The 141,889-nt window shown below is 46.2% G+C and overlaps 5 protein-coding genes across 11 annotated transcripts in view; 3 read left to right on the forward strand and 2 right to left on the reverse strand.

Annotated features, from left to right (window-relative positions):
• LOC111151098 (complement component 4 binding protein beta) overlaps positions 1–3,044 on the reverse strand; it is a 9,583-nt gene extending 6,539 nt beyond the window's left edge. The window contains exons 1-3 of the mRNA XM_022508870.1: positions 2,748–3,044; positions 1,619–1,789; positions 27–203 (exon numbers count right to left, since the gene is read on the reverse strand). Coding sequence (XP_022364578.1) covers positions 27–203; positions 1,619–1,789; positions 2,748–2,805 — 406 coding nt within the window. The 5' untranslated portion in view covers positions 2,806–3,044. The remainder of the gene's footprint in view (positions 1–26; positions 204–1,618; positions 1,790–2,747) is intronic.
• A 5,075-nt stretch (positions 3,045–8,119) lies between these two features.
• LOC111150996 (6-phosphofructo-2-kinase/fructose-2,6-biphosphatase 2) lies at positions 8,120–33,842 on the reverse strand. Of its 7 annotated transcripts, none has more exons than XR_002640831.1 (16): positions 32,932–33,839; positions 31,643–31,753; positions 26,058–26,183; positions 25,451–25,547; positions 24,965–25,031; positions 24,761–24,835; positions 24,351–24,407; positions 23,325–23,449; positions 20,996–21,203; positions 20,357–20,503; positions 19,490–19,594; positions 18,601–18,730; positions 17,785–17,847; positions 17,291–17,355; positions 11,300–11,396; positions 10,036–10,096 (listed from the first exon to the last, which is right to left on the reverse strand). XR_002640831.1 is itself a non-coding variant. In XM_022508678.1 (16 exons), the coding sequence occupies exons 2-16, from the start codon at positions 31,731–31,733 to the stop codon at positions 15,733–15,735; spliced, it is 1,608 nt and encodes a 535-aa protein (XP_022364386.1). In that variant the 5' UTR covers positions 31,734–31,753; positions 32,932–33,842; the 3' UTR covers positions 15,341–15,732. The 7 variants fall into 7 exon arrangements, 6 of the variants coding, with proteins under 6 accessions (XP_022364389.1, XP_022364390.1, XP_022364386.1 ...); XM_022508678.1 differs by lacking the exons at positions 10,036–10,096; positions 11,300–11,396 and adding exons at positions 15,341–15,804; positions 16,472–16,651 and having other exon boundaries at positions 32,932–33,842; XM_022508681.1 differs by lacking the exon at positions 11,300–11,396 and having other exon boundaries at positions 8,120–10,096; positions 32,932–33,838.
• A 790-nt stretch (positions 33,843–34,632) lies between these two features.
• On the forward strand, positions 34,633–39,016 carry LOC111151065 (YOD1 deubiquitinase). Its single transcript, XM_022508800.1, has 2 exons — positions 34,633–35,094; positions 36,163–39,016. The coding sequence occupies exons 1-2, from the start codon at positions 34,752–34,754 to the stop codon at positions 36,864–36,866; spliced, it is 1,047 nt and encodes a 348-aa protein (XP_022364508.1). The 5' UTR covers positions 34,633–34,751; the 3' UTR covers positions 36,867–39,016.
• Positions 39,017–54,690: 15,674 nt separating this feature from the next.
• Positions 54,691–65,585, forward strand: LOC111150930 (chromosome unknown C1orf116 homolog). The gene is made up of 4 exons (XM_022508620.1): positions 54,691–54,797; positions 59,758–59,944; positions 62,393–62,570; positions 64,042–65,585. The coding sequence occupies exons 2-4, from the start codon at positions 59,840–59,842 to the stop codon at positions 65,583–65,585; spliced, it is 1,827 nt and encodes a 608-aa protein (XP_022364328.1). The 5' UTR covers positions 54,691–54,797; positions 59,758–59,839.
• Positions 65,586–115,049: 49,464 nt separating this feature from the next.
• On the forward strand, positions 115,050–125,789 carry LOC111151128 (Fc fragment of IgA and IgM receptor). The gene is made up of 6 exons (XM_022508915.1): positions 115,050–115,088; positions 117,675–117,735; positions 121,962–122,300; positions 123,206–123,965; positions 124,614–124,732; positions 125,344–125,789. The coding sequence occupies exons 1-6, from the start codon at positions 115,050–115,052 to the stop codon at positions 125,523–125,525; spliced, it is 1,500 nt and encodes a 499-aa protein (XP_022364623.1). The 3' UTR covers positions 125,526–125,789.
• Positions 125,790–141,889: the final 16,100 nt, after the last annotated feature.

Raw genomic sequence — 141,889 nt, forward strand, 5'->3', positions numbered from 1 at the left:
TTTACACTTATTTCTCTCCTACTTACTGCTTTTGCAGACAGGCAAGGGAGGCATCCAGGTGTGGTTGTCCAGGCACTGACTCCAATTGCTGCCCTTAAGAATGTAGTCCTCATTGCACTTAAAAGTGATTTTGTCATTCACGTTGACAGGACCCAGGGAACTGGGTTCGCCATTCACCAGCACAGGGTCAGGACAGTGGCCCACTGAAGAAGAAAAGGGGAAGTGATCTGAAAGGACACCTGCAAAAGCAAGAATTTCTCAGGCTTTGCTGAGAAATCAGAACTAAAGCAGAGCTTTTTAATAGGGACTGCAAACTGCACTAGTACATAGGACCAAACCCTACCGACACTGGATGTGAAAAGAGCCAGTTGGCCTGAGAGTGGCAAGAAAAGTCTTGGTCATGCACAAGGGTGAGAGCTGGCACTTGAACTTATGAGAAGTAATTAAGCATAGAACTGGAAATGATCAATAGTGTGTTTATCCTCCTGTCAAGCCCTGCTGAAAACTCTTCACTCTATGTTTGAGGCAAGGGTTCCCTTCCTTCCATCCAGCCAAAGGTACACATCACTCGTCATGTTTTACTTTGTTTCATTTTGCTTTTCTCAGGTTAAAAAAACAAAAACAAAAACAAACAAACAAAAAACCCAGGAGAAAATGCAGAGAGAGATGACTTTGGTCATATAAATAAAGGACAAACATATTGGTCTGGAGAACAAACCGAGCTAGTCCTAAAAATAGTAGTAATTACAAGGATATTAACTAGTGATTCTCTGTCTCTACAGACACCACAAATGAGTGTTGTGAAGTTGAGCAAGTCACTTGGACCTCAGTTACCACATTTGTACGTTGAGAACATAAATTTTTCCCAGTTCAAAAGTTATATAATGGATAAAATACATATTTACTTCAAAATATTATTTACTTCAAAATAATAATAATGCAAAGCAGAACTGTAGAAGACAGAAGATTAGTTATATGTGGGTAATTGTGGAAGATAAGTGGTAAGTATGTATGAGTTGATTTTAATCTTCTCTCTTTTGTATATGTTTAGATTTTTTTATAACATAAAAATTTTAAAGGAGTATAGTATTAAACAAATTGTAGCCCAAAAAAGGTAGTTTTAATACATGGAAGAAATTCTTTTCTTCCTGCAGGGTTGATTGTGTCTATTAATTCAATCAATTAATCAATTAATGGAATCAGTACTGAGCAAGAGCCGATCCTGTAACTTCTAAGAGAAGTTCCACCCAAGTGCTTTAAAAATGAATTCATAGAAATTGAGGATTTTCTCTTTCTTTTTTTTTTTTAAGGATTTTATTTACTTATTTGACACAGTGAGAGAGAGAGAGAGAAAGAGAGAGCGCACAAGCACAAGCAGGGGGAGTTGCAGAGGGAGTTGCAGAGGGAGAGGGACTGAGCAAAGAGCCGATGCAGGGCTCGATACCAGCACCCTGGGATCACGACCTGAGCGGAAGGCAGAGGCTTTAACACACTGCGCCCCCCAAGTGCCCCGAGAATTCTTTTCTTATACAGTTTGAACATGGCCAACAGGAAGTAGGATGTGAAAGAATCCAGTAGGATGACAAGATATACAAAGAAACAGGAAAATCAAACTTACGGTGACATGTGGGAACAGGAGCATTCCACTCCACAGAGGCATTGCAAAATAAGTTTTTCTCTCCTACCAGGTGGTAGCCCTTGATACAAAGGCAGGTCCCCAGAATTTGTCCTTCTACCTCCTTTATAACAATTATGCCATTTTCCACTGAGGGAAGTTCTGGACAGCTCTCTGTTGGAAGGAAAAAGATTCACCTGACATGTCATGTGCCATGAGGAAGGCTTGTTAGACCACCATCCAAGTGTCTTTTTGCTGGATTATGGATACTCTTCCATGTCTATGTCCATCCACTTCCCTCCCCTCCCAATAATTCCCAAAGTTTTGTTTTCAAAAGGGTAACTGGATTCACTCAAATTCAGCCATAAGTGAGGCGCCTGGGTGGCTCAGTTAGTTAAGCGACTGTCATAATCTGGGATTATGTCAGGTCATAATCCCAGGATCCTGGGATGGATCCCCACATCAGGCTCTCCTCTCAGTGGTGAGTCTATTTCCCCCTCTCCCTCTGTGATCTCTCTTGCTTTCACTCTCTCTCAAATTAATAAATAAAATCTTTAAATTAAAACTCAGCCATAAATAAATAAAATCTTTTAAATAAAAAAAATTTCAACCATAAGTTATCTACCTCGAAAGAAACAATCCCCTTTCCAAAGAATATTCCTGGAGTGTATAACAGATAAGACCTCTCAATATTTTGAAACTGGTACTTTTTGCTCCCAGAACAGAAAAGGAAAGTTAACTGTTAACCACCCATGTCATAAAGCAGAATCATCATTAAATATTTACCAAGCCCTTGTGGCACCTGGGTAGCTCAGCCGATTAAGCCCCTGCCTTCAGCTCAGGTCATGATCCCAGGGTCCTGGGATTGAGCCCCGCATCAGGCTCCCTGCTCAGTGGGGAGCCTGCTTTTCCCTCTTCCTCTGCTGTGCCCCCCCACTCTCTCTCCTACTCCTTGTCAAATAAATAAATTTTGTTTAAAAAAAATATTTTACTAAGCCCCTCTGAGTACATTGCATTAGGCCAAGCAATTTGAGATTTTCCAATAAAGGAAATACATTTCATTGATTAAATTTTCATTAAAACCTTAGACCTGATATCAAGTGCCTTATAAACCAGACTTAAGCATACGCACCATCTGAGGCAGAAATCAGCCACACAACCACAAGATAGCACACAAACCAAAAAAACATCTTGTGATCAGTTGCTTGGCCCAGGCTGGAATGAACACAAACCAGACAACACCTGGTTTGGATCAAAGCAGATCTTCTCACACAGCTTAGGATACCAACCACCTCCCTCTTAGAGAAGAGGTTGTCCTGATTTCTCTCCCTTGGAAGAATTTAAAAAAAAAAAAATGCTACAGCAGGAAATCTGAACAGCTATGAGGAAATTAGAGCTGGGAGGGATTCTGCAAAAACATGAAGCGGGGGAGAGGCTGACAAGCTGCCAGTTTTAAAACTCGGTTTTAGAAACTGCCAGGGTTCCGTTATGCAAATCTAGTTGACCAGTTCCTGTGAACTGCATGCTTATCCTGCTACCACAGACTTGGACCAGAGGATTTAGCCATGACCCTCAGTTCTGTCAATATTTGCTAGTGTTTATAGTCCAGCTTCTGCAACGCCCTCCAGCTTTGCAGGCGGGGGCGGGTGGACCGATCTGTAGTGCTTTCCCAACTGAAACCCAGCTCTGAGGGCCATCTCCCCTTCATTTGTCACATACCAGGTGTCCAGGCAGCACCAAACTCTGAAAACTGGAAAGCTCAAGGAAGTGAACTAACCTCACCTTATCTCTGACCTCCCAGATCTACAGCTTCCCAGCAATTAGCTGATCCTGATTATGTCCAAACCTGAGAAAAAACTCCAAAGTCCTGTAGCAACATCGTGTCCACATCTGCCAGGCCTGCGCCCAGGTTCCCATTCTGTGGGTCTTTGGGGGCCGGGGTTTAGCCTGAGTCCAGAGTCAACCAAATGAACTAAGAGGGAGTTGAGGGAAAAGCTTTAGTCTCAGGAATTAAAACGTGTGAAATTGCTTTGGGGCTCCCACCTTCTTCTTCCTGACTATTATAGCAATTAGCTGGTTGTCCCTGCTCCAATGATAAAATTGGGGGTAAAGTTCCTCCAAAATTTTAGGTTTTAATAAAATAATATAAAGCATCATAATACACATAAAGCATAAGGACCCAGTAAGGTCTTAACCATTTTTCTCTTCTCCATCCGATATCATTACTTTATGATGATTTGTTCATGTCTTTTTCCCACACAAGACTGTTAACAACTCGAGCATAAGGGTCCTGTCCCATGTGTATTTCCTTCGCAGGCACTCCATAATGCAAAGCAGAATTGTCTGCTAGGTAAATAAGAGCAATGCGGGACAAATAAAAGAGAACATAATCATACAGAAGCTCTAGTAGAGCTCCTCAAATCCATACCAATAATTTATCATTTACTATATACTGCCTTTATGGTTTTTCCATAGCTTATCCTCACTCAACAAATATGTGAGTTCCTATAGTGCAAGTGTCTTTCATTTTTTTAAGATTTTTATTTATTTATTTGTTAGAGAGAGAGAGCACAAGCAGGAGGAGCAGCCGGCAGAGGGAGAAACAGACTCTCCGCTGAGCAAGGAGCTCAATGTGGGACTCGATCCCAGCATCCTGGGATCATAACCTGAGCCAAAGGCAGACGCTTAACCAACTGAGCCACCCAGGCGCCTCTGCAAGCACCTTTTAAAGTGTGGTTCTCGAAAGGGTAATCGTATACTCATATAAGTATACTAATACTCATATAAGTATATGATGAAATGTGTCAAAGATTTTATTCAGCTCATTAATCAGAGAAACATTTAGATGCTACAACTAATTCAAAGAAGAATTTGAGGAACAGATTTAAATATTCAAGTCAAAGGCCTTCTGAAGTGACTTCTCTAACTGATGTAAAACTGTTTAATACCACAGATGGCAACAAACTATAATATTTGGAATGAGCTTTTCCAACTGATAGAAATTTATTGAATCTCTACAGGACAAAATGCATTTGCCTTATCAGGAATATTTGCATTGTTTTCAGAAAAGAATCATCTGCATTCTTATCCATTTTCTACAAATGAACCTCTAGTCTTATAGAGTTGTAAAAAAAATACCTAATTAATAGAAAGTCAATCAAAATTACACACTCCCATGAAATCAACAACCCCAGAGAGGGTCTACAATACTCAGTTACCCATGGAAAAATTTCTTCAGCGATTTCTTTTTTGTCTCTCTTGTCAGGTTTGAAGTAATTTTATTTAACATACCACATAGTCTATTTCTTGAAGCATATAAGTTCTCCAGCAGCTAATGTATATGTTTGTACAATAAATGATTTTAAAAATAGTGAAAGAAAATTTTGCTTACTCTTAAAATTAGGAATTTGTTTATTCCTAAATGATGAACTCCTAAATTCCTAATAAAATAGAGCATTACTATAGGAAATAATTGCAAATAATCCTTCCTCTCAATGGTTTATTTTAGATTCAGATGAGGGCTTTAGAAAGATACCATATTATGTATAATATTGTCTTATTTCTCTATGAAATATAAAAATATTTACACTAAGTGAGATATATGGAGACTATAAATATCCTCACGAAGTTTAGGTCATATTTTCCTGTCAAATAAATTGGAAGAAAACTTTGTTTTCAAAGCTTTTTGGATTGGGGGATTACATATAAGGAATTTTAGGATTATACATTTTATTACAAGTGTCCAGGCTTAGCAAAATTAATAAATGAGAATTCACAAACCCTTCTAGACCTTTGGACATTAAGGGCAATTTGATCAATCCAGATTTTCTGGAGCACTGAGGTAACAGGGAAAGTGCTGAAGTTATACTGACTGGTTTGCTTGCTCAGCAAAAGAATGAGCAGATAGCAACTCGTGAAGTGATCAGGAAGTGAGCCGGAAAGGCTGCAGGGCTTAGGCTGGCAGGAGGTATGGGGAGTTAAACTTTGTGTGTGTGTGTGTGTGTGTGTGTGTGTGTGTGTGTGTAAGGTTTTAAGAGAATTGGAAAAAGATGACTTTAAATTCTCTAGTAGGTTATGATTAGATTCTCTTTGGTCTTTGTCAAGGCAATTCAGAAAAAGTTTAAAATGTTTTTCCAATGATTTTTTTAATGTATTAGTTGTTTCCTGAATGCTTCACCAAGAAAAACTTGAGCCAGAAAACTAGCCTTTATGCAGATTACATGAGACAAAAACTCATAGAAATTTTTTAAAGCCCTAATTCTTCATGAAACACTGTAGTATGAGCTTTGATGGTGAGTAGAGACAGACAGGCACGACAGCAAGAAGTTAGTGTGCCTTTGTGCTCTTTCCTGCTGACTGAAATGGAGACAGGATTCCTGGAGCTCCCATAGCCACATGGTACTAGCGGATAGACTTCAACACATTCTGAGGATGATGAGTTAACACGATAGAAGCACAGAAGGACTGCAGGGCAGAAGGCCTGAGATGATGGAGGAAGCATCATTCCTGCCCTAGGCTACTGATCTCTATCCACCTTGCAGGGGAGAGTAACCTCCCGTCACATAAAAGGTGCTGCTGTTCCGGGATAGCTGGCACCTTCACCTTCTAATCTGAGACACTGATCAATGCAAAAAAAAAGAAGGCTCTACCAGGGTTTGAGTAAAATGACCCAGGAATTTAAATTTAAATTTAAATTCCTAAGTATTCTACAATGTCTGGTTTTTAAAAAGTAAGCATTTCAGAAAAGAATGGTTAATAGACTTTATTAAATTGTGCCCAGATACTATTTCTCTTTCGGTCAAATTCTGAAAAGGCAAAGGACAAACGAGGAGACACTCTGGCGTGAAAATTGAATGTAAAAATAAGGTAAAAGGGTCACTAAGGAAGAAAATCCAAATGACTAAAAAAGCTGTTCTCTGAAAATAGCCTGGATGCTCAGTGAAGGTACTATCCGTTTTGAGGCAAGGCCCTATTAGCTCTGGAACACCGCTTCTCAGGGCGTCCTGTGCTTGTGAAATTATTTCCTTTAATCGTGAGGAGAAGCTGGTCTCTGGAATCTGACCTAGTCTTCACAGGGAAGGTACAGCATACCAGCAAGAAGGTATCTAGGTGCCCTTGGGAATTCAGAAGGGAGCTCAGAAGTGAGGTGCTCTGCCTGTGGTGATGGGAATGGTGTGACACTGGTTTAATGAGCACAAGAGATGCAGCAGGTGCCTTGAGATTAAGAAAAAGAAATTATCACCCCCTACACCCATGCCCCTGCTGCCCCAGAGGTTAGTGAAGCTATCCTTGTTACAATCCATTCAAATTCCTAAGTATTCTACAATGTCTGGTTTTAAAAAAGTAAGCATTTCAGAATCCCACAAATTCTTCCCCTCTGCTTAAAGAAGTTAGTATCAAATGGATGGATTTTTTTTTTAATGTCAAAGAAAAGAAAGGGAGATGGGATATGTGTGTACATTATCATCTAACTCCTGCTTTGCTACCCTGAGGTCGGGATGTATGTGAAAGTGATGCATATCTACCTTTTGTCAGGGAAAGGGGCCTCAGCTTTTGTCAAATTCTCAGATGAGTTCAAGACAATGAATGTAGGTTGGATGGTGGGAGTACTTCAAGACCATAAAGCAATGGGCCATTGCTGGACTGCCACGGGAAGTGCCAGTGGGCTTGTCACCAACCAGGGCAAGCTAGCAAGGCCAGCCTCCTCACAGAGAGTCCCCAGGAAAGATCCTGGAGAGGCTGAAGTCATGAGGGAATAATTAAGGCTACAGAAATAAGCCAAATAGTGACCGTCACCCAACAATGGAGCACTCTCTAAGGAGTCATTCTAATTCTGGTATCTTTATGAAGTTTCTAGCTAGATTTTAAAAAGCATGTTATATGTTTGTTGGGCCCTCACTGTTACACTTCTTACCATTTACCTTGTTTTGAGGTATGGGCTTTGACAAGAACTCCATCAGTGTCAAGGTAAGTCACTTAATAAGGGTGTTCATTCACCTATTTGTGAAGTAAGAATGAGCCCAGATGTGCTTGTCCTTCTACAAATGATGGCTTGATGGCTGGGTAAGACTAACACCTGCAAAAGTGCTTGGAGATCTTTTCTAAGGACAGGGAACAAGGACTGGGTTTTACTCACTGCATAACAACCAACTGATGATCATTAAAGATTTGTTAACAAATTCATTGTTAATTCATTTAATTAATAGTGTATGGCAATAATGATCCCACTGATATCATTTTGAAATGCCAGTGTAACTTGATAAAGGCAGGAGTCACCAATTCAAACGCTAGCTGGAAATATACATATGACCTAAGATTTTGAGAATCATTGTCAAGAAGTTAGTTTCAAAGACATTTTGCATGATGTTATTAACATTTTGCATATGTATAATGTACCAAATGTTATCCCATTTTGTGGTGATTTCAAAAATTAATTATATCTTTAAATTAAAAATAACTTTTATTATATTTCTTATTACAAAGAAATACAGATTACTGACATATTTTAGCATGATTTTATTTATCCAGGAGATAAACTTCTCTCCAGAGAAATGCATCTCTTGGTTGATACTTATAAATCAACGAGAAAAAAAGTACTCAAAAGAAATCCGCCGTGCCTTAACATCGTTGCCATCCTTTTACAGAAGACAGACACCTAGACCTTAGAAATTTAATTTAAGGTAATACTATGGACATCACATTTAAAATCTCAAACTACCTCAATTTCTACCAAAAAACACCAATTATCTTACATTCTGATCAAACACATGCAAACACTCACACTCACATGGGACTTAAAAATATCACACATGAATGAATAAATAAGTAAAAACATTATCTGATCATCAACAGACACTGCGTTTAGATGCAGAAAGAAAACCGCAGCAAAACAACAAAATAGTGACAGTTCTGCACGCTCAGAGAGGCCAGATGAAAATCCTCTGCTACAGAGCAGAGTCAGGAGCCTTTCTGAAGGCAGCTTTGTGCGTATAAAATAAGCTCCTGGTTCCGGGATGCTGAACTGCCCGCAGCCCAGCTCATCACATCTTAGGTAAGGGAACCCCATATCATCCACAGTATAAAAGAACCATTTGGGGAAAAAATGCATTTCTTTCTTTTCTTGTTACTTACCCTCTTGCCCAGCAAGAGGGTATCTGCATGAAAGGGAAAAATTATTTAAAAAGCTAAAAAACTTACTATTCTTTAAAAAAAATTTTTTTTGCTTGTAAGATACTTATCTTCTGGAGCTTCTATACCCTCAATTGGACTATTAACATCAAAATCACATTGACAGAGATTCACACTGATCTAGAGAATTACCTGGCTTATCTTTACTGGAAGCCAAATGATAGATGCCTCAAAGACTGGGGTCTCCCCTGCCCACCCCCCACCCCAGTGTTCTACATAAATTACCAGGAGACCCCACTAGAGACAATTAGCTAAGAGGCAGGCATCAGAAGACCAGCTGCTCTCGAAGCCACATCCGCAGCTTTCATAGAGACCGCATCATAGTGACAGACCCCACAGAAAGCCATGCCCCCTGAGCCTGGTTTGAAGCAAAAACTCCCTGGTACAGTTGATTCCCAAGGAACCCTCTTCACTTCTTCAGGTCCTGTCAATAGCGCCCTACTTTTCTCTCCAACCCTCATTCCCAACCACTGGAGAATGACGCCTCCCTCTGCCGCTGTGAGGGGACGCAGCATCAGGTAGGAAATACAGTAGCTACTTCGGAAAAGGGTACTTTGAAGACAGGGACCCATTCTGGGGAGTCTTGCAGTCAGATCCTGCCCTTACAGGGCCTGGAACAAGGAAAAACTTCTCTCTGTGAAAAGGTAGCTGACGCTGCCCTTCCACCACCGCTGAAAAGACATTACAGGGACTGAATTTCTCAGATACCCTCCACTCACCTGCTGAATTTATCTCATTTCCAACGTGACAGAAAAGGGATGGCTAACATATATATAAGGTCCTCTAGCCTGCTCGCTGGAACGGACGCAGAGACCAGCTCTTACAGCACAGAACAGGCTCATGGTGGTGCAGCCCTCTCACTCAGAAACAAGTCTGAAGAGGTGCCATTTGCGTTCCAGAAAAGAAGAGGCAGCCAGGGATACAATCGCAGGTAGAAGTTAAAGGCTGAAAAGGAACAAGACTGGCCAACTGGGGTCACACCCAGCAAAGAGATCATACAAACCGATCGGGTTGGGCTGTTAGATGTTTTGAGGCACAGGGGACTTAAGTTTTCCCGTGTAACACGTATTCCCATTAGGCATGAGGGGAAGAAATGTAATGTTTTTTCCAGGCCTCATTTTGGTGGCCTCAAATGTCCAATCCCAGCTTAACTTCCTGATAGAGCCCCCGTGGGGCTGCCATCAACAGCCTTGAAGTAGATCTTGGAGGGGTCTGGCTTCAACCTTTACATCATCAGCAAAGCGGTGTGAGGGACGCCGAAGAGTGCCTGTGCACAGCCAACCCCGTCTCTGCCTACGAGCCAGAGAGAGAAAGTATTATGCCACTGCCAGAATCAAATCAAAGTAAAGCAGGACCCCTCCCCCACCCACCTGCTGCTTCCCCACTGCCCACAGGCCCACCTCTGCACACATGCACGGACGGACCCTCGGTTGTGTGGGCACACACCCCTTTACCCTTTACCAAACTCCAACAGTACAGTCACAGGCTCCTGTCCCTGAGAAACCGACCCTTGTAACCATGTTGGACCGGGCACTAAGCTATACACCCAAGATAGGAGGTAGAAGCTGCAGGAAATCCTGTGGTAAAAGGAGAGCATGTAGGCTACTATCAGCCAAAGGACCATGCTGACCAAATGGCTTTGCAGTCAGGGGCTCCTTGGCTTCTGAGGAGGGTCTCTACGGTTGTAGCTATCCCAGACCTTCTGAAATTCGTCAGAGCACAAATCATAAACTGATTTCCCATAAACTGAGACCGAGTGTTTCGTGAGGAATTCCTCCCCCTAGAGGAGTGCTTCTCAAGCATCAGTTTGTGCATGGGAATCACTTGGTCATCCTATTAAGGTGGCGATTCTAATTCAGGGACCCCGTGACAAGGCCCCAGAGGCTGCATGTCTAAGGAGCTCCAGCTCTTTGCCGGGCTGACACGAATGAGGCGTGAGGTGGTGACACAGTTCCACCTGTATTTCCTGTCCCAGAAGTTAAATGCCTTTTCATTCTGTTGATGGTAAGCTCTTTAGAAACAGGTGGGTCATGTTTTAGAAGGAACAGCCCACTAAATTCTAAGAGATCTCCATACTTTTTCCTTTATGATAATGAGTTACATGTGGTTAACGGGATTCATAGTACGGTTCGGGCAAAGGTAATTTTTTCTTAATTCTTGTAGAGGGGCCAAAAAGTACACAGTTCACGTGCCTTCCATAATGTCCTTCCCATCTTTCCCAGAAGGTGGTGGAAGAGAGCCATGCCCACACCAAGGACTCCCATCGCACGGCCAACGGGCTTTGTCTCCTCTGAGGCCCAATCATGGAGCAGCAGGAGACCGTTTTGGAGGTAGGGGGAGTGGGTGGAAAACACAACCCAAAATACAAAACAAAAAACCCAGAAGCCTTCTGATAGGTTCAAGTTACTCAACATTTTTATTTACCAATTCTATACACACACACACACACACACACACACACACAGAAAAGCATATTTCAAATACAGTTATACACACCTTATGTGGCTCTGAGTGGCATATTTTGATATCAATGTCACCAGATTAAATCAGAATGCTGGTAAGGACTCACATTCCTTTTTCACCAGAGCTGTGCCTAGGAAATCGATTTGCAGCATAACTCTAGTACATGACTTCCCAATTCAGTCCATTCCCTTCAACCATTTCCAACCCCCTCCAAGGGGCACAGCTGGTGATCAGTCTTTCGCTCTTGCCACAGTAAAACCATCACCATATCAGAACGAGTGGATTTTGTTATTTCAACACAATAAAAAGAAAATGTATACAAGCAATTCAAGTACAAAAACACTGGGTTGATAAATATTGGTCCTAGATCCCCAGTGAAAGGCTGACTGGAAAGAATACCTTTGCCAACTCTTAAGATCAATTTTTAAATGCAAAATTTCCTTTGCATTTTTATTTATTAGATTTTATGAATAAAAGCCAAACCCACGGCAGACTGAAAACAGCAGCATTAGCCACTGCTCTATCCTGTGACAGGGAAGCTGAGGACACAGAAGGTTCATCAGCAGACAGTGAAAGGGAAATCCTGCCTAGAGGTGGGGGAGTGGGAAGAATGAATGCAGGTAGAGGTAATAATTTCTGGCTTTGAGGAGGTATTTCCTTCACCAAGTTTACAAAATATCACACAGAAGTGAAGTTCAACCTTTATTTTCTACAAAATGATGAGAATTTGGCTGCTACTCTTAAAAGAAACGTCTACTAAAAATCGGTAAGTACAGAACTTCCCCCTGAAAAAAAGGTAAAGTGTTTACTTCCTTTCTTTGTAGGACACATGCAACAGACACAAAATTACAATAATATGCCCATATTACTAACTGGTACAATTAGAAAAAAGACAGTCAGATTGCAAGACCCTACTGGAGTCAGTCAGTCAGTCAGCGTACAGACTCGCCCAGGGCCTGCCAGTCGGTAAGCATGTGGATGCTGCTAGATACAGTCTTCCGGACATTATGCATCCATATTAAGTTCCTGGACATACTTCTGATGACTGAATCACCTCTCTGGGAAGTCAGAGATCCATCCTGCCAATGTCACAACCTGGCTCAAGTGTTAGATATTTTTTAAACTATTTTAAAACATGACCATGTCAAAATACGTGCTAGGAAAACTGGGTAAATTGAGCAAATTTCTTGAAAACAAAAACAACATGGCTTCTGAACTCAGGAGAAACAATGGAATGTCTGTAAGTCTGTGTAACACAGATATAGTATAGTTTTCTGCATCATTAGACATTCTTCCCTCTCTCCTTTCGCTACCCCAAGCACCAATGAATTTCTCCAAAACCTAGACCTCCTACTCAGAGAAAAACTGTAAGATGGATTTATTTTCAAAGTTATGTCACATTTCTTGAGAATACAGGTGCTTCTGCAGATCCATTTGTGGGTTGCAAAGAGGAACACCAGAACCTCAAAGGAAACACTCGTCCGTTCAGCCTGGGAACGCAGACACGTATTCCTAATTCTAACTCCTTGGGGGAGAAACAAACAAACAAACAAACCCAGAGACAGTAAGATAGGGCAGACCCCTACACAATGCATGTTTTTAAGATTTTCTAGTTCTGCTTTGCAGCTGAATGTAAAACAATCCCATTATCAAGACAAAACCAAAGACAATACAGATTAATAAGAAGGAAATTCTAATTTGAGGATTAAGAGACAAGCGAAGCTAGTTCTCTAAATCTGCTTCAGATTCCTCTTTCACGTGTGTCACAAAATTCATCACTCGGTTTCCAAGCAACAAAATAAAATATACAGGGATTTTCCTCTCCCCATTTACTAAATTAAATCATTTAATAGATGAAATACTAAAGCCTTCACCTATTTCTCCCACAATGAAACCAAAAGCCTTAGCAAAAGGTGCTCTGGAATCCATCCTTTCTTTGTAGAATCTGTGACACAGACATAACTACAGCAATGTGCGGATGCTACCAATACACATTCAGTAAGCAAGGAAGAGGAGGATAGAAAAGATAGAAAGTAGAACTTCTCTAAAATTCGGAGGAAGAGCTCTATGCCATTCTGTATCCTCCTGGCTTCTTCCTGCAGAAACTTCTCTGGAGGGCTCCTGCTCTAGAACTGAAGAATGCTACAGTCAAGTTCTAATTTCTTGTGTGCCCCGAGACTAAAAAGACTACCTCAGGCTCCTCTTTTGGGAGAAGCAAACTAGCACAGGGGGAGAGTGGCAAAGTAAGGAGCAGGCTGAGGGCCACAGTGAACATCCCGGGGACCTGTGGCTCCGGCTGCGGTTTACAACAGGATAACCCAATGCTCATGAGTTAGAAAATCTTCCTCTCACTAAGAATATGCACAGCCCAAATCCAAAGTCTTTGGATCAAAATGCTCCTGCTTGTCATTCCTTAGCTCTGAATGATTCTTATGGCGCATGGTGGGGGTGGGGGGGATGAATAATCATTTGGGCTAAGGGTGCTGCCAGCCAAGGAAGGTTAGATGAAGCCACCTTGTAAAAGCACCCCACATGCCACCTAGACCACATCTCATTCTCACTGGGAGGGGAAGGATTCTCACCTGCCACCCCCCCCTTTAGTCTGAAGGAATCTGGAACTCCACTTCAATGCCCACAGTTACAGACTCAATGTGTTGCTCGTTCACAAAAATTCATTTATTCTAAATTATATACCCTGTCTCTAAAAATAACCTTCTTCAGGGCAACGACCTTTTCTTCCAATTCTATGTACCCAATCACCATCAGCGCCCCCACCCAGTCTGAATTCCCACAAAGACACCATGCACCCAGAATATAGTGGCCAAACAGGAACAGCAGGTTAGACGCACTGAGGACCAGAAGCTGGCAAGCAGCCACCGGAAACACTGTGATGTCCTACTCTACTTGGGACTTAAGAATGAAGGGGGGCGCCTGGGTGGCTCAGTGGGTTAAGCCTCTGCCTTCAGCTCAGATCATGATCTCAGGGTCCTGGGATGGAGCCCTACATTGGGCTCTCTGCTCAGCGGGGAGCCTGCCTCTCTGCCTACTTGTGATCTCATTCTCTCTGGGTCAAATAAATAAATAAAAAATCTTTAAAAAAAAAAAAAAAGAATGAAGGACTCAAGGTCACAAGTCAGCTGCCTGTGATGATAACCTTTATATCCTACTGGTTTTATCTCTGTGCCTTTATCCGGAGCGCTGACCACTCCCAGCTATTACCCGAGGATACTTCCTCACCCAGCGACTTGTTCCACATCACCCTGCAGTGTAGAAAGTTAAAGATGGAACGAGAACCCAGAGTAACCCTCTAAAACACAGCAGCCTGCCTTCAAGGGGGTCACATGTTGTAATACTGTCACCTGCTCAGACGTCTAACTCTAGAGAATTGTCCTTTCAGAGCCAAAAGGAATTCAGAATTCCTGGGCTGATGATCTGTCCAAGGAACTAGTCCAAGTATTTCTCCCCACAGCTAACCTTGAATATGAATCAGAATCTTCAGGGAAGTTATTTCAACACATACATGTCCAGAGGTTTTGAGTTCGTATTAAGCCTGGAGTGGACTGGAACATGTATGTGCTTCGAAAATTCTACAGAGGTTTCTAATGAGTGCTCCCGGACAAGAACCATGAGAAAAGGTCTTCTATTACCAAACAAAAAGACCCTTGGCAAATAGGTCACTTGCTCTCGCTGGTTTCCTCCGAAAGACAATTGCTAACTTTAAGGTAGAGACTCATTCCATCATGAGCAAAGTGACTTCTCTCTCAGAAAACTGCACATATATTCATGTTTTATGTACAGAACTGGGGGGGGGCACCAAGGAGCTAAGAATCCTCTGCTCTAAATGTTTCCTGGTTATCCCTACAGAGAAAATAAAATGACAAAAGTGAATAGGCAATTCCAGATAATTAAGAGCTAGACCCCTCAGGGTCCCAAAGACTCCTGGACACCAACATGAAATAAAAGAATACACCAGCGAGGGAGAGTAAATTCATGGCCAGGTCTTTCCACATTTAGGGGAAAAAAACAAAACAAAACAACACACACACACAACTTTGCTCATGCAAAATTTTTTTAAGGTAGAGAGGAGAATGTTGAACATTACAGGAAAATAAAAAGCTCTAGTGAACTCTTCTCTGCCACTTGCCCTGAGCAATTCCAGTGTCAGTGGTGACTCTTTCATCTCTGTCCTTCTAAATAATCCCAGAGGTCACTGGCCTCGGCAGGAAAGGTGCTGTGGCTGGCAAAGCTGGGAGCCAGTGACAAAAGACATGCCTGCTCTACGAGAGCCCTGCAAGAGCTCGAGAACGTCCTATTCTCCTAAACGTCATTCCACAGCGGCCAGAAAGATCCATGTCTCGCTCCTGAAGTGAATAATACCAACCGAGATATTTCGCACATCCTCGGGCCCAAGTCCCCCAGAGCCTCGCAGACTTAGCACTGGCTCTCGTGAGAGGAGGCACGAGCTCTCACCCTACGTCCACTTGCAGGCCCCAGAGCATCTGTGGATGGTCTGCAGCCTGGGCTGACCCTTTCAGGACCTGGCTTGAGAGGAAAGGAGAGGGGAAAGAAAAAAAGCTCCCCCAGTCTGGATCCGTTGAGGCCCCCTGCAGAGAGCACCAACAGAGCCTAGACTGCTCTCTCGCCAACCACCCCTTCCCTCCTCAACAGAAACCACGAAGACAATGCCATGCATCACACTGGACGGTCCAAAGGGCAAGTGAGCAAGGGGGGAACAAAGCAGGCAAGTAAGGACTGTGAGTAAAGCACACCTCGAAGAGACAAAGGTGAAGGAAAAATGGGCTCTGTCTCCCCCTCCACCCCGCCCCCCACTTTACCAACACAAGGATGTGAGGAGTTTAGACATCAGGGACAAGAACCAAGTTTATGCGGCAGGCTTAACCTCAGACCCAGCTATGCTAAGCACCCAGGGGAGTGTATCCTTTTCCCTCCTCCTCCAGACCACTGCAACTGAGGACATGTCCTAAAACACCCGCTGGTCAAATTGCCCCAGGGTGGGGGGACATGTTTCACTCTGGAGAACCGCTAAGATTGGTCTGGAAACACATGAGCTCACGTTCTGTGTTAAGATCCATGGTGGGGTGTTGGGGGTGGGGGCTGAAAGTTAAATGACTCCTTGGTGCTTAGTGACAAGGGCAGGAGGCCAAGCCTGGAGGGGACACACGGTTACACCACCGGAATGCTGACTTGGGTCTTCGGCTGGTCGGCCCCTTCTTGCGTGTCCAGGGCACGGAGAGGGCTGAGGGGCTTGAGGGGCCGGCTCCCAACACTGTAATTTCTTGGACGCCTTACTGTATTCGAACTGGACAGAGGCGTAAAGCTGTTCCTTCTCATCCTTACAGGGGTTTGGTTCTTGGGGAAGTTGTTCTGATTGGAAATGGAGGGACACCACACAAATGAAAGCCAAGCCAAAAGCTCACTCATAAAGGTTAAATAATGCTTGTAACCACAACAGTTTCCTCCACTCCTGTTCCTCTGCAGACAGTCTCTCCTAAGACATGGGCCATGGCCTTAGCCCTAGTCCCAGGAAGCTAAAGGGTTGTAGAAGGAGCAGCTCCTTGAGCATCTTATTCCAAAGGAGGAAGGAGGACCCACAAAAGGAAGGGGCTTACTTAAGATCACACAGGTCATCAGGACAGACCTAGAAATAAACCCTATACCTCTTGACCCCACCTTATAGGCTCTTCTGGGTCCTACTTCTAAAGGGAGCACTCCCGGGGGTGGGGTGAGGGGAATATCTATATTTGACTTCGGCCAAACGTTTCCCAAATTTAACTGGATTTCCAGGAGCCAACTTTCAAGGTTAAGACTCATGAAAGCAGGACTAATTTTAAAAAGCAATAATTCCAACATCTCTTCCTTTTGGAAATAAGCAGACTACATAGGACATGAGTTCTGGATATGTTCCCCTTTTGTACATAAACAAAACCCCAGTCTTGTGATGTCAAAGGTTCAAAGACTCAAGGTGGCAGGGAACCTGCATGTTCATCTGGGGAAAGTACTTACGGTTGGCTTGTCACGGTGCGTGTTCACAGCCTCCACATTGAGTTTAATGGTTTCCACTTTACATCCTGAGGAAGCAGAGGAAAGAGAAAGCCTTCAGGAAAAAAATCTCCAAGGAAAATTCCTTAGATTCAGTATGGAAAACATACCATAAAAGAATGTATATATTCCTAAATATATACATATATCCTTTTTTTTTAAAGATTTTATTCATTTATTAAAGAGAGATGCAGAGCATGAGCAAGGAGAGGGGCAGAGGGAGAAGCAGGCTCCCCACTGAGTAGGGAGCCTGATGTGGGACTCAATCCCAGGACCCAGAAATCATGACCTGAGCTGAAGCAGACACTTAACTGACTGAGCCACCCAGGCACCCCCATACATCCTTTTAAAAATGGAAAGCACTGATGGAATCTCCCTGCTATACAGGGATGATAAAGTTGAACTTCCAGACTTTCTTCAATCCCCACCTCCTGCCCCGCTGCTAAGATCATAGTTACCGTAGGCCACAGGAGTAAGTTTGAAGATGGTATGAAGGGGACACCTCAAATATGGTAGCTCATCTGAAGAGAGAAAGACCAGGTGAGAGACGTCTCTTAGTACTATGGATTAAGGTCAAGTTAGCGGGAGACTCTAAGGAGCTCATGAGTTTTTTCCACCCTGATGTAGAATTGTACAGTTCCTCCCCTAAACCAGAGACAATTAATAGGACGGTCACCAAAGAAGCTGCCCACGCTACTAAGAGGCTAAGGAAGGAAAGCAAGCCATTTTAGATCCTTCCATGCAGGCAAAACAGGAGTAGCCAGCACCCAGTGGAGGGGAAGATCGTGGCCACCTGGGTGTACCCAAGGCCCACGTGCAGGCTGCCCAGCAGCTCAGATAGATCAGGAAGGGAAGGGAAGGGTCAGAAAAGCCAGCAACTTCCTTATGGCTTTACGCAGAAACTGTCCTATGATGAATCCAAAGGATGAAGATGCTTCTAAGACACCACCCTCCTTGGAGTCAAATAACAAGCCGCGAACGTTCAACCACTTTTCTGATCCTGCCAGGAGGGACGGCTGAACACTGGCCCTTTAGCCAAGCAGGATTAAGGAGCTCCAGCAGTGGCCACTCTCCACTGGGGGCTTTTGTACCAGAGGGGTCAATTCAGCAAGTAGTTGGCCCAGTGGCTGCTAGGAGCCCCATATTGCTGTCTGAAGAATGCACCCCACTCTGAGGGGAAGAGGGGGAGGCTCTGTTGCCCGGGATCCTTGTGCCGCCCCTAGTCCAGCCCTCTCCCCATGAATGTGTCCCCTGGCCCTTCCCTCAAATGTCACCTGCACCCTTATCCAAGAAGTAGGCCAGCAGGCAGCGCATGACAGCCTGGTGGGAGATGACGAGGACGTTGCCCTGACGCTCCAGCTCCATGATGACAGGCTCCAGCCGCTGTACCAGGTCCTGGTACGACTGTGGGGGAAGTGAAGCCGACTGGTAGGGGGCCAGGCACAGGCTGGCAGCCAAGTCAGTGGCTGGCTCCGGAGTCAGGAGGCTACTTCTCCTTCTTCCCCAGCTGGCTTTCCTCCTGGAGGGTCAGCGACTTCGTGTCGCCTGCTAACACCCCCCAGCCCCATGATCTCTTGAGAATCCTCAGACCTTTCAAGAGCAACATTCAGATCGAGAAAGCTACAGGTCAAAAAGAGGAAATGTAAACTCAGCCTGTGTCTTTTTTCCTTCCCACAGACGAACAGGCAGCACATGAGGCAACGAGAGGCTCTGAGGGGTTTCCTGGACCTCTGCCATTGGTTTTAGTTACCTGGGCCTCCCATGGCTCTAGACTACGAAGGCCCTCAGGCCAGAGAACAGCCTCAAACGCGCAAGATGACAGGGAGGTCATTCACACCCCACAGACTGACTCGGGGGCCTATACCTGCTTGGGTCGGGGTGGGACTGAGAGAGTGGAACGAAAAAAAGAAGTAAAAAAGAAGATGCTGATTCTACAATTAATCAACATACAAGACATCCTGTCACCTTTTCCCTGGAGATCTTAATGAGATGTTCAACTAACCTGAATTAAACACACTGTGACCCAAAGTCGGAGGACAAAACAACACAATGGTTTGACTACCCTTTCTAGACCCAACACGTCCCATTTAATCCTTTCCCCAAATTAAAGCTAAACCCCCAGCCTCTGCTGGGGCAGTCGCCCCACCTGAGGGGAAATCTCACCTCCCCACCAGGGTACCGGTACAGGTATTTCTCTTGATCTCGAAGCGCGAACTCGTCTGGGTACTGCTTCTCAATCTGCGCATAGGTCATCTCCTCACACACGCCCTGCAGGGAGCCACACCGGCTGCAGGAGGGAGAGCAACACACACGCCCCCACCCCAACACACACAACGGAGGCGACACTAAGGAATCCTGGCTTCTTACTACGTGCCCAGCACTGTGCTAGGTCCTGGCCTGTAGTGCCACCAACGGGCCCTGGTGGCTGGGACGGGCAGGGGGAGGGCCACTGCACAGAGGATGTGGGTTCTCGAGCTTAAGCTGCCACTTGCTACAACTACTTCAGAGAAGTTAAAAGGTCCAAGAAAAGTCAGTAGGTTAAAGGGAACAGGAAGCAGAAAAGGAGGAGAAACTGAAGGGACTAGAAAATTCTTGCAGAAAGCATAAAAAGGTACAGAGGAAGAAAAGAAAAAGAAATGCCTGCTTTTGTGCTCAAGGACAGAGAAAGCCAAGAAAAAATTTGGAAAGGAATTTTCCAGAAAAGCTGACAAACGATCTAAGCAGAAATTAAAGAAGTGAGTTGTTAGCTATTTCTTTTTCCTGGGAGAAAAATATCCAAAGGAACAAAATGGAGCTGCACTGTCCCCAGATGTCAGAGGTGCTGGTCCCAGATTGGTCTGGGCCTGTCCCTGGCACAGGATCTCAAACATGCAGGAAACCCTAACTAGGATGCAATTGTTCCCACCCCCCGACTAGAACTACTACCTGGTAGTTCTAGTTTTCTAGATAAAACTGCCCGTATTGTGATCTCTGAGAGTTCCTGCCTGAATAAGACTTACTGGCTTTGTAGCCATCAGAATTCCTACTCACAGCATCGATCTCATTCAGAATCTTCCACTGCTCATAGGTCACACCCAGGGATTCGGCGGTTTGGATAGTCCTCTTTAGCTGGCTTGTCCACACTTTGAGGTCTGCTATCTCCTGTTCCTCCAGAAACTTCCTTAGAGCCTGGGCAAACTGGGGTCAGAGATTAAAAATTTTAAAAGGAGACAAACACGTGCGCATGTGCACATATAAACACACACACACAATTGCTAACTTGGCCTATAAGGAACGTGTAAGACCACGGTCAAAATCCAAAAGGTGCTACACAGTTCTGATAAACCCAAGAGGAAATGAACTTCCCCTGGAGCATCCTCTGCTGTGCTCGGCACACAAGTTGCACCCAATAAATATCTGACAGTTGAGTGAACAGCAGGAGGGGTTCCAAGTTACCACACTACAACACAGCCAGAATTGGTGGACAAGAGGAGGTCTTCAGCGTTTGCTTGATTATCTGAAACCACAGCCGCAGCCCCAGCGGGACTGAGGAAGAAGTAAGGGGATAAGAGAGATGACCTCGGGGGAAAAAAAAAAAAGAGAGAGAGAGAGAGAGAGAGAGATGCCCTCTACCATGCTCTTTCTCCAACTCTAAGCCTGGGAAATCCAGCCGGCTGTCAGGCGCCTCACCTGTTTTCCCCGCACCGAGAGGCCAGAGTCACCCCCAATCTTCCCCAAGAGGTTGAACTCGCTCTCTCCATGCCGGCAAAGGTAAATGGTGCGAGGTTGCACGTGGATATTCATGAGGTAGTAGACTATCTTGCTCTGGATGTAGTCCTGGACTCTGTTGACTAAAAATCGCTGGCCCACATTTATCACCTTGATGAAAGAGAGATCCCTGGGACAGAGAAGGAGAAAAGAGAATCCCTGGGAATGAAAATCTGAGGATATAAGAGCGGGAAGGGAAGGATTCCCATAATTACTTGTGGGCTTGAGGTAGCTCTTCCTCCTCTCCTGTCAGAGCCAACCCACATTTAAGGAACCAATTGGTTAGAGACACATCACACCTCAGACCCAAGATGAAGTAAGATGTCCCAAACTTCCAGCCAGCCTGCCATTTCTTCAGTGCCTATACTGTGCCAAGTAGTGTAGAGAAGTAGGGTATGAAAAATCGAGGCTTTCCGTCAAGGGTTTGACGAGGTGACCTGACAATTTTGCTAACCCTGGAGTCTGGTGAGAAGCACAACCCCCATCCAAGGAGGTCAAGAGCTGGCCGGGGAATGACACTGCCGGTGGGGAGGGCAGCAGGCAGCAGAACCTTAGAGATCTCTACAGGTCCCCTGCACCTGCCTAATCATGCCTCTCTCAGAGGTACGTCCGCAGTGGTTGCCTCATCAATTTTTCTCATTGTAAAAATGATCAATGCTAATTGAATTTAATTTTTTAAAAAATGATGAATGCTTATTCCAAAAAATTTTCAAATAAAGGTAGAATGATGCAAATAAAAATCAACCAAACCCTACCATCAGAAATACTATCTACACACACACACACACACACATTGTTCTAGAATGTTTTTCTATATAGGACTTCTATGTAGAAGAATATACAATTACACCATTTCTACAACAGTGGTTTTCAATCTCCATATTAAGGAACACCTCCAAACATTTTGGGCAATCTACTTGAAGGAATTTAAAGACTCAAACATGGGACGCCTGGGTGGCTCAGTTGGTTAAGCGGCTGCCTTTGGCTCAAGTCATGATCCCAGCATCCTGGGACTGAGTCCCACATCCGGCTCCTTGCTTAGCAGGGAGGCTGCTTCTCCCTCTGCCTCTGCCTGCCATTCTGTCTGCCTGTGCTCGCTCTCTCTCTCTCTCTGACAAATAAATAAATAAAATTAAAAAAAAAAAAAAGACTCAAACATGAAGCAGACCTCTAACAATGGAACAGTGAGCTATGCACATTTATCTTGCCATCTCTTTGGCCGCGGGGCTCTATCTCACTCAAACACAGCTGTTAACTATGTAGCCACATTCTCCAGGTTTCTGTGTGTACACACCTTTCTTCAACATGGACTTGACATTTTACTATGGCTCTTATACCTCAGGCACATCAAGTTAACCCATACTGCATACCACACTGCCAACAGACACTACCCCAGGGATAATGGCTAGCACCGATCAGACATTTCTGATGAGCCAGGCATGTTCTTAAGGACTTTACATGCTTTATATATATATATATGTATACATACACACATACATATGTATGCACATACATATACATATTTCACATATATTTTCATGTCTGTTACACATTTTTACTTTATTTGTATTATATGTATCATATATATACATCACATATACGTCGTATATACATATAACATATATGTATCTATACATGTAACTTATGGTTTATGTAAACATATTTCTATATTATGTTACTCTTTTCTCTGTAATATAAAAATACTTATATACTAATAGATGTGTTACAGAATGTATACACACACACACACACACACACAAAACTTTAAAAACTGATCAAAAGCCGAAGACACATCTCTGAAGGATATCCTACAGCATCCTAGATTAGAACTACTTGATTTTGCTCCCCAGAGACACCTGGCAATGTCTGAAAACATTCTGGCTCATCGCAGGTTGAGAGTATTATTGTATCTGGTAAGTGGAGGCCAGGAGTGCTGCTCAAATCGTACGGTGCACAGGCAGCCCCCGACGGCCATGATAAAGAATTAGCCAGCACAGCATGTCAGCCATGTGGAGACTGAGAAATCTTGTTGTAGAGAACAGAAAGGAAGAACTGATGCTAAAAATACTTCACTGTTCAAGTGTAAGACGCAGCCTACATGGCTGCTACAAATCCACTCTTGTTTCTCTGGCATGACGCAAACATGACAGGTCCGGTGGTCAGAGGAAAGTTTGAGGTCAGAGGGAGAAAGGCCCTTTTCTCCAATAAGACCCCTGCCTCAGGCCCTTCAAACCATGGCCTTAAACCTTACTTGTCATAGTTGTCTGGGTCAAGGGGTTGATAGGTGACTTTGTAGCACTCAATTCTCTTTAGGAAGTCCTCCATCACATTCTCCCTGTTCCTTTCAGGGTAGTCAGGGCTCGACACCTTTACCTCCTAGAATCATAGGGAGAGTAGGGCCTGGTCAGAGGTGTGCCCTTAACAGCCCTCCTGCAAACAGCCGATGCTAAATAAAGAGAAGGAAGTGCATAGAAGGGCCCTTTCACTGGAGCTGTTGGCAATCCCCGTTCACTGAGTGCCCCCTCCCTGTCCTGTGACCCTGGCAACCAAGAAAGGAAAGACAACTGGGCAGTCATGTGCCTGCCCTTGGCTGAAGGACTGAGGCACTCACATAACTCAAACTACTCCTAGGCCCCAATCCCTTTATGTGCCCTGCTGGGAACACAGAATGGGCTTCAATTTCTCTGTACGACCACTTAGAATAGGGTGCTTGATCTGATGCATGCCTGACTTGGACCAGATGTCCCTTCTTAGATGCTTCACAGTCCCACACTGCTAGGAAAGCACTACCATGACACCATGTCTACACAGCACAGTACAACCCATCAAATGGGCATTGGTTTATACCGTGACCATACAGGGCACAAGGTACTCAGTGCACACAGCACTGACCTGAGTGTAAAGGTAGTGGGACAGATGACCTTCCTAGTAGTGGTCCTGACAGAGAGTGAAGGGGCTGATCTACTCTGAGGACAGCCCTAGGTCTCAGCATCCAGCTGGTACCCAGAACACAGGGCCAAAGCCACGGTCTAAGTCTTGGGTTCCATTCAACAGCTCATTCTAAATTTATCCCTCAGAGCCTCAGTTTCTTCTCCCAAGGGAAGACTGTAGAAGTATGAAATGGTGCTCTGGCAGATCAAAAAGATCACCCTGCACTGTGGAATGTGACTATTTCTTTCTTCATTGCCCAGCTGACTCTCCCCGCTCACCCACCCACCCACACACAATACGAGGCAGAAAGGACAGGGAGGTGATGGTATGCAGGCGTGTCACCCACCAGGATGTTGGCAGCAATGACATCAGGATCATCGCAGACGGATTCCACAAAGAACACCTGGCCAGGGAGAGAAGGCAGTGACAAATGAGTCCAAAGTGCCCAGGCTGCTCATTAACAGCCTGTGCTCACACCTGCCCCACCACGGCCACCACATCCCCCAGGATTTTCTTTCATGAAAGTGGCCTTCAAGGCCTCTTCATTGAAAAATACCACATCCCCAGGGCCTTGGACATACAGGCTAAGGGGCTGAGAGAGGACCTAAAAGAAAACACTCAAGGACTGGGGGTATTCCCCACGAGAGGAAAGGACAGCCAAGCCTGTCCTCACTCACCAGTCAAAGAGATCCTCACGTCCCTCCTGACTCCCCACCTCCACTCATCCCTTTCCTCCAGCAGGGAGCCAAACCCTACCTTGAAGGAGTTCTCCTTGGCAAAGCTCAAAATCATGTCCCTTCTCTCCCTAGTGGTATTGGTGGCATCGAACACCTGGGGAGAGAGGCCACAAAGCAGATGAGGGGGCCGAGAGAACTGGAATCCCACCAAGGCACATCCAATGGGAGGCTGTGCAGTCTCCTGGGCGAAGATCAGGATGGGGAAGAGGCAGGGAAGGCTCACCGCGATCTGCCCGCTCTCCTCAGTGAGATACGCCTTCACATCTTCCAGCGCCACCAGAGCACACTGTCTGCCACGAGAACAGAGGACACCAGCGAGAATGGTGCCAAAGCAAGTGCAGGCACAGCCAGAGACATGAACAGCTGGGTTGCGGGAGGAGTCACATCCCTTCCCGCTGAAGTTTTCCCAGGGGTCAAAATTTCCCCCTAACTAGACTTTCCAACTTCCCCACTGAGGTTTTTAGACTGTCCTGTATCTTTCTCCTTCCCCACGCATATAAAGTATCGCTCTATAGGTTTACCCTAAACATACATACTTCTCCCTGAGCCTATTCTTCTACCTACCCAAGCCAATATGACCCGTCCGCCAAATAACCTTTGTTAAAATCCCCAGAGGATATTTACTGAAAGGAAAACCGAGCCCTGCCACATCTAGTCTTGTGATGGCAGAGAAACAGCAGGCCGGGAGGTCAGGCCTAGGAAGACTCACTTGCGGATCTTCATGGCCTCCTCATTGTCATGCCGGAAGAAGTCGTAGGACTTATAGGACTTGACTGCTTCACGCCGATATACCCCAAGATTAAACACTGCAGATGACATCAATAGCCTTCAGTAGTGAAAAAATACAAAGGCCCCACCAAAGGAGACTTCTTGGTCTAATGTCAGGGTGGCCAAGGAAATGGAAAAAAAAAAAAAAAAGAACCATGGCATGTTGGAAATGATACCAGATTAAAAGTCAAGTTAGACTCAAGTTCAGACGTATTAGTCCTTGAACAAGTCTTAAACTGTCTGAGTTTCAATTTCCTCAGCCACTTTGGCTACTTCACATGAATACTGCTAGGATTAGACAAGATAATCTCTATGGAGGTAAAGCCCTATACCATCAAAGGCATGCTGTTAAATCTAGGCCAGTCTACCCAGGCCAAGAGGAAACAAGTCTGTAAACAGGGAATAAATCCAGCAAATCAGGAATCTACCACTATTTCTGCCAGGAGCACACCGTAATCACGATGCCAAGGAGAACAGGTCTTCCGGAGGCCTGGGAGGCCCAAGAACTAATCATTTCCCTTCCCAAGGAATAAATAACCTGCACCTACCTTTGGTGGGCACCCCAATCCAGTTGAGGTACCGTGTGAGTTTCTTGGATACATAGGTTTTGCCTCGGGCCGGCAAGCCGATCATAACGATGAGAGTTGGGGAGTTTGTCATGTAAGATGCCCACGCTAGGGGGAAAGAGAACAGAACGGAATGGCTAGGAGCTGCGGAAGGTTCGTGCACTGGGCTAGTAACATCATTTAATAACCTCATTTAATCTTTCTACACCTCAGCAAAGCCAGGCAAAGACTGGGATGGCATATAGAGGAGCTATCAGTCCAATCTCCTAAAAGAGAATTAAAAGGTCATGTAAATTTCCAAGAAGTACCCAAACCAAAACACTACTTCCCCACACATGCAAAGTTTCCACAGAGGTGCGTGGAGGAAAAAGTGGAAAGGATTAGAAAGATAAGAACCACAGTACCTTCCTTAACATAAGAATGTCTAATAACACAAGAACGTTATAGCTGTGGAGGCACACCTTAGGCCTGGAACTTCTCCAGTGATGAGCCAGCTACAAAAGGTCCAACAGAGACTCTATCACAAGGATCCCATCTATCCCTTCAGAGCCATGGGCAAGAGCTAGCTTGCCCAGTATAAAAAGAGCCTGGTCTCCAGCTGTTTTGGCTTTTGTGCTCAGGACACAAGCTTAAGTCCGAATTTCTAAACCACAGTGAGATTCAGACTGTGGCAAAGCCTATTTACTTGACACAAGTTTTGACAAGGCCCCTCAGGAAGCTTCACGGTAAAGCTAGCCTGCAAGGCATCCCGGCCAGCAGGCCTCAACGGCCGTCTGAAACCAACACATTCAGAAGCAGGAACAGTCACTGGTCCGTCCTTCCTTACGAAACTTATTTCAGGAATGCTCATGAATGGAGATAGGGCTCAGTGGACAGATGGGGAAAACTGGACAATCAAAGGTCAGGTGACTTGCCTAAGGACACGGGACGAGTCACAGCAGAGCTGGCACTAGAAGCCAGAGCCCGTGCTCCCTCCGCAGCTTGCTTATAGGGGCGTGCTCCTCCCTGCCCATTCTGCCACAGAGGAGCAGTGGGACGGGGTCTCCGCGGCTGCCAGCTACTTCCCTGGGGACTGGACCCAACCGACGTTGGGTAGGAGGACCCAGGCTCTGCAAGCTCCTGTGAGAGGAGGGCCTGCCCAGGGATGAGAAATGGAAAGAGCCACCTTTGCTTTCCACTTCCCCACACTGTTTTCCGGAAGGGGCCCTGCTGGGTGCCACTGCTTCTCGGCTCTGGGACAAGGTGGCCCTGTAAGGCTAAGAAACAATTCAGTAAAACAGGTAGTTGCATAGGAAAGTCCCTTTCAACAGATCTCACTGGAGAAGTAGCAGAAGGGCCTGGGTAGAGGACAGATCTCAGAAGGAAGAGAGTTTCCTAGGGGTATTGGGCAAGAAGTACCCAGAAACCAAAGAGTGGCCCCAAGGGGTGAGGGAGGAGTGGATGCCCAGACTTGGGGCCAGAGGACTTGGCCTTTAGCCCTTCACCCACTGAGCACATGGACAATTCCTGGGCCTGGGCAGGGACTTCTCCAAAGCAGGCAAGGAGCAAGATAAGTGATTTTCATCTGTGTCCAAATAGGGAGCACAAGGGCAGGGCTGCAACTTCAGCTGATATGAACCCCTGATCGCTGACCCTCAACAGGTCCGCCTGAATACGGCTGCTCGCCTTTCAGTAGTAAAATCCTCCTGAGTCTTCACCTTCTCCAGCTTAGCACCACGCTCTGCTTAATCCCCCATGATCTGCCTCATTACCTACACTTCTGGGGCGGCTTTGTCCACAACTTCCAGCCCATTAGGCGCTTCCCCCAAAGGTCCTCTGACCCTTCCTAAAGCTAAAAATGAACTGATGCTTGGAAGCTGCTCTGAAGCTAAGCAGGGGACCAGCTGCTGCATGTTTACCCAACTGGACAGAGAATGCTAAGAGCAAAAGAAAACGGGGGTCTCTAAGGACACCCCAAGGCACCACACCTCCCACCTCTGGGCTTCTCATGTTCCAGAGTACAAAACTAAAACACACTTCCTATCTCAAACCCGCAGGGTTGACAAAATTAGGAACATTCTGTCCTGCCTGTTACAAAACAAAACCACTACCACCTTAATTTGAAGAGTAGATAGTCCAAGCTGGTTAATTTCAGAGACAATGTAACATATCCCTCAGCATAAAATGAAGAGCTGTTTCAATCCTGAAATTCTCTCCTACCTTCTTTAAACAAAGATTTAACTCACTTTCTCAATCTTAAACTTATTCTCCCTCAGGAACATACTTAGAGGAATTGAGGGCTTGATAACTTCTCTCCTACAAACAGAAAAACGCAAACCCAGGGAAGTGAAGAGCTTGGCCCACAATTACACAGTACAAAGTCAAGGTCAGGGCTCTGACCTGACTCTCGGTTTCAAGACTGCCCCATCAGTCCCAGCCACCAGCTCTTGTCAGCACCTGGCCAAGGGAGTGTTGTGATAAGTATGACTAAATTCTCTAATCTAATCCTGAAAGGTGGTCTAGTAGTAGTACTAGTAGTACTAGTAGTAGTGATTCCCAGCATAGTAGTACTAGTAGTAGTTGTTCCCAGCCTTTTCACGAACAAGGCCTTCTTCCACAATTTGTTCTAAATAGGCCCAATACTTTTTAAATATGCAGCGGTCATAAAGCTGCTAATTATCTCCCGCTATTTGTCTGACAGGCATGAAATATCCAAGTTCTGTGGCTAAACACTGAGAAAATTCATGTTTTAGTAAACCAGTGCACCTATAGCTGACAACGCCCAATTTCTATCCATGCACTTTGAAATATTAAAAGTAGCTACCAATACAGAACTTTTTAGGAGAATAAATTCGTAATGTTGATCAACACAGAGCTCCTCTGATTCCTTCTGTAGGAAAAGCTGCTAGTGCAAACACGCTAAGATATATAGGCAAGGACGCTCCTGCAGCATTGCTTGTGATGGTGGAAAACCTAAAACAGGGCAACTGTCCACTGGGGGAGGCTGGAATATCCATAGAATACAATACTGCGCAGAAAGAGTTAAATGTGGATTTATAGACACACCCCAAAAAAAGCCCTCCACAATATAATGAGTTAAAAAAAAAAAAAAGAGGAAAATAGTGGAATAGAATATGTACAGTGTGAACCTATTTTCATTAACAGAATACACCAGGAGATATTGCGAAGAATAAACTTAACAGGGACAGGAGAAATTGTGAGAGATTTTTTTTTTTCTACTTTTCACTTTTCTCTGTTTTGTTTGAATTTTTCATGAACACGTATTGCTTTTCTAATTGGGAAAAGCACATGAGAGCTTGTCTGTTTCAGACCTACTCAAAATCTCAAAGGATAAAAGAAACAAAGAAAAGCATGTACACACTCACCCCTGTCCCCACCTGCCTACTTCCTGAGGTGCCTTTAAGATGCCCGGAAACCGGTCATCTGAGCACCTTACAGGCACCTAGGCCAGCAACCACCCATCACCCCCGTCCCTGGAGCAGCTGAAGTTCCAGTAATGCTCCTTTGGAGGTTCTGGTTCCCCGAAGTCCTTCTCCAGTCCTCCAGCTCGGGCACATCCCAGAGTGGAGCCAGGCAACACAGGTGTAATTGGCAGCAAGGGGATAGTGGCTGAGCTATTAATAAAGCAACCACTGGGTATGAGCACGAAGTGGGCAGGGGAGTCTGCTCCAACATAAGGGCCGGCAATGGAGAGAAGGAAATAAACTAACACGTATCTTCACGACTGTATTTCTCCTTTGACTATGGCTGCAGCAGTCTCCCAGTCCAACCCACGAGGGGAGAAGAGAAGGGGGCAGGTAAATGAATGATGATGGAGTCAGGACAAATCCCCCACCCCATGCTCCCAGTAGGGGAGAAGAGAGTGGAGCTTAGAGAGGAGAAATCAGAGTGCAGAGTCTAGAGGATAGAAAGGAGACCTGGGATTACTGCCTCCTTGACTAGCGAGAGCCCTCAAGGCAGAAAAACTGCAGAAGAGTTTGAATGACATGGAGTAGGTCTCTCTGGAGAATACAGCTGATGCTGGGCTCTGTGCAGCCCGTGTCGCCACCTGCTCTCTGTACTCTTTTGGATCAAGTGTCCCAATAACATGAATGCACCTCGCTTTAGTGCTCTCAAATCTGGGTTAGGATACTGTCGAGCAAGAGGAGAAAACATTCTTTACTGAAAATCTAATTTTTCATAGGTCTCTTATAAATAGTGAGCTCACAGTATAACTTTTACAGTATAATTCCGTTTATATGCAATGAAAAGTCACCAGGGGCTTAAAATACACTTTAGCTCTATAAACATTCTTCTAAGTGCTTTCCTATATTTACTCATTTAATTCTCACATTGCTCTAGGGGAAGATAATATTAGTATCCCATTTTATAAATAAGCAAACTAAGGCACAGAGAGGATAAGCATCTTATTCAAGGCACATGGTTAGGAAGGAGTAAAACCAAGATTCAAACCCGGGCAGTCTGACTCCAAGGCTGCACTCAAACATCGTGCTATACTAGTTATCTCCCATAGGATACTCTTCCTCGGTACCTGGCTTCCTGCCCTGGCAGAGAAAGGAGACCCTAATCACACAGGTGTGCCAACCCCAGTATCACATCCAAAAAGCTGCCTCTGTTGCCACGCAAAGCCCAGCAAGCTTCATCAGTGCTAGATGAAAAGAGATTATCATTAATCATGAGACTGACAAGGATATAACATTAAGGTCAAGACTCTGGGGAAAGCTTTGAACATGACACGATTCCAGGTCTCACGCTGGCTGGCTGTTTCCACCTCCTATATACACGACCAATGAAGTGAGAACTGACTGACGGGGCTCCACAGGAAAAGTGCATCTGGAAGCAAGGGCAAGGGTTAGCATTCCTTGAGGTTCCCCCAAAATTGTAGGGGCCAGTTGCCCAGAACTTTTTGCCCATACGAGCTACAATGAGGGTTAGGAATGCAGGTGCCCGGGGAGAAGAAATGATGCTTCATTTCTCTGCAAACCCACCTGCCATCTCTGTCTAAAGAACCGGCATGGAAAGGCTCTGGTGAAACCTGTCCCTAGAGAAATGAACCTGCAGGAAAAACACCTTGCAAAATGCGAAGGCTAACCCTGAGGGAGAGCAGGGTGCCCAAGTCAGAGTGAGAGGTCAGCTGGCAGACCTAACTCCCCCAGAGGCCTGCCGAAATGAACTCCTACTGGCTCTTACCTGCAATTTCTGCAGTGAGCCGCACCTTCACAAAAACGTAGCCCCCCAGGTAAAGGGAAACTGTTAACGGTATCAGCCCTAAGTAATTCCTGCGCCTGCCACTCTGCCTTAATCACTGAGTGGGTAACTTTCAACATCAGTCGAGTGCGCAGGTTTCCCCACGAGATAGTTAAAGACCTGCAGTCTAGCCCCAGTGACAGACATTTCACGGGGCCTACTTGTTTCACACAAGAAATTCCCCTTGTAGACTTGGTTTTAAATTCCCATGTCAAAGAATTCTCTCTCACTCCCACCAAACATCAAAGTCTAGGACTACAACTATACTCCTAAGATAAAATCCTGGGAGGGAGCAGCCCCTCCTCTTTCCCCAGACTCACAACATTTCTTCTCTGACATTCGAAGATTGGAGGCCTTGGTTTCATAGCTGTTGTTGTTCTGTTCTGATGAAGATGCAGTATTCCCAGACATGGCAGCTCCTCGGGAGATGTCTGAAAGGGACAAAAGGAACGTAAGGAAGGAGACGTCCCTCCAAACACTCAGTGAAGAGGACAGGTGCAGTAGAAATGAAAGAATCCTGGGCCAAGAGTCAAGTCCAGCCCTTTCGCTCAGAGTTAATAGCTACATGCCCTTTGATAGGCCTCCCAAGCCCTGTTTCCTCATCTATAGACTGAGTTGCAGTAGAACCTTCCCTTTTTAATGCTGACTTAGGAGTTAGGTTCACATAAATTAGCTCCTTCAATCCTTCTAATAATCCTTCCATAGGTAATATTCTGCTACCACTGTTACTTTCATCCAATTTACAGGTTGAAGAGCTAAGTTTGATCAAATCAGGTGGCTTATCCAAGTTCCTTCCTGACCTCAGATTCTGGCTTAAAAAGCTGGGAAGAGTATTGGCAGAAGTGGGGGATGAGGTGGGTTGCAAACAGATCGAGTTCATTATCATAAAGTCACCGCAGTCCAATGGCAGGAATTCAGTCCTGGCAGATATGGGAGCAGTGAGGAAATCCCAAACATGTTCCCTGAAGGAAAAACTGTAACTGGACCCCGTGACGACCTTAGCGTATCACCATTTCTCCTCGAGTGTTCTCATTTCAAGCCCTTGCCCTGCACCCTCTTCCCATCTATCCCTCGGTTCGCAGTCTGTAAGAACACTGGGGCGCAAAGAGGTGGTAAATAACTTCCCCAAGGTCACCTGCTGAATAAGAAGTCCTGACTCGAACCGGGGTGGATAGCCTTGTGCTCACGCCGCGCACCCAGACAAGGGGCTCGTGAGGACCGAAGGTCCTGCTGCTTCAAGGACCTTGCACTGTTCTTCCACTGACCACACAAATCCTCCAACCCAACCACCAGACGTCGCTCCCGGTGCCCGAACGTCCGCACTCCCAGCAATGCCGGCACTTGAGCGAAAACTGCAAAGAATCACCACCCCGCACCTCACCCGGGTGTACGCAGGCCCCCTCCTCCCGCCCGCCCCGGCCCTTCCAGGCGCCGTACAGCCACCGCTCACCCTACGATCCTTCCTAAGCTCCCTCCCGACAGTGGCCCCGGCACTCGTCCCGTTAGGCTGCGGACAGGAGCTGACACACTGTGGTCCGGGCCCCGCACACCAGTAGCCGGCAAATCACGTGCCCCTGTCAGGCTCCGCCACCCTGGCGTCGGTCCTCACCTGGAGAGAATCATCCGCCAATCCGGAGCCCGCAGACTCCCTGGGGCGGGGCTCAAATCGGAATCGCTGACGCTGGCTCGCCAAGGTGGAAGAAACCGAAGCCTGAAGATCGCAAGCTCCCAAGTTTCCTCACGCTGTGGAGGTTGGTTGCCTCGTTGCTAGGCAACTTATCGGGCTGGGGGCGGGGTTAATAAAATGCAGTACTTTTTTTTTTTCATACTCTCGCGAGAGTGGACGACAGACGTGTAGAGGGGATGTGACATTTTGGTGACTGAAACGTTGTGGAGGTTAACGCTTTCCTCCCTGAATCTCAAAGGACCTTGTTAGATCCATAAATTGGAACGGGAACCTTAGAAGGTGGTGCGTTGCTAACGTGAGCTACCACCGTACTTGAGCTGATTACACCTTAGCTGTTTGCATCCTACCCATCGGCCAGACACTGTAGCCTCAGAAAATCAACTACTCTTTCATCCCGGACCCATCCGCATACTCCAGTGGTCTTCTACTCGTCGCCGTTATCCTCGCTCCTACCTCCTATGCTATACCATCTGTTCGGGTAGTTTCGAAAAACAAAAAAAGGAACATAGCTTCAGCAAAAAAATTGGATCACAAAAGGAGTCAAAAGAGGCAAAGCTTCCATATAACTTAGAGGTAGACATAGGCTGTTATAGTAGAGGTGAGACTGCATATTTCCAGCGAACTTCTCACGTTGCCCCCAGGCCCTTCTGATGATGCTTGATTCTGCTGATAAACCCACTCCATGCAGGCGTGCTTCTTCGGATCCAGGATGGAAAAAGAACAAGGAATGTGGATTTCTTGGAAAAGGGAAATTCAGAGATGTCTTTATGCCTCCTTCAGCTGGGGATTAAATTCATCCCTCAGGAACAGCTCCACTAGTGTCTCCTTCTGGAGCTTTTTACAATTCCCAGTGTGTTGCGTTATGGTTGCCTTATCTGCCCCAGTACAACTGCCTTTATCCATTCGGCAGGTTTGTATTGAGCACTTATATGGGAGGCACAGTCCTTGGTTCTAGGGACACAGGGTTGGAAAAAGTCACATAGTCTAGCATTATCACGTGGCTGTGAAATTCAATGGTTATGGACCTTTTACTCCTGACCCTCTGTCCCGATGACAGTACTTGCAATACTAAAGTCAAGAATGGAGTCGTCTTCCTATCAGTACACCCAGGGCCTGAACTGGAATCCTGATGACACACATTAGTCCTCTTCTCTCCTCCTCCTTATACTGCTACCACCCAAATGTAGCAATTGCCTTAGGCCCAGATGCTGACCTCATACTGCGCTTTCTGATGTGGCAAATGGGACTTTTCAAATTACGGCGTCAAGGTGGCAAGGCCAGTCCGGTTTCCTTAACCTCAATGAGTCAATGTTTGCTGCAGCCATGAGCCTGGTCACGAGTGTCTGGTTGTTTTGGCAGGTCTCTTGACTCACTGGCCATTCTTGGCATTCGTTTGCGTTCTGAACGATGATTCTATTTTTGCCGTGTGATTTGGAAGCCCCAATTTAATAATTACCGATCTAACACAAGATTACATTCCGATGTACCAGATTCAGGACTCCTTCCTCCGCCCTCTCTCCTTGAGCATATATGCTGCCAACGCACAAGGCACCGCACTTACTCTACAGGTAGCAAAGCCACTGGTACTTTAGGAATACGGATAAATCTTCATCCTTTGGCTCCCTAGGGTTGGTCGCAGTGAGTTAGTTGTCACTTTAAGAGAGTTCGCGCTCCTTAAAGCCCTAAAAGCTTACGCTACCGGAAAGTATCGCGACATCTGTGGCCACCAGCGATTTCTCGCGATGTTTGGCCCGGCAAAGGGTGGCCATTTTGGAGTCTATCCGGCGGCTGGTTGCCCCGGCGGCGTTGGCCGACCTGCTGCCGGGACCAAAGCTGGCCCCACCGCTGTGGGGCCTGCGGGCAGCTGGACCGACACGATGTGGCGGCTCCGCTGCAAAGCCAAGGATGGCACCCATGTTTTGCAGGGGTTGTCTAGCCGGACCCGAGTGCGGGAACTCCAGAGCCAAATTGCCGCCATCACCGGGATCGCCCCCGGCTGTCAGCGAATCCTCGTCGGATACCCGCCCGAATGCCTGGACCTCAGCAACGAGGATACCATTCTTGGGGATTTGCCCATCCAGTCAGGTAAGGGAATTGAGCCCGGGGCCAGGGAAAACCCTGGGAGGACGAAGAGGGGCGTGGGGGAGAACAGAGAACTGGTCTGTGGGTCATTTGGGGGGTTTAAGAACAGGGATAAAGATAGGTTAAATAACGGAGAACTCTGACGGAGGCCGGGCAAGTGGCTAGCAAGTCCTCGACTTTATATATGATGGGAAGAGAGATCGAGGACTCAACCTATATGAGAAGCCCAAAGCCTCGGAGCCCCCCTTTCTTCAGTCTACCTTGAAAACGTCTCATTCATTTTGTTTTTCCTTCTGTATCCACAAAAGTAAAAAAAAAAAAAAAAAAAAAAAAAGGAAAGAAAAGAAAAAGAAAAATGAGATCTATTTTCTCTGTCCTGGTGGCTCTTTCCCCCATAACCTGGAAGAAGATAGCAGGTCTGAAGTGTTCAGGACACTTTTCTTTTTTTTGCTTCCCCGGTTGTTTTTTGCAATCACCTTCGCGTATACTTCGATAAACAATCACTTCGCGCATACTCATTTTAGAGTATGGTTTTACACATCCACTGGAGGCCCTTTCAGATTCTAAACAGTAGCAGTTATTTCTGTCCAGTATTAAAACTTGAATAGCAATATTGATCATTAAACGCTTTCAGCTGTTGTGTCAAAGATCCTGTAAACACTTAACAGGGCGGCTATGTTAAGTTTCAGAGGAACGAGAACCCCCTAGTGGTCTAGTCTAGGGTGAACACTTTTTGGAAGATTGTGCTTTCAGAATGCAGAGAGGAAGCATTAAGGAAATTTTGTTCTTGAAATATATCTTTTTAAGTAAGCAAAAAGGTGTATAACCAGGGCTCCTTCACTGAATTGGAATGTAGCCTAAGATGTTTTTCTTCTTTGTTCTGTTTTCATCTTTACGGAGAAGGAGTGAACAAGAAGTGTTACTGGTTGCCTGTTTGCCTGTTCGTATTCTCCCTAGTAACCCAGTTAATACTTCAGCTCCTTCAGTTTGTAACTTTAAGGACTTGGCTAGTGAACAACCAGTTTCATCAGTAATTTCTCTGCAGTTCTGGATTTGTTTTATTTTTAACAGGCGACATGCTCATCGTTGAAGAAGACCAAACCAGGCCCAAAACGTCACCTGCATTTACAAAACATGGTGCTCCTAGTTACGTCAGGGAAACTTTGCCTGTGCTTAACAGAACTGTGGTCCCAGCAGACAACTCTTGCCTCTTTACCAGTGTATACTATGTTGTAGAAGGTGGAGTCTTGAATCCAGCTTGTGCCCCTGAGATGAGACGCCTCATAGCACAAATTGTAGCAAGTGATCCAGACTTCTATAGTGAGGCAATCCTGGGAAAAACAAATCAAGAGTACTGTGACTGGATCAAAAGGGATGATACTTGGGGAGGAGCTATTGAGATATCAATTTTGTCTAAATTTTATCAGTGTGAAATATGTGTAGTGGATACACAGACAGTAAGAATTGATCGTTTTGGGGAAGATGCAGGATATACCAAAAGGGTCCTGCTTATATATGATGGCATCCACTATGATCCACTTCAGCGTAACTTCCCTGACCCAGACACCCCGCCTCTGACCATTTTCTCCTCTAATGATGATATTGTTCTCGTACAAGCACTGGAATTAGCAGATGAAGCTAGAAGAAAGAGACAATTTACTGATGTAAACCGCTTCACCCTGAGATGCATGGTATGTCAGAAGGGATTAACTGGACAAGCAGAAGCAAGGGACCATGCCAAGGAAACAGGCCATACCAACTTCGGAGAAGTGTGATCTATGCATGATGAGGATTGCCGCCAACTACCTCACAGATCCAGAAGGCTCTGGGTTTTCCAATAAGCTATTCGTAACCGTAAAGAACAAAAGGACACAATGCTTGAACCGTCTTTTTAACTTAAAACCACTAAGACACTGAAATTCCTTGTTAAGATTAAAATTAGTGTGCAAGTTTACAGATGTGTGTCTACAGTGGTGATACATGCCCTTTCTCTACTGGGGTCACAGAATAGGTGGTCCTTGCTACCTACTGACATTAACCTGAAGATCGGAATTTTAGTACTGTAAACTAGCACCCAGCAGCATTAACCTGTAGAAGAAAACAACTTCATATTTTGAGTAATGCGGAAGGCCTCGCTAGAGGCCACTGGACATAAACCATGATGTCTCCATAATTGAGTCCTTTTAAAAACTCTGATTAAGTTAATAGTTTCTAAATTATGAATTGATTCCTCGAATGAAGATACTCAGAATTGTCAAAACCGATTTTATATTACGATTTGGTAGACTTTATAAGTATGTACTTAATCAGTTATAAGTACCTTACAAGCAATTTTTACAGGGATGAGTGTGTTCCTTGAGAATGTTACCTAAGGAACTGATAGTGCCCAATTTAGGATTTCTAGTGTATAAAAGTAGAATGTATGAGGGAAAAGGTGCCTGAGCAGCTTACTAAAGCTTTAAAAGACCGTAGGCCTCATGTTTTAACACAACTCATTTATTGATGTTTGTCTCGTTAGATAAAACATTTAAATTAAGCAGGGTATTTATTTTTTAATGCAAGTTTCTTGAAATTGAGTGCTTGATTTTTGGTTTTTTACATAAAGATTTGTCTAGGAGGATTAACTTTCCTCAGCTTTTTTCTCGACTCCTAAAAAACAGCCTTCGTCTAAAGTGATAATGCTGTGCTTTGATTTGGTTTTTGTGAGATCTTTCGCTCAACTAAACAATATTTTTTTCCATGCTAGCCTTATCTGGCCACTAATGCTCTTTTGAATAATTTCACATTTCTGACAATTAGCACTTTGCTTATCTACAATCTTTTACTTTGGCTTTTGAAGAGTTTTAGTAGTTTGGATAATAACATTGAATTTGTTTCACTACCAAAATGCGACAGTTTTTAAATCCTTGCCTTATTCAGCTTTTTTGGAATTCTGCTTCTTCCTAATAGTAGATGTGTAGTCATTTGCTTGGTGGGCTAAACTGCAAGGCACACCCTCTAAAACTAGCTTCACTATGAGATCTTCCAGATAAAAGTTTTCTACCTCTTTTCTTAATTCTTCCGAAGATCAGGGATGCTAAATTATAATTTGTTATGTATTATCTCACAAAATGTGAAGAGGCTTGTTGTGAAGTTTCATTATCTTGGCCTCATTTTTTGATGAAGTATCTCACTTTCAAAACCAATGCTATACTTTAAAGCACTTCTTTCTCTTTTAGCATATCTTCTTGCAAATGTTTTTAAATTGAGATTTACTTTTAGCACTTTCCCTTGGCGGAGGTGGTCGTATAAAATTAAGGAGCCTGTAAACAATTTAGTGGAAAATTCTTTTAAGGAAGAATTCATGAAGTATGCTTGAAATCATTAGGTGACATTTCTTAAGTACCGATTTTGTGAATAGCTGCTTTAGGCATTATAAGTTATGGTCAGTGTAACTTAAAGGTTTAACTTTCTATTTTTACTGAGCCTTAACAAATAGCACTTGTAAGCTTGCGATACTTAATGTTTGGCAATCATACTATGTACAAATGAATATGTTTGAAGATCTCTTTGTACCTGGCTGTCATTTTGGTCTAAAGATTTTTGTATCTCTTATTTTCCCCGGAAAATAATTACCTTTAAAACTAGAAGTTAACAGTATATCACTGGGTAACATGCATCAAATTGAGCTTTACATGTCATTATTCTTGAAGCTTGCCTTCCTGTCTTAGGTACTTAAGGAGCCAAACTTGACATTTGCTTACTGCAATTTTAGAAAAGTTTATTCATGCAACAAATATTTATTGAGTAATTTATAATGTACCGAGCGAGTATTGATATGTTTTCCAACATAAATTTCTGTCACTTTAAAATTGAGTATATTTTATCTACATTGGATTAATTTAACAAATAGAAATAGAAGCTGAGAGCGCCTAGGTGGCTCGGTTGGTTGGGTGACTGCCTTTGGCTCAGGTCATGATCCTGGAGTCCTAGGATCGGGTCCCACATCGGGCTTCCTGCTAGGTGGGGAGTCTGCTGCTCCCTCTGACCACTCCCTCTCGTTCTCATTCTTTCTCTCTCTCAAATAAATAAATAAAATCTTAAAAAAAAAAAAAAAAAAAGAAAGAAATAGAACCTGATATTTTATAAAATTAAGCCCCTTCATTTTAAGTGTTTTTGTTTCCATATTTAAGCTTATACTTCCATAGCAAGTGTCAAGTGTTGATTCCAGGGATCTTACTCTATTTTACCTGTTACCTGGGTTGTCCATTCACCAACTGGACACCGATAACTCAGTCAAATGGCTCTCAATAATGAGTTATAAATTAATCCATTGCTGAAATTCAGCACTAGACTTGAATGTTCTGATCTTGGAAAATCCAAGATGATGCATTATTTGCAGACAATTTGATTTAGTTATTGAGGATTCAAAACCTAAACTTGTGTTCTTTGTAAACTCAAGCTTATAAACCTCACAGAATCTAAAGATTTTTTTGTTTTACTGCACTTAGTATAGTCTTGAGGTTAGTTTATTAATGTATGTAAATGCTAATCTTCAGAATTTTGAAACCTATGGATTTAGTACTTGCAGCAGGATCAAAAGAAACTTTTTCTTTAAATTTGTACTTGAGCAGAATGAAACCCTTCTTCCATTTATTCCATTTTTGAGTGCCACGCAAGAATATTTTTTTAATTCAAATGAGTATAGTTTGCTCTGGACTTAGAGATCTGGTGTAGGGCGGTAAAGATGCACTTCTAGGTAGAATGTTTTCAGAGGTTAAAATTACTATCCCTGGGAATTTTGTGATGTGACAGCCATAGAAGGACATCAGTGTGGTACATCTTTTGTTAATCATTCCTAGTTGGTTTCTTAATTATTTCCCATGAAATATGATTAATATTATTTCCTTGAAAAATGAGCGTCGTCAAGGAATACCCTTGAAAGTTTGGCTGCTGGTCAGCTTGACCCTGTTGGCAAAAACTAATACAATCATGCCAGTTGATTAATCCATGAAGTTGAAGCCCAGCAAAGTCATCATCAAGAATGCATTACTGTGTTATCTCTCTATAAATGCCCCTAAGTGCCCACACCCAACTTGCTTATCTAGCATATGCTTTCTATGCTGTGTAGGCATTAAAACATGGATGTTGCAAGTTGCCCTAGCTAAACATAGTTTTCTGTGTCTTTTTTGAGAAAGTTAGAATGAGGAGTAAGTAAAAGTAGAGTAATTGTTTTCTTTATGGATCAGGTGGCCTTCTTAAACTTTCATATATTAAGATTTATGTTCTGTCATGTGTTGAGACACACGTTTGTTATTATTTGCAGCACTTTAAAAAAATACGAAGTAAGTTTACATGTTCGCCCTCTCCAGGGATCTTGCTCAAGGCATTAAAATACAATTCTTGAGCTGCTAACAATCAGCTCTTCTTAATCAACAATTGCCATCAGTGTGTATTGTATCCAGTGGTAAAACATTCTGGTTTTTGATAACCGTGGAACTTGGTTTCAATAACTTAGGAGCATGCTCTGTGCCCTAGCATTCAAAAAGTTACCTGTTTGTATAATGTGATTATTCTTTCTCATTTTACAGTGCAGTATTCAAATTTGTCCTTGTAGTAAAAAGGTGACTGTACCAACTTAGAAAAGATTAGATTCTTAAAACTCTTCATTTGTTTCTAAGCAAACTTACTTTAAGGGAGCTGATTTTTTAGCCTTAAAAGTGTCATTTTTAAGTCTAAAGTGAAACACTTGATTTGAATAAGCTAGTTCATTAAAGATGTTTTCTTACTAAGAGTTATAATATTTCAGCACATTTAACTCAATTTAGACTATAAACCTTGCCTGATTGTGGGAAAGGGTTTTATTTGTTTCTCTTCCAAAAATTAGCTGGCATTTTGTTTACAAAGCTTTGAATATTTGACTTTGAAGAAATTGTTATATTGATACTGAGTTGTGGGGTGCTGATTTAGGTCTTGGTCCATGTGAATTTAAAGGAGACTGCTATTTTAGATTAAAGAGAAAGGGGGATGAAGTACCACTTAAACAGAAAGGTCCTCAAATGGATACATTCCTTAGTCATGAACACGCTTTGAAAAACTTTTCAAGCAATGCATTGTGTCTTCCTAACCCTTCTTACCCATTTCTTGGCATAGAAGGTAGCAGGGCCATAACTGACAAACTTGTCATTAATATATAAACCATGAATAGAAGCATTTTGCTATGATACCTTTTTATACTTTCAAAAATAGCCACATCTAGTTGCTTAGGGATATAATATGATATGAAGATATGATATGGTTAAGTTGTAGGTAACAAGTTAGCCTAAGGAAGGTATAGAATTTCTACTAAGATTACATGAGCCTGCTCTTAGACCTGGTATAGGATATGCAGTAAGTTGTAGCCCATAAGTTACTTAAAGGACCAGGGCACCTAATTCTTGTCAGGTTTCCAGTTCATCTTGGTGCCATTCAGGACTCCAGCTGTTTACAGGAAAAACAATTTCCTTAGCAAAGAGTAATGTTTTCCCTTTAAAGAAGTATTGAATTCAGCTTAAAATGCAAAATAAATATGTATAAGTTTGTCAAAAAGGATAGAGAATAACAGTAGTCCTCTATTTCCTGTATTGATGGAGGGGAGGCGAGGGAGGTGGAGAGTCCTGAAGCAAAAAGGAAACCATGGATTGTCAAATTCAGAGCTTAGCACATGACTTGAAAAAGTAGTAGGTAAGGGCAAAACAGAAGTTCTGTTTCTTGGCATATGTTTCTTCATAAAGATAGACAGTGTTTTCTTGTTTAAAAATTGTTCTTTTGTCTATTTGCCAGCATTTTTTCAAAGTTCATGCACTGCTGCTACCTGGGAGATGTCTTACTTCATTTTGTACAACTCATGTGATTTTGCCATTGTCATTAAGATGAATTGATTTTATTTATGAGGTCTGTGATTTTAAATACCTGATGCTGTATGAAGTGACTTGTTTTGAAGGAATAAATGGAGTGAAAATATTGTTGTCTGAGCATATTTTGGGTTGAGGACAAAGGACCAGTGGACGGCCGCCACACTCGTTACATTTTTATTACCAAAAGCTAATGGGCCACTGATTTGACTAGGGTACCAACATCTGCCCAATCTCACTCTGTAGGTGGAATCTTAATGGCTTTGACAGGACAAACTACAATGTTTCTTCTTTTTGACACCGGAGGACATTTGAAATTTTCCTTCCTTGACCACAAACTTTCTGATATGCATTCAGCTCCCAAAAGACGTAAAGTCAGTGTCTTGCTGAGTAATTGTGGGAAGGCCAAATGGTGCCTTTCATTTCTAATAGACTAAGATCGATGTGAACTTAGATCTCTTCGGATACTGCAACATCTCTGTGGGAAAACTTCTCTAATCTTATTTGAAACAACACTGGAGTTACTGGAAACAACACTGAAGTTCCTGGAATTGACTTAATGGAGTTTAAGACTCTAACTTGAACTACTTACCCTTTCCTTCTCACTGAAGCTTTAAAAATCTAGAAGTGGAACCACGATGTAATCTAATCCATTTGTGCACCAGGACAAAATTCATTTGGGGGTGAGGGGTGGTCAGCATAAATCCAGCCTAAGAATAAGTCAACCAAACCTCATTAAAAAGGTCTGTAAGGAATCTCAGGGACTGTGTGATGGCAGCTTGTTAAACAAGTAACTATACCCATAAAGCAATGCTTCTTGAAGTGTGCTCATCGTATTACCTGGGAACTTGTTAGAGAAGCAAATTCTCAGAAATCAGAAATGAGGCCAACAATCTGTTCAGATTCTGATGCATGATAAAGTTTGAGAACCACCACTATAACCACAGTTGTTTAAATGAGTCCATATCAACTTTCAGAGACCTTTGATGACTTAGGTCAGTCCTACGTCCTTGGCCTCATGCAATCCCTTTCCATCCACTACTTAAAGACCGTTATTAAATTTGCAGATAATGTAAATCCAGAAGAGGAGTGCCTGGGTGGTTCAGTTGGTTAAGTATCTGCCTTTGGCTCAGGTCATGATCTCAGGGTCCTGGGATCGAGTCCCACATGGGGCTCTCTGCTCAACAAGGAGCCTGCTTCTCCCTCTGCCTGTCGCTCCCCCTGCTTGTGTGCTCGCTCTGTCTCTCTCTCCCATAAATAAATAAGTAAAATCTTAAAGTGTGTGTGTGTGTGTGTGTGTGTGTGTATATATATATGAGACTGATATTGATAGTACAATGAATGAAAATTCAAAACTCTCAACAGGCTGAAAAAGCCCAGGATTGAATAATCACAAATGTGAAACCCTGCCCTGAAGTTCTAAAACAGTCTATTATATGAGTCCAGCACAGGTAAAACTGCTCTGTAGTTGATGTGGTGAAGAAATAGCAATGATATTTTAATCTGAAGTCTATCCCAACAGGGTGACGTGACTTGGGCTGCAGAAACAGTTGCATTTAGTAGTTAAGAGATCTAGAGGAAAGGGAAGCAGTTGTGTTAATGTATACTGCTTTAGTCACATTGCGTTAGGGGTTTGGACGGGGAGGATTTCACATGTAAAACATCATGAAAAACTAAAGTTTGACAACTCGTGATAGCTGAAGGAACTGGAGAAGAGAAAAGAGATCTCAGGTTGATTGGACAACTTCACATTCTGGGAAGCATTGGGTGAAAGTGAAGTAGATTTATGCTCTAAGGCTCTAGAAGAAAGAACTCAGACCAATAAGGGGTGAATATTGGAAAATAAAGCTTACCATGGAAACCTAATACAAACAGAAGGGGATGCTTTAACACCGGAGCTCGAGTGCCATTATAGAGCCTCCTGCCTTGTGAGAAACAGAGCTAGAGGTCATTTGGTCCCTGACATCTTGAAAATTCTGTTTCAAGGGCTAGTTGTGAAATAAATAGATACTTACACAAGGAACTTCTTCCCTAGGGGAAAATCAAATTTCCTCTGTTTTGTGTTTTCCATCCCATTAGTGTTTAAAAAGGAGTGACTTGGGTTCTGATTTAGTAACCCAGCAGAGGCTGCAAAGCAGGCCTTAGATGTGTGGCAGAAGTCTATACTATGCTTATCTTATAATATCGCTAAGCCTAAAGTGAGAGGTTCAAGAATAGAAAGGTAAGCATCCCAAATACTTTTTCTATTTAAAAAAATTTGTTCTAATGCAGATTGCCTTTGTCTCTATTGTGTTTTTAGACAATTTTGACTGTATCTGATGGAATCAAGTGCCAATCAGGAACATACTTCCCTAAACTCACTAAAGTTACGATTTTCCTATGTGTGAGTTTAAAAAAAGTCAAGAATTCGTGAGCAAGAAGCCGTGAACAAATCAATCCTCTGCTTTTGTGATTGCCTCTTAACTGTTGCTCTGCCTTTCTATCCTCTAAAATTCCTTCTGTACATCAAGAAGAGTTTTCTGATCTTATTGATGGCATTTCTCTGTATTACATTGATGGGCTTCATTAGTGAACCTTAAGACATCAGAGCAGGTGTCTCAGTGACTTGGCCATGTTCTAAAACCCTGCAATTGAATAACTGCAGTGGGTTGAAAGCTATGACTTTCAAGTTTGAAGCTTACTTGGTTCAAAGTCAACACTGAAGTTAAATACAAAGTATGCACAAAATTTTTCCTGATAATCCCTTAATTGGCTCATAAAGTAGAGTATATAGACATCAGCACAACTGTAAGTCTGACACAGCTAGTGTTCAAAGTGTTCATGCTCACTCCTCCAGGGCAGCTCTTTGAATTCCGAACCTCAGTAAGGGTGGTCCACTAGGTCCCATCTGTTGGTGGATCCCAGACTCCCATCCCTGATCCCCTGCTTATGTGAAGCTGTCAGAAGCACCCCTCAGGATCTTGGCTACCCATTCTGGCAGAGAGAAGTATCTCCAGGGGAAAAGTTGTCCCAAATGTTGGGGGCCCCACAACTGTCTTCTATTCTCATCCTGTTCCATGCCTGGCAATTCTTCCAATTCTTTACTATATTTTTAGATCCACACTGCTTCAGCAAGGGAAGTTTGTTTGAATTACCTTGTCCAATGTTACAGGATATGGAAGTCCTCAGCAACACCTTTCCCATGATAATCAAGAAACAGCTGCCATAAAATCTATATTTAAAAAAAGGAGAAAGAGGAGAAGAAATAATTTTGAAAATACCAGGTATGAAACAAATGATGTAATAATAAAATTTTTCTATCATTAATGGTGGGGGGATGTAGCAAGAATTTGTCAATGTTTATTTTTAAAAGTCCAGAAGGAAGAAGCACCTTTTCAAGTAACCATGAATATTTCTAGCACAGTTCATTTCAGTTCTGTTGGATATTTATACTGAATTAAGTAGAAAGTGTGTCCCTTGTGGAATAAGAATAGTTGTCTATAGCCATGCCTATACCTGTAACCATACCTATAGCCATACCATACATGTGCCTGATCTCATCTGGAATAAGAATTTTTTAGAGTCCTTTATATAGGATATTTCACAAAATTACTCATCCTGATTGTGCATGGGACATTACACCTATTAGAATTCCCAACTTCCTTCTGCTATAACTTAAGTCTTTCGCATTGGAATTGATAAGTCTTTCTCTTGGGAATTTTATTGCCTTGAATTACTTCTCTTGGAGCTTGACTAGTATGTAGCAAGCTGATCAAACCAAGGTTTTAAACCACCAAAACTATGGAGCAGACTCTGAATTATATTGACCTTCTGCCAAAGTGACTCTTCCTATTAGATCCGTCCTTTATGAACCAGCCTTATTTTTCTTACTCTTAATGTGTAACAATGAAGAATGAGAAAACCATCTTGGATTTGGCGAGGAGCAACTAATGTCATAATTTATCTGTGATAAATTATGCAGTTTAATTTAACAAGCCCTTATCGAGCTATTTCTTGTATGCTGTCAAATACCTTGGGATTTGACAAGGATAGTCACTCATTCACTAAGCATTTTTGAATGCTAAGTTTCAGGAACTGCCCTTGGTGCTCGGTATACCTGGGTTGGGGGAACACAAACTACGCTATAAAGAATTAGAAATATGGGTGTTAGGGCCTCCCTGATTTCCTCTCTAGATCTCCCACCTCCCAAGTTACCCCCATCTCTCTGATTTTTTTTATGGCCCTCACCACCACTTGATGTGACATTTGTCCATGATATATGTGTTTTTATATATAATATCCCCTCCAACTAAGACACTGGCTTCTCTAGTACAGGGGCTTTATCCCCAGCCTCTAGCAAAGTTCCTGGTCCACAGTAAATGTTTGAACATTAAAAAAAATATGTTTTGGGGGCACCTGGGTGGCTCAGTGGGTTAAAGCCTCTGCCTTCGGCTGAGGTCATGATCTCAGGGTCCTGGGATCGAGCCCCTCATTGAGCTCTCTGCTCAGCGGAGAGCCTGCTTCCCTTGCTCTCTCTCTGCCTGCCTCTCTGCCTGCTTGTGATCTCTCGCTGTCAAATAAATAAATAAAATCTTAAAAAAGTTAAAAAAAATACAGGTGTTAGGAGGAGAATAATGTGGCAGGGGGTAGAGATTCTAATTAGGAGGAGAATAATGTGGGGAGGGTGGAGATTCTAATTAGGAGGAGAATAATGTGGGGGGCGCCTGGGTGGCTCAGAGGTTTAAACCTCTGCCTTCAGCTCAGGTCATGATCTCAGGGTCCTGGGATGGAGTCCCATATTGGGCTCTTTGCTTGGCAGGGAGCCTGCTTCTTCCTCTCTCTCTCTCTGCCTGCCTCTCTGCCTACTTGTGATCTCTGTCAAATAAATGAATAGAATCTTAAAAAAAAAAAAAAAGGTGGTGAATCTGAGAAAGTCTTTTTGAGAAGATGACTAAGTTGAAACCTGAAGCATGAATAGGAGTTAGTCATTTGAAGAGTAAGGGGTACAGCATTTGCAAACACTACACTGCAGGAGGAAATGAAACATTTTCCAGGCTGGTCTAGCCATTGGTGTGTCCCCAAATAGTCTGTCCACAAGGGTAGGGACCAGTTCTCCCTTATTACCACTGTATTCTCAGCACCTAACAAACTACTGGACACGTAGGGAATATTCATTACATATTTGGATGAACGAGCCTATGAATGAATGAAATCAATGTATAACAAGAATAAAGTTATCCTGCGGTGCCTGGGTGGCTCAGTTGTTTAAGTATCCAACTCCTGATTGGATACTTATCCAAGGTCATGATTTCTGGGTTGTGAGATCGAGCCCTGTGTCGGGCTCTGTGCTGGACATGTAGTCAGCTTAAGATTCTCTCCCTCGGGGCACCTCTGTGACTCAGTGGGTTAAAGCCTCTGCCTTCAGCTCAGGTCATGATCCCAGGGTTCTGGGATCGAGCCCTGCATCGGGCTCTCTGCTCGCCAGGAAGCCTGCTTCCCCTTCTCTCTCTCTGCCTACTTGTGATCTCTGTCTGTCAAATAAATAAATAAAATCTTTAAAAAAAAAGATTCTCTCCCTCTGTCGCTTCACACCCCCTGGCTCACACATTCTCTCTCTCTCTAAAAAATAAAAAATTAAATAAAAATGAAAAATCAAGTTATCCTAAGATAACTGGGAGGACATCATAGCACATTAAGTAAAACATTCGATTTAGGTTTCTCCCAAGTTCTTTGAACTGCCCTCAGGAGAATGGATTGAAGGAATGGAAGTGGAGCACCAGTTAGGAGGTGGCTGCTGCAGGAACCTATTTAAGTGATGGGATGGCAATAATTATAATAGTATTTGTTGAGTGCTTACAATGTTATAAGCATGTTTCATGTATTACCTCATGTAATCTTCACAGTAACTCTATGGGAGTTATTGAAAAGCATAAAACTGAAGGACAAAGAGATGGTGGGATGAAAAATAGCAACAAAATTTTGGAAGCTAGCTGGCAGTTGGGTGAGTAGTAAGTGACCTAGCACATTTGGAAAAGCTGATCCTAAGCCAGCAACCCTACTTTTTCCATGAAGATCCCCCTCAAAAATTCAAGGATCGGTGGCATTAGGACCCCTGAAAACAGAGGTGGGAAAAAAATCAGGAAGATGACTGAAGAGTCTGGTTAAGAAACAGTAAGACCTCTCAGATCTTCTCTCCCTCTCAGAGCAGCTAAGAGCTTGCTTGCTACATCCCCTTTCGGGGTAAGTAGGTTCTCTGTGCTAAAGCTAAGGGGATGAAGTGACATTTTTATACACTAGATGCTGGGACCAAATAACCTTCCTCTGCCGATAGGATCCAAGAGTGCCAGCTGCCAGAATGATGCCCTTCAGGAAGGATTTTGGAAAACTCTTCTCTCAGGAATCCAAACAGGCCATTGTGGGCATCAAAGATTTTCCAACCAAATGGTCCTATGAGATCACTCTTTAGCAAGGTCTACAGTCAACCAGGCCCAGCTGTGCCTCAAAACTTAGCTCTTTGTTGACAAATTCTTAAATTGGAGTGGATAGCCAAGAATTATCAGACATCGGAATATATTCTTTAATAAGAAACACAGAATCTGGGATGCCTGGGTGGCTCAGTCGGTTAAGAAACACAGAAGCCAAAACGAGAGAAGGAAAAAGTGACTTAGAGAAATTAGAAATTGCGGAGACAGGAAGACACTAATATTATATTTACATATAGGTTCTTAAAGTAATAAGATTTTGCATCAGTAAAACTGGAGAAAATGTAATAAAATTTCAGAGAAAAAAACAATAATTCTTGGAAACTGAAAATACAATAGAAATTGTAGATATTTTGAGAAATCTCTCAGTACCAAAACAAAGAGTTTGAGGTCCAGGAGGTTGTCCAATAACATCCAAATAATAGAAGTTCCTAAAGAAAGAACAAGAAAGAGAGAAAGAGAAGAAATGCATAGTAGGAATTCATCAAAGAAATAATTCAAGAAAATACTGAATGTCATGAATTTCCAGACTGGATTTACTGAGTACCCAGAATATAGACTCCACTCCAAAGCACATCATTATGAAAACTCAGGATACTGAAAACAGAAAGCCTTAAACTTAGAATCATAGATTCTTTGGGCTTTGCAATAGCAGTACTGAAAGCTAGCAGATGATACTTAAAATTCCATACCCCGACAAGCTATCAATCAAATGTGTAGCTAGAATATCGATATTTCAGGGACCCCTGGATGGCTCAGTCATTAAGCATCTGCCTTCGGCTCAGGTCATGATCCCAGGGTCCTGGGATAGTCTCGCATGGATTGGGGGGGGGGTCCCTGTTCAGCGGGGAGACTGCTTCTCCTTCTCCCATTCCCCCTGCTTCTGTTCCCTCTCTTGCTGTCTCTCTCTCTGTCAAATAAATAAATAAAATCTTTAAAAAAAAATAAATCGACATTTCAGACATGTATGATCTTATGCACTTTCTTGGGAATCTACTGGAAAATGTGTTTTAACAAAACTGAGAGAGCTAACTCAGGAAAGAGGAAGATATGAGATCCAGTTAGTCCAACAAAAGAAAGAGGTAAAAGGATTTTTCCCAGTAGGATGATGAAAACAGATATGAAAATGACAGCCATGCAATGGTCTAGAGAAAAACCTATCCAGATGGAAGTAAATCGGAATGCTCTGGAAAATCTTTCTTCATGATGAAACTAATCGTATACTGTATTTGAACATATTGAGAGGAGACCTACACAGTGGGCAAGAATGGAAGGACAAAAAAGATAAATAGAAAAGGAAAAGTAAACATAGTATATCTCAAAGCCCATCTGTCAGTTGCATTTTTTTTAAAGATTTTATTTATCTATTTGACAGAGAGAGATCACAAGTAGGCAGAGAGACAGGCAGAGAGAGAGGAAGGGAAGCAGGCTCCCTGCTGAGCAGAGAGCCCAATGCGGGGCTCGATCCCAGGACCCTGGGACCATGACCTGAGCCGAAGGCAGAAGCTTTAACCCACTGAGCCACCCAGGCGCCCCAGTAGCATTTTTTTATGTGAAGAAACAGAGAATCAAACCAGACAGTTTGACTTCAGAAACACTACACTTAAGTGTTGTATATTCAAATGCTGATGGGCATTATTATTTTTTAACTCTTTTTAAAAAGATTTTATTTATTTGATAACAGAGAGAAAGAGCACAAGCAGCAGGGAGGAGCAGAGGGAGCAGGGAGCCAGAACAGGGCTCCATGATCCCGGAACCCTGAGATCATGACCTGAGCCCAAGGCAGACACTTAACTGACTAAGCCATCTGAGCAGCTCCTGATGGGCATTACTTTAGTAGAAAGGTCAGAAAGATAATGTAAGAGAGAAGAATGCAAGTATAGAGTTTGTGAGATGAGATCCAGAGCACACATGGATTTTACTGGAAAAACATTTTTTGTTGTTGTTGTACCAAAAGAGAAGAAGAAAACAGGTGCAAAGGAAAGTGGGCTTGTAAATGTGACGGGAATGGGAAGGTACAGGGTAATAGTATGTCAAAAAACAAGATTCAGAAAAAATAATAAGCAAAATTGTGGCTGTAGATGACTTGTCTACCAATACGATCTCCAAAAATGAAGTTTTAGGGCAATTTTCTTAAGTAAAGCACCTCAGTTTCCAAAATGTTCGTCATCAGTTTTGGCATTAATATATAACTACTATAATACAATTGAGGAGTTACACCGAGAAATATCTGATGGTCTTCATGAATTCAAATTTTACAGGGAGAAAAGAGGACAGTTATATCCTAGTAGGTTAAATTCAGAGATGTATATGCTGTGTTAGGAGATTATAGTAACATTCCATTCCAAAAGAAGGTGGTATTTGAATTGAAACTTGAAAGAAGGATAAGACTAAGCCAGGAATTCATTCAAAGGAATGTGTACAAGCAGAGGGTACAGCATGTGCAAAGGCCCAGAAATATGAAAGCATGGTAGTTCCAGAAATATTAGATATGACTAATAAACAAGATGGCTGAATATGTGAGAGGAGAAACATGTAGGGCCTGCTCATGAAGGTCTTTCTCTGTCACATGGGGACTTTGAATTTAATCCTGAATGCTATGAAAATGCATCCAAGTATTGAGAGGATTAAGAACTCAGATAATCTATAAATCCACCTATAAAATGGAAGATGTGAAACAAGACATTCCTGTAGTCTTGTCACATCTTCAATTGTCCACGACCCCACAACTAATGCAGTCCTGAAGCAGAATAGGGAGGAGGAAGAGCTGGAATGATCTCACAGGAGATAGCGGAGGACTTCTACGAAGCACGGAGTCTGGGTGAGAATACGGCGATGCAATTAGCTGGCATGGGGAGAGAGAACATGTTTGGGGTGAGCGTGGGGTGACAAGATGAGCTCAGTTTCAAACATGTTAAGATTTGGCATTACTTGCAAAACTGTCTGATCCTAGCAGATGATCTCAGATCTCAAACTTTCATTAGCACTGGAAAGCAAAGGACTGCTGAATCCTGCAAATTTCCATGGTAGGTGGGCCAAAGAGATACTGATCTCAAAAAAGAGAGGAAAAAAATCTACTCCCAAGAACTACTTCATGATTAATTTCAGAATTTCTTCATCCAGCCCACTTAATTAGACCCTTTATTTCCCCTCTAATTATTTTAGACTTAACATTAATACCGGTTTGGTGAGAACTTGGTGATCTATTCAATGTCTTAATATGGCCTATCAATTCCATGGCTTATAGTCAAATTATAATCACCCTCATCTGAACCCTTCCCTAGCTGTTTTCTCTTTAAAGCCAGCTCTTGCTACTACTTGAGGAATAAAATCTCCTCTTCCCCTGATATGTTGGAAAAACACTCAGGCCCAGCATATAGTATCATGCTCAATACCGTGAACTTGGTGGGCACCCTTTGTTTCTTAAGGATGATGGTAACACATGTTCAAAGTCCCTTCATTTTTCCTTTGGAGAGGAAAAGGAAAAGAGACACTGACAGGATGTGACTATAATGTAAATGAATAGGTATCATGAATGGTTAGAATGGAGGTCTACAGCTATTTTGCAGAGAGCTCAATTTTATAAGGGACAAAAGGGGAAGATTAACCAATGATTGTGGTACATTTTGGTTTTGAAGTAGTGTGTGTGTGTGTGTGTGTGTGTGTGTGTGTGTGTGTGTGTGTGTAGGAGAAATGCCCTTGTGTAGGAGAAATGAGATGCCTCTGTAGGAGGTTGTACGGAGGAAGGAAAACATACACTGGCCTCTTGAGGTCAAGGAGATGACCATACCACAACAGCATATAGGAGGGAGAAGGAGGAAGGATGTAGATGAGTCAGGCCAACTGGATTCTAATTAGTCCTCACACAGGTCATCAGACAGGAATTCAAATACAAAAAGCAATGACACTTTCCTCCTCAAATGGTGACCTACATCAACTGTGGAGCCTTAGTTTTTAAGTGTTTCTGATTTTGGAAGGCTTGTCTTTCCCTTAGTCCAGGTCTCCTTTCCAATTCTCTTGAAACCTTTAGAGACTCGGTATTTTTCCAAGGAAAAACAAACAAAAAAAGCAAAGCAAAAAAGATTCCAGGATAAAACATTTAAAGATATGGAGAAGGAAGAACATCAAATTTGGGATAGTGGTTCATTTCAGCGGGGGCATATGTGTGTTTTGAGGAGGTAGGAGGGAAGGGGGGGCAAAGTTTGGAAGTAACTTCAACTGCAATGTTCTGTTTCTTGAACTGGGTGTTCGTATGGTGGTGTTTATTATGCAAGGGTATTGGAAATATTTCATAATTTTCAGTAAGAGATGTATGTCTAAAAGGAAAGAGAGGAACAGAACAATCATTTTGTCTATGTCCCTAGTTCTACCTGTGAAACGATAGGAACCCTTCCTGACTATATTAATTTTATTATAAACTGAAAAGCTGTGTTCGTTCACAAATAAAACAGTGCTATCATCTTTGAGGTTAATGCTCCTAAGTCAAATTCATTTTTCTAGCAAATGTTCAAATCTCACGTCTACGAAGCTGGATCAACTCGGTGATTCCATCCACGGGTGTAACTCCAGTTGCACTGAACTCCTGCTGATGTGGATGGAGGTGCCTTTCCTGTTTTGTCACCACTATCACATCATACATGTTTGAGTGACACACCACGAAGAGAGGTCACCACCCTTCAGTGCTCAGTCAGCTTGTTATCCATAGGCTGCTGAGAGGTACTTGGTTATGCCAGACTTCCTCCTTCCTCCTCACTAGTCCTGCCCCATTTCTTCTCTGTCTTGGCCCCAGGATCATTGCACTTCTTACTTCCTACCCAACCACGATCACAGGAAGAGAAAAGATGGAAGGCATGTGTCATCTTGTTAATAGAGTTTGAATCGCTACAAGACGGAAATGAGATGGGAAAAGATTAATCTAATTGTTAGAATTAAGCCTGCAAATTAGCTGTGGGTTTCACATATCCTACTTGGGAATTTCTCCAAAATAGAGGCAGACTAGCATCATACCCATGCACGGCAAGCTTGATGTCATGCTGCCTGAATCTAAATCCCTGCTCTGTTACCTCCCAGCTAGTGATCTTCTCCAAGTTATTTCACCTCCCATAAAATTTATATATTATTAGTGCCTGCCTTTTGAAGTTGAAATAAAGATTAAGTGAAATGTTGCATGAAAATGCTTAGCACAGCATAATACCTGGTACATAGCAAGAGCTCAATAAATGTTGGCGATTATTATCTGCTTTGATTTTTACTTTTCTTCCTGCCCTTTTGGTATCAAGGATAACCTCTATCCAGGAAAAACCAGCTTCCAGGCAAAAGTCCTATGTGGTAAAAGTGGCCTCCATACCTGGAGGGAGGTTTTTTCCCTGAAAGCAGTGATTTCTTCCACCTACTCCCTTCTCCCTATTCTCTTCTGGTTGTTTGTCTGCCTATGGAAAGAGAAAGTTGGCTACACAGTTGGAACCTTATTTTGTTTTTATGTCTTCATATTCATTGCTACCTTCTAGGAACAGCTAAAAGAGACCAGAGACCCAAATGACAGCATCCATGTTCCCTCCCCCAAGGCTGTCCAGTCACTTTCTCATCAACACAGGGGCCCCTTGGGGGAGACAATGGTTTCATGCCCCCCAGAAATAAATGAGGTTAAGAAGGTCATTGCCGAGCAGTGGGGCAAGGGTGTCTCAGCTCCAGCAAGCTCAGACACCTTTTCTAGCAGTCCTGAGTGGAGGTGTCAGCCGTAAGAGCTGATAGGAAAAGGCTTGACGGTGAAAGTGCTTCTGAACAGCCAGAAAAGCTAAACCGGCCACAGCGGATTTTAACTCGGAAAATTCGGGAGACCACTTAACCTCCAAGTAAAGGAAAGCCGCTCTAGGTAGAGAATCAAGTTTCAAAAAGACACAAAGAAAAGCTCACTGCCTGTCTGTGTTTCTTTATATTGAAAATAAAAAAATAATATCTTTTGCCTACTCCTTCCCTGCCAACTCTCGTCTTCCAGTCTGAACCCAAAAGTGTGTGTTCACCTTCCAGCTTTCCTTTTTCTTTTTTTTTTTTTTTAATTGGCTCTAACGGGGAAGGGGAGGGCAAGAGATGATTGGCTCCCTGAGGGCAGCCCCGCCCTGCCCATTCCCTTCCCCCGCCCTCCCCGCAGAAACAGCTGGAATGAGAAGTAGGGAGGGAAGGCTGGGATTGGCTGTGAGTCAGTGGCAGGGTGGGGTGGGGCAGCACAGATGAAGCATTTACCTGTCCAGGTAAGTCTGGAGGAGGTCAAAAGAAGAAAACAGAGGAAGGCAGGGGAAGCAGTCTGTGTCTCCGTCTCTGCCCTTTGAAATAAAAGGGTATTTCTTTCCTCTCTTCAGCCCCTCACCCAGTGAAGGTGAGTTAATCACTAACCAACTATTGCTTATGCTTCAGCAGGAAGGGGTGCTTTGTGGGAAGTGAGAGCCACAGGGTTGTGGGGAGCCCTGTGCACCCCAGCCAGGGGGCTTTCCTCTCTGTTCCTCAACTCTGTACGTCCAGTCTGGGATCAGAGCAGGCTGATAGCTTCTTAAGACTGGAATGATTTTGTGGAGACCAGGGCTGGGATGCATATTTTTTTCATCTGCCTATTTCAGTTGGATAAGCACATTTTGCAGTCAACACGAAAATACAATAGGCTTGTTTTGGAAATTTCCATCTCTGAGCAATTGAAATTGAGTCGTGATTCTTGGAAAAGAATAGAGTGCAGGGAGTCAAAATGGGGGCTCTCCCAGGAAAGAAAAGTGCCTTAGTTTCTCCATTCCATTTCTAACAGGACATTTCCCCCTGGCTTTATCAACTCAATGTCTATTTTTATTTAAATAAAGGGTGCAGTGTATGTGTGTGTTCAGTAATGGTACCGTGACAACAGAGCTCTCTTCGGACAAGCATGTAAGGCTGTTTGTAAGGCGATGTGAGGCTCAGAAAACCCCACCTCAGACTACCAGTTCATCTCTGGAAAACCCACGGATAATCTAGGTGCAAAGCTGAGTTTATTTGGATTCAACTCAGTTAATGTTCTGACTCTGCCTGCTATTAGACACAGAGACTGGCAAACCGGAAGCCGCTCGCTGGGCTGTGCCAGGAGCCCACCGACATTAATATTTCACAGTAGTCCTTGAAACTGGTGGGCGTTCTCAGTGGGGCTCGGGCCAAAGTAGGGTGGCAGAGCCCACAGAGAGGAGAACCAGACTGCCGTGGTGGCTTGGCTTTGTTTTCTTCCGGGAGTCGCCGCCAACAGCGTGCGTGGCAGGTTATCGGCACAAGGAAGCTGGATGTCGAAGTCAATTCAGAGTAGCAAGTCAGCTCTCCACGATCCACCTTGGGCAGGGAGGAGTTAACGTTCCGGTCCCTAACTGCGTCTCTTTTCCTCCTACTGCAGGAAAGAGCGAAGTGGGAAGACCCCCATGCCAGGCTCCCGGGGCCTGGCACCTGCCAGCCTCGAGCCAGTGTGCTGGGTTTCCTAGTCCTGGTAGCTGGAGCTTTTGGTTTGAGTTGAGCCCAAACCACAGAACCAGCCCACCAAACTCACTGAGTGAAGGCTGCCATTGATGGTGAACTTGTCAGAGATAAGATAATCTGGAGTGTTAGCAAAGCTCTTCTGTGCAGAAGATAGGTCCACCGAGCCTTTGCCTCAAACCCACCTGTGAAATAGAAGATTATAACTTTGACTAAACACACTCAGAAAGTTGGCCATGTGCTCATGGAGAAGCATATACACGCAGTGCAGCTTTTAGTCCTCCTGGCAGTTTTCTTCAGATGTTCCCCAGCTGGAGGCATATTTCTGGATAGTCAGCAAGCACATGGTCTGAGAAAAAAAAGGACAACTCTTTGACTAGTGCGGAGAGAAGTTGAGCTCTTGAGAGATATGGGGGAGGGCTCACAGAAGGAGGGTGACAAGGGGGCCTTGGGCCTGTTTAGAAGATACAGAGAAGCCAAAGAGGAATGGGGCTGGAACCCCATGCACCCCCACCCATGCCAGAACCCCACATGCTCTCTATTTACTCTCCTCCAAGACTTGGCTGGTTTCAGCGGAGTAGTTAATGTTTAATGTGCTTTGGCACGGATGGCCCTGGCTATAGGCTATGCCTATTTCATAACCCATTTTCTCCTCCCCTCCAATCCCCCAAAGAGGTCAAGGGTTAAAAGATAATTAAACTCTCACCTTGAGTGTTTTTCTTGTTTCTCAGACTTCTTATCAGGTAGGAATACCTCAGGTTTCAATGGCTGCTCTGAGACAGTCCCCAAGTTTCAAGGTTGTAAAGTTGGTAGAAGGAAATGCAGCATCCAGGTCTGGCCAAAGTGGGTGGGGTGTAGAGAGGAGACTCTTGGGGTTCTGGCTCTTTGGATCAGAAAATGAGGCCTGGAGACAAGACACAAGCACCTTAGGGCTCATTTGGCCTTGGTTGAGGTTCAGATTCAGCTCTGCAGGGGCCCCAGTGCCCGATGACACAATCTTCAGTGACATTTGTTGTCATTTGTTTACTCTGGAAACATCTATTGTGGGGACATACAGCTGGCCTGGAAGCATAAAGCAGAATCAGATGATTTCAAGGGTTTAAGGTGTGAAGTAGAAAGAGAAGGGTGATCTTCGAGCTTTTAGTGTTTAGTCAGGGGTGGCTGATGACCCTTCTTTAGGTACATGGCTCTCTCGAGTCCAGGAAGGGCTGGACCCAGAGGCGTCCTATCTAGGCCGTGAGAGGTCATCCCCTGCTTCCCTGTGGAAGGGGAAGTGGAAAGAGCTCCAGATTTCTCATCGGTCAAAAAAGAAAGTATCACATCTTGCCTCGATTATCAGGCTCTTCTGAAGATCTCAGCAGCATGTCTGAAAGCACTTTGTAAGCTATACTGGGCTGTGTGTTTCTGAAGCAGCGCTGTTCATGCTGTTTCTCTCTCTTCCAGCTACTTGAGTTACTTCCAGCTACTTAGTCCCGAAATTGTGAGTGTGACAGGTTGCCCAGGGAGGAAGGAGAAGCTAGCAAGCTACCGTACAGTCCGAAGAGTACTTAGAAGAACAAGGGTAGGAACTGTTTCTGAAAGGAAGAGGCAACATCTGGTCACCCATTCACAGAGAATATGATATTAACTACAGTGATTAATACAGCATCAATAATTACTGTATTAAGTACAGTATTAATAATTAATAATTACAATTGTACAGAAACTTTTTAAGAGAACTAGAGCCAAAAACTATACCCTTGGATTTACACTGGCAGCTTGGAAACAATGCCCTTGCCTTATTATTTTTGCTTGTTCCATGCCTCCTAGGTGCTCATAAATGTTAGTTTAACTGAAGCATTGGCCCAATTCCATTGAGCCATATATCCTCAGGGAAATAAAATACATAGGAAAGACTTTATAGTAATAGGGTAAAAGTAAAAAAAAAAAAAAGAAAGAAAAAAAGAAAAAAAAGGAGGCCTTCCAACAGCTTAACTCAATAGTCATTTGTCCAGCATTTTTTGAGTGCCTTCTGTGTGCCTAGGCTTATGAGCAATGGACCTCTTTGGCTGTAAGGACCTCAGCCCTACAGAATGTTAAGAATGTGTACCTTCTGGATCTAGACAGTCATGAATGGAGTGGATAGCTGAGGTGAATGCACTCCATCCACATGATTTCTCATGTTTCTGTTTCTTTGGAGTTCTAAGGTTGGGAAAGTAACCTCATGAGTAAACTGAAGGACTGCCCTACCCAATGTTGATTTGTCACTGAGCTTCTTTGGTGTCTCTGTCCCCTCTGGTCCTGTCTCTAACTCCTGAGAGGGTCTGGATATTTATGAACTCCATGCATCTGGCTCACTGGGATATTTTCCTCTTCTTTCCCCATTGTCCTGCCCCTCCCTACCTGCCCCACTTGCCGGCCTCCTCCAAAGCAGGAGAGGAGTACCATGAGGCCGCGTGCTTATCGGCTCTACAGGGCTGGCAGGCTGATTCACCCAGCACAGCCCAAACCTGACTTGGCACTGGAAGCAATTGTTGGAAGAAGCTGAAGGGACAAGCTCCCCAGAATCCAAACCCCAGGTCCCAAGATCTCAAACAGAACACGTTACTGCTAGGACATTTTACCTACGATTGGGAGGGTAGGAAAGGTAGTTGAAAATATAGCATGGTGTCATGGAAAAATATGGATTCAGAACCAGACAAACTGGATTTCAATTCTAGCTCTCCGCATATTCTCGACTTGACCTTGCAACCGTCTTTTAAACTTAGTTCTTCCAGGATTTCATTTTAACATAAGAGAGTCACCTGGGACCTTTCCAGACCTTGAGATTTTCAGAAGGAAGATGGTACTGCCTTCCTTTGCTATTACTATTGGTACAGTGAACTGGAAACTTATTTGCCCCTGCGAGTTGGAGTCAGGAGGAAGCTATGTAGGCCGTTTCTCTTGTTCATTTGACAAAGGTTAGGGAACCTCACTGGAAATTAGCACAACATCAGAGGGGTGGCTCGCAAGAGGGAAACTGGCTTTGTATCAGCCTCTGGGGTCATGTGTGTGCCCCCCCGGCCTAGGGAGGTGATTGATGGTGGCCGTGGTTGGGGTGGGAGTGGGGGCTGATGTTGATGGTGTTGGCTTGGATGACAGCTAACTGCTACTGCACAATGTGTTTTATGTGGAGTCTATTGGTACATGTTTCTGACAACCCTATGTGGTTGGTACAATTGAGGACCCTGTTCCTTCTCTCCCACTTAACCCAAACCCTTCTTCTCTAAACTCTTGCCTGACTTCAATTCATTTTGATCCTAGGTGGATCTTGTCTTTCTCTTATTATAAGAACAGTAGCAGATCTTATCTTATTCATTAAATGAGCATTTACTACCAACTAAGCTGTGCTGTTCTCATTAACCCTACATTCACCCAATTTAATGGGAAAAACGGGGTAGAAGAGTAATTGGCCTCAAGTCCCATAACTGGCCATGGTGGAAGTGGGATTTGAATCCAGATCTGACTAGCTCCAGAACCCATGCTATGGGCCCCTTACTCTGTATTGTTTGTAGTCATGGAAATGTAGGTTAAGCCCCCAGATTGAGAGAAAGAAGGCCACTAGGAGAAGGGATAGAATTTCCTCTCTGACCAGACTACTCCTCCCTGCCACCCCGCCCTCTCCACCCCACCTCCGCTAACGCCGCCCTTCTGCATGAGTGCGAGCCCGGTTCTATGTCCTTCCACGCAGGCTGGGAGGTTTGGGGGACCCCTGTGCACGGCCCCTTCCAGCGCTATGCTTGCTGGGCATCCCCGCCGTCACGCTGCTCCAGGGCCTGGGCAGAGCCTTGACAGAGAGCCTCAGCTCGGCTCACACGTGGCTTTGATTCTTGTCTTTTCAGGCCAGCTTGGGACATTCTCCACTTCCCTTCGCTTCCCCTCTGGGAGCCCCTTTCACCGCCCCCCCGCACCTTGCTTCGGGCGATGCCCCAGAGCGAGCTGTGGCCGGCGGGGCCTGGCTCAGAACCCGTGACCCGCATCAGCAGCTGTGACAGCATCATGAGCACCACGTCCACCCGCTCTGGATCTGTACGTACCTCAGTCCTGCTGTACCCTCAGTCCTGCTGCTCTCTGCACGCCTGCCCCGCCCCTGCCCTGCCCTGCCCACCGCCCGCCAGCCTCACTGCTCCTCAGCTTTCATCTTCCTCATCAGGGCGTGAATCACACCCCTGAGCATTTGTGCCTCTGAGTCACTCTGGGTTTTCTAGAGAATAGAGTGGGACCGCCCCCAGAGAGCAGGAGGGCAGATGAGACTTGCTCCCAGGTTTCATTCATTGGGGGCTAAGGTGAGGTGAGAGCGAGGGCCCGTGATCAGAGGTCCCGGTGGAAAGGATGGACGGTAGATCCCCGAGCGCTGGTGTTCCCGAAGTCTCCGGCAGCAAGCAAGCCGCATTCCTTCTGTGAAGATCAAAGAGAACAGAGTACTTAGGAGCCTGGGTTCTGGAGCCAAGCAGGTCTGAATTCTCCACTAGAAGCCAAATGGCCTTGGGCAAATTACTTAATTTCTGTAAACTTGAGTCTCCTCGGTTTTAGGGTGGGGATAATGTAAACAGCGAATTCATAGGGTCCTCTGGAAGAGTACAGGACAGGCACAGACAGCGCATAGCACGTGCCTCTGTGTGGAAAAGAAACAGCCTGTCTCCATGAGCAGAGATTCCAAATCTTCCAAAGTCATCGTGTTTAACAGAGAGTGGCATGTAGTACATGCCATGTATTACATGTAGCACATATAGTACATGTAGTACAGCAACTGAATTTAAATCTCAGTTGCTCTAAGGCTGCTGTGAAAGAGTCAAGTCCGCCGAACGTCCGAACGTAGGCATTCTTTGGTTCTTGGTGTTCATCACATACATAGTAACCTTGAGAATTTATACGCTATTGCTTTATATCCTATAGAGCTACTTGGAAATTAAAGGATTATAAGGATCTCTCCCAAATGTCAAGGATGGTTAATATAGTCTGTGAGTTTTGGTATGTAAAAATCGAATAGAGAAAGCAGCGCACACACACGCGCGCGCACACACACACACGCAATCCAAAGTGCAGACAGCCTGTATATCATTTCTTTTTGACCTGAGAAGATAAGACCCCAGAGACCTCTTTCTGTTTCTGTTAGGCTGAGGCCAGTATGGGCAGTTCCATACCACCGGACACAGAATGTGGCAGGGATTATAGGTTTTCAAAGTGCTTCATCCACAAAGGAGAAATTCAGAGTTGGCTAATCTTTGGCAAGGCTATTTTAGGAAGAAAAGGGCAATGAAGAAGATTTTGTTCAGGGAACCCTTGGAATTGACTTCAGGGCTTCCAAAGGCTATACCTGGGGCTTCCTATGATATGTAAGCCTAGTTTTTGCCAACCGACAATGGCTCTTTAAGGAGCTCTGGGAACTGGTAGTGTTGTTCTAACAACCATCTCCCAGGATGTATTTAGGGCTGTCTCGAAATCTTCCCTGGCCATCTGACTGGGTCTGGAAATATATAACTCTGAAGTATCTCAAATATTAGGAAGAGATTTGAGATTCATGCCAGGAAGGGACTCAAGCCAAATTTCTCACATTTCCATTTCCCTTCTGGTTTTCCCTTCAACCTTCAACTTCATAGAGCGACTCTTCTTTGGATCTTGCCAGCCTTGTAGAACATAAGCAATAACCATTTAAAATGGCCATAACACTTATTTCCAAATACCCCTATGTGCTTTTTCATCATGACAATTATTTACTTTAATAGCTTCTTGATATTTCACACTAAGTTGCTTTCTCCTCCTCCCATACCCATCCAGTTTCTCTACCCTCCCCGCTTCAAGTTAATATTTGCTTAAGAAATGCACACTTACTTGAATGTTAGCCAGAGCCAAATGCCATCAAGAAAGTAAATACACAAAGGAAAAAAAATCCTGTATGAAATGCATTTCAAAGTCAAGAGTAAATTATTTAGTAAATGTATCTGTGGCTAGTCATACCACTGTTCCCATTGGCCTGACAGCCAGTGGTTGGCTGCAGTTTCTTTTTTGTCCTCCTGCTGTCCTTGACATACCAGATGGAGTATGCAAAAGTCCTTTGGAAAGTTAAAAACGATACCGTCAAGTTTAAGGTCAGATCATTATGTTGTCCATATAATTTAGAGCTAAATCGGAGACATAGAAAGTGAAATGCTTGACATAGTTCACACAGAGGAATTGGAATTAGAACCTGGGATCTATTCCTCTAAGCTTTCCACGCAGGACTGGGCAAAAAAGGTCAGTTGCCATCTGGCTGCCTAGCACTGGGAACTCGCGGGCCAACAGCTCGGCAGCCTCTGCCCGGTCCGTGCCTGCAGTTTCAGAAAGCAATGCCCACAGGTTTGCGGAGAAGCCTCTCAGAAAGGTTTCCAGCTCTTCAGCATTCCTTCAGGACGCAGGGTGGTTCTCAGCCCCACCAGTTTCTGTGGAGCTGCCTCTCACAGTTCCCTCTCCCTCTCTGTTCTCCACGCCTCATTCCAGAGTGACGGCAGCTACGACTTCCTGTCCGCTGAAGAGAAAGAGTGTCTGCTCTTCCTGGAGGAGACCATCGGCTCACTGGACACTGAGGCTGACAGCGGACTGTCTACTGACGAGTCTGAGCAAGACACAGCTCCCCAAGGCCCCCGAGCTCTGCCCATAACCCAGCCTGCTCCCCAGGGTAAGAGAGACCTTCTGGGGTGACACCTTTCGCAAATCCAGAAAACCAGTACATCTTTACGGCTGCTTTGCACCTTATTTGCCCTCTGCTCTAAGGGTCACGGGCGGAAGGACAACAGCACTCCTTTCCGCTCTCCTGGCTAGAATTAAGGTCTTGCCCTGGAGAGGAGGAGGGACTGAGGACAAGCCAGCTGTCTGTCTCTCTATGAAGTATCAGAGGCCTGGGAGGGAAAAGGGTTTGGCCAGCTCCCATTCTCTCACAGAGAAATTCTAAAGAGACATGACCACAGAGGTGGGGGAGGGATTCTGGGAGGGGTGGGTGGTGGCTCTGGGGACACTAAGCGAGCCTGGAGACCTAATCGGGATGACCCAGGAGGATCAGGTTGCAAGAGATAAGAGGAAGCCCTCCCTTAACTTCAGTGGGTGGTACCTCAAGGCTCTTGCGCAAGAGTGGAAAGCCAGTGGTATTGAGGCTCCGTAGAAAGGGGGACAGGATGGCACGCAAGTGTGGCCATGACTGTCTCAGAATGAGGGGGGCACTTTACTCCTGAGGACAGCCCCACTGGTATTGGGACCACAACCACATATTCATTCATTTAGCAAATACCGATTGACAATGTGTTAGACCCTCTGTGGAGATAGAACAGGAAATGGGGGCAAGGACTTCTCTGCCCGCTGAGACTGATTCCCTGGCCCAGGGGGCCTGATGCACTTGCCTAGCTTGCTGGAAGGAAAGAGCCCATGTCACTCTCTGGTATGGGGACAGCTGTGGTGTCACAGAATCATTCAGGTGCTTATAGAAATTGAAGGTGGGGGCCCGTGGGTGGCTCAGCCAGTTAAGCATCTGCCTTCCGCTCAGGTCGTGATCCCAGGGTCCTGGGATGGAACCCTACATAGGGCTCCCTGCTCTGTGGGGAGTCTACTTCTCCCTCTCCCTCTGCCGCTCCCCCGGCACATGTTCTCTCCCCTACCCCCTCCCCTATCTCAAATAAATAAATAAAATCTGAAAAAAGAAAAAAAAAAAAAGAAAGAAACTGAAGGTGGAGGAAGGCAGAGGTCTGGACAAACCACATCAGCTGTTACTGCCATTCACGTTCAGTGCTTCCCCTGGACTCAGTGACCCGGGAGCCTCAGGATAGTTGGAGGGGCTGTCCTGACTCCCTTTCTAATCCTGCTCTCTCTGTAGACAGTTAGGAAGAGCTCAAGGCAAGGACATGGAGTTACGTGAGGCTGCTCTTTCTGCAACCATCATGAGAAACGAATTCATGGTTGTAGGGAATCCGCTGGTGTACATCTGTTGGTCTAAATGATATCCAGGCAACAGTGAGGCCCCTTTAAAAGCAAAGAACCAACAAAAAACAAAACCCATTGCTAAGTGGAGATCAGAGTTCAGGAAGCATTTGTTTTTCAGGGGGCAACAGGGTTCTCACCTCTGTCCACTCTTCTTTGCCTCTTCTCCTGCCCCCTTGCAGGATATCCAGGGGAGAAGATCATTCAGCAAGAAACAGAGCCAAGGAGAGGGACTCAGCCCAGCTCAACCTATCTTCCTGAGCTCCAAGACCTGGGCCTCAGGTCTGGGTCCTATAGCCTTCCCAGAAATATCCACATCAGCATCAACCAGAACCTCAGGAAAAGCACCACTCAGACTCATAGCCACAGCCCGGGGGCAGTGGAAGGCCTTGTCCCGGAGCCTGAGACAGAGCAGGTCAGCCAAAGCAGTGAGCCCAGCCAGGCTCTGGCCAGCCCCCAGCCACCTGCTTCAGCCCTGGACACAGTGCCCATCCCTCCACCAGAGGCTTTCCGGGACACCCAGCCCGAGCGGCAGGAGCGAGGCTGCCTGCCCACAGGGCCCGGGCAGCAGACCCACACGTCACTCAGCCCCCAGGAGAGCAAGGAGACTTCCTCAGAGGCCATGTCCCAAAAAGCCAATGAGGAAGGCTCAACAGGGGGCCCAGGACAGCTTAGGCCTCCTCCAGCCACCTCCACCTCGTCTCAGAATATGAGAGCTGAAGATGCTCCCGTCCCATCAGGGGGGGACCCCGGTGCCCACCTGGCCCCCCTCACAGCCTCTAAGCCCCGGAAACTGCCCCCCAATATCGTTCTGAAAAGCAGTCGCAGCAGTTTCCACAGCGAGCCCCAGAACTGGCTGGCCCGCCACACCGAGGCCGGCCCTGGAGACCCGGGCCTGGCCCCGTCCTCACTGCAGGAGCAGAAGAAGGCACGCCGAGAAGCACTTGAGAAGCTGGGGCTACCCCAAGACCAGGACGAGCCCAGCTCCCACTTAAGTAAACGCACCAGCTCCACCTGGCTCCAGGCCCCCCTTCCGACTCCAGCACCAGTTCGGCCTGCAGTTCCAGCTCAGGGCAGAGCCGCCGCACCTGCTGGAGGAAAGGCTCCAGCCCCAGCTCCGCCGCGGGGAACCACCCCGGGGAAAGCTCCGACTCCCACTCCAGCTCAGGGGTCTCCTCCAGGCAAAGGATGGATTCAAGCCCAGGAACCCACTCCAGGGAAGGTTCCAGCGGCCAAATCTGTGCCAATTCCTATCCCTAAGGCCCCGGGGGTAAGTAAGCCCCTGACTCAGCCAAAGTCAGACTCAGGGCTGACTCTCCAGGAGAGCAACATCCCGGGCCTGAGACAGATGAACTTCAAGTCCAACACTCTGGAGCGCTCGGGCGTGGGGCTGAGCAGCTACCTCTCGGCTGAGAAAGACCCCAGCCCCCAAACCAGCACCTCTCTGGGCAAAGGCTCCTTCTTGGACAAGATGTCTCCTAATGTCTTACGTAACTCACGGCCCCGCCCTGCCTCCCTGGGCACGGGGAAGGACTTTGCAGGCATCCAGGTGGGCAAGCTGGCCAATCAGGAGCAGGAGCAGAGCAGCAGGCACCTGCCCTACCAAGGACAGAGCCCTGACAAGCTGCCTCGACCCCCCTATGTCAGTGTCAGGATCTCCCCAAAAGGCGTCCCCAATGAGCACAGAAGGGAAGCTCTGAAGAAGCTGGGACTGTTGAAGGAGTAGTCGCCAGCCACCCCACAGCCCCCGCCTCATCCCTGCCAAACAGGAGGAGGCTCGGGGCCTTTCCCCCACAACAGCTCGGAGCTTGGGCACGAGCAGGCTTCCCTCCAGTGCGCTCCTCTCTCTGAGGCAAAGGGCAGGGAGAGATGGGATTCCAGACACACACATACGTTTATATTCAGAGTGATTGTGCCAGTGAGTGCCTGCCCAAATCATCCCGAAGATGATTTCCACGAGACAGAGTGTGTGTGTGCACCCGCGCGTGCGTGCGTGTGTACTATAGGCTATATATATATATCACTGAAGCTATTTATACGACACAAGGAGTCATTGCTCAGAGTTCTGCTTGTATTGGAGATTGTCTTACCCCGGGGAGAGTTCAGCCCAGCCAGAACTGAGGGGACAGGGTGGCTAAGCCTGAGAAAAAAAGGCAGATGAGACCATGGCTGTGCCAGCGACATTAGGCAAATGCAGGGTCTTATGAAATGTGGGTCTGCCGGAATCCTGGTATGGAAAGGGACTGGTTTACCTTGCGGGATCCCTCTCTCGCTTCTGAACTTCTGGACAGTGGCTTGGAGGAGCAGGTTCGTCACTGTCCCCAGTGACAGTCACTGTCCTCACTGTCCCCTTCTCACTGTCCCCAGTCCCAGGGACAGGGCACATCCCTGTAACTAAAACTCTCTGAGGACTGGGAGTGGGAGAGCTCTGGTTGGCCTGAGAAGGCAGGACAAGTGACCACCCAGCACGCTTCTACCAAGGACTATCCTGGTCTGTGGGCTTGACGAATTTGGAAGCGTAAACCGAGTGGTGGTCCCTGACTCTGCCATTCCTGATCTCCTGCTCCCTACCTCAGCCCACACAGGACTGACCCCAGGGCTGGGCCAGTGCAGAGACGGGAGTCTAAGCCCTGAATCTTGAGAAATTCCGAAGAGCTATCTGAGGCCTTTATCCCTGCTACTGACTACTGCATGTAGTTTTTTTTCCGTTTCTATAGGAAGGCAACCCAGTACATTCTTTGCAAGTTATTCACAGACTATCAGAGCTGGGAGGAATCTTAGGATGAGCTTCTCCTGTCCCACACTGTTGGGGAAGGCAAGCAGCTTATCCGTGGTCACTCTACCATGCAGTAACAGAGTGGGGTCCCCGGCTTCTCATTCCACGCTGCGTGCCGCCTCTCTCACGTGGCACCCTCAGGATCTGTGGTCACTGTCAAAGGCTCAACCCTCAGGCCCTTCAAGATCCTGAAGTGTCTTCTCAAACATCAGAGATTAAACATTGTTCAAGACCATACTGAGTGTTGTTTTTTCTACGATGTCTTTGGAAAGTAGCACTTTAATAACTTACTAGAACCCTAATTCCCTGACCACGTTGTGCAACATGGCAAAATGCCAAGAAAGGGTAGGTAATAGGAGTGGGTGGTATGGGCTTGTGGATACACGCTTGGAAATCAGACAGAGCTAGACATGACCCCTGCTTCCCCTAAGGAAATAAATATCATTCGTGGCTGTGGTTGGGAGGTAGGATCCCCAGATATGAGGGGCAGATAAGGGGAACTGTTATTGGAAAGGTGTCTATTAGGTCGGCTGAGCATTTCTGGGCTGCGTCCTTAGGGACCGAGCATTGTCAAAGCATAGTATTTCTGAAAATGATGAAAAGATTAAGGTACAGACAACAAATGGCTCCACCCTGTCATGGTATGTGGGGTGTGGGTGTGACGGTTTCTGTATACACTCTCACCCACACACACACCCAAAATCCTGCGGCTTCCCTGGCCCTGGGTCAGGACCGGGTCTGTCAGAGCTGATAGGGACTCGCAGAACTGGCCAAGCCATTCTTTATTACAGACTCCCCCAGAGAGAGAAGGCCCCCTTCTGGAGGACTGTTTGACACATGCTGTGTTGGGTTCAACTGTTTCATGTGCGTATTTCAGGAGGACCTAGGAACGATCACTTTATTTTTTTTTTTTTTATTGCTTGATTGATAGGGAAACTCGGTGCTACCCATAAAGTAAGACATGGTAGGAAACTGGGGGCCCTCGCATCAACCCAGGTGGGTGAGTTTCTCCTCTTAAATCCTTACTCCCAGGTAAAGGTAACGTCTCCAACAAACATACCTCAGCTGGTGACATGCCCGTTCCCTGAGCAATTCCCTTCCTGCTTCCCCAGGTCCTTAACCCTCTAGAGGGCGTGTCTGACTCTTAGGATAGTCTTTGCGATTCAAGAATAGGATATCAACCCAAACCCAGCCGTCCTCATTTTGAAGAGGGACATCTGCCATCCTGAAGGTGAGGCTAGACCCACGGGAGGAGTTTTATCCAGCCTCATTTCTCCATGGAGGACCGCTCTTCTTTCAGCTTCGACCAGTGAGGTGGAGGCAAGAGTGGGCTCACTGTTGTGTGTGTCCCTTCTTGATTTTGGATGGAAGTTTGTAAAGGTCATTCCTTTGATTTCAAAAACCTGTGTGACAGCTCTACTACCACTTGGCCTTGTAACTCTGCTCTAGCCTGCTGCAGTCTTGAGGCTACTGGGAACACACTATCTACCAAGAGGGGAGCTGGCTTCTCAGCCTGGCCTGGTGGGATCTGTGCCCTTAAGTGTGTTGACAGCTGAATCACCCCTCTTGTATTACGCTGGGGGTGCTGTACCCTGTCCTGGTGTGGAGGGGCCAAGCGCTAGCCTACACAGAAGTCAGGGGAGGGGCCCAGTCACGTCGCAGGTGCCTCTCTCCATCATGGGAAGTATGGTCTGCCAGAGGCCGCCTTGAAACCTGACTTTGCACACGTGTACAAAAGAAGGTATTAATTCCATGGAAGAAAGGGCAGGTGAAGAAGGGGAGAGCACACCCTACTTGATGTTATGAGTTAAAGCTTGAGCTGAAGATTTAAGATCTACAATCTGTATGAGCATGGAAGACGAACCACTCCATCCCTGATCCGTGATCATATGTGTAGGAGGAGGAGAGTCATACTGTCAAAAGGTGAAACTCACAGACTAGAGAAGGTGGAGACCAGTGGGACGAGCAGGAGAAATCATGTCCAACTCAGAATCTGAGGAGCCATGCTCTTTTCCTCATGTGAGTGACTATAAAGCATATAGATCTGGGCTCAATTTGACTTCTATCACTTGCCAATTTGGGAACCCTGGGGCTGGCGCTCTAACTTTCCAGACCTTGGAGTTCTTATCTGTAAAATGAGGATAATAATACCACCCTTTCAATATCATTGAGGTGAATAAGTGACATAAAATATGTAAAACTCAGTGCTTGATATACTATAGATACTCGATAAATGATAGTATTGTCCTCTGCATCTTATTTCTTCCTTCTCAAAGGGGACCAAATGGAGACAGGGTTGGAAGCCAAGAGCTCAACCAATTCAGCTCTGAGAGGAAATGGGAGAGATTTTGCTGCAAGTAAAAGTCCAAAGTACCAACTAGGTTCTGGCACCCCTCCGGGTGACTCAATTTCACCCACGCCAGGATTCCTGGAATTGGGAAAGAAAGGGATCTGTGTGAATATGGTGTTTGTGTCTCAGTGAAGCCAGCATCTTTATTTCCAAACCCAGCTTTCGATTTATCATCAATGTCTTGTTGCCCATGAACATGTACTTTACTTTTTTTTTTTTTGCTTCACTCAACTTCCTTTTGCTGTGTGGTTCAGGGAACTATGTGCTATTCTATAGGTATTCATTTTTAAAAAGGAGAAAAAGAATAAACACACAGAACAGGAGGGAACGATGGCTCAAATCAGGAAGAGATAGAGACTAGGTTTCAAGCTTCCTGGGACATTTTAAACGAGGTAGGCATCTTTCAGGAATGAATCAGGCATTAGTTGGCAGGAAGCAAGAATCCATATCCCTTTTGATACAAGGGCCCAGTGAATCACAAGAGACATTGCCTCATCACCATTGCCACCACCATCATCATCATTGTCATCATTGGCCCTTGGCATATAAGTGAGGTAAAAACCAGATGATGTTCTGATTCCAGGCTGCCATTCCCTCTTGCTCCTAGCCTATCTGTATCATTGTCCTTATTCAGCACTCGCCATGTAGCCATGGTTCAAAAATAATCTGAAACAGAATGGTATCCTGGCAAAGCTCTGGACCGGATGAGCTTTAGTGAGTCACTTCGTCTTACTCACAAAATGGCGAACTTGGACTGGGCTATCTCCTAGACCCATGCCAGCTCTGAAACATATGTTAAAATGAATCCAAGCAGCTTAATTAGAAAGTCAAACACCCTGCCCAAAATAAACACAATTTAGTCTAAGATGAATTATACTTCATAGAACCTAAGACCCGGAAGAAAAGTTTTAGATTATCTAATCTAACCCCCCACACTCAAAAAAGAATTACATCTGTAAGTGGATAAGGATATAGTCAGAAAGGTGTATGTCCAAATGGATGGATGGAAGGATAGATGGGTGGAAGGATGGATGGGTGGAAGGATGGATGGATGGGTGGCTGGATAGATGGGTGGGTGGGTGGGTGGATGGATGGATGGATGGATGGATGGTTGGGGGGATGGATAGATGGCTGAATGAATCGATGGATGGATGGGTGGGTGGATGGTTGGAGGGTAGATGGATGGATGGGTAGATGGGAGAGAAGATTGAGAACGTACAGTGACCAAGAGTGTAAGCTTAGGAATTAAGCTGTCAGGTACTCTGCACCGCAGTTTCCTTTTCAGTTTATTTTGATTCCTTTAACTTCCTTGGGAAGTTCAGGGAATTATACACTATTCCACAGTTATTTAGTCTGAACATGGAATTAAAAAAAAAAAGAACTTATAAGAACTTATAATAGGAATGAACCCTGTAGAAATAGTAATACTACTTACCGGTTGCAGTTGTTATGAAAATAGAATCCAAATGAGATAATACATATGAAAAACATAGAGCACATTACTCGATAAATGGAATCTATTGGGAGCCTGGGTAGCTCAGTCAGTTCAGTGTCTACCTTTTGCTCAGGTCACGATCCCAGGATCCTGGGATCAAGTTCCACATTGAACTCTCTGCTCAGTGGGGAGTCTGCTTCTCCCTCTACCCCTCCCATGCTTGTGATTGCTCTCTCTCAAATAAATAAAATATTTAAAAAAATAAAATAAATGGAATCTACTAATATTAGTATCATATACATATGTAATTCAGACACCAGTGGGTGCCCTTGAAGATTGGATTAATATTAGCCTACCCCTGAACTGTTCAGCCTGGAACAGTCAAAAGCCCTCCTCCAATTTCCAGAACCTGCAGCCAACCTATTCATGATACTGTGTTTTCTGGGTCTGGTGTGCTGTGCTAGGGCCTTGCCACAATGTTTTCCCTCCCACTCCATGCACTGCTGCCCCATTTCAGTCTCACTGTCCCCATTCCCAGCAAGTTCATCCCAGTGCATTTGAGGCTGCACTGGGCCAGCCTCAAAGCCTAGGCCTTTCATTGATTCTTATGGAAAATCAAGTTACTTTAAGGGTGTTTATTGTTTTCTGAGTTTTTAACTAAATACTGGAGATAGCAAGGGAACTAACACAAGGCACACACCAGCCACCACCTTCCATGCCACCATTTCCATCTTCTTTTCCTCTCCTGCTGTGCTCTCGGTCAACCAGGAAGGTCTCCCCGTCACCCACCTACCGTCAGAGCCCCCTCATAATCTGAGCATCTGCCCCCAAGAGACTTTTCAAAAAATGTCTTACCCACTAATAGGGCTATCTCCTTGAAATGAACTCTGGAATGTTCTCTACCTCCTTACCTTCAGGCCTGAAAACAGGGAGGAGGAAACAACATAAGATGACTTTTGGCATCTATACCTCCAATGGATATCCACCCCCACTACACTCTCCCTAAGGAAATCAAAGGGCCTAATTTTGATTGCAACCTGCTATGTCCTTCTGCTTGCATATGGAGAGAGGTTTGGTCCCCTCTCCCAGTGACTCCTCCAACCCCAATCCCTTGGCAGGAGCCCTAAAATAGTCAAGGTCCTGTGTAGGTCTTGTGAGCCATGGGGATGCGGTTTAGTTGAAGTTAATTCGAACACAGCATCATTAACTTTCTAGGGTGACTTGAAATCAAGCATAATTACAGCCCCAGTCTTCTGTCATCCCACCTCCACCTAGAGGGGCGAGGATAGCCCTGTGCCTCTGACCTCACCCACTGGGAAGGCACAGTCTTCTGGTAGGCACACTGCCCTGAGTAGCGAGCCTCCCGTAAGGAGAGGTTGGAGCAACTACTAAGGTTTTGGTTTGGGTTTTGTTCTTCTGCATGGGACTGGAATATCTTCCTGCAATATTTTGATTTGTAATAAGAAATACACATTTGTTTTTTATTTCTGTCCCTGTTTCTGGCATTGAACTCTTAAAAACCCTTGGGATGGGGTGCCTGGGTGGCTCAGTGGGTTAAAGCCTCTGCCTTCAGCTCAGGTCATGATCCCAGGGTCCTGGGATTGAGCCCCGCATTGTGCTCTTTGTTCAGAGAGGAGCCTGCTCCACCACCCCCCCCACCCCACCTGCCTCTCTGCCTACTTGTGATCTCTCTGTCAAATAAATAAATAAAATCTTTAACAACAACAACAACAACAACAAACCCCTTGGGATTTCCCGTGATGAAAGAGATAAGGGTATCTTTTTTTATATTAATGAGGCGACTTTGGGAAAGCCCCTAGAGGAGCACCTGGGTGGCTCAGTGGGTTAAGCATTGGCTTTCAGCTCAGGTCATGATCCCAGGGTCCTGGATGGAGCCCTCATCGGGTTCCCTGCTCCTTGGGGAGACTCCTTCTCCGTCTCCCTGCCTGTGCTCTCTCTCACTCATTCTTGTCCTATCTCAAATAAATAAATAAAATCTTAAAAAAAAAAAAAAGGAAAACCCCTACATCACCTAAAGTGTGGGCTGGTTCCCAGAGGAACCAATCCAGATATTAGAGGTTGGAACTTTCAGTCCCATCCCTACCCTGTCTCCCACTTCCGGGGAGGGAAAGAGGGGCTGGAGGAGGACAAAGTTGAATTGCCATTGGCCAGTGATTTAATCAACCATACCTATGTAATGAAACTACCTTAAGCCCCCAAAGGACAGGATTTGGAAAGCATCCAGGTTGGAGAACCAGAGCACATCCACCACGAGGATAAAGCCTCTTTGTTTGGGACCTTGCCCTGTGTATCTCTTCATCTGGTTGTTGATGTGCATCCTTTCATATCTTTTGTAATAAACCGGTAATCTCGGGAATAAAAGGGCTTCCTGAGTTCCACGAGCCACTCTAACACTTTAGTCAGATCCAAGGAGGGGTGCTGGAAGCCTCTACTGTATAGCTAGCCTGTCAGGAGCACAGAGGACCGACAAGCTGGACTTGACACTGGTGTCTGCAGACGAGGCCTGACCGGTGGGACTGGGTCCCACCCTCTACCCTCCCCCACCCCTGTGGAGTCTGATGGTGTCTCTGGGTAGTAGTGTCAGAGCTGAGCTGAATTACAAGACACCTAGCTGATGTCACAGATTTGCTTGGTGGTGGGGGAACACCCCCTTACGGGAACTGGGTGCAGATCATACTCGCTGGGCTTCTGCACTCTTATTTCCTGACCTAAGTGTCCAGAAAACCAGGGCAGAGTTGGTGCAGCTTGAGACTTTTCTCTTCAGACCTCCCCTCTGTGCTGTACGCCTCAAGTGCCTATTCTGTTTACACTTCAGATTCAGCAGGTCCAAACCGACCCTGGCGGGGGACCCTACCCCCAAATCGGATCCTTTTACAACATCCTCTATCTCAGCAAGCGACACTAGCAACCATCCAATCTGTAAAGCCGGAAACCAAAACCACGTCTGACAGGGCCCTCTCCCTGACCCTCATAATCAGTCACCAGATCAGGGCAATGTCATCTCCAAACACTCAAACCTGGCCTCCTTTTTTTTCTCCCGCTACCGTCACAGCATCTCTCTCTTGGACTTGGGTGGCGGCTTTCCGGTTGTTTCCCTTTACCTCCACTCAAGCCCCCTCCAGCCCCCTCTCCACCCAGGAGCCAGACTTATCTTTTCATCAGTCGTGCACTACTTCTTGTGTAAAGGATAAAGTTCTAAGAAAATACACCTATATCTGCACATTCATTCAAGAAGAAATGCAGCACGGGCAAACCAAAAATGAATGGGATTGACTACCTACGGAGAGGGGGTGAGAAAGCTGTGGAACCAGGGAATGGGAACAGGGTAGGAGGGAGGGGGGAGACCAGTCCTTCTCTGAGTTATACTTATTTGCATAGCCAGATTTTAGAACTGTGGTAAAGTTTCACATATCCAGGAAATAAATATATAAATGATAAATAAAAAAGCAGAATGTGTGTGTGTGTGTGTGTGTGTGTTTGGAAGAGGATAGTGGAAGTATCCCAAATGAAAGATGAACATCAAATAAGCCTGATTATTAAAGATGAATGTCCCACCACATTCAAGGAAATGAGGAAGAAACGAACCGATCTAACTTTAAAAAACAAAATGTACTTTGACTCTGTGATTGTTCCATGGAAGGAAAGTACATGCAAAACCACCCTCAAAGGCCAAAGGAGGTCTAAAGCCCAGCTGACATGTCCAGCGTGATGAGAAATGGTTTAGTAGGGACAGAAGCATGTCTTGGGAGGCTGCAAGACCCAAGGCACGTAGGTCTCCGCAACCTCGGCTCCCTAAGACCTGCTTTTATTGCTCTAGAGGCAGGGGAGTACCAGCCGGGAGACCACCAGGTGGGAAATGTTGTCTCTTCTTAGCATATTAAGGCTATTATGCCCCAAGGGTGCACTTTAAGGGTGTGGTTAGACAAAAAGGGAAGAATGTCGAAGCAAGGGCTCTTCTGGAGAAGGCTTCAGGCCACAAAACAGTCATCAGGACACATTTGTTCAAGATTCTGTGAGTCGGGTTCATGCAATGATGTCCAAGACTGATGACAGATTCTCGTTGATGAAGGCATGTTTCACATTGATGGGATAGCATTCTGAATTTACTTTGGGTGAATTACAGGATTGGGCAAATAAGTGACTTTATTATAGATGAAAGCACTAGGTTTCTCACTGTTGAAGAAGAGAGTTATAAATAAGAAAATGCGGAAACCTAGAATAAACCCTGTGATTTTGGATTACATTTGGGGGTATCAATATGAACTCATAATTTTTAATATAGATACAGACAGGAACGCCTCGGTGGCATGGTTGGTTAAGCATCCAACTCTTGGTTTTGGCTCAGGTCATGCTCTTGGGGTCACGGATAGAGCCCCAGGATGGTCTCCCCACTCAGCACAGAGTCTGCTTGAGATATTTCCTCCCTCTCCCTCTGCCCCTCCCCCTTTCCCTCCACCCTTGCTCACTCTCCCTCTCTAAAATAAACAAATCTTAAAATATATATACAGACCATGTGAAAATTGTCCAACCTCAGATGTTCCAGTGGGAAAGGTCTCTTGAGCTCCCTCTCCCGTGACCTCTGCTCTGCTTGCCTGTCACATCAGGATAGGACTATGCCCTTTTAACAGCATCTGGGGGCATCATCTCCACTGTTGACCTTTAACTGGTAAGTGACTACATAGCAGGAATTTGGGCCCAGGATGACTGGGCACATGGTCAGGAAAGAACCTTCTGGGTGGACACCTGAATTGCGTGGGAGGCAGACAGTCCACCCCAACTCTGGGGCCAGTACCTTTCCTCAGGTTCATCTCAAAGAAGTGACTGTCACCTTATAGGAGGCTCAGGGCTGGTTCTGGCTTCCTGCTCACCTATGCTAGTGATCCTTTTCATGAGCCTCCGACGACAAGCTCTCTCTCCCTGCTTCAGTCCCCTTCTCATGGTCCTGGTAGCATGGGCTGACCAGGAGCAAGGCTTCCTCATTCCCCAGGAGCTCAAACCTTTGATTTCATCTCCTTCAGTCTTGGAAGAGGGTAAGTAAGGAAACGCTCCAGCATATGGAGCTCTAAGACCTGATTCTTCCATCACGTGGCTGCAGTGTGCTCTTGAGCAAGTCACGTCACATGTCTACTACCTTCTCGATTCACAGAGTTGCTGTGTAACACGAGATACATATTTAGGGAAACACCAGGAGGTCTTTTCAGTGCTGGGCATATGTTCGTAACTCTTCTCACTCCTCTGCTCTGGTATGGAGACCCAGAGTACTTCTGCACAGAGTGGCTGGCCTGGCAGCCGCAGCCTGCACAGCAAGAGGAAGCAGAGTTCTCTGGCTTCGGCTGCCCAGCAGCATCTGGATTGCAGCTCCTCTCCAAGCACCGGGTGTCCCAGGTGGGGTCCCACAAAGGCTGACGACCTCCTTCCTTCCCCTCCACTTCAACTAATATTTCTTGAGCCCCTCCAATATCTGTTTAATTCTCACAACAGCCCCACACATTTAGATACAACCTCCTGTTAGGAACCTGAGGCTCAGAGAGTTTCCTTACCCAAATTTGTGTTAATAATTAGTACAATCATGGATTTGAACTTGCATCTGCCTGTCAGCAAGGCTAGTCCTGTCTCTGCCATCACAGAGCTGCCACAAACAAACGATTTCCTCTGAATCCCAGACAGTCCTATGACTTATGTAAAGGTAGAATTATTACTTTTGCCTACATAGGAAGAAAATGAGTTTTGGAGAGCTCATGGGGTTATAAGAAATAGAACTGGGGATAGAATCAAGGTCTCCGGTTTCAGTACACTCATTCATTCTTTCCTTCTTTCATTTTACAGTTTCTCTATCCAATGTTGGAAAAACAAATCCAGATTAGAAAGGAGTTAATATTCTAGTGAGAGGAAAAGACAATAAAATGTGATTACAATCTTTTTCTCCTTTTCCTCTGGAAATTCTCCATGAAATAGTTCTGGATTCTCATTTCTCTCCTGCACCCTCTTCAAAGAAACATCTTCCTCCTCCATGCCCCCAAGTCTGCACTTGTCAACATCACCAGTGATGACCATGTTGGCAGATCTAATGGTCTTTCTTGCCTTCATTTTATTCTATCTCTCAGCAGTATTTCACATAGCTGACAACTCTTGTTTTCTGGGTGCTATTTGCTTCTAAGTCTGTCGACTCATGCTTTTGGGCCCCAGGGCTCTGTACACAACATGTTTGCATGTTCTTCAAACACATCAAGTTTGACCCAGCTCTGAACTCTGGGTTGGCTGTTCCTTCTGCTAGAATTTTCTTCTCCTCATCTTTACGTGGCTGGTTCCTTCTTACCCTTTATGTCTCTGATTAAATTTCAGATCTTCAGAGAGGCGTTCGCTGAGGTTCCATTTAAAAATGACCCCCGGGGCACCTTGGGGGGCTCAATGGGTTAAGCCTCTGCCTTGGGCTCAGATCATGATCTGAGAGTCCTGGTATGGAGCCCCGGATCAGGCTCTCTGCTCAGCAGGGAGCCTGCTTCACCCTCTCTCTCTGCCTGCTGCTCTGCCTACTTGTGATCTCTCTCTCTGTCAAATAAATAAATAAAATCTTAAAAAAAAATAGTGACCCTCAATCTTTTCCTTCATCATACCACACTTCAGTGCTCTGCCTATACTCAACATTATCTCCTATTTTCTTTTTTGCTTTCTCATTCCCTCACCCTCAATCAAAATTAAACTCTATGAAAAGCTTGGGCTTTTCCTATCTTGTAGAAGAATTCTTAGCCCATAATAAGCATTTGACAAATGTCTGTTTAATAAACATATGGAAGGTGTTCTTTGAAAGACAGGAGAGAGAGAGGGAGAGAGAGATTCTGGAAGCTAAAAAAAAGTTTTTAGGAGGAGATATGGTCAACAGTATCAGATGCCCAAGGTACATAAAGTATGACAATAACTAAAATGTTCCCATTGGATTTGGAAATCTGGAGGTCACCCAAAATCTCAGCAAAAGCAATTCTGGTGGAGAGTTGAGTATGGAAAGCCAACTTGAGAGTTGAGTAAATGGAAATGAGACAGGGAGCATAGATTTAAGCTATAAAGGTGGAAGGAAGCTAGGGAAATTGATAGGTCATCAGGGTCAAGGAGGGTTGTTTTTGTTTTGTTTTGCTTTGGCTTTGAGATAGAATAAATTGAGCGTGATCATACGCTAGAAGGAAAAAGTCCCAACAGAGGGACAAATTAACTATGTAGGAAAGGTGATCCTTATAGAATGAGGTTCTTGAAAGAGAGGAAGGTTGGAATCTAGTGAACCCTAACACCAAGCAGAATCCAGGCCCCTTGACATAAGTGGGGAGGTATGGAAGGTGGAGAAGCGTGTTTCAGTTGGGGCAGGAAGTGGGAATGCTCTGTAGAATACTGACCCATTGGAATTTCTCCTCCAGAGAAAGTAGAGGCTCCCTACGGAGAGTTGTGCATCTCATAGAAGATGCGGGGTTATGAAACAAGGAACTGACTGGAATGCTTGGGTCCAGGGCCTTCCTTAGGGCCCAGGCTGAGGTCTTTCCTAGGTGGCGTGCATGTTCAAGGAGTCTGGAGTGTGCACAGCAGAACACAGGCTGGGAGGAAGTTCTTCCCTCTGAAGTTTTCACTTCTTAGCCCGGTGGAGAGGAGGTGATTAACTCCTTCCTGAGTCATGCAATTGCCTTCAAGGCTTGGAGGAATCTAATAAATCCATTTTCTACCATTTACTATAGTCTATGCCATAACTTGTTGATGGGTGATGGTTGATCTACACGAAATAACATGCAGCGTATGTCCAAACCTGAGAGAGAAAGAGAAACTTTCCGCACAGACCTTTCAAACACTGTCCATGGGAGAGCGGAGGCTAGAACCAGTATTTAACAAACCCTTTAAAGAACGTGACTTCTCATACCCAGGCTTTGAGTTGCCAAGAAGGGAGTTCCCAGTCTAAGGCAGGAAACAAAGATTGTGCCTTCCAAAAGGATTCCAATGTGAGAGCCGTGCCTGCAGATGAAAAACAGCACAAAAAGAGGGTGATCTCATGATTGCGTGAGATAAGGAACCCCTGAGGGGATGGGGAAGAGTGTTGATAGAGCAAAGGGGATGCAAATGGAAGCAAGGGATGTTGAGCTCCATCTTTAAAGGATAAAGTGCTTCATCTGAGAAGCAAGCAGTAGGGAATACTTTAACTGTCTTGAGTTTAGAAATCAGGAAGGAAAAGATGTGACTCTTATCCTGAAGGAAGGTAATCGTGTGCAGTCATTCAGCTGAATCCCTGTCATCCCAGCACCAGAAGCCCTGAGCAAAGACGTCATCACGTCAGCCAGTCCCCTGTCCCTCATCCCTGGGTGTTCTTCCCAGAGCAGGGCTGCTCTCTTGCCCCCTCACCACTGCATTCAGAGCCACACACAGACCCGAGGCTCTGGGCCACCTCCCACCTCCGGAAGGGGCCAGGAAGAAAGGTAACAATGAACCAGTGTTTATTAGCGCAGGAGACAAAAGGCCCTTTGATAAGACCCTGGCCTTAGCAGACTCCTCAGCTCTGCAAATAAGCTTGGACTGTGTTCTGGAAAAGCAGGAGCAGGAAGCAGTGGTCAGTGAGCAGCCCCCTGCCCTTCAGACGCTGTGGCTATGGTTCAGATCCTGCAGTTTCTACCCTGGCCTAGTGGTCCTCCTGTTCGTCCCCTCTGATAAGGCCCTCCTTACACCCGGGAATTCTGTACTTGCTCTGATGAAGATGGGAGTGGGGCCAGTAGCCATGTGGAGAGAACTGGGACTTGCATCTACTCCAGGCTGCGTGAAGTGCAATGCTGGGATCAAGACCTATCTTTCAGTTAGTCCCTGAGGCTGCATTTCTAGAAGGCCATCTCCTGGCGAATCTGGTATTTCAGCCAGTCACCTTTCCAAGGCAAAATGTGGAAGAGAAAACTAAGCAGATGTACAGCTCTGCAGGGAAAAGAGGTCCTGAGCAAGGGCTTGAGAAGCAGGGCCCAGTGTGTGGTTGGGGGGCAGGGCATGGGTAGCCATTCAGGGGGTGCTGGTGGGGAGGGAGCAAGGCAAGGGCTCTTGGCCAAGCCCCAAGGAGTGGTGCCAGCTTCATCAGCCTCACTATTCTCCAGTCACCTTTCCTGACACATGCTTTTCCATTCCTCCTCAAGCTTCGAAATGAGCTTCCCTTCCCCTCCCCCCTTGTTGCTTATCCTTCCCACTTTTCTTGGGATAAATAGAAGACCCTTTCCCAGATTGGGCCATTTTATCACAAGGAGTGCATTGGGGAATAAAATCTTCCAGCACACCGGTAGCAGAAGACTTTCTTCCCTTCTAAGTTGGAAAGGGGAGTGGAATGTTTTACAAGGCTTTAGCAGGAGAGGGGAGAGGCCAAGGTCAGCTATTTCCAGGAATAGTTGGTTGGGAATGGACTGTGCTTACAGATTAGCAGCCATTGTTTGGGCCATTTGTGTTTTTTTTTTTCAAGGACACGGAGAGAAAGAGTTAGGAGCTTGTGATATTGTGATATATAATAAGGAATATATATTCGGTCTTCACCCAGAGCTCCTAAAACCCTTGGAATTTTCTAAATGATGAGAATAATAAAGGGGGTTTGTTACGTTATGAGGTGACTTTTGGAATGCTCCAAGGTCACCTAAGGATGGGTGCTGTTTACCAGGGGACCCAACCTCATTCAGTCCCACCCGCAGCTCTGGGGAGACGAAAGGGGCTGGAGGTTGAGTTCAGTGACCCATGGCCAGTGAATTAACCAACCGTGACTATGTAATGAAGCCTCCACTAAAAAGCCAAGAAAGGATGGGGTGTGGAGAGCTGATGTGTTGGTGAATATGTGTAGATTAGGGGACTGCGGCATGCTCGGAGAGGACAAGGAAGCTCCGTGCCCTTCCCCATACCTTGCCTTCCACATCTCTTCCACCTGACTCCTCCTGAGTTAAAGCCTTTAATAATAAACCGGTAATTGAGGAAGTAAAAGGCTCTTCTGAGCTCTGTGGGCTGTTCTAGGATATTCCCCCAAAGAGGGGGTTGTCAGAACCTCCGAATTAGAATTAATTGGTCAAAAGCACAGGTTCCAAACTGGTCTAGTCATTAGCCTCTGAAGTGGGGGAATCTTGGAGATGGAGCCCTTAGCCTGTGGAATCTGATGCTCTTGATGTAGAGATGTTGGAGTTCGGAGCTGATAGTCAAGAAAGAATTCTTGAGACATCTTCGGTGCAAAAAGGTGGTTTTATTAGGCACGGGGACCTGTAGGCAGAAAGCTGCCCTGGGTTTGGGAAAAGTGACTGATTTTATACTTTCAAGAGGGGAAAGGGTTAGGGATAGTGTGAGTCTCTAAGGAATTTGGAAGCAAGGTTTTCAGGGCCTTGAGGGGCTAGCTGCTGTTAGGAAAAAGCCATTTACTACAGTCTAGTAAACCCTGAGTCATGAGACCCTGCAGATGTACATCAGTGCGTTCTATGCTTGGAGGATGAGTGCTAACATGTATCTTGGGGGGTAGAGATAAAGGAAGTTTCCAAAGGAATTTTTATATGTCAAAGAAGACTTACAGGATCCTGGAGGTCAGGATAATGTCGAGCTAAGGTTGCCTTTGCCCTTAGTAAAATGTTAACATGGAGGCATCCGAGTTCCTAAAAGGAAGGTCACTTTGCCTATTTCAAGAACTTGTCAATAGGCTCTAGGCAGTAAGAAAATGGAATTTTTTTTTTCTTTTGCCTTTTTTTCCCCACATCACTGTCTCCAGGGAGACCATGTCAGAATTGAGTTGAATTGTAGGACACCCAGTTCATGTCCAAAAATTGCTTGGTAGTGGGAGACCTTGGCCCCTCCCCCCAACATTGGAATTGGATATAGAAAAACAAGGTTCAAATCATGTGTGTGCAGGAGGGGTTGCGGAGGACCAGCCTCCAGGGACAAGGACAGGAGAGAGCCAGCATGGAAAAACCTCGTCTTGTAAAAGTGAACTCCTATCTGAACAAATCAATATGTACCCCTTTCTGTCCTTTAGCATCAGGACCAGCCCCCTTTTCTCCGGCCTGCCCTGTGCACCCAACTGTCTGTACCATCCCCCAGCCCCCCACTGCCCAATACAACACACACACACAGGAATCAGGAATTACTGAGACCTGCACTCTGGGGAGGGGAGAAGAAAGCAGAGAAACTGGCTTAACAAGGACAAAGGATTCCTGCCATTCCCTCCCCAGGCTGAGGGGGGAAAGGAGTAGGGGAGCAAATTAGGTGAGCTAGTGGAGGGGGAGGCAGGGCCTCCAAAGGCTGGGTGCTCTCCCGTCAAGAGCAGAAATGGGTGCCGTGTTGTCTCCTCCGTGCTCACCGCAGGATCTGAAGAAGGCAGGCTGTTGACTGGCCCCATCCTGCAGGTCCACGCAGGAGGAGAGGGCGCGGTAAACTGCCTGAAGGAGGATGGAATTCGATGGGGAGGAGAGAAAAAGCAGAGCTGCAGACAGGCTGAGCTGGGCACCATGCAGGGCTGTGCTGATCCCAGACGCAAGATGGGGGCTCCCAGGGCTGCCTGCACGAGGGCTGGTCTCTCTGAAGGCTGAGAAGGTCGGAGGGTCTTGGATGTCCACGATCATTCTCTCCTGCCTAGTTCCACGCCTCCGGGCTGCTCTCAGCTGCTGAACAAAGCATCCTCCAATCACTCAGAGGTACAAAGATCCCCAGGCTGAAGAGGGCCAGCAGTGCTGTCCCCTGTCCGGGCCTTGACCCCTGTCCAGGCCTGACTGAATGGCTGCCACACCCCCATGCCTGGCTTCTGCCCCTCCTGTCCTCCAGGGACCCCAGGCCAGGCCAGATGGAGACCCTCCCCCATTTCCTGCTTGGTTTAGCTGAGCCAAGGTTGGAATTGTTTCCAAAGATTTGATAGGAAAGTGTAAGAAAGACAAAATCCTTAAATAAGAAAATCCAAGAGCTGTCATGGCTCAGATCCCTTACTGAAGTCTGGCCACACGCTGATGTGGCTGGCAGGGGTCCTAGCTCTGTGTTTCATTGCAGAACACTGGGGCAACCCTGTGCCGTTCTTCTCTGTTCCCCCAGCTCCTGGCATGCAGCCGGCCATCTCCCCGGGGTTGGGCGGATGGATGTGTGTTGGGTGAATCAATGAATGGATTCCCAGCATACAGGAGAAAAGTGCGGCTTTGCTCAAAGGCTTTACTCCCAAACACACTGACCATGCAGATGGGGCTAAAATGGTGGGACAAAGCCCAGGGTGTTTAGGATGTTTCCCTATAGTAGGCTTTGTTCTCAGGAAAGCAAAACACTCCTCTTTGGGCTCTGGGTAATGTTCCTCTTGACCTTCCTTCGGGCCTGTCTTTCTGTGGGTGCTGCTGTTCCCCCGTCTCTATCTCCTCTGTGTTTCAGCTTCTCTGCCTCCTCTCTCTCTCTCTCTGTCTTTCCAGATTGGAGGCTTGAGTCTGAAATTGGGATCCTCCCAGGCTGGCCTCTCTGACCCTGATCTTCAAAGGAGCCCACTGCACCTTCGAGGTGTTTGGGGCTGAGCAGATGTGCACAGACAAAAGATAGCAAGTGCGCATGTCTGTAGACACACGCAACCCCAAAGACACCCGTGGGCACCGTTTCTGTAGGCGACAGGGATGGGTGCGTCCAAATACTTTACAGTAGTTTCGTTTTGTAAGAATTACCTACACTTGAGCAACTCACTAGCATTTCATTTTTCTTTGGAAGCTCTGGCACAAATAAATGAAAATACCTATCCCCACTGCAATGTATTTTCTGTGAAAAATAAATTTGCAAGGCGTTGTGTTAGCCAATCCGAGGCTCCCTCATCCACACGTACAAAATGCCTCGTGTTTTAAAGTTAACCAGCAACAAAAACAAGTAAGCATTTCCCCTCCCTTTTTCTTCATTTTCTGGCTGAAGCTGGTGAGCTGTACTTGTAATTTATAACACAAATGTGCCACAGAGGGTGAATTTACTGGAGTAGGGAGAGGGGCTGAGGAAAATGTGAGAGAAGCATTTTACTACACCTGGTTAGTAGAGTGTAGGTAACTCACTGTGGATTTATCTGACTACCGACAGCACTATGGGTTTATCTGACTACCTCCTTTGATAAACAGAGAGAGGAAAAGTAAAGACGGATGGCCGAGAGGACTGAACAATATTTGCCCCGCACAGCGATGTTGACAGGATGCACACTTGATAAACGAACAATGGCTAGATTGGAAGCCATAAGTCAGAGGGAGAAATGGTTCATGACAAACCAGTTCAGAGCACCAGCTCTGAGAGGGTCCTCGGGGCCCGGGGTCAGCCAGCCTGTCACCTCCTCATCTCTGACCACAGCCCTCTCTTCCACCAGCCCAGCATCCCTTGGGGAACGAAACATGCCCACAGTTACAAGATCAACTGGATCTCAAAACACAGAAGAGGAAGCTGAGATTCATAATTTTATTCTACAGAGGAGGAAGCTCATCTGTCAGAGAAAAAGATTAAGTCAGTGACCCAGAGCCCCAGGGGGACGCTTCTGGAACCAGAACCCCAGGCTGTTACCTTGACTCCCAGGCCAGGTGGACCATCGGGCTCTAACTCCACCTCCCAAGACTTCACTTTGGATTCAGCTGGCCACGTGGCTCCACCCCGGGCAAGTCACCCCCCGACCCCAGGACTGACCTTGTGCTGCTCCTGACCTCGAGGCTGATGTGTCAGGACATGCCTGCCATGAGGCTTTAGAGCTGGGTCTCACAGGCAGGTGGGCTCACGTGAGCTCGGGGAACTTTCTCTGTACCCAAAGCCAGTGGCCTGTGACCTCCCTGGCGGAAGGGTCTCCTAACTGGCTGTCACCTCACAGCCACAGCCTGCAATGCGGAGCAAAGTTAGCTTGCCTGGGAGGCAAACACCCGAGCATTAGTTCTGGGACTCAGTGACTAAGTAAGCCTAGGCTGGGCATTTCACCTCTACACTCCAGCCTCGTTATCTGCAAAACACAGACAGCAACACACAGCGTTCAGGGCGTCCATGGGACTAAATGAGAGCTCTTTTATGAAGGGCCTGCTAGGTGCTCAGCAAAGGCTACCTCTCTTCCCTCTTCCTCCATCTGTCCATCCCTCCTCCCTGCCTTTTCTTTCCCCTTTGCTGAAGTTCAGCTTGCATAACACTCGCAGGCGATCTTTCTGGAACTCCACTAACATCAGGCTGCCCTCTGCATCACGAGTCTCAAACACCTTCCCATTGCCAGGCAGCCAGCTGCCTCTCTGTGTGCCATGCAGGGCCCTCCTCTCCAGACACCGCCTGTCCTCTCCACGCCTCTCTTCTTACTGCTCGGGAACGTGTGCTGTCTGGTGGTGGGGCAGCCATCCTCTCTGTCCTGTTCCTCTCTGCCCTTCCTCCTGCTGTCTCCCCCTCCTGGAGAGAGCCTCTCCATTGCTGCAGGTGTCCCTCGCTACCACATGGCTTTCCTCCCTTCTCTGATTTCCAATTTCATTTACTGTTCATATCCGTTTCTTTGGTACCAAATCATGGAGGCAAGTATGTCTTCAGGTTGTTTCCTGTGTCTGTATCTTTTACTTAACAACTTTACTATCTGCTTCTCCAGGGCAAACCGAGGTCATGTACCTCTCTGATTTCCCACTGGCCAGCAAAGCCAGGTGGGAACATGCCACAAGCTCTGGACTTGGGCCTCCAGTCCTGGGACTTACCAGCTATATGATTTAGGGAATCTTGTTTTTTGTTTTGTTTTGTTTTGTTTTTTAGCTGTAAATTGTATTACTTACCTTTTTCATCAAAAGGTTGTTTTTTTCAAATGTATGTGTCCATTGAGTAATATTTATTGAACACCTACTATGTGACAGGCTTGTGCCTTTCAACCCATATAAACTTGCCTAATACTCAAGATTTCAATGTGGTAACCTCAGCTCTGGAACCTGGATTCTTAGCTCAGAGTGACTAGGGATTAGATAAGTTAAGACTATAAATGCATTTGTGTGATGTTTGACACACAGTAAGTGCTCAGCCAGGCTCTGCTGAATCTGTTAGGTCCTCAGGAAATTGAGTGTAACTGACAATTGTCATAAGAAGTATTTCTGGAGCATGTAAGGGGACCGGCTGTACTGTAAGGGGTATAATATTGGGGTAGACTTCTCTGAAGAAGATGGTGAGCTCACATCTGAGGGATCTGAAGTATGTAAGTGAGAAGAGAAAGGGAAAAAGGTTAAGAGGTGGAGACAGTGGGTCTTCCAGGCACTGGAAACAGCAGGTGCAAAGATCCTGAGGCTGGAAAGCACAGAGCTGTCTCCAGGAACTTCTGCTTTGCTTGGCCAGCAGTGAGGAGAGAGGGGCAAAGGGAGGCTGAAGGGGGGCTCTTCTAGAGCAGAGTCTGGCTGGCCATGCTGAGGAATTTGGACTTAATGCATGAGACGGAGGACCCCTGGGAGTCTCAGGCAGGGGGAGTCACAGGATCAGGTTTGTGTTTCAAAAGCTCAGTCCAGGTCCCAAGTGAAGAATGGATAAAAGAGTGAGAATGGATTCAGGAGAGCAGAACTGAGGGAAAGAGCTACCGATGTCTGGAGCTCTCCCCGTAAGGACTCCAGAGTGTCCTTAGTACCTGACTTCAGGGGCCAGAGCCCAGAGGAGTGGAAGTGGCCTTGGTCCTGAGCACTGTCACCTTCCCGAAGTACATTGTCCGCATTCTTTCTGCATGGCCTGGTATAGGGTAGGAGTAAACAAAAAAAATAAAAAACAAAAAACAAACAGAACACCCAGCACCACCTCATTCTGAAGTGTGGGCTCAGCCACAAACTGGTTTGAACCTGTCAGTTCAGTGCTGACTGCAAGGCGCGGACCTACCGGGCCTCGCTCGGGGCGCCTGTCTGCATTCCTGTGCCCACACTCACCCTCGGGAGGCCAGGGAAGAGGCAAGGCCCTCTCCACCCCTTCCTAGCCTGACAGCAGGCAGGGTCCCCACCTCCCCTTACATAATCCAAGCCCAGGGTCTGGCTCCACTGTCTCCTTTAGGCTGGGTGGCTTTTGGAGGTGAGGTTAATAGGGAGGTTCTAGGTCAGAGACAGGGAAATAGGAATGAATTTCTGCTCTCTGTAGGTCTGCCCACTAAGAACTGGTGGTATAGACTTTGAGCATAGCCACAGCTCACATACCCCAGGCTCAGGTGGTTCTCCCAACCCTCACTGTTCAGTGTTTCTCTCTTCTGGCGGGAGAATTTAGAGCAGCCTTTGACTAGGGGCAGGGGACTGTGGTTTTAGACCTCTGCTCTGTCACCAGCCTAGGCAAGAAGCCTTGACTTGCCTGAACTTTGGTGTCTTCAACCATAAAATGCAGGACTGATCACTTGTGCTGTGTATACTTGTCCAGGAGGTAGAAGACCTGTGTGCAGGTACTCAGAACAATGCAGTGCAATACCAAGTAAAAATACAATACCCAGTGTAACAAGTATCAGCTCTATCAGTAACAACAACGACAATAACGATAACCTTATGTTCAAAGGGACTCTTCTATATCCCTGAGGACCCTTCAACTGGACCTCCAATAGTGGTGATGTTTCCCACCCCGTTTAACTCCTGGCCCTGGTCAAGGCTGGGACCAAGGCTCCGCCCTTCTCAAAGTTATGCTGCCCTGGGGGAGGGAAGCTGCATCAGGGCACTGGGCTTGGGAGCTAGACATCCTACGGCTCACCTAAGTCTCTTACGGTGAAGCTCCTTCTGGCTCAAGTAGGTACTTCCTAGGGCAGGGGTGGAGATCCTTATCAGCTCAAAAATGGCAGTTGCAACGTGCCCCAGGCAGGATTGATACCAACTTGGAAAAAAGAGGATTCCTGGAAGGAGACTGAGCCAGAGGCCAGGCAAGAGGACAGCATTAAAACCAAATACAAAGTAGCTAGATGTGCCTTCCAAGTCCCAACGTCTCTTCCTCCCAACGGCGTCCCTCTTTCCCAAGGTTTTCATGAGGTTTTCCATTTCCGATCCCTCCTGGGACTCTGACACCATAGAAAGCTTGCACATTTAAGCCAAAGGAATGAATCTCTAAGAACATACATACCTGTATTGGAACCTGATCCGCCAAGACCACCAGGCACAAATCTGTCATCTGACAAAATCACATTTATTGACTCACTGCCATGAGGGAGGGTATTTCAGACGAACTGTAGAAGGAAGCTCAGTAAGAGGGAAGAGGAGAAGCATCTTTGTTAAGGTTTGGGTTTCCGCTGAAGAATTTTGAGGAGAGTCTCAAGGCTGTGAAGTTCTGTTCTGAGCTGATTACTGTTTCCAATGCAGGATTAGGATATGTGGAAACGACTTAGGGATTGGATGCTGTCATGAGTTGAGGGCCAGTTAGCAATTGAGTATCCCAGCAAAGCGAGTGTGTGAGCATCTCTGGGTAAGAGAACAGTGCTCACTCAGATGGGAGGGTGGGGGGCGCTATTCCTTATGCCATTTCAGATCTGCTGCATGACTTTGGGAGAAATGATGTTTCTTGTTAACTTTGCAGCTGGTTTTTATCTGTGTCTGTCCTGCCAACGTGATTAAGGGAGGGTTGCTTTTTACTTTTCATTCTGATCAGATTTTCACGTTGTTTAGGACACGGAGTTTACTCTCTCACCTACCACCTCTGGTTATAGGACCTTCAGGTTGGGTGACTATCTCTCTATCTATCAACCTATCTATCTATCTATCACTATCATCATCTACCTGATGTCACCTGATGATCTGGGGCAGTGCTCCTGGAGTCAGACTGCCGGTGTTTACATCTTGGTTCCACTCCTTGCTTATCCCTGAGATCTTTGCAGTCATTTATTGTCTCCATCTCTCAGTTTTATCATCTGTAAAGTAGGAAAAAAATAAGAGCACTTACATCATAGGGCTGTTGTGAAGATTACCAAAATAGTACCTGTGAAGTTCTTAGACCAGTGCCTGGCCCTCAGTTAGGGCTCAATAAACAATAGTGCTTTTCTTCTTATTATTTTTATTTTGAAGGAACCTACTTTCTGGTTAAAAGTGACAGAGTTGGGGCACCTGGGTGGCTCAGTGGGTTAAAGCATCTGCCTTCGGCTCAGGTCATGATCCCAGGATCCTGGGATCGAGCCCCGCATCAGGCTCTCTGCTCAGCAGGGAGCCTGCTTTCCCCCTCTCTGCCTGCCTCTCTGCCTACTTGTGTCTCTGTGTCAAATAAATAAATAAAATCTTAAAAAAAAAAAGTGACAGAGTTGCTATACATTTTTTCTTCTCTTCCTTCAAAGATCCCTCTATATAATACAAAGGAGTGAAGATGTATAAACTCGGAACAGTGAAGATGAGTAAGGAAAGGGTCAAGGTCTAGGAAGGAAGAGATAGGAGGCTCCTGACTCTCCTGCAGGAGCTACATGACCAGGTTCATGGAAACCCCAAATGTGGAGAAATGCTGAGTTCTACAAACCCAGAGGTAAGGGAACAAGCCAGACGACTTGGCCCTGAAGGTTAGGGAGTACTTTTTTTTTTAAAGATTTTATTTATTTGTCAGAGAGAGAGCGAGAGCAGAAGCAGGAGGAGCAGCAATGTAGAGGGAGAAGCAGGCTCCCTGCTGAGCAAGGATCCCGGAAGTGGGACTCAGTCCCAGGAACCTGGGATCATGACCTGAGCCAGAGACAGATGCTTAACTGACTGAGCCACCCAGGCGTCCTGGTTGGGAAATATTTTATTTTGTCAGCTACATTGGAATCACAGAAGATGACCAGACCTCAAAGAAGTAAACCATTAAGGATGGTATCAATAGTCCTTGCGCAAACCAAGACGGCACAAGAATTTCAAGGCCACAAGCTTTCCAGTCAGTTCTCAATAAAAGACTGCCAGTCAAAGTCCACAGTGGCAGCCCATTTGGGACCCCTCACTCTAGAAACTTCTTTTCTTTCCTTTCTGTTCTCACCTTCACTCAATAAACTTTCACTTCACCCTTTTGTGTCCACGAGATTCCTTCTTCGACTCCGTGAGATAAGAACCTGCAATCCTGTAACAGAGAGACTGATAGAGACGCCATCAGCAGATAGGAGACACCAACAGACACTTGGAAGCCATTGAAGGGATGGGGGAATGACAGCTGATGAAGCAGAGTACAGGTCGGGGCGGGGGGGGATGGTGGAGGGGGAGGCTGTGTGTGTTGGGGGAAATAAAATAGAGGAGAGGCTGCTGAGCTCTGCAGAACCCAGTGGACATGGACCTAGCAAATGCCAAGAGGAATGAAGCCAGGAGTGAGACTTGGGTTGGACAGCGGTGCTTTGCGGAAATCCGGGCACTCAGAGCTGCTGAATGCTACCCAAGCCCTCCCTGAAAATACGCAGGAGCCACGCCCCAACCTGCCCAGGGCCATAAAGCAACCAACAACCACACACAAACAAAAGTCCCCAAAACCTCAGAGGGCTTTTTCTCTTGAGACCCTGAATGGTTCCAGAGAAAAGATACTCCCCAAATAGCATTTAGATGTCAGGGTAACTTCTGGCTCGCACCGCACTTGCATGAAACAAAGCACGTCCATGAACACAGGACTCCCAGTCTGCTGTTTTAAAATATGAAAGACAACCGAGGATAACCAGATATCTTAGGAGAGCCTTTACTGAGAAAGAGGGAGAGAGAAATAATCGTAAACAAACGGATAAAGAAGAGGATTTTTAAAATATTCAAGTTAATATCCTCAGAGATACTTAGGACATCCATAAAAAAGAGCAGACCACAAACTTAACATCCAATGTAAGGATAGAAAAAAGGGATTTAATTCTTAGAAGTCAGGAAATATACACACGAGCATGCATATATCAAGATAGATAAATAGATATAAACTCACTGTTAATACAGATATATACGTAGAGATAGTTGAACCTCACTTTAAAGGATAATCTATACTATTAAGGTAATACCACAAACACCCTTATACCTACCACCTCGCTTCAGAAAGAGAATATTACTGGTTCCTTTGACATCACTGAGGCCCTTCCCGCTGAGCATGTCTTCCCTCCCCTCTGCCCAAATTGTGTGGTGATCACTCCCTTGCTTTTCTTTATTTTAGTCATTTCAGTATCTATTCCTAAGCAATGCATTGCTTAGTTTTCCTTGTCTTTGATCTTTATATAAATGAAACCACTTTCTGTGTTCTTCTGTTTTTTTTTTTTCACTCAACCCTGTATTTTTTCTTTCACCCAGCTCTATATTTGCTTTTAAATGACAGTTTTATTAAGATATAATTGACTCATATCACCCACTGGGTGGCTCAGTGGGTTGAGCCTCTGCTTTTGGCTCAGGTCATGGTCCCAGGGTCCTGGGATCAAGGCCTGCATCAGGCTCTCTGCTCAGCAGGGAGGCTGCTTCTAGCTCTCCCTCTGCCTGCCCCTCTGCCTACTTGTGCTCTCTATCTCTCTGTCAAATAAATAAATAAAATCTTTAAAAAAATAGATATAATTGATATAACATAAAATTTACTCTTTTAAAGTGTACAATTCAACGGTATTTAGTATGTTTAGCTTATTGACAAAGTTGTGTGACTGCCACTGCTATTTAACTCTGGAACATTTTCATCAACCTAAAAAGATACCCTATTCTCCTTAGAAGTCACTCTCCCTTCTCCCCTCCCACAGGCCCCAGAAACCACTGATCTACTTTCTTTATCCATGGACTTGCCAGTTCTGTACATTTCATGTAAGTGGAATCATGTAATGTGTAATCTTTTGCAACTGGCTTCTTTCATGTAGCATACTGTTTCCAAGGTTCCTCCATCCATATGGTAACATGTATCAGTACTTCCTTTTCCTAAGACTGAGTAATGCTCCATTGTGTGGATATGCTACAATTTTGTTTATCCATCCATTGCTGATGGGCAATTTGGGTTGTTTCCACTTTTGAACTCTTATGGATAATGCTGCTGTGAACATTCATGGGGTTTGGGAGAGGGGGTTTTATTTGTTTGTTTTATCAGTATTTGGATTTTTTTTGTTTTGTTTTGTGTTTTTGGGTTTTTTTGCTTTTGTTTTTGCATGGTTCTATATTTCAATTTTCTTTGAGAATACTAAGAGCGGAATTGCTGGGTCATATGGTTAAGGTTCTGCTTAACTTTTTGAGGAACTGCCGCACTGTTTTCCAAAGTGGTTACACCATTTTACATTCCTGCCAGCAATGTATGATGGTTAGGATGATGTTCTGAGATGCATCCATGATGCCTGTGACTATAGTTCATCCACCACGCTTTATGCATTCTATTGTTGGGGATCATTTGGGTTATTTCCAGTTTTTTGCTGCTACACGAGACACTTGGATGAACGATCTCCTACAGGCCACCTGGTGTACAATGTGTGGGAGCTTTTTCAGAGTCTACGCCCCAAAGTGGAATTGCAGCATCATACGGTATGCACATTTTCAACCTTATTAGATAATTCTGAACCGTTTTCCAGTCTCATTCTAATAAGCACTTCATCTATGTGTTTAAGAACTTCTGTTTCCTCTGCATCATCTCCAATTCTTGACATCACATTTTAAAAATCTTAGCTAACCTGTCGAGTATGCAATGTTCTTTCATTGTGTTTTTTTTTTAATTGGCATTTTTCTGATTACTCATCTTACTGAGCATCTTTTTGTATATTCTGGGGCCCTTTTTAGGTCTCTTCTCCAGTGAAAAGTGAGATGTCTTTTGTCAGCCTTTCTCTTGATTTCTTTTTATTTTTCTTATGATTTGGGGGTGTTTTTCTTATATTCTGGATATAAATTCCTTTGTCACTTAGGTGTGTGTTGCAATTATATTCTCTAAACTTGCGGCTTTTCTTCTCTTTCTCATTAGCACCATAAACAGTATCAAAGCCAACTATCTACAGTATATTAATGTATTCAAGCATATCCACCTTTCCTTTGGCTTGTGATTTATATCTTGTTACAAAATAAAATCCTTCTTTTCCTTGAAGTCATGATATTCTTCTGCTATAGTCTTCTAAGTGTTTCATTAATTTGGTTTTTTTGCATTTAAATTTTTAATCCATCTGGAACTTATTTTTGTATGTGGTATAGTGGGTGAAACCAGGACTCCAAGATCATGACCTGAGTGGAAGGCAGATGCTCAACCGAATGAGCCACCCAGGTGCCCCCAAATTAATTAACTTTTTGTATATTGTATATTATTTATATTTTAATTTTTAATTAATATACAATTAATTCTTATTTGTATATTAATTTTTGTATATTGATTTTAAACTTGGCAAGTTTGTTGACCTGCCAATAATTCTTTTTTTTTTTAATATTTTATTTATTATGTATTTGACAGAGATCACAAGTAGGCAGAGAAGCAGGCGGGAGAGGAGGAAGCAGGTTCCCTGCTGAGCAGAGAGCCCAATGCGGGTCTCAATCCCAGGACCCTGGGATCATGACCCGAGCCGAAGCCAGAGGCTTTAACCCACTGAGCCACCCGGGCGCCCCAACCTGCCAATAATTCTAATAATAAATCTGTAGATTATTTAGAGTTTCCCAAGGGAGTATTCATATCACTGGCAAATAATGAGAATCTTATTTCATCCTTTGTTCATTCTTATACTTTCTCTCTTTTCTTCTTGCCTTTTCGAGCCGGCTAAAATCTTTACTGCAATCGTAATTTTGTTTCTGAATTTAAAAGCACTACTTTTAATGTTTCACTAATGATTTATGATGTTAATACTGTAGTTGATTTTTTTTAAATAGATTTCTTTGATCAGGTAAAGAAAATTACTGTTTCTAGTTTACTAAGTGGTTGGTTTTAATTTTTTTTTTTTAATGGATAGATGTTGAATGTCATCTTATATTTTTTCTAGACCTATTGGGATGACTATCTCTTTAAATCTCTAATGGGATGAGTTATATTAAGACATTTTCCAATATAACTTCTTGGAATATACTTATATTATTTGGGAAAAAGACATAGCTAGATATGTTTGGAATATTTAGCTTAAGTTTCTTAAAAATTTGTATTCATAAATATGACTGATCTCTTTTTTTAATCATTTTTTAAAATTTATTTTCAGCATAACAGTATTCATTGTTTTTGTACCACACCCAGTGCTCCATGCAATCCGTGCCCTCTCTAATACCCACCACTTAGTTCCCCCAACCTCCCACCCCCCCACATCTTCAAACCCTTCAGATTGTTTTTCAGAGTCCATAGTTTCTCATTGTTCACCTCCCCTTCCAATTTCCCCCAACTCCCTTCTCCTAACTCCCCATGTCCTCCATGCTATTTGTTATGCTCCACAAATAAGTGAAACCATATGATAATTGACTCTCTCTGCTTGACTTATTTCACTTAGCATAATCTCTTCCAGTCCCGTCCATGTTGCTACAAAAGTTGGGTATTCATCCTTTCTGATGGAGGCATAATACTCCATAGTTTATATGGACCACATCTTCCTGATCTCTTTTTCTTACCTTTTCTGTACAGCTTGGGGATCCAGTTTCCATTAATCTCATAAAATAAATTTGGGGTGATTTCCTCTCTCATTACCTTCTTTAAGAGTTTCATTATCTTCTTTTAAGAGTAAATTTGGATTTTCTACCTCTATCTCTCGAATATATGACAGAACTCACCTTTGTAATTGTTTGGGCCAAGGGTTTCCTTTGAGATTCAATTTCTTTAGCAGTTATAAATTTGTTAGAGGAGGCAGTTGGTACCAGTTACATTTTTCATGCAGAGGCGATGGTTACCAGTTATGTTTTTCTAGGAGTTTGTCCATTTCACCCAAGAATACATGTTTATTGGCTTAAAGTGAAATATAACATGCCTCTATTATCTTTAATCCTGTTAGTTATTCTTTTCATTCCTGGCATTGATTGTGAGTGTCTTTGCTTGCCTTATTTGAATCATCTTTCCAGAACTTGGTTAATCACTTTGATCTTGTTTTCTCTTTGTGTTTTACATTTCTATTTCAAGTGTTGCTCTTGTCTTACAGGTTCCCTCTTCACCTTTACTTAGTTTTCTTTTTTTTTCCTCTCTCTTTTTTTTTTTTTTTTATTATTTGCCCCAGGGGTACAGGTCTGTGAATCATCAGTCTTACACAATTCACAGCACACACCATAGCACACACCCTCCCAATGTCCATAACCCAACCAACCTCTCCATACCCCCCACCCCCCAACCACCCTCAGTTTGTTTCGTGAGATTAAGCTTGTCTTATCATTTGTCTCCCTCCCGATCCCATCTTGTTTCATTTTTTTCCTTCCCTACCCCCCCGCAACTCCCCGCCGTGCCTCTCAAATTCCTCATATCAGAGAGATCATATGATAATTGTCTTTCTCTGACTGACTTATTTCTCTCAGCATAATACCCTCTAGTTCTCTCCACATCATTGCAAATGGCAAGATTTTGTTTCTTTTGATGGCTGCATAGCATTCCATTGTGTGTGTGCTCTATGTGTGTATAATATATATAATATACTATATATATTATTTATATATTTGGTTTTCTTTTACATATATAAATATTTTAAATATATATATTTGGTTTTCTTTTGTGATTTTTTTCCTGACATCTCTAGCTGGATATTTAACCCAGTTTAATTATTTAGTGTTCATCCATTCTTCTCTCCTAATACAACTGAAGTTTATAAATTTCCCTCAAATGTTTATTTTAGGTTTGAAATTTAGTGTTTTTTTATCATTTATATTGAAATATTTTTCTAATTCATATTATTTCTTTTTAAAACTTGTAATATTTAGAGGTCTGTTTTAAAATTTCCAAATACATGGCTCTAAAAATATGGTATGTTTTTGTTACTGAGTTTTAACATAATTCTTTTGTCATCAGATCTGTTTGATACTAACTCATTGAAATTTGTTTAAAATAGATTTATGAATTACCTTGGTGGTCAATTTTTGAAAATTATATAGATAAGTCTATATAAAATATAAGTCTATATAAAATGTAGAAAAGTCTATATTTTAAAAGAGTATGTTTTCTTTCATTAGTACATTTAATATGTGTGCATTAGATCAACATCTTATTCATAATGTCTTATTATGTTGTCTTATTCATAATGATATTTTTAGAACTGCAAAGGCTGGATAAATTTACCTGTTGAACTTCCTTTGTTAATAAATGATTAGCAACATGCTTCAGCAAATAAAGGAGTCAGCTAAGACTGAGGAAAACAAGGGACCCAAGAAACAGTGGCTCTCAGAAATGCAGTGACACCCTAGGATACCAGCTATGCAGCAGTCTCTAAGCACTCTAGGAGGAAGGTGCTCAGCAAACAGAGGCTTGTATCCCCCTCCTCCATTCCAAGCAAAGAATTGAGAGATTGTGAGTATTTTGGATGGCAGTTTTTCAATATGCCATCAATATCTTTAAAAGTTTCATTTGATAAAATCATTGGAAGGTGTACAAAGATGAATGAAAAAGGATATTCCTTGAATCATTATTTATGCTAAAAAAGTGATTATTAACCAATAAAGGATTGGTTGATGAACTTATAGTTTCTGTATATAGGTAATGCTCTGGAACCATCCAAAATGATGTTACAGATGATGAAATGACATCAGTAAATAAGTCTAGGTATACTGGCAAATGAAAAACATGACTTGGATAAAAAGCATTTACAGATAGTTTAGAAGTTGTTTTTTTTTTTAAGATTTTATTTATTTATTTGAGAGAGCAAGTGAGAGAGAGAGAGAGAGAGAGAGAGAGAGAGAGAAAGCACGAGAGGAGAGAGGTCAGTGATCCCAGCACTCCAGGATCATGACCTGAGCCTAAAGCAGTCGCTTAACCAACTAAGCCACCCAGGTGTACCTACAGAAGAGTTTAATTTTGTGGGAAATTTAATTTTGTGGGAAACAACACATGAGAGATAAGCATTCAGATGTTAAAATTGAGTATCTTTATATGGTGGAGTTACGGGTAAATTTTAATTTTATTCTTTAGCTTCGTATAATTTTTTATATAAAACTATGAAACTGTATTATAACTTTTGTAATAAAATCCATTTTTTAAAAGATTTTATTTATTCATTTGACAGAGAGGGAGAGCACAAGTAGGGGGAGTGGCAGGCAGAGGGAGACGGAGAAGTAGGCTTCAGGCCGAAGGCAGACACTGAACCGACTGAGCCACCCAGGCACCTATAAAATCCATTTTGAAAACAGTAAATAGGGGGTGCCTGGGTGGCTCAGTGAGTTAAGCCTCTGCCTTCAGCTCAGGTCATGATGTCAGGGTCCTGTGATCGAGCTCCTCATCGGGCTCTCTGCTCAGCTGGGAGCCTGCTTCCCCCTCTCTCTCTGCCTGCCTCTCTGCCTATTTGTGATCTCTCTCTCTGTTAAGTAAATAAATAAATAAAAATATTAAAAAACAAAAAACAGTAAATAGCTTGTTCCTGTCTCCTCAGCACAACTGTCTTTGGGAATTGGTTTTGATGTAAGTCAGGCCTGTTGGGAGTGGTCCTGGGGAGCTTTCTTACTGTTAAAGGGGAGCAGAAACATGGAAAACCGACCAGCGAGGACAGGGTAACAGACTTCGCACATCAGGACCAGTAAGGCGGGGAGAGCAGCGGGACCAGACAAGTTTCTACAGCCAGTGTCCTGTTAATTCCTGGTACACCTGCACCTCAGGGGGCCCCAATCAGCAAACACTGGTTCTATGCCTTGAAGGAGAGAGAAATCTGAGCCTCAAAGGGCTGGTCAAAGAGAGGGGGGAAAAAGTGAAACAACTACAAAGGTATGTATGCAGTAGTAAACTCAAAATAATCTAGTATCATTTTGATATACAGCTGGATTATCTAAGTGATAGTGGTACAGAGTAAATAATCAGTTCTGAGAATTTGTGGAGGAAAGGTAAGTGAAATGCATGGGATCTGGACTGGTTCTTGCCAAAAAATTCTTTTTTTAAAGAGTGCGTCTTTTTACTATGCCTACTATGCCTGTTTCTCGTTGTTTGTGGAAGGAAAGAAGGTAGAAGGGAAGGAAGAAATAGAAGGGAAGGGAAGGAGGGAGGGATGAAAAAACAACAGATATTTTAGGAAGTGGGTGTGGCTAAGACAATGGTCTTCAAAGTGTGGTGCCCGGGCACCTGGGTGGCTCAGTCAGTTATCAGCCTTCAGCTCAGGTCGTGATCTCAGAGTCCCGGGATCGAGTCCTAATCCTGGCTCCCTGCTCAGCAGGGAGTCTGATTCTCCCTCTCTCTGCCTGCTCCTCTCCCTGCTTGTGCTCTGTCTGTCAAATAAATAAATAAAATCTTTTTTTTTTTTTTAAGTGTCTGACTCTTGGTTTCTGCTCAGGTCATGATCTTAGGGTCACGAGATTGAGCCCCCCATTGGGGTCCACGCTGAGCATGGAGCCTGCTTAAGATTCTCTCTCTCGGGGCGCCTGGGTGGCTCAGTGGGTTAAAGCCTCTGCCTTCGGCTCGGGTCATGATCCCAGGGTCCTGGGATCGAGCCCCACATCGGGCTCTCTGCTCAGCAGGGAGCCTACTTCTCTTCCTCTCTCTCTGCCTGCCTCTCTGCCTACTTATGATCTCTGTCTGTCAAATAAATAAATAAAATCTTAAAAAAAAGAATTCGCTCTCTCCCTCGCCCTCTGCCCCTCTCTCTGCTTGCAAGCCCTCTCTCTAAAATTAAAAAAAAAATAAAAAAAATAATAAAGTAAGTGGTCCCTAGACCACTGCCATCAACACCAACTGGGAACTTGTTAAAAATTCAAATTCTCAGGCTCCAGCCTAGCCCTGTTATGCTGAATCAGAAACCCTAGGGTGGGGCCTGGCAATGTGGGTTTTAACACACCTTCCAGGTGATTCTGATGTAGCTTCAGTTTGAGAACCACTGGGCTAAGCAAAGTCTTTGAAGCTGGCACCAGCAGGTTGCAGGTAAGGAGGTTCTCTTCCTTGGAGCAAAGAAGCCATATCAGGGGTTAATGGGAGACCTGCTGGGAAATATACAGGAAGTCCGTATTACTGGAGATAAAATAAATTGATTTTTTTCACAAACGACATAGCTGATATTTATATCCAACTAATATGAAGGAAATGTGTCAAGGAAAAATAATGACTCCTACTCTCTCCTCACCAGCGTATCACTTAGCTTCATATTTTTGCTGTTCCTTTATAGTGTTTGTACATATCCATAGATAATGTTTCCACAGTTATAATGAAGTCCTACGTGAAATTTGGGGATGTGTTTGCTTGTTTTAGTATTTTGTAGTGGACCAGCGTTTTGATGCATTAATCCACGAGTTTAAACTTTGCTCTGGTATATACTGTTGTATTTCCTAGGCTGTTTCTGGTGGGTTGTTAGAATAGAAACGAATAATAAAATAGCCAATTATTGAGTTTAATATTTCAAAAGTTAAGTTCAAGGCCAAAGACAAGAGCTTTTGGAAGTACATAAACAGCCGGAATCAGTTTTTCTCACCTCAGAGACTTGATAAAGTCCACTGGGCTAAGGCAGGGCTGTGGAGAATCTGAGGAAACATGTGTGTTTTGGGCCCATTCCCCACACTCTCTGCTCCCCCAGGACCTCTTGGATGAGACTGGAACAATGTAACAATAGTCATGAAATTGACTATGTCCTCATAGAGTGAGTATACTGTATTTTATTTAATCATTCCCCTATTATTGAAAAGTAAGATTTTTTCCATTTCTCATATGATACAAAAATAACAAAATAATTATTCTGCACCATTTATTTGCCACCTACAATGTGCTAGGCTCTGGTGTTCAGAGGGGTCTGGTGGGAGAGTCAGGTGTATAAAATGATCATCCTGGTGCAACAAGAATAGGATTATAAAAAGCGTGTGTAACTTGAGTCTTCTTCTAAGGATGGATTCGGAGTAGTGAGATTCCTGGGTTATACAGTGCTGACAAGTTGCTTTCTAAAAGGCATCAGTTTTCACTACAATGAAGTAGTCATGGTTCCTGTTATACTCCCCAGTGCTTTGATTCTTATATGTTCTTGAAATGTTTTCCAAATTTTGTTTTCCTTTTGATTTATTTAAAGTACTGTGGGGAGCAGGGCAGATTTTTTAAAGTATTTTAATTTCTCTTTTCTTATTTTATTTCTTCCACGACTTTAAAGCTTGTTTAGAAAATTACTCCTTAAGAGGTAAGTTAAATACTCGTTTCTAGTTTCTGTTAGTTTTAAAATATGATTTGATTTTTCTTCAGTTGTTCAATTAATTAATCCATCTAGAATTAATTTCAACAATTAATTGGAGCAATTTAAATTGCTAGCTAAGCCTCTTCTTCCTGTACTTATTATCTGAAGATGCTTATCAAATGCAAAATCCTCACTGTTCCAGGATAATATTTTTTGAGATATTATGCCTGGTACTGCCTAGAGTCTGATTAGCCCATGGCTCCCATATGTTGAATTAATGGCATCCACAGCTTCCTGGGGAGGGAAGAGCCGTCAAGAATGGGAAAGCTACTGTTTGGTGTTCCAGGCTATGTTGAGACAGTTTAAAAAAGAAAAGAAAAAAAAGCTGGAGAGTTTCAGATAGCCTGAGTTTAGCGAGCTGATCACAGGACAGATCATTAATCAGAGAGGAACTCAGAAAAAGATAGTAGTGAAGATCCCACCACAGAGGAAGGGCAAAGTTCTCCCTGGTGCTGAGAGCAGGAGCTGGGTGTGAGAGGGGGGAGAGAGGGCGAAGGGTCACCTGACATGTTTGACTCCCTTCCTCACCCCAGGATGGAGCATTGACAAAAGGTGGAGCTGGCAGGAGGTAGGGAGAGAAAATGACAACAAGATAGATTTGGAGAATCTGAGAATTTCAGGAGGCTGGTGTTCTGTACAAGCTGGAAGGAGCTTGGGGAAACCACAGGCTGGGCAGAGAAAGGCTTCACCGGCGGGATACCCACTGACGTGATCCAAGATGGGGGACATAGCAGGGACTGAGCCAACCTCCCTCCCCGCCAAACCCCCACCCCTGTCTCCAGCTGGTCAAAGAGAAGATAATCTACAGATTTCTGGCCCTCATGAAGAGTGGGATAGCTGACAGACTGGAAGAGACCTAGGTTCTAAATAAGGAGACTCAGAGTGGGGTCCTTTTGTCACCAGAGGCACTTATAAGGGCCAGGGTATGGGTGGCAGACGCCACTATGTGGCCCATGGACCAGATCAGACCAGCTGCACCTTCGTCATTAAGTAGGATGGGGCTCAGTGGAAGCCACTGGGGACCAGGGGATAGCTAAGCAACATTCACTGCACCCAATTTCACTTCCCAGAAGTCTGGGAGGGGCAACCCTTCCAAGCTATTAGGACTTGACTGCTTTACCCACAGAAGGTCTGAAGATGAGAGAGGTTAAATCACCATTAGTCATCAGTTGAAGTATCATGCCAGGGTCACCTGGTCCAGCTATCAACAGAAGGTAGCCCCAGTGCAGAGAAAGGGGAGCCCTCCTACACTGTTGGTGGGAACGCAAACTGTGCAACCCCTCTGGAAAACAGCATGGAGTTTCCTCAAAAAGTTAGAAATAGAGCTACCCTATGACCCAGCAATTGGACTGCTAGGTATTTATCCAAAGGATACAAACATAGTGATTCGAAGGGGCACCCGCACCCCCAATGTTTATAGCAGCAATGTCCACAAAAGCCAAAATACGGAAAGAGCACAGATGCTCATCAACAGATGAAAGGATAAAGATGTGGTGTATATATACAATGGAATTGTATTAATCGGGCATCAAAAGACTGAAATCTTGCTATTTGCAATGATGGAACAAGAGGGTATTATGTTAAATGAAGTAAGTCATTCAGAGAAAGACAAATACCATAGGACTTCACTCATATGTGGAATTTAAGAAACAAAACAGATGAATATAGGGAAAGGGATGGAAAAATAAAATAGGATGAAAACAGAGAGGGAGACAAACCATAAGAGACTCTTAACAACAGGAAACAAACAGGATTGCGGGAGGGGGTGTGTGTGGAGGGGTGGGGTAACTGGGTGCTGGGACGTAAAGAGGGCAGGATCCCCAGGTGTTACATGCAACTGGCGAATCACTAAATTCTCCTCCTGAAACTAACAATACACCATATGTTAACTAAATTGAATTTAAATAAAAGTATTTTTTTAAAAAAAGAAGTTAGCATCTAGAATAGAATACAACTATAAAACAAAAATTTTACTCTTATATTTTTGAACAATATATATATTTTGAAATTACCACCACCCCCCTACACACACATACACACGCACTCATACACACACACAGGAGGCCCTTTCTGGGCTTTTTGTTTCTTTATTGACTTAAAACATCTATAAAGTCAGAACAGAACTTTAAGTGTGTTTAGGGCATGTTGTGTCCATAGGCAATGGAGAAGGAGATCTTTTTTCTTTTCTTTTTCCCCTTTTAATAGGTACAGTTGGGAATCCTTTATACTTTGTGTCGGAGGAACTCAAAACTCTTTCTTTTTTTTTATTTTTTTAAAAAGATTTTATTTATTTATTTGACAGAGAGAGAGAGAAATCACAAGTAGGCAGAGCAGCAGGCAGAGAGCTAAGCAGAGAGCCTGATGTAGGCCTCGATCCCAGGACCCTGAGATCATGACCTGAGCCAAAGGCAGAAGCTTAACCCACTGAGCCACCCAGGTGCCCTTCAAAACTCTTTCATGTATTGTCAGCTTTGTGTGTGGTGAGTGGCGGCCGGGTGGGAAGTAGAGGAAGCCTGGTGCTGAGAGTCAGTGCTGGAATGTGGGGCCATTTGGGAAACACTACCATTGCCTTTAGAGAACCCCGCATGGCCTCTCATTCCCTCGCATTCCATGTGCCCCAGTTGCCTGGGACAGTCCCCAGTTACAGTGTTGTCCCAATCCAATAACTAAAAATGCCCCCTTTTGGAACCCTCCTACACTGTTGGTGGGAATGCAAGCTGGTGCAACCACTCTGGAAAACAGCATGGAGGTTCCTCAAAAAGTTGAAAATAGAGCTACCCTATGACCCAGCAATCACACTACTGGGTATTTACCCTAAAGATACAAATGTAGTGATCCGAAGGGGCATGTGCACCTGAATGTTTATAGCAGCAATGTCCACAATAGCCAAACTATGGAAAGAACCTAGATGTCCATCAACAGATGAATGGATAAAGAAGATGTGGTATATATATATACAATGGAATACTATACAGCCACCAAAAGAAATGAAATCTTGCCATTTGCGATGATGTGGATGGAACTAGAGGGTATTACACTTAGCAAAATAAGTCAATTGGAGAAAGACAACAATCATATGATCTCCCTGATATGAGGAAGGGGAGATGCAACGTGGGGGGTTTGGGAGTAGGAAAAGAATAAATGAAACAAGATGGGATCGGGAGAGAGACAAACCATAAGAGACTCTTAATCTCACAAAACAAACTGAGGGTTGCTGCAGGGACGGGGGTAGGGAGAGGGTGGTTGGGTTATGGACATTGGGGAGGGTATGTGCTATGGTGAGTGCTGTGAAGTGTGTAAACCTGGAAATTCACAGACCTGTACTCCTAGGGCTAACAATACATTATATTTTAATAAAAAATTAAAAAAATAATTAAAAAAATAAAAATGCCCCCTTTCACTTTCCTTACTGTCCTTGTCTGAGTAATGAATGTATGACCATCATACATACATCATGTATGACCATCCTGGCTGTGGAGCCTTTCTGCCACAAGGGGGCAGCAAGTGCCCAGACTTAGGGAAGTATTGCCGCTTGTGGGCAGTTCCAGTGGCTGAGGCAAAGAAGGCTGCCCCTTCCTTCACGCAGGACAGGGCTGGAGATACAGCATCAGACCCTGAAATGAGGGCACTGTAGGATGCAAGGACTTGTAAGTCCCTGTCCATCCCCTACCATGGGGCAGGCGACAGAGCCGTGGTGGGCAGCTGCAAGAGAAGTGGTCCTGGGGCCCCGGGTGCTCTGAGCATGTGGAATGCGACCTCGCTGCAAGCATGTCCTGTGCGATGCCCAGGGGAGCATCCTCCCCACCAGCACTCTCTGAGACCCTCACCTACAGAGACACCAGTCCTTGCGCAGAAGGTGTAGATGCTTTGGTATGTCCAACAGGCTCAAGAAGATGTTTGTTTTCCAGATGACATATTCATTTGTTGTCGACCCTTTTCTTTTTTTCTTCCTGTGATTGGGTGGAATTTTGTCTGCAGAAAAAAAGATAGGTTGAAGTCCTAACTCCTGGTCCCTCAGAATGGCCGTACGTGAATATAAGATCATTAAAGAGGCAATTGGTTGAGATGAAGCCATAAGAGCAGAGGGAGCCCTCAGTCCAGCATGGCCGGCCAAGAAGAGAAGAGGTATAGACTGGAGGCATCCTGCCACAGGCCAGGGGATGCCTGGGGATAGCAGAAGCTGAGGAAGGCCAGGCTGAATTCTCTCTTAGAGGCTTCAGAGGCATCACGGCCCAGCCCACACGTGGATCTGGGACTTCCAGCCTCCAGGTTGTGAGACAATATATTTCTGCTATTTTCACCCACCCTGTCTGTGATCCTTTGCAACAGTAGCCCCAGCAAACTCGTGCTCTCCCTCTCACGCTTTTACGGGTCCCAAAGCTGTATGAGCACTGCTGCTGCCTAGCGATCTTGTCATACACTTAGCAGCTTAAAACAACACCTGTTTCTTATCTCATGGTTTCCTTGGGTCGAGAGTCCCAGCAGGACTCAGCGGAGTTCTTGACAAGGCTGCAATGGTGGTGTTGGCCGTGGCTGAGTTCTCACTGAGAGCTCGCCTGGGGAAGCAGCCACTTTCAAGTTTACAGATTATGGGTAGGATTTGGGTCCTTGTGGATTGCTGGACTGAGAGCCTCAGTTTTTTGCTGGCTGTTGGTCAAATGTTGCCTTCATGTCCTTGCCATATGGCTTTCTCTACGGAGCGGCTCCCAACATGGCATCGGGCCTCAGCAGAGCAAACAAGGGCAAGTCTCCTTGCGAGGTGGGGGTTACAACCTTATGCATCGTCATCATGGAAGGGACCCCTCATCACCTTTGCTGTGTTCTATGGGTTAAAAGTAAGTCATAGCTCACCTCACCCTTGAGGGAAAGGCATAGACATCCTGAGGTAGAGGGCCTGGGTGCCACATTCTATAAGGAGAGTGGACAACATGTTCCTGGGTTGGGTTTCCAGAGTAAAATTCCAGGACCTCAAGTCTCTGCCATTCTCCCTGGTCACTGTCTTCCCATATAGCCAAAAAATTAAAAAATATTTTTTTTCCTCCCCACTCCCAAATGGGGAGCAATTTCCTACTAGGCTGTGGGGTGACCCCCTTCCCAATTTTCCCCATTTCTCTCTACTGCTGGTTGGACCATGGCGTAGAAGGAAGCTCCTCACCCCTGGGGCAGGAGCAGAGCATGAAAGCTGAAAACAGGCCGGTCCAAGATAAGGACAGGCTGTGTTTGTCCAGAATTTGATGGATATTATCTTCCTGTGGGGATGAAACGAGCCACGGCTTATGCTCACCCACTTTTCCCTTGCTTCTGCTTCTGGGCTCAGGGTCAGTCCCACATTATGGCAGGAACAAGGGAAGTGTTGTCCTGATTTTCCATGTCTTCATATTTTCCCCGTCCTCCTTTGCAGTTAGGCCTGGGACACAGAGTAATTTAGGCCAAGTACATTTGGTGTGGTGCTTCTCGGACAACAACATGGAAAAACCGGTGTGTCTTACCCATTCCTTTCTCCCCTGAGTCAGAAATCATGGAGATCAAGTGCTGAGAGGGCAGTGCTGCCGGATGGAGGGAGTGTGGTTCCTGAGAGGGGACTGTCCTGGAGAGAGAGCCCCTGCCAACCCACAAGGATGTCACTTGCATGAGGAGTAAAGTTTGGGTTGCTTTATCAGCCCTCAGACGAATCGTTGCAAAGAGCAGCTCAGCCAAGCACATGTGAAACATCCAGAACCTGCCCTGGGATCAAGAGCCCTGCTGGGGCTCCCCAGATAATTACATGAACTGTGGATTCTGCTCTATGTGATGCATAAGCCATGTGACCTTGGGCAAGTTATTTCACCTCTGTGCCTCAGTTGCCACTCCTGTAAAATCGGGTCCTCCCAGGACCTTCTCATATGGCTTTTGTGAAGCATAAATGAGTAAAACATGCAGAGCAGAGGAACCGTTCCCGGCTCACTATCTGTGTTATTGGCTGGCATGCATGTATGTACTCTGGACACGAAGGGGGTGCTCCCTTTAACCTTTTCCCCACCCCATCAGCACATGTCCCTGGGGCCTTCTCCTTGGCCACCCACTTCCAAAACAAGTCCCCACTTACACTCTTCCTTCTTTAGGTAGGCATTCTGTTCTTAACACTAGAGGACACTTCATGCTTGGCACTTTCCAGCACTCCCGCTCGGGTTCTCACTCCCTCCAGATGGCAGCTGTAGGGGCCCAACAGGTGACTGAACTTGAACCTGGAATATGTTTGAAGGAGATGGGCTTCTCACCCATCAGAACAGCCAACCAACCAGCTCACACACTATCCAGTCCTGGCCTGCACCACTTTCGTAGAACCCTGTTCTTTTCCTGCTGAATAGTTATGAACATTTGTAATTATGTACTTGTTTCTATGATCAGGTTCATGTCCTTCTCCCCGACCAGGCTGGACACTCCATGAAGGGGGGCACATACCGTTTTGTTCACTATCCATTCCTGACACCTAGCATTCTACCTGGTGTATTTCTTCTTCCTCTTCCCCCTCCCCCTCTTCCTCCTCTTCCTTCTTTCTCTTCAGACTTAGTCATTGATTTGAGAGAGAGAGTGCATGAGCAGAGGGAGGTTCAGAGGGAGAGGGAAAGAGAGAATCCCTGAGCAGACTCCCCACTGAGCAAGGAGCTCGATGGGGATTGATCCCAGGCCCCCAAGATCATGACCTGAGTTGACATCAAGAGTCAGTCACTCAACCAACTGAGCCAGCCGGGCACCCCTGGTATATTTATTCTCGATGAACACTTGAGGACTCATGAAAGTCATCCCTCTCTATCTTTGGTCCCTCCACCCACCTATCCCATCATCCTAGATATCAGCCTGACTTTAGTGGACTAGTTCAGAGTCTAATGAAAGAAGGAATAGATTTAATTTTATATTTTCCTTTCTAGAAGGCATAAATATTACCAGTAAGTAGGTATTAAAAGAAGTTCGATTTTTCTCAGCTAGGATTTTCTAAAAATTGGAGATATTTGAAAATGGAATTGGCTTCGTGTGAGCTCCTCAGCCCTGGAGGTAATCAAACTAAGGTGATATGCCTCTTTTTTAAAGATGTCTTTGAGGGCACCTGGGTGGCTCAGTGGGTTGGGCCTCTGCCTTCGGCTCGGCTCGTGGTCCCAGGGTCCAGAGATCAAGCCCTGTATCAGGCTCTCTGCTCGGCGGGAGCCTGCTCCCCCACCAATCCCACCTGCCTCTCTGCCTACTTGTGATCTCTCTCTGTGTCAAATAAATAAATAAAATCTTTAAAAAATAAAAAAATAAAGATGTCTTTGAAGATATCATGCATCAAGTAGAGACTTGACTTAGGTCACTTCTACGTTTCCCTTACACTTTATAATCCTATGACGATTTATGATTCTATGAGAATCATTTCCTAACTTTTTTGGTCCACTGAATTCTCTCACTTTTTTGAGGTCTTATTTTTTTGGAATATATGTTTGTATTGATATTTGAGTTTTCAAGTTCCTTCTCATTGAGGTAGTAAGTTTCACAAGTACAAGTAAATTGCACAAGTACAAGGACAAACCTTGTACTTGTGCCTTACTGCTCTCTCCCTAATGCACCCAGCATTATGTTGGATAGTCATTGGTTGCTCAATAAAGAAGAGTCAGAGGGGAAGGGGGCATCCAGACAGGTCTTGCCTTTAGAGAGAAGAGCTCCCATGCTGAAGTGGTTGGAGCTGCAGGATTCCATCCCCTTCTCTCCTTCAAGATAAACCTCAGCTGCGTAAATTGAACACTTAGGAAGGAGAGAACCACAGGAACATTGGAGATCCTACGCATCACTGTTTGAAATATAAAGTGAGGCTCCATCATTTCTTAAGGTATCTTCCAGTAGAAGTCATTAAAAAAAAAAAAAAAAAAGCTCGTGTGAATGAAAGATCAAGGTTAATGATCTCTGAAGAAAATTTACCTTCTCATATTAAGTAATTTTTTCACTGTAGAGCTTAAAAGGTGATAGTGTGAACAGACCGGCTTTATTTAGAATTCAAATAGGAACGAAATCCCCCATCATTATGGAGCTTGTCCCACAGTCGTAAATCTGGAGGCTAAATACATCTGTTTGTTTGGATATAAATCACCCTTGGGAACCCCCTTGTTATCAATCCCTGTGGGGTTTCAGGCAGGTTGGGCAAGTCCCATAACAATCTCTGTAAAGGAAAACTGGAACTGCCCTTTCTATTTCATGCAAATGAACAGGCTTGAATCCAAGGAGAATGAAAACATTTGCGGAGGAGGTGGGGCCCCAGAACTTGGCATGGAACATCTAAGTGGATGCCCCCCTACCAAATGTTTAACGCTCAGATTCTTCTAAACTCTCTGAGCCCGCAGAATTAGCCTCCCTCTCCCTATCAAGAGCTATCACTACTGTTTCTATTCCCACTCCCACCTTGCTTGAAGACAGTTCAAAGACCTCTCCCCTCCATCTCCCCTTCTAGTAACTAGGCTTAAAACTAGGGTTAAGTCATAGCATAACCCAGCTGGGATGTTCTGGTATTGGAAGAAGCGTGTTAAAAAGCAAAAATCAACTGAATAAGTGGAAAGATCTAATAGGCTTTATTTAATGATCCATGAACCAGGCAGCATCCCATCCTAGTAGATAGAAAGGAACTCTGAGGAATTGTACAAAATGGTAGAATTTATAGGCAGGAGGCAGGGCAATGAAGTTATTCCAGCAAAGAGTGAACTGTTTCAGGCAAGGTCACCTTCCTTTGGGGGAAGGCAGGGGTCTATCGGGCAGGCTACCTCACTGATGCTGACCAATAATTCTAGACTGACTGATTAAAGGTCGCATTCCTGGGAGAGACTGAAACTACAATTGTTAGGTAGTAAGTCTTAGCTTGTTGGTGTGGGACTTAGCACAAGTGACTCCATGTTAAGCCTCTGTTGTTGTTGTTGTTGTTTAAAAAAAGAACTAGACCTCAGATGAGTCATAAGTCCTACTCAGCAGCTACCAGCAAGAGTCAGAGGAGTTCACATGGTACTGGATTCTGAAAATGCTGGATCAAGGGAGGCTGAAGCACAAGACAAGATAGGGAAGAGTGTGTTGATTTGGGCACAAATCCAGGAATACAAGTTTTAATGCCTGGCAGGGACTTCAGGAAGTGTATGACCAAGCTGTTCAAATGGCTCCTAGAAGTATGGAAAAAGTGATGACCCAAGCAATATGAAGTTGAAATGCCAGAACTGCCCTAGAAGGCAGCAGAGGAAGAAATGAAGAGGCTCAGGAAATGAGTGTGCTGGAGTGGATGTACTGGAAGACTGGGAGACCTACCAGATGGTTCTGATCTATAGGAAGACCCGGGCAATGCATCATTCACAAAGCTAAAAGAAATGGACTGGTGAGAAGGACACCAGCATCTTCAAAAACTCAACCAAGACTCTCTTCTGCAAGCCAGGGCTGAAAGTAGGAGAGGTAGGCAGAGAGTTTGGCTTAGTGATATCAATGGTGATGATGGGTCCAGATGGATACAGTTATTATGATGAGCAACAGGGTCAGAGCGGCAGCCAAAGGGGCCTGACTCACAGACAGTAATGAGGATGATTAAAAGAACATGGTATTCCTAGAGGCAAAATGGACACTTGGCCAGCAAAGCTGTTTCTTAGCTTGTACCATTAGAAGAAGTTAATGACAGATGACAAGGAGTCTAAAGGCAGTGGCCCAAAAACATGGCGTGATCTCTTGCCTATTTCCTGGACCTGAGCCAGTTTTCAGACTCAGCCTCAGCCAGATTCCCAGGAGACAAAACCCTACCACACCACAGCAAGCAGACACAGTAATGATTCCATAAGTCCTTTCCAAAGGAACCCACAGTCATTTATTTGGGGAAATGTGTACTGGGGAAGAGGGACTGCCAAGTGTTTGATATTAGAACACAGAGTCCAAGCTGACATGATACCCAGAGAACCAAAGCATCATCATGGCCCCTTATTCTAACTAGCGGGATATTGGGGGGGGCAGGTAATAAATAAAACCCTGGCCAAGGTCTGGCTTACAGTGTGCCCACTGGGTCTGCAGCTACTTCTAATGGCCTAATGGTAATTTCTCCAGTCCCTGAATGGATAACTGGGGTGGACATGCTTGTTAGTTGGATCATTGGGTCTCAGGCTTGGGCAATAAGAATTGTTATACTGAGGAAGGTCAAGTGGCCCCACCCCCCAGCCAAGATAATAAATACGAAACAATACCACATGGTGGGAGGATGGCTGCTTCTAGTATCACACTTAAGGATCCAAAGGATGCAGAGTAGTAGTTCCCATGATGTCTCATTCAGTTCAATAGTTGGTCTCTGCAGAAACCTAGCGAACCTTGGAGAATGACTATAAATTAATGCAAACCCAAACAAATATTGGCCCTAATTCCAGCCACTGTGTTCATTTATCTACTACAGCAGAATCAACATGGCCTTGGCCCATAGTATGTAGCCTTGACTTGGTGAATGCATCTTTTGTTACTCCCTCCAGAGAAGAGGATGAGAGACCATTTGCATTTATATAGGTAAATCACACATAATTTACAATTTTCCAAGGCTATGTTAACCCCCTTGTCCTCTGACATAATATAGTCCAGAGGGATCTGGACCATCTGGGCATTCTGTAGGATGTCATTTTGATCCATTAATTACTGATGATCTTATGCTAATCAGGCCATGTGAACAAGAAGACACTCACATGTTGGAGGCCTTAGGTGTGGATGTCTCAGGAGATGGGAGGTAAAACCTAGGAAGATCAGGGGACTATCACATCAGTAATATTTTTAGGGGTCGAATGATCAGGGTCCTGCCAGGAAACCTCATCCCAAGTAAAAGACAAGATGCCGTCTTGCACCTCCCACCACAAGGAATGAAGCACGTACCTGGTGGGCATCTTGGGTTCTGCCACACTCACAGACACTGCCCATACACTCAGTGGCATGAACTGCTTGGTCAACCTTGAAAATAAAATGGCAGGTTATTTTACCAGCAAAATAAGTTTATTTGGAAATAAGAGAGAAATTGCAATTCAAGCAAACTCTGTTGAACCATAAGCAAGTTCAAATGGACAAAGGGAAGGTCACCTTTTATTAGGTTTTAGGAGGAAACTGGGGAGGGTTGTTTTCAACAAAAGTTCACTGGAGAAGTGTTGGACCTCCTGGCAGGTTCTCATTGCCATATGGGGTGGCTGGTGCATTATTGCTGGGGTGGGGAGGGATCTTCCTTCTTTTTCTTAAAAGTAGGAGAGAAATTTCTATGTGAAACATGCCCTCCCTTGTCCAGATATTTCTTAGCACCCCACCCCCAGGTAAAGCCCGCAGCAATGCAGCTCATGCAGGAGAGCGCCCCCTTCAGGGCTTCCTGGCTCCACTTTAAATTAGTGTTTACAGCTCCTTCCTTTGTTTTTGTTTTTGTTTTTATTAATTCGTGTATTTTATTTTATTTACTTTTTAACATTCTAATTTAATTTTATTTTTTTCAGTGTTCCAAGATTCATTGTTTATGCACCGCACCCAGTGCTCCATGCAATACGTGCCCTCCTTAATACCCACCACCAGGCTCACCCAACCCACCACCTCCCTCCCTTCCAAAACACTCAGTTTGCTTGAATAGGGCCCAGAGCAGGGAAAGGCTCTGCGGCAGGTACAGGCTGACGTGTCCTCAGCCCTGCATTTTCATTATCAGAGGTGTAGGTGTTGGGGAGAGATACTGTATGGAGCTTATGGCAAGTCCCACGGGTAGAATCACTACGTAGTCACATAGTGCCCTGGGGTCCTTTGGCAAAGCCATGCTGTGTGCAAGGGAAATTAATGTGTCTTTTGAAAAACGACTCCTGGTGTGATCTTGGGTCCCGGCGGAGACCTAATCCCTGAACACAGAACCCCAGGGGAGTGTGCGTCTTTCAACTGCCCATTATGGGCTGAAAGCTATTATTACCTGCACGGAGTCATAAGGTCTGACCAGCCAGCAGCGGTTGATGGTGAATTGGAAGGGGTACAGCTGGGTCTGAGCTCACAAAGGACATGAGGGCACAAGTAAACTGTGTGAGCGAGTAGCCCGGCCCCTCACTTCAGCTACACCATTGCAGAGTGTCCCCCCCTCCTCCGTTCATGAAGAGCCACATAGGAGCCTCCCTAATAAGCCACGTGGCAGCGGAAGACACAACCCAAGCTTCACTTGTGGATCAGTTGGTCCGGTATGTGCGTTCACAGTGAAAGTGAACAGGGCTGGTGTCGAATAACAGTGGCAAGAGTAAGTCCTTCCAATAGGCAGACTTTGGGTTGATGTTCTGCTTTGTGTGGAAGGAAAAATGGCTTGATGTTAGGACAGATACAGAGGCCGGATGGAGAGAGATGGAAAGAATGGGTGGGGACACATGGGTGGACGTGGGAGTGGCGTGAAGTGCAAAGCTCTTTAAGTCACAGGCTGATGCCCACCATGGAAGACGCAGTCAACTGCAGGCACTGGCCACCGAAGTGCTGGCACAAGGGACACGTGAGGGACGGGGCTGTCCCCGGGCTCCCACAGACAGCACAGGCTCCTATGAACCCCGCTGAGTTCAGCCTTGTTGCTCATGACCATCCAACCTGCCAGCAATAGAGCAGAGCACCTGGCCCCCCCATCTAACACCATTCCTCAGTGGCAAGTTAATTACTGGGGGTCCCTTCCATCCAGCAAGGACTCAGGACTCATTATTGCAGAACAATGTCTATTCCAAAGAGCATCATCATGAAATAACTCCAACCGGTCAGAAATATGTGTGTTTCAGTCTCCAAACTTCATCACTCCAGAAAGATTGTGCTAAAAGCTGTTGGTCATGATTGCCTGAAGCCATCTGTACCAAGGTCTCAGGCGGTACTCCTATGAACTAGGAAATGATCTCCTGGGATTCTTTCGCCTGTGCTTTTACCAGCGGTCTCTCCATGAACTTAAACCATCACAGCACTTACCCGACTGCCTTTGAGAGGTCTTCTGGATTTGGAGGGCTGTGAATGTCACTGGATTGCAATCTTTACTATCAGCTAAATGATGTGTTATAGCACAAGTGGCTTTCCTTGCCTTGGTTAGCTGGTTTCTGATTTTTACTTCGGGGTGTCCGTTTAGGCAATAAAAGCCTTTGCTAAAATTGGGATTAGGGGATTGGAGGTGGGGAGCAGGGAGTGGGCAAAACTCTTCCCAGATCTCATATTTCGTCTCAGTATTATTATTTTTTTTCTGGAGTCTGAGACCTGGAATCAGAAGGTCAGCGTGTCATAAACCTAGGTAAGGAGGCTTCCCATGGCTTTGTGCTAGGCAAAAGAATTCAGTTATACTCAAGAGGAGTAGCTAGTACAGAGTTTTCTCTCCCATAAAGCTTCAGAGAGGGAGCCACTGTGGCTCCGGGTCAGTCCTCTGAAAACTGGCCCAGTGCTTTACAATTAATTGGACCTTACTATGGTTTATGTCTTTAGTATTCAAAAAGTCTCCAAAATGTTCAAAAGGAGATAAACTAGAAAAAATATCCTTAAGGATGAAAAATGACGGGGTGCCTGGGTGGCTCAGTGGGTTGGGCCTCTGCCTTCGGCTCGGGTCATGATCTCAGGGTCCTGGGATCGAGCCCTGCATCGGGCTCTCTGTTCGGCAGGGAGCCTGCTTCCCTTCCTCTCTCTGCCTGCCTCTCTGCCTACTTGTGATCTCTCTCTGTCAAATAAATAAATAAAATAAAATTTTAAAATGACTGCATGGTTTATAAAACAATGCAATTTGGCAAATATTTATTTTAAAATACAAAACCAATCCAGACATGTTTTCAGACAAATTGATTTATTTCTAATCTTTCAAATACCAAAATGATCAAATGCCCCCCCCCAAAAAAAAGAAAGAAAGAAAGTAGCAAACCACTGAATAGATGACCTTCAAAAAGGACCTTTTCTGAGGCTTTGATCATTAAAAGATACCTGTTCTCTATTGCTGTGAGCTAAGCTATTAATATTAGGGGCTGAAACTTACTGAGAATTTGATACATGCAGGGAACTTTAAGTTACATGGATTGTCACACTTAATCCACAAAATAACTTTATGAGGTAGGTGCTATTATCTCCTGTTTTCAGATGAAGGAAACAAGGAGTAAAGCTGTTAAGTAATCTGACTCATATCATTTTTCCAGTAAAAAGTAGGGCTGGGATATTAACTTGGAAGGAGTCTTAACTCCAAAGTCTATGTGATCAAAGCACTATGCTGTACTGCTCCCAAAGGAGCTAGGAATGGAGAATTTAGCCAGACCTTAACTGTTTCTACCACCATTCAATTCTGGGGATAAGCAGGCCCATCATATACAGTTCTTCAGGTTGTGCACTGCTTAAGCATGCCACAGCTAAGGGGATGCCATTTTCATCGTAGATGTCTTGTAACTTATATGAGAGGCTGTTGGCGTTTGTGAAGATCTGGACCTTCTAACCAAGTCCTGGGATAGTGTCACATACCACTGTGCACTCAGAAACTGGCACACACACTTGAGATGACCTTTTCCCAGCCACACTCCAGACAGCCCATGGTATTGTTTCTTTTCCTCTCTTATTGCTTTCATTGACACAGTTCCTACCCATAATCTGTCTTCAAACCTGGAAGGGGGAATGCACGGACAATACACGTTGCTATCCATGGTTATTGTGCAACAATATATCAACAGCTTTGATTTTTCTGAAGAAGAAGTGCCCTTTCTAACGGGTCCAAGAGTGCTGCAGTGTCCAACAGGGGCCCTGGTGAGAGTCCTTCCATCGAGTCCGCAATACCTCCATCCCTTGGAGCTCCTTAGTTGTCATTCTGATGTCCATTTAAAACCAGCAGGGGTAGGAGTTACATCTTTTATGAGGAAGAGAACCCACCCATGGCATATTTTCCAAAGCAAAATGTTGGCGTATTTCTAAGCATGTTGTTGTCCTCCAGGATGAGCCACGCTGGTCCGGGATCTCTTTCCATGGAAATTATCTCATTTCCTACATTGTGCTTCGTGCAGAGCATGAATTAGGGACTACCAGACGTGCAGTCCGTGGCCCACACCGGCTCTCCTGGGAGCTGGGAGAAGGCACAGGCTGCCCAGCCAGACTACAGGGGAATTCCTCCCCTGAATTTTCTCCCCTCCCCAGATTGTTGCACCACTTATCCTGAAGGGGTCAACTAAACTGGGGCATCCTGAGAAATCTGAGGCCCAGGACAGGAGGGGAAACAAAAGATGGAAGAATGTGGATCCTTGACGTCACTGTCACCACCCCTGGAAAAGTTCTGCAGGAGTGTCAGTGAGGACCACAAGGAACCGGGACTGGTTCCTTCCTAGGACTAGCAGCCAGGGCCGGGGGTGCACTGACTTGCTGCAGGGCTGGAGAGGCGAGGGGCAGAGCTCCATCTTGCACTTGGAGCTTCTTGGGGCTCCAGTGGCTTTTCAGCCCTCCAGGGTTGCCTTCTCAGTCTCAAGGTTAAAGAAAAGAAGGTAGAAGGTGTTCAAACCCCAGCATCGCAGAACGAGAGAGAATAAAAAGAAAAGTCCGGGTGGATGTTATCTCTGGACTGAGATGGCTAGAGAAGCCTCGGCTAAGCCAGAAGAAAGACAGGTGAGACTCGGCTTTCTCCCCCAGAAGCTGGGGTCTTGTCTCCCTCGGGATGGGGGACAGGGGGTGGTGACTTGCAGCAGCAGCTCTCCAGTGTGCACTCAGGGGCCCTTCCCAGAGCAGGCTGGGCTAATGCCCAGGAGGCCAGGGAAGAACCATGGGGTTCAGGCCACAGCATTTCCCTACTGCCTCCCCGCTCTCCTGCTCCCCTTGACTCTCCCTCCCACCAGAGTGCATGATTCCTTTGAGGCCCTGAGTCATGTGAAACCAACAAATGTCAGAAAGGGAAAGAGACATGGAGATCACACAGCCAAAGCTCTTCTGCTGTAATGGAGACAAGGCTGCCATTGCTCTAGGTCATTCCACCAGCCACTGGCGAAGCGAAGTCCCCTGAGTCCTGGTTCTGAGCACTTCCCTCTACATCACCAAGGCCCCCTTGCTTTTGTGTCTGCTGCCCCTGGGTAGGAATAGGAGGGAAGTGGGCCTCAGGAGGGCGGTAGGGATTTGGGGAGTCATATACCAGCCTGTGCTGGAGATGAATAGATGCCCTTCCCAGCAGGATGGGGGGACAAGAGCAGCCCCCGCAAGTGGCCTCATCCCCTAAAATGCTGTGGATTATTACAGAGGCCTGTAGCCCCAGGCTGCTGAGCTAGGGCTCTCTGTATCCTGGAGGAAGGTTTTCTGAAGGTCACTGGCTGGGTAGCCGGCTCAGAGACATTTCCTCGGATATTGTCCTTTCAGCCTCCAATCAAGGCTGATAACTCCCAGGAGACCTTTTATCGCACACCCTGCGCTTCCTCATTGCCTCTCGGGGGTGAGGCGGCTTTTGCTCCCGAGCCTAGAGATTGCTGCCCCGGTGGACTTCCAAGGAACTGGGTGGTGTGGTGCTAAGACTTTGACCTCAGCGTGGGCCGTGTCAGCACCTAGTGCCCTAGAAAAACAAGCTCCGAGGAAGCCAGGCTTGGTGGACATTAAACAAACAGCAGATTAGGCGCAGGCACACCTGGGAGAGCCTCTGGGTGAAGGCAGGCAGCCAGAACCCTGGACGGCGGGGGGAGGCGGGCGGCTGGGCGGCCATGGTGGCACCTAAGGCAGGGGCATCGCTAAGAGGGCACGAAGGAGGCATGAGGAGCCCAAGGACTCTTCCAACTTTCTCCACCCTCGTGGCTCCACTGAGGAGCCTTTAGGGCGATGGCTGGTGGAGCCAAGTTGAGGGGACAGTTCACAGCTATGGGGCCAAACCATGGATTCAATCATTCTCCGGTCCTCTACTCTCTCTTCCTTTGCCCTTCCTTTCCTCTCCCCCTTCTCCTTCTTGCCTCCCCCATTCCCTTTTCTCCTCCTTAAGCTTATGTCCCAGCCTGGCCGGTGGCCTGGCGTGGTTTAGTCTAGTTGGGCAAGGGTCCATGGGGTGGGGATCTCCAGCCCCTGGGTCAGACCATTGATGGTCTACACCTGTGCTCAGCATTAGTGAGGTCGGGATTAGAGGGAGGAGACTATGATAGCTAACTAGTTTGCCCTTTCTCTCCCTCTTTCTTTCTTTCTTTTTTTTCTCTTTCTTTTCGTGTAGGTCCTAAGAACTGTAGGCAGTAGACAGATGTAAAGCACAGATTTTTAATCAACCCAAAAGCATCCATGAAAACGCTAAGGGGGACTACAAATGAAGTATAATGTACAGTCTCAGTCTTTATCATCAGCAAGCAGTAAAAGGCTAGTGAGTGGGGATCAGTATGGTGTCTCTTCCGAGAGTGGTTGGTCCTCGCTCCAGCACCGTGCTGCATCCTGTCCCAGAGCCTGGGGTTAGAGTGATGACACAAAAAGTCCCACCAGGCCCACAGGAGAGACTAGAGTAGGGGGAGATCAGCATGCACTGGAGGACAGGGAGAGCCTTCTAGAAGCTATGGAGAATAAAGAGAATAGAACTCTTGTACCGACAACTGCTTGTCCAGAGAGTCTGTGTCTAAGTCCTTGTTACTTCCCAGAGAAACCCTACCAGCTTCCCCTTGAAGGAATCAATTCTCTTTCTGCCAAAAAGAAGGGGTGAGGAGGGAAGGGGGAGGGAGCAGCTCTGTACCCAGCACACTGCCAGCACTTCTAACACAATCCAGTTTCAGTTGTGCAACAAGCCCCTGACGCATGTGCTCATTTCCCCGGGGAGGAAACTGACCCCCGAGGCCCCAGAGCTCCCGCCTACGTTTCAACTGCAAGCACATGGTCTTTCCATGACCCAAGGCTCCCCCAAATTCAGAGCTCCGAGGCTGGCAAGTTGTGGGGGGGGGGTGCTGGGATCCTACAGAGGGAGTTCCAACTCTTCTGAACACAGAAACTCCAAGGGTAGAGACCTTTTCGCCTTGGTGGTCGTGACCCGGGCCAAACATGTGGGCTTGGGGGTGGGAGATGGAGTCATGTTTCTCTCAAGGAGAGCAGTTGCAGTCCTGCTCTGGGTAAGATACGTCCCATCAGCCACAACACTGAGCACACTGAGGTCCTCGAGTGAGAAAGGGCTCACCTCACCCCAGGTCTCCCTGGGCTCCCCTCAGCTTCTCAGCTGCCCCCTCGGGTTTCCTCAAATATAGTGTTTTTTTTCAGGTCACCATCCAGAGGGCAGGATGGAAAATGCCCACCCTCCTCACGTTGTTGCTCTTGCAAGGTGAGTCCCAAACACTGCCCAGATGTGGAGCTTGCAATGCCGGCCCAGAGGCTCCCAGTCTGCGGGGTTTGCTGGTGGGCTGCTCAGCGGTGTTCAGGGCTGCCTCGACACTTTGGACTTTCTACCCCTGGCTTTCTCTCTAGGGATCCCGGGCCGTGCAGTGCGTCCAGGGAAGGGTCAGGTCTGCATCCAGGGGGAATGAGAGAAGCAAGAGCCCACAGGAGAGGGCCAATGACTGCCATGCTCACTTCTAGAATATTCCCTGTTCTGATAGTCCCAGTGTCTCTGCTCTCTTCCCTTCCAGTTGACTGAAAGTCATCTGCATTTGCAAGATGAGGGTTCCAGGGCACAGAAGGGGCACTGCTGATTCTCCCTCATTCCAAAAACACTCAGTGCCAGGCCCAGGACTTGGGACGAGGGCAGACCTACCCTCCTCAAAAGTGTTCAGAGTCTACAAAGAAACCGGCTGGGTAAATAAAATTTGCATTTCTGCATCTACTGATTTAGTGGACACACGTTTATGGAGGGCTGACCACGTGCCAGTCACAAGGGATGGGTGGATGGAGGACAGAGTCCTTGCCCCATAGGTCCTGGCAGGCTGGTATGGTGAGGCTGGCCAGGTATAGATCAGGCTCAGATGACGCACGGCACATCTCCGGGCTGCGGTGTCTAGATTTTATTTTGATGGTGATGGGAAATCATTGAGAAATGTGATAAATATGTTCCCAGAGTGCCTGGTCCTAGAACCTGGTCCTGAGTAGAGACTGAGCAAATAATCATTGACTGAACGAATGAAAATGCTCTGGTAACACCAAAAAAAAAAAAAAAAAGAAAGAAAAGAAAAAGAAAAAGAAAAGGATGAATAATTGTGTTTGGTATATAAACAAATCAGAATTTTAATGAACCAAAAGTTCATTTTGAGCAAGAACTCTCTTTCATATAATCACTCTACCTCTTTAATTGAAAATTTTAAAAATTTTCAGTAGAAGCAGGCATCCCCTGCCCCCAAGCAAAAACTCAGGCAGGCTCATGACTTTTCTGCTAATATATTAGTGTAGGTAAGAGTCCTAACTCAATTCCCATAAGTTTTAAATACTGAATGTATACTTTTAAGGGTGCAGTTAAATACTTCAGTCTTCCTTCAAAGATATGTCCCCTCATCCACCCAAGGCCTGTGGTCAGGACAGCAGTACAGGGGAACGGTGGCCCTCTCCTCTGTTCCTCCCTTTCCTCTCCTCTCCATGTCATGTGGGACCCCAGCAGGGTCATAGGAGCCGAAGGGAGGTGAGGTAGAAGGCAGGGAACACTTATTAGATGGGGTGGCGAGGAGTTAAGAGCTGGCTCTTCCTCTTGTGGTTGTATTTGTGAACTAAGATGGTCCCCTGATGGTCCATCTCCTCCCTTTGCCCAGGTTCTGCTTTGACCCCTCCACACAGAAGACCCATCTCAGATGCCAGTGGAGTGGCCTTCTCCCCTCCAGGCCCCGCCTCTGGGCCAGGAAAACACTCATTCCTTTCTCACCCCTCTGCCAGATGGAGGAGGCAGCCAGTGCAGGTGCAACCGCTCCCCCACTGTCCAGCTCCAGACCTCTTGTGCTCGCTCAGACCGAGTCGGTCTCCCGTCCATGAGCTCCCTCCTTCTGCAGGCCCTCCTCGCTCCTCCCCGAGGGAAGCCAGAGCCACAGACAACTGCAGGGAAATGATGGGGTCCTCGCCTCCACTGCAGGGCTGAGAATATGCATCAGGGAACCGAAGAAGGCACCCCCTTCATCCTAAAATGCTAGCCCATACCCAATAGATTCTCAATTATATATAATATAATCTGTATACACCTTAAATATATGTAACTAAGAGCTACTGATCAGGTATTCACCAAATGAGTTCTCAAGGGCAAGCAAAATTTGGTATTTATGTAAGAAAAAATGTTCATTGCAAGAGCGCATTCAGGATTCTTATCAACCTTCTGCGAGGTCAGACTGCCCCATCCTGCTGATGAACAGGGCAGAGAGCCTCTCGTATGTGCCACGTGTAGACTGCAAGAATTCCTGAGAACTAGGGTATGAACACCTTATCAGGGCACCATCACTGTTGTCCCGAGACGGTCCTTGTTTAAAATTGTAAATATTCTTGACTTTTAAAGAAAGATTGCCATTTAGCTTTATTAATAGCAACATAGCTGGTGGCATGTCATTTAATTAAACCTACAGTGAGTAGTGCTATAGTCATAGCATTTCCTATAATTAGACCTCAAGACATATGCAGCAGGCAGGCCGGCTTCATGAGCATGTGCCCTGGGCAGTCACAGGGCCCCATCCTCAGAAGGGGCTCAGTTTAATGCCCCGCTAGCATCATAGAGAACAGGGCTTACTAGCCTCTGAGCAGGGAGTTCTGTACTTCCATTTTGCACCGGGCTTTGCAATCCTATAGCCAGTTCTAGCAACGGGATATTAAACCTGGATACTAAACTGAACCTTCTTGGGGCACCTGGGTGGCTCAGACTGTTGAATGTCTGCCTTCGGCTCAGGTCATGATCTCTGGGGTCCTGAGATCGAGCCCTGCCTCGGGTTCCCTGTTCAGTGGGAAGTCTGTTTCTCCCTCTCCGTCTGCCCCTCTCCTGCTTGTGTGTGCTCATGCTCTCTCTCTCTCTGTCAAATAAATAAATAAAATCTTTAGAAACAAACAATCAACAAAAACTGAACCTTCTCAGCTTCAGAGGGCCCTAGAGACATAGAACAAATCGATCAAGGCCAGGCAGCCACATCTGAAAGCCAGATGTTTAAGCGCCTGTGCAGGACCGTGGACAGACTGCCTTGCGGGCTGTGCCAGCGACAGCCCCCCATGTAGCCGTCTGAGGAATCAGGGGAGGGTATCCGAGCTCACCAAAGAAGTGCTGTGGAGAGAGGTGTCAGTGTGTTGGGCTCGTCTCCACCTGCCCTGGGGGGCAGGAGGGATCACTTCCCCATCACGTTCCCTCACGTTCTCTCGAATAAGAGAAGGAACTTATAGAATGCCATTTGCCAAGCTGTCCCACGTCCCAGCTTCTCCGACAGTAGGACCAAATCGTGCTTCCTGTGATCAAATATGGGACCTACAGAAAGGAGCTGGCCCTGGGGGAGCCCACCACAAAGGCCACCCAGAAAGGGCTGTGACTACAGAAAGAAGGGCAGGTGGCCCAAAGTCATAGGTGTGGTTTTGGAGGAGGCACAAGAGGCCCCAGGAGAGGCAGTTCTTACAAGGAAGGAACTGCAGCCAGAGGGCCTGGAACAGTCTGGGAGGCCAAAGTTCTCGGAAGAGCTCTGGATATCCCTTGTGCCCGGAGAGCGTGCGCACAGACCGCAGCTCTCCCCGTCACCTTCCCCTCTGCCCGCCACAGGCAATCCCCGCAGGGCCTGACCTGCAGTTTTGAACAGAGGAAGGAGCAGAGCAAAGAGACTGGAGTTGCAGTCAGTCCTGGGACTGGGCTGCATATATAGGTTTTGACCAGACTGGACTTTTTTCCAGTCTAAGTGAGACTGTGAAAGTTCCTGCACCTGAAATCGTGCCTGAGATTTATCGAGGGGCAGAGCCGGTATGAAGAGACAGCGCGAGAACAAGCTCTGTTTCTGCCCGCGTTGGGTCAAGTTCACGTCACTCAGTAAACAGGCTGAGGACGTGTTCAGGCCTGACGTTCGCCCCTTGCCAAAGCAGACCTGTTCACGGCGCTGCTCGTCTGTGCTCTGACGGTGGTACGCGGCTGTTTGTACTTCTGCAGAAAAGTGTCAGGTGTGAATATTTTTCAACTGCCTGGTCCACTACATGGACTGCGATTCTTGTGTTCAGGGCACCCTTCCCTCTCAGGGGAATGCACACTAACCCACCCTCCCCTACTTACCTCCTCTCTTGTGTTCCATCAAACAAACCGTAGCCCCTTCCGACAGATGCTGACCGGGCTCTGGAAGGACTAGTCTGAGAATGCCGGGCACGCAACGGGCACCAGCTAGATAGCTGGTGGGAGCATTCTCGCGTTTCTATCTCTCAGATGGGGCCTTAGGTGAAGCTCCACCCACATCTGGGGGCACTCCTGAGCTCCCATGTGTCCACATGCATTCCTCTTCCCTTCACTTTCACGACGGTATTTTCTGACATGTTCCTTAATTCCGGCAGAGTCTGGAGCTTGTAACCCGCAAACAGTGGCTATAGCCAGCGCTCCATTTCCTTTGACTTTTCTCCCCCGCTCTCTGCCCACAGCTGCAAATGCACTGAAAGGCCCAAGGCTGGTGTCTGGGGGGCCTGGGGGAGCTGTCACCATCCGTTGCCACTACAGCCCCTTGTCCATCAACAAGCATGTGAGGAAGTACTGGTGCCGCATAAGCCCGGTGACACGGGTCTGCCACACCGTCGTGTCCACCACCAACTACACTCACCTCGGCTACCGCGGCCGCGTGGCCCTAGCAGACTACCCGCAGGGTGGCTTGTTTGTGGTGACGCTGTCCCAGCTGTCCCCGGAAGACGTGGGGCGCTATCGCTGTGGCATTGGCAACAGAAACAACGTGTTCTTCTTCAGCATGAATCTGAACGTCTCCACAGGTACGGGCTGGTGGGTCAAGTTTGGCGAAGTAAATGCAGGGGGCGGGGGGGAGGTGCGGGAGCAGATCGACAGGTCCAAGAGGGCTTTAAGCTTGAGGAGGGGCGGTGATGAGGAAAAGCTGGGGGTGAAGCAGAGACTTTAGGAAGTCGGCTTTCATTTCAGAAAGCAATTACCTTCAGAAGGAAGGCAGGTATTTGGAAAACTACCTAAATGAATGCATGCCAGCTGTCCTGCCCACATTCCCCCAAATTCTGTGGCCTAGACACTTGGAGAGGACTCCAAGAGGGGGGCAAATTGAAAAATGCAGCTTCTTAGGCTCACGAAGTCTCTTTGTTCAGACAAGCAGACCACATGAGAAGCTCAGGAGAGAAGTGGTTTTTCCTGAGACCGAGCCCCTTGGCAGACATCCCACAAGCTACCAAGACCATGCTCTACCTGGCAGGTTCCAGAGACGTGACCTGGAGTTGGGCACCCAGAATCCACAGAAGGGGGCTCAGGCAGTGGCCGGCAGGGACAGGTGGCATGGCAGGGAGCAGGCAGAGCCTGGGTTTGCATGTGTCCGGTGAGATGTTCTCACACATCTGCTGAGATGGCCTGCTGTGTCTGAGAAGCAGTACGGGGCGGGCTGTGGAAAAGGGGCCAGCGTGGGAGTGCGGGATGGCTCAGTAGAGAGTATGTGGGCATAAAACAAGGAGAAAGGACCACAGAATGTCAATATGCGCAACAGGCTAGAGGACACGCCTGGTTTTCCCTAATTTTTATTTTTTTCAACATATTAACCAAAGACTGTGTGGCTTGGTGAGGACGCAGTCCCTGGAGCAGGCGTACTAGCCTGGCATCCTTTGCTAAATCCTGCAGGCAACCAGGGTAGCCTTCCCATGTGGTCTCCCTCTGCCGTTCACAGATCCTTCCAGCACCAGCCCCTCAGCCACTCCGGCTACCAGTGAGCGCGTCATGAGATCCTCTGAAACGGCATCACCAGCGCCCAACAGACAGACCTCAGGAGCCACCCAGACTGTAGAAGGACAGGGGACAGGATGGGACAGAGTTGCTCTGCCTCCAGGAACCAACAAAACAAGAGCATCAGCTGAGGGAAGGCAGACCCCAGGGACAACTGAGGCAGTAGCTGTAGGGACAGCCAGCCAGGGAGAGGGCTCTGTCTGGGCAACAGTCCCCATTCCAGAGAGTCCGGCTTCAACAATCCGAGGCATATCCGGTACGACAGAAGGTATTTGGGTGTGGGACACCAGAGGCTCAATAGCAAATACAGCTAGGCCCAGCGAGGCAGGGAGGGAGAGAGCTACTGAGGCCGGTGGACCACCAGAAGAAACAGACTGGGTCAGAACAGCTCTGGATGTCACTGGGAAGGTCCCAGGGACCGGTAGGCCATCGACTCTGGTCTCAGGAAAATGGGTGCAGGAAATCCTGTCAGAAACAGCGACAACTGTGGCTCAGCCACAAGCCCTGGGCTCCAATGAAGGAAGGAACCCAGCTGTGAGTGTGTGGACCCCGGGACCCACCAGCATAGAGATGGCGTCTGAGCAGGAAGCCATCAAAGGGGACCTAGACATGCCTGTTGGAGACAGCGATCCCCAAGCCACACCAAGCCAGGCCCCAGCTGCTGGGTCCATGATGCCCATGGGCAAGAGGTCCTCCATGATGAGGTAAACTCCTAGACCCTCGTCTTGGCCGGGGCTCTGTATCTGCCCCACTCCCGGCATGCTCCCCCATGGGCTGACCTCTGTACCCCACGCCATGTGCTCACTTCTCTCTTTGTAACCCTGGGACAACGAAGGGCAAGGACCATAAAAACCACAGACCCTCCCTTGTTCAAGAGTCCTTGCTAAGAAACCCAGAGTATTTTCACGTGGTTTTCAAGTAAAAATCTAAACATTAGGAAAACAGAATATTTAGGTGGAATCTTTGGGACTTTTTTTTTAAAAGATGAGGAACAAAAGCTCTAGAGAGGGGAGGTACTTGCTGAAGCCACAAGGAAAGATTGTGGCAGAGCCAAATGCCCAGGGTGGGTGACATGACTCACTCGGTCCTCTTTCCCACTGGCCCCCAGGGGGGCTCACACCTGGGCAATGCAGTGGGGACCAGGATTCAGGGCTTGGGAACCTGAAGACAGGGGTTCTGGTCCCAGCCCTGCTACTAACCCGCTGTGGGAATGAAGGCAGCCAACTTCCCCCACCTTAGCCTCTCACCTGTAAAGCGAGGGGCGAGGACCATATGCCCTTCAGTCTCCTGTCCAGCTCCAACCGTCTTCCCCTGTGCTCTTTCCCTCCCCCCACCGGCTACTTCCACTCCAGTGCTTCTCCAGGAGAGAAAAACATCTCTCGGATCCTGATTCCCGTTTCCACGGTGCTGTGCCCCCTGACCCTTGTGGCTTTTGGCCTATTGCAAAAGAAGCTCTGGACAAAGGAGATGAGTGAGTGTAGTTGGAGTAGCCCCGAGGCTGGGGAGGGAGTGTTTGTTCTGCTCGGGCACTCTCAGGACTGGGTCGGAGTTGGGGCCAAGACCTCTGGAGAGGGAAATGCTAAGTTCTAGCTTGAGCCATTTCACCACTCCTGGCCTTGGTTTACCAATGAAATGGGGGAACCGTCTCTGTACTTACGCCTCAGTGACGTCCCAGAGCTGGAGGAGAGGCTTCTCAGAGGAAGGCAAGACAGACGTTCCCCACAGGAATGTGAACGGCAGGACCAGTCCCCCATGGAGGTCCCAGATGTGGGAGCAAACTACGCTTGTGCCCTCTCTGCGGCCTGCCTGAAGTCTCTTCCAGCCCACATTTAAATGCTCCCCAAATGAGTGTTCCACAGTGGTTAGCTCTGATGAAGAGAGGGTGAGATTTGTGGGAGCAGGTGGAAGAGACTAAGATGATCCCAGCCAGGACCCCAAAGGCCCGGCCCCATCCTCTTCAGTCAAAGGGCTCCACTGCGTTCTTCTGTGTCAGGAAGTTCCCAGAAGGGGCGGGGGGTTGGGGTTCTCAGGGAATCAAATTCAGTCCCCAGTCCCCTCACAACCCACTCTGTGTCTGTGCAGCTCAGGAGACAGAGAGGGCAGCAGCGGTCACCTTGATTCAGATGACATATCTCCTGGAACCGAGCCTGCAGCCAGACCCGCTGCCCCACATGGAAAGGAACATGCTCCGGGATGACTGTCCTCCCCAGGTCAGTCTGACTGTCCCAGAGACACATCCCGGACCCCGAGGAATGGAAGCATAAGCTGCTCCATCACCATGCAAAGAGAACCAGGATGAAGGACCATAGCTTCAGCCTTTCCTCGTCTTTCCTCCGCCTGTACGAAGCAGAGCGAATGGAGTGGGCACTCCTTCTGGGGAAGCAGAGGCTTCCCTTGGGCCACCCTTGGGCCCAGGAAGGTCAAGCATTTCCCCCAGCCAAAGGTGATGCATGACTCAGAGAAGGCTTCAAGAAAGGTTTGATTGAACCCTGGTGGAGGTCACCTGGGAAAGTGTGGAATTTCCTTTCCTGGGGTTTTGAAAATATATGAGTCCTCCGACTGCTATAACTTCTTAGCCACCATCCTTCGCCCTTGCTAGCCGCCTTCTTCTCTGAAGTCCTTTAGTGCTCAGCCTGCTGCGCACATTTCATCAGATTCGCGTACATGACGCTTGCCTTCTCAAGTGCACTCTGAGCTCCTGTGGGGCAGTAATCGTGTTAGATCCACCTCACTAAATCCCCAGAGGACCTCCAGCTCTGTGGGGCCCCCAGTAAATATTTGTGGTTGAAAGGCCGACTGGAGGGCATGGGTTTAGTGGCTTCTGAGATGCTGAGTCCCCTTCATTTGGGAGTTTCCCTGGTTGACTCCAGTGGCAGGTGTCTACTCCATAGAAACCAAAAAGAACAACCCACATTCTTCAAATCACCCCTTCCCATTTGAGCCCATACTCATTATGCCACAGACATTTTGACCCAGGCAAGATTTTCTGGGATTTTCCTAAACGCATGGATGAGGAGGGAATTTTTCAGTAGATTCTCACCTTCTTCATAAAACTCCTCTTGTTCCACTGTTTATAAATCTTTACTATCCAAGGGACTGTTAATGAAGCTGGGAAATGGTCATTTTAAGGGGAGGGTGGTGTTCACAGAGAAGGTGGCCAGAAGGAATTTTATGTGGATTCTGCTTCATAAACACTTCATTCCATGTCTATCGGGGAACTCTCACTCCACCCTTGGTCCCACTGCCTTTTCAGGGGTCACATCTGCTTTTTTATTCTGCCAAATCTGTTAGCCAGCTGTCTGAACTTTGTGTCTGGGCAAAGCAGCCTTTGAGCAATGGGAGAGAAAGAAAGGAAGGACTCCAGTATCAAGTTGAGAATTGTCGGGTCGACATTTCCAGAAGGATCGGCCCTGCCTCCATTGCTGTGAGCAGCACCAGAAACCCTCCATTAATACTGTCACACAGCTGGTGCTGAGCACAGGCGCTGTCCACAGAAAATCACAGAGATTTAGTCTTCAAAGTTGGTGAGAGAGACCCCATTGTTTTGGAGACGTAGGGAAGTTGGATGTGTCTAGCCAAATGGAATCGTAGGCTTTCAGAACTAACAGAGCCTTAGAGTCCTGGGTGAAGTAACTGAGGCCCTATGGGGAGAAGTAATCTGGTTAAAGCTAGTGAGTAATAGAGTAAGGATCCGAAAAGGGGACCCCTAACCTTGATCTAGTGCTTTCTCCTCTTCGCCATTGCTAAACAATGTATCAAAGCAAAACTAATACAATCAATGACGTTGCCGTTTCTTGCCCCAGATCATTTTTGTGAACACTCTCTCAGTTCTCAGTGACCCTCCTGCACGGTCTGTAAGAGGGACGGGGAAGCCAGAAGAGCCACATTACCCCATTCAATCAATGAGGAAGCAGGCGCGGGGGCAGAGGCTCTCCAGCCAAGGTCACTTGGCCCATTAGAGACAGGGTCAGGCTGAGAACTCAGGCGGTAAAGGATCATTCCACCTACCCAGTGTTTACCAGGGGCGTCCACAGAAGGCAAGCTTCTCAAGATCGTTAAGAGGTGTTCTGAGGGAAGAAAAAAAGTTGCGGTGGTAGATCAAATGAGTTTGGGAAATGCTGGTTAAACAATAAATGGGTTCTTATGCATACGAATTTTTGGAGCCTTTGATACACTAAGGTACCTTGTGAATAGCCCTGGGGTGTGGGGACGTTAGGAGTGTTTCTCCAGTGTTTTGGACTCTGGTATCTTGGTGAGGCAATGTCCCTGGACTGAGTTCCTCTGATCGCTGTTTGGGAAAGCTGGGTGCGCTAAAGTCGGAGTCTGCAAACCTTTTCCGTCAAGGGCCTGAGAGTAAATACTTTAGACTTTGTAGGACACATAGGCTCTGCTGCAACTAGGCAGCTCTGCTGTTGTGGCCCCAAAGTGACCAAGGACAATCCTTAAAGGAATGACACTGGCTGTGAGCCAACACAATTTTATTTACAGAAACAGGTGTCAGGCTGGATCTGGCTCTAGAGCCAGGATTTGCCAACCCCTGAGCTAAGCCATACAAGCATACCAGACTGTCCTGTTCCCACTCTGATGTCAAGGATCAGACTCCACTCTTCTTCATAAGCTTCCCTGCGTCCCACCTGCCTCCCCCTGAATAACCCTCTCAGGGACCTCTCCTTCCTCCAACCTCCTGTAACAGTGTCTGCTTGGGGTTCAGCAGGGAGAAAGCCCAGTCTGACAACGCCGTCTTGGGGAAAGAGGGGAGCAGCCTGGCAAGGGTGTTCGCCAAGTAGCTGGAGGGAGGGGTGACTTCCGGAAGTAGAACTGGTTGGTGCGTCCTGGTGCATTAGGGGAAGATGAGGTCTGCCAGGAGGAGGGGCCAGCAATAGTTCAAAGTGTCAGAGCAGAGTCAAGATCAGAGTCTCAGGGCCTACAGTTTATTGCTGGGCAGAGATAAGATCACCTGGAAAGAAATGGGGCAGCCCCAAGTCTTTATAGCTTTCCTCTATGGGCTAACTAATGCCTGCAGTGGGGCAGGAGTCAAACAGACAAAGCGGGCCAACTCCACCACGTGGCATGGTCAGTGGCTTGGCTTTTGTCTTCTATCCCCAGCTAGCATGGTAGTCACATCACTGGGACGAGGGGCAGGAAAACATCCATCGCTAGGCTAGAATCAGGGAAGTCTCCGTGGAGATTTAGAATTCAAGATGCAGGGAGCGCCGACTTTCCCGTAATCAAGCAGGTTCTCCCCAAGAGGGCAGAGCTCTTAATATGGATGCTCCTTGCCTTGGTATCTCTACAGAGCAGGCACCACCCTTGGTTTTCGCCTTGCATTTGATGCAACAGTTCTGTAAGGCAGGCATGAGAATTCTCGCTTTCCAGATGCAAAAGCTGAGGTCAGAGAAATGAAGAAGTTAGACCCCTAGGAAAGGGCAAGTGGAAAATTGAATGCAAAGCAGTCTACTCTCATGGTTAAATCCTTGATCCATATCCCTCGCTGCCTTCCTCCTCACTTAGGTTTATGCCCTGGAATCTATTCAGGTCCTTTCCTGTTTAACCTTCGAGGGCTTTCTTTGTTTTCCTGTCAGGCCCGTTTGTAGGTTTTATAATCATTTCCAGTGATTTGTTTTCTTTGGTCACCCAGCGGGTGGATTCCCAGCCTGGCTAAGCAAAGCATACAAGTTCATGGAGCTGGAATGGAGAGCTGAAATTTCAGTCACTGCCCTGAGGTCCTTCCCAGCATTATAGAGCCCAGACCTTTCACTCCCTGTGGGGATGTCCATCCATCTTGGGTAACCCAGGGCAAATGCTTGACAACCCAGGCAACTTGTCACTATTCTCCACTAAGGTTTTGGGGCTTTCTTCCTCTCCTCCAGTAGCCAGTGTGGTCTGGGAACTCCGGAATCAGCTTAAACACAGCTTTGGTCAGACACAAAAAGGAAGGTATTTCCACGGAATGATCTGTAATGCACTTAAGCCGAGTCGACATGAATTGTGTGATTATTTTCCAAGAGTACAGATACCCCAGGGCTAAGAGTTTGACAAATGTTCGATGAAAATGGAGATTCTACACAAAAGGCAACAGACCCTCTGGCAGGGTCCAGCCCACCAAGCTCTTTCCTTCCCATTAAGGGATGCCACTTGGCTCGCGGGCACTCCCTGCACCCCCGGGACCAGCCTGTTCCCTTCACTCTAAGCAGGAGGACAAATTGTCATCCCCCTGCCTGCTCCCCAAAGGGTCAGCAGAAACCCAGAAGGACAGCAGAGGGGCGGGGGAGGACACTATCCCACACTTCTGGAGGCATGTAGAAATCATGAACACTGGGGCACTGTGCCAGTCAGCCACTATTTGTCCCCCGGTCCCATTTTGGTGAAGACACAAATTCCCTGGTTAGCATCCAGAGTCTTTTCTGTTCCGCCTTTTCCACCCTCTGGCTGAGTTCCCAACCTTTGCTTATTTGCTGACTTGGTCTAGATCTACCAGTTCTGCTCTGAGAGAAGAAGGTCAAAGAAAGGCCACTTTTTTCCCTAATGTTACAAATTCCTGACTCCCCCAAGGATCTTAGTTAAGAGAGGATACACCAGGACTATCATAACCAAAGGTGTTTTCCATGTTGCCCGGCAAGGTCAGATGTTGCCCTTGAGACAAGAGTTCAGGAAAAGAGCATTGGGGAGTTTTGCTTCTGTAGAGCCTGGCATGGGAAAGGGCAGATGGTTAGTGAATGCAACGGCCTAAACTCTTCATTTTGCCAGCACACACGACTCCACTCGCACAGCACAGACAACTAAAAATTAATTATAGTACATATCCCCAGAAAAAGGTGGATTGTATACCATTGCACAGATGGGAATGTTGAGGCTCAGAGGGGCATGGGCCGCAGGGGATCACAGAGGATGTTTTTCCAGTGGCTGTCTGACGGGCAAACTGTGGGCTGAAGGCCAGGCTCCGATCAGGAACAAGGAAACAGCACTTCTGCTGAAGGACCCCAGTGGCTTACAAGAGGGGCTGGGCCCTGTTACCTGACACTCTGCCTGTTGACTTTGGATGTCTACTCTGAAAATCTTCCTCTATCCGCCCCTCCCTGTACAGGGTATAGAGGTGGGAGAGGGAAAGAGAGCAGTTTGGAAACTTCAGAAGAGGCTGGTTCATTTGTTCCTGCCTCTCAAACCGAGAGACCAAAAGTCTCCGGGGCTCTGGGATTGGCCCAGAGAAACTGAGAGAGCCTCTGGACCAAGGCCAACTCTCCAGCCCAGCCTCACTCCTCCCAGCTCTGCACAACAAGCTCTTTGGGACAAGACCCGGCCAGTCTCAGGGGGGTCCCACCGAGGTCTCTGCCTTCATCTCTCCGCCACCCAAATGACGAAGGCAACCCCCCCACTCCAGGGCCCCCCAAGGAATGTTGTTTTCCACTCTCTGATTCAGAGTGAACAGAGCTAGGAAAACAGGAGAGGGGTAGGACGTGTGGACAATGACACAGGGAGGCAGGTAATCAGGGAGAAGGAGGCAGCTCAGTGAGTTCATGGGGAAGAAGAGCACCCAGGCTCTCATACGTACTTTGTAAGCCGCCCTCCCCAACACTCTCCAGTGACCAGAACCACCTTCTATCCCACCCTCCACCACCATGGTGGCATCCACCACCCAGCTGGCCATTGTCCGACTTTTCACTCATTCAGGTTGTTCTTGACGTGGATGTGATACTGCCATTCCCAGTCCCAGATATCAGGCTCTGAGCTCCTCGAGAAGGGCCTGGAGAGCCTCTAGGAAATCACTCCACAGCCAGGCAAATACAGACTATTGATAGCTCCCTAACAGGGAGGCTCACCTCGAAAAAGGCTCAGGCCTCCAAACATGTGGGCGCTCTGGAGCTGCCCAAAGGCCTACCCGAGCTCAGCCAACTAGACTACGGCAGGGCCCACTTTCACGGTGGGGTCCCAGGCGGCGAGCACACTAGGGCCTGCCTTCCCAGCCCGCAGCACTCAGCTGAGCACCAGCGGCCGTGGTCCCCGTCCCATGGCTCTCTCCAGCCCAGGGCAGGAAGAGTCCTTGCTGTGTTCCTGCCAGTGCAAGATAGCGAGGGGCAGGGATGACTAGAGTATTACCTGCTGATGACCAGGGTAGGGCTGCTTGGACAGGATAATCCCACATAATCAATATCCTTAAAGGCGGTGGGGGGGAGGGGGAAGGAGGGGATTTGATATTTAGTTTTGGTAGATTCACGGTCATGATTCTACTTTCCCAGTGATGGACACTGACATGACTGTATGATCGGTTTGCTGAGGAATGCTGGGTGTGGGGGCTGGCTGGCCTGGGATTAAACATTGACTCTACATGAGGTTAAACATTGACTCAGCCCAAGATCTGCACTTGGGAGCAGAGAACTGGCAGTAAACAGCCGCGATAGGCTGTTTCATGTGTCCGCTCTTATCTCCCTCAGCTGGCGAAAGCCACGCTCATAGGGGCCATCTGCAGGGAGGGATGCCAGGATGCCAGAAGGATAGGGGAGGTCTGGGAAAGGACCCTGCAGCTCAGGCCTCCCCTTCTCTCTCTGGGTGGCTGGGTCAACCCAAGGTCTTGGAGCATCCAGCTGATGAGGCCAGCCTGCAGGGTCGGACCTGCACAGGCCCGTATGTTTGGTCCTCTCCAGTCTTTTTTGAATTGACAGAAAGTGCAGATTAAAGCCTGTTGCTGCCCATGCAAACATGATTCAAAAGACTCTTCTGGAGAGTGAAGGCTCTGGGAAGTAGGAGAAACTTCCTAATGCTGGAAAACCTTGGTTCTCGACCCATCTCTGCCATGACCTCATTGTGTGACCTTGGGCAAGTCATTCCACTTCTCTGCCCTTGGTTCCTCATTGATCAGTGGGAATCACTCCTGGTTCTGAAAGCCTGTAAGATGCCAGCCTCTGCACATATCATACTTAGTATCTGTAACAAACACACAGGCTAAGTCTAATTAGGCCCATTTTATAAAGGAGAATACTGAGGTCCAGAGACCCTAAGAAACTTGTCAAGGGTCCCCTGGCCCAGCAGGTGGCAGGGCTTGGATGTGAACCCAGGCATTCTGGGTCTGGAGCCTGTGACCTTCCCCCAAGGCTGCCTCAGCGCACTGGCTACTGCTCAGCTGGTGTTGCCCCTTGGCAGTGGTGTGTGGGGTGACGGCTCCTCAGGTAGACCAGATGCCCTTGGGGAGCAGAGAGGCGCACAGCTAATGTCTGGACTCTCCCTGGACCTCACTCGGACTGGTCACGGGCATAGTAGATGCTTACAGTAGGCTACAAAATGTACCCCCAAAGACATGCTCACCTCCTGATCCCTGGGATCTGTAAATGTTACCTTACTTGGGAAAAGGGTCTTTGCAGATTTGATTCAGTCCAGGCACTTGAGATGAAGAGATCATCCTGGATTATCCGAATGGGCCCTAAATGCTCTTGTAAGAGAGAGTGGAAAAACATTTGAGGCACACACGGAAGGCAACATGAGCACAGGGACAAGACGGGCATGATGAAGCCACAGGCAAAAAAATGCCCAGGGATCCAGCAGACACTGCAAGCCAGGAAAGGCAAGGAAAAGATTCCCCCCTTGAGCCTCCAATGGGAGCACGGCTCTGTCCACTCCTGATTCAGACTCTCGGCCTCCAGAACTGAGAGCATGTTTCTGTTATTTTAAGCCAGCAAAATTACAGTGATGTGTTATAGCAACCATAGGAGTCAAATGCAGAGCTCACTCAAAACACGGAAGCCTAGGCCTGAAAAAGCCTTGGAGACCACGTGGCCCAGGCCTCCCATTGAACAGAAGAATCAACCACAGCCCTAAAGGAGGAATCGATTTGGCAAAGGTCACTCAGCAAGTTAGAGGCAGAGCCAGGACCAGGACACGTGTTCCGAGTCCAGACTGGTGCTCATGTTGAGTCCCAGGGTCACAAAAGTCAAATGAGAAGCCCTAGTTCTTATTATTAGTATATTCTTCTCCTATTATTATTTCAAGATGGAGGGGAGAGCTTTAAAGCACGTAATGAGATGTCAGTTTCAGAGGGTATAATTACTGCTCTCATCATCGTTGTGGCTGTGCTGGGCAGTTGGACCCTCTTGGCCAGTCCCTCCCCTCTCAGGACTGGGAGGCAGGGGCCGCGCTTTAGGGCCACTAAGTTCCCTATAGGGAAGTCACAGTGAGAGAGGGGAAGTTGGGTGGCTTCAATCACACCACTAGCATGTGGCTAAGCCCAAAATAAGATGCAGGGTTTTGACTTCCCAACTCTTCCCTACATCTTACTTCTTGTTTTCCCTTTCCCCTAAGCTGGATCAGTAGGCCCTATGGGTTGTGCTTATGTGCATGTATGCTAAGACAGTTTTGGGGGTCCCTGGGAGCACACACCACAGGAAATTCTCCCCAATGCAGAATAAGGAAATGGAGTGGGAGATCTTGGGATCCCGAGACAGCCTGAAAAGCAACCATTCCATGGGTGTTCTTCCCTCCCTCCCTGCAAACATTTATCAGGTTTCTGTCCTTGGACTCAGTGGGCCTCCCTTAACTCCTATTCTAGCCCAGACCACTAGATCCAAGTTATCCCCTGCCTTGGGGAAAATTAGTTAATGCAAAACAAGAGAAGAAAACCTACAGATATTTGACGATTGGGTTTGAAAAGAGAGAAGCATAAGAAGGAAAACCTTTGAAAGGAGTTGTAACCTGGCAAAACCAGGCTTGTCCTATCCCCATCCGCACACCATCTCCATCTCCCCTCCTACCCTCCCATGGATAGCCACCCTGGGCCAGGGCAGGAGAAAGACTGCTTAGCTGTTGATGCGCCTGTGTGCCCTTCCACTCACCACAGTGGAGCTTACTCCAGGTTACGGGTGGGAAGTGGAGATGGCAATGGTGGAGCTATCCAGAACAGTTTGGAGGTGCCAGACCTGGGGCAACCGTACCTTGCTTGTCCCGAATTGTACTTCAGCGGGCGATGGTCTTGTCGACACTCACTGCAACTCCAGTTACATGGGAAGAATGGAGCTCAGAAGGCTACAAGGGGCATTAAGGGAGAATGGGTTCTGCTGCCCAGGATCTCCCAAAGGCCTCGGGAGGATGCAGATGAGCCCGACTTAGCCTGCATCCGTAAGAAAGGCAACGAAAGGCTGAGAGATCACAAAAGTCCTACCTGAAGGAGCCCCGAAGTAGGGACAAGGAGAGCATAGAGTAGATCATATAGTCTCAGGATGGGCAGAGACAAGGGCCACTGACTGGCCACTGACCAGCAGAACAAGTCACATCTCAGAAGACAAAGCTATTTCCTGCCCCAGGATGAAGCCAACATAGAACCATGACAAAGCAAGGTCAAAATAATAGGGCATTCCTTCTTACTGCCTCGACAGTAATGTTGACATAAGCCACCCCCTTGTGCATGCCCCATTCCCCCAGACTTAACATAAAACCAGAAGGGAGAAGAGAGACAAAAAGGAAAGTAAGTCCTGAATGAGACTGAGTTTTAAATCGGGAGCGAGGTGCCGGAGAGCTCGTTGAATGGCACCGAGGTTGCCCGGAAGTAGCTAGGTAATTTTATTTTCTAACATTAGTCAAATTGTGCTTTTGGGGTCTGAAATTAAGTTCCATGCTAGAAAATGCAATTTCTTTTCCTGCCATGCAAACCAATAGTTGCAGGTTGATACTCACTCCTGAGTGAGTGGTGAGCTAAAATAAGACTCAGGGCTCTGACCGTCTTGCGCTTTCCAGGGCTCTATTTCTCCTTTTCTCCTTCTCCTTCTGGGCTTGGCCTGAAGGACGCTGTAGGGAGAACTTGGGTCTGTCCCGCACAGGTAGGTTGGGGCCAGGATTCTGTGGGAGCGGGTGTGTGGTGAGGGGTGGGGGAACATACGAGTGTGTGTTGAGGAGTAGGCTTCACTTGTGTGACACGGGACTGCTGAGATCATTTGGGGCACCTCTGGGAATCCTAACTGGATCATGGCCGGGAGACCACCAATGACCTCCTGAGAAAGGGAAGGAGGTCCCCCACCCAGCTCTGCAGATAAGCGCCGACTTTGCTATGGCGTAGAGCCCAGGTCCCAACATGGCTCTCAGGTCCGCCATTTTCAAGAGAGCCCGGAAGAAGCCCGTCTTTAATCCCAGGAGGGAGTAAAATAGGAGAGCCACAGTTCCCCTAAGTTCCTGGAAGCCCCGGGGCTGGTGAAAGGGGGCTCCTCAGAAGATGTGTAAAGAGCGGACTTTATCCAGGCTAAGTTTCCTAGAAAGTAGCGGGTTCCCGAGTGAGTGGGGAGATGAGGCCAAGGACTGAGAGCCCTTCCTGCCACCTGTGTTCCATCAAACGCATATGAACCTCATACCATACCTGGACCAGGGTTTTATATCTAATAACTGGCTCTACTCTCAACCTGTAGGTTTGGGATTACTATCCCTATCTGTCCGATGAAAAGAAATATAAAGAAGACTTGCCTAGGATCTGGTAGCTAGAAAAAGTCAGAGTAGGTTGTTCGTGCTTTACTCTCTCATCCTGCAGCTGAAATGATGGAGGGTTCCCTGGTAACAGTCTTCCCAAGGTCAAGGGGAGCAAATGGAACCAGTCAGAAAAACGGAAAGGAAAGGAAAGCAAGGGATCCGTGAGAGTCATGTGCCCCTGGCCTGCTGCCAGGCCTACGGGAGAGTGTCCCTTTAAGAGCCCAGGTGTGGGTCAAGCATTGCACAGTTTCAGTTTTGGCAGCAGCATCCAGTGTCCTGCTGGCAACTTTTGGAAAACCCCAGGCTGTGGACCAGCCAGCAGGCTGTACCCCCGAATCTGAGTTGCTGGGAGAAAAGAAAGTGGCTTAAAGTAAGTGTGGCTGCTCTGGGATCTGCAAAGGGATGCCGTCTGGGAAGGGTCTGGGATGGGGGCTCAGGCAACCTTCCACATTCACAGCTTGCAGCCTGCAGACGGAGGGCTGAGGAGGACAGGGGCCACAGCGTGGGCAGCTGAGTATGTGGCTGGGGAGCAGATGTCCATGGCCTAAAGATGAGCAAGGGTGCATGTGGCTGGGGGACCCCTCGCCTCTTTTCTGAGAAATATCAGCTGGGGGCGGGGGGAGAAGGAATGTCTGCGGTCAGCATGTGCAGGTTTTCTCTAAGTTCATCCCATGAATTCCCAACTAAGGCCTCCATAGTTTAACTGCGTGACCTTAAGCAAGTCACCTCATGGCTCTCCAAGCCTCCGTTTCTTAATCTGTAAAATGGAGATCCAAATCATGCCTATCGGTCAGGTATATAGGGTTCAAATGGGAAAATATGTGTGAAGTTGCTTTGTAACCTTCGGAGCAAAATAGCAATGGTTCAGTGTTTTTCAAATTGGTTCAGTTACTCGAGGACTTAACCGAGCACCAGACTGGCCTGGATAAGATCATGCATAGCAGTCCTCCAGTCTTGGAAGCTTTCCAGCTCCAACTTGCTGGGGAGGGCGCCTGCAGCCCCCTTTTCCAGGTTTTGGAGAGGCTCTGGGATCCTTTCCTGTTTGAACCTCGTTTTGATCCTGTTGATTCCTGCCGTACGGAGGCATGATATATATATATGGTCATATCACCATGCCCTTGCTACAGTGGGGAAAAGGACGTCCTCCCAGGGTGAGTAAGGTGGGAAGAGCCCCATCCCGGGCGCAGACAGCATTCCAAGTCCCGATGCTCCCCCTGGCTCTGCAGCCAGGAGTCCCCTTTCCCTCCATGTTCTCGCCTTGCCCATCCTGACAGCACCCCCAGCCAGCCACGGGACCCTCGTCCATAAGCACAGTGGCTGCACCGGCTCCATTCCTAGGGTGCCCCGCGCCACTTGTGCAACTGTCCTAGGTCTGGGGCCAACCAAGCTGCTGGTGGTTTTGCGCCAAAACCTGCACCATTACTCTCCCCCTTCACTAGAGGAATTACAGGTTCTCAAACATCTGGAGAGGGGATGCACCCATTCATGGGTTATGGCGGAAGGCAGCTATCTGCCCACCCAGAGCCAGCTCTGGAAGTCTTCATCCATCCATCCTTCACCTCGGTCCTGGATGTGGGGATGTAGCCGAAAGAGCGATGAGCCAGGAGTCAGGAGAGCCACTAGCTCTGTAGTCATTCCTGTCTCTTGGCGCCTCTAGATCTCGGTGGCTTTATTTTATCAATAGTGTGAAGACAGCAAATTCCATGTCATGAATTCACTTACCCCAGGCTTTCTCAGAGCATCATCTCACTCCCGCCTGAACTAAATCTAGCAGGCGGGCACGGTAGGTACAGAATCCCGCCTGTCGGTGAGGAAGCTAGTCCTCCACGAGTAACTGCGAGTGGCATAAAGTCACCCAGCAAGTATGAACAAGGACAGTTTGGTACCGACATTTTGACAGGGTCATGGGGACCTTTTGACATCACCTATAAAACAAAATACCCAACTTTTTAAAAACTGAGATTATCCATGCACGTGCTCGGCTGAGACCCTCCTCAGCTACGTCTTGCCCTCACTCTGAGTGGGCCAGGGCTCGGATCCCAAAGTCCCTGGCACTGACCATGTGGAAAAAGGCTTTGGAGGCAATGTGTCCAGTTACAGGAAACAAACCTAAGGTGCCTTACACGTGGTAGGGGCTACATCAATAGAAGCTATTATTATTTTTCAGGAAGAAATTTCTCTGTTGGCACCTACCTCTGGGTTCAGGTATCTCTTTACAGAACTATCTTTCCTGTGAATTGTCAAGAGGAGAGAACTGGACTGACTTCTCTAAGAGTGGCTTTCCTGCTCCCTCCTCTCCTGACTGCTTCCTGTCAATTTCAAGACCCGCCTAGTACAGCTTAGCCTCTGTTCTTGGACCAGAGCACCTGAACTTGAATCCCATGGCAGTCACTTACCAGCTTTGTAACCCCAGGCAGATTTCTTACTCCTCTGTGCCTCAGTTTTCTCATCGGTGAAATGAGTTTGCCCATTTTATTCTCCCTCCTAGGGTCGCTGCGAAGATTAAGTGAGATAAACACATGGAAAGCCCTTGAAAAAAACTCCATATGTGGTAGCCATAATTCTACCTCTCACTTCTAACCTACTCTCCTCCTTCAGACCATGCTGGTCCAATCTGAGTAGCTCACTCCCGGTCTTCAAGGGATGCCCAGTGAACAGACTTCTATTCTCCTCTCACTCTAGGACAGGAAAAAGAGAGGACTGCTGATTTTAGAGAGGAGATGGGAAAGGAACTAACATTTTTTAAGCTGACACCATACTAAGGACTTTACATATTTTGTTTTATTTAATCCTTAGAGCGATTCTCTCTACTACATGCAATTGTCTCTAGTTTATAAGTGAGGACTTGATGCTCGAAGAGTTTAAATATCCTGCCCCCAAATTACACAGCCCCGAAGTGAGAGAGCTGAAAACCAAGCGGTGGAGCCCATACTCTGTGCCACTCTCCAAGTGCTCAGCAACCATGAATGTCAAGTGCACAGACCCTCACTGCCTTGTGCTTGAGAGTGATTGTAAGCTCCTACTTTGGAAGGGCACTTTATACTATTTAAAGAACTTCCACATGCATATCCCGTTATCCCCTCCCTATTCCCCCAACCCACAGAAGCGTGTCTCTCTAGAAGACTCAGGGACTATGATGCTCATTTTACGGGTGAAGGAGTTGGGCCAGCGTATTTTGCCCAAGTGCTAGAGCTCTTCCGCTAGCCTGTGACACAGAAGGACTTGGGGCCTCTGGGTTCTCTTCCATCCCCTGGGCTCCTCTTCATGCAACTGCCCCTTGTGTGCCCCAAACTAAGAAGGCATTTGGCAAAATGTAAGAAATCAGCACTGACTTGACCCTTCCCATAGAGAGGATAGAGATGGAACCCTTTCCAATCCCTTCAACTTCGCTGAACAGCTGGTCCTTGCCAGATGTTCTCACGCAAGCCCCTCTGGGTTGTAGAGACTGATCCCAGTTGTCCCCTGCCTTCTAGGAGCAAGCCATTTGGTTGAGTGGACGAGATAAGTATCTACACATTAAGGTAGAATGGGGTGGAATTAATAACAAGGTTCTAAGTTTTTACAGAAAGGTCGTCTAGACATCCACGAAGCTTATTCCCAGAGCTTCATGGAGCTGGTATTTCAATTGTTTAATTCTGCTTAAATTTTGCATTCATGTGGGCCACTTTTGACAGGGATGGGATTAGAAAGTCTTGAGTATTTCTAGGTCATACATTCTTCAGACCCCTTGTCTGTTCTCTCTCCATCTTCTTGTCCTCTAGAATTCTTATTCCCTTTCCCCAAATGTTGCCTTTACATGGAGACTGTCCCACATGCCAGGACTTATGTAAACTACATAAACTCTCCTAAGCTCCTACTTGTCATTTCATGTCCAAGGCCCTTTCAAACCACACAGTGATCATGCAGTTTCCGGGATCACTCTAGCATGTGCTCTGCTCCTGCACCCGAGGGAGACAGAAGGGATAGCCCCACATGGACTCAGGCGGTGCCTCTTCTAGAAGTAAGGGAAGGCGCTGCTCAGGTCAGGCCAAGAAAAGCCCCGTCCCCAGCCAGGCCAGCTGCTCCAAGCTTTTTGCTCCTCCAAGTTTACGCTCACAGGAAGATGTCAGAAACTGCCAACTTGGCTTCGAGTCCCTGTTGTGCACACTCTCCCTCCTCTCCGAAGCCTCTGGGGCTGAGAGCCCTGACTGGCCCTGTACAATGTACCAAACAGAGGAAGAGCTCAGAGAGGCTGAAGGTCAAATGGTGTGCCAGCCCCTGTGCTAGGACCTGGTCTGTCTGGGACATCCCTCTCCCTCTGAATAAAAAAAAAGGAAACTATAGATTTGGTGGACAAAGGTTTGGATTCCAACCTAGTAGAGCTAAAGTTCAGTCACTCTAACCAAAGGGGAGCCTGGTAGATTAATTTTACAAGGTAATAAACTTTATTCTCCAGCACAGCCAACAACCCTGCCCCAATCCACAATGTGTAGACATGTTATAAATGTGTCAGGGGTAGTAATTTGGTAACATGAGAGTGATTTAGAATACACCAGCCTAGCTGGGGAAAAGAACAAGTCCTGTTCTAAGGACAAGAAAAAGTGCCTTCATGCCGGGTATCCCAGCCTATGTAGATTCCAAAAGGACAGGTCCCTCTGCTCTTGTAAGGAATGATAATACGGTAGTGATCTAATACTGCTGTGGGTCTTGGGGCCAAGAATCTCGCTAACCTTTTGCTCTCTCATCTACAACATGAAGGTAATTTTATCTGTCTCTTGGGTTCTTGTGATGATGGATGGATTCACGTAAGAAAAGTAGCTAGCAAAGCATCTGCTGCCCTAGTAAGTGCCCAGTAAATAGTATGCTCTGTCCTTAAGCAAATTGCTTAAGCCAGTTCTAACCACCATGGCCTGGGGCCTCCCAGACACCTGAATTTCCCAGGTTTGGGAAAAAAATTTGGTTTGGAGAAGAAGGGATTTCTAATGATCGTCAAAGCCCAGAGTCATATCAGCTGCTAGCAGAGAAACGGTGCTTCAAGTTCATCTTTGGACAAAGATTTCCTGCCTCCGAGAGTGGGGGTGCCCTTGCCCTCCCATCATCTCCCCTGTGGTTCTCACCAAGGTCACTCTCTGCCAGGTTTGCCCTTCCAGCTGTGCACACCTGATGCTCTCATCCCTGCCCTGAGGCTGTGCAAAGGCTCGTGGGTCCATGTGCATGTCGTCTCCCCAGGTGGAGAGTCACAGCCACGTAAGCAAGTCACCAACGAGAGGAAGCCTGAGCCAAAAGTTGGGACTTCCACTTGGGAAAAGCAGGCACCTACCTCTCTGTAACCCAGAGCAAGTCCCTTTTAGCAGTCCAGGGAGGTACCCATTCCTGGCATACAGAAATGTTAGAGAGCTTGCTTGTCTGAAGGTGAGAGTAGGAACCAGCACCAAGGGAAGCACTGCTGGTTCAGTGCTCCAAAGCATGTGGCATTTTGTCACTGCACCCAAGGCCCGATTTACCCAAGGTAATTTCCCTGGGGCTCTGCACCCAGTCCACGCCGAGTCTCCCAGAAGAGAGAGACTTGCCAGTCTTCTGAGGCCTGGTCCCCCCTGGAAGTCTGTCTCATGGTGACCTGGAGTGACCACTCAGACGGTTCCTCAAACCAGCATCCCCCGAATGCATCCAGTTTGGGGCTGACGCTGGCATTTGGCTGAGAACCTACCCCAGGAGTTAATCATTGGCCTGGTGTGAAAAGTCTGGGGCAATTAATTGGCATCAAGAGAACCTCAAGCTGCCACCTGGCACCATATCTGTCCCCTCCTTCCCGAACCCACTCCCCTGACTCTCCCAAAGAACTGGAGAAACAGAATACCTTTATCTGCACAAGGAAATAAAAAGGTTCCTTGCTGGGGAATTCCCCCCCGGAAAAGAAATAACCAAGATAAACAGCTCTATTGCCTTTGGCTCAAGCTAATGAAGGGAGTCTCTGAGGGCGGGAGCAGGGGCCGGGGTGGTAAGGGGAGCCTGGGACTTCATTCTCTGGGCTCCGAGTGCTTAGGGCTTCCTAATCTTTATAAGTGCTCATTATGGTACTGGGCTTATTGACAAGGTTTTCTCCCTTAATGCTCTCATCCATCATCAAATCCACTCCAAAGGTTAAAGCCTGCCGAAGTTCGTGGGAAAGTGGGGCTCCTCTGTCCAACTTTCTCCTCCTCTGGGCTGCGGTTCG

This window comes from Enhydra lutris, unplaced genomic scaffold (assembly GCF_002288905.1).
Source record: "Enhydra lutris kenyoni isolate GAN:26980312 unplaced genomic scaffold, ASM228890v2 scaffoldscaffold25, whole genome shotgun sequence".
Classification (NCBI taxonomy): Eukaryota; Metazoa; Chordata; class Mammalia; order Carnivora; family Mustelidae; genus Enhydra; species Enhydra lutris.

What these genes read in the sequence shown, in the direction of transcription:
- LOC111150996 (XM_022508678.1), bottom strand. Translation starts at nt 31,733, where the DNA reads ATGTCTGGGAATACTGCATCTTCATCAGAACAGAACAACAACAGCTAT. An exon ending in ACCGGTACCCTGGTGGGGAG is followed by an intron (nt 18,731 to 19,489) that starts GTGAGATTTCCC and finishes CTTCCCCCACAG; the next exon opens with TCGTACCAGGACCTGGTACA. An exon ending in CTTCTTGGATAAGGGTGCAG is followed by an intron (nt 17,848 to 18,600) that starts GTGACATTTGAG and finishes TTCTCTCTTCAG; the next exon opens with ATGAGCTACCATATTTGAGG.
- LOC111151065 (XM_022508800.1), top strand. Translation starts at nt 34,752, where the DNA reads ATGTTTGGCCCGGCAAAGGGTGGCCATTTTGGAGTCTATCCGGCGGCT. An exon ending in GGATTTGCCCATCCAGTCAG is followed by an intron (nt 35,095 to 36,162) that starts GTAAGGGAATTG and finishes TATTTTTAACAG; the next exon opens with GCGACATGCTCATCGTTGAA.
- LOC111150930 (XM_022508620.1), top strand. Translation starts at nt 59,840, where the DNA reads ATGCCCCAGAGCGAGCTGTGGCCGGCGGGGCCTGGCTCAGAACCCGTG. An exon ending in CGTCCACCCGCTCTGGATCT is followed by an intron (nt 59,945 to 62,392) that starts GTACGTACCTCA and finishes GCCTCATTCCAG; the next exon opens with AGTGACGGCAGCTACGACTT. An exon ending in AACCCAGCCTGCTCCCCAGG is followed by an intron (nt 62,571 to 64,041) that starts GTAAGAGAGACC and finishes GCCCCCTTGCAG; the next exon opens with GATATCCAGGGGAGAAGATC.
- LOC111151128 (XM_022508915.1), top strand. Translation starts at nt 115,050, where the DNA reads ATGGCTAGAGAAGCCTCGGCTAAGCCAGAAGAAAGACAG. An exon ending in CTAAGCCAGAAGAAAGACAG is followed by an intron (nt 115,089 to 117,674) that starts GTGAGACTCGGC and finishes GTTTTTTTTCAG; the next exon opens with GTCACCATCCAGAGGGCAGG. An exon ending in AAGAGGTCCTCCATGATGAG is followed by an intron (nt 123,966 to 124,613) that starts GTAAACTCCTAG and finishes CTTCCACTCCAG; the next exon opens with TGCTTCTCCAGGAGAGAAAA.